Consider the following 124,578-nt stretch of genomic DNA (forward strand, 5'->3'; position numbering starts at 1 on the left):
GTCTCTTAGTCTTTGTCATCTCAGAATTTTTGGAGGAGGTAGCACAGCTTCTTGAGCAGAGGGAAGGGGAGACCATGTTGCTGCTATCCTGGGAGAAGCCAGGTCCCAGAAGGATCCTGGGAATACTGTGGTGTTAACAGGACCCTGTTGCAGGTAGCAACATGTGGATCCTTTCAGTTTCCAGCCAAAGGATAGGTGAGTGTGCCTTTATGTTCAGTGGGTGAAATCTGCTGCTGAATATGCTTTGCTTCCTTCTACAGTAGGGCTGTGGTATGGGTGAGGTGCCCTTCTACAGTCTGGACTTACGTCTTGTTCTGCCACCCCATGAGCTACTGTTTCCAGCGCCGTATTTTTTTTTTAAGTCAAGGTATATTTTCTATGGAAAATACAGGTCTCTTTCTTGCTACATCCACATTTATTCCCTTAAAGTGTAGGAAATTTATTCTAGTTGGAGGACTAGAGGGCTTCGTTTCTAAGAAGCTGTAAGAAACTAAACTAAAAATCATGATGACTAAAGAAAAACAAACAAAAAAGGAATTTCAGAATTTACTGCTTACCTTCTAAGTTAGATACCTCTTAATAGATATTAATAAATGTTATTTCAGGAAGCATTAATTAAAATCTTCAGTCAGTGCACTAAGTTAGATACCTCTTAATAGATATTAATAAGTGCTGTTTCAGTAAGCATTAATTAAAATCTTCAGTCAGTGCAGTAACTCCTGGGGTAAGTACTGATGTAGGTTGGTCTTTAAATTCAGTATTTTGGTATCAAATAGGTGCCAAAGTTTCTTAATTAAGTATGTGTCTGTGTGACTGCTTAGGAAGGACAGTTTGGCAGCTTCAATCAGAGGCAATTCTAATTATATTCTATTGTAGGCAGCGATTAAATGGGTATTGGATTGATGCCACTGAAATATCAATGAAATAACTCATTAATGAATTTTTATTTAAGGTGTATTTCTGGTAACTTTATTAGGCATTTAAGGAGCGCTACATCTTACCTGTAAGCTGATGTCTAAGTACTTACTAAGTAATGTAAGTAATGTATTTACTGAGAAGGAGCTGATAAAGCCCCACATAAAATCAATGACAATTTTATCCCGTGGTTCTCCCATTTTTCCAGTCCTGACTGAGAAATTATTTTAGACTTCAGCCTAAATGTACACAAAGCCATGCACCTGGAATGGAATAATCCCATGGAACTGTACAGGCTGGAGCCCGTTGTCTAGACAGCACCTTTGCGTGAGAAGACCTGGCGGGGCAGAGGGTCCTGGTGGGTGACAAGTTGAACGTGAGTTGGCAGTGCAGCCTCGTGGCAAAGGCAGCCAGCCACGTGCTGTGCTGTATTAGTAAGCACGAAGACAGCAGGTCGAGGGAGGTGATTACTCACCTCTATGCAGCACGTGTGAGATGACTTCTGTAGTCCTGGGTGCAGCTGCGGTCTCTCCAGTACAGGACAGAGCTGACCAGGTTGGTCAGGAGGTAGGAGTACATGACATACACGGAGAGGTTGAAGGCACTGGATTTGTTCAGCCTCAAAGAGAAGACTAAGAAGAGATCTTATTGCTGTCCATAACTACCTAGTGGGAGGGTATAGAGAAGACAGAGCCAGAGTGCACTGTAGGAGGATGAGAGCAAATAGACACAAGTTGAAACATGAGAAATTATGATTTGGTACATGCAAAATAACTTTTACCATGAGGGTGGTAAAATACAGGACGAGTTTGCTCAGGAATGTTACAGAATCTTCTTCCCTGAAGACATTAAAAACTCAACTAGATGAGGTCCTGAGCAACCTTCTCTAACTGGGCAAGCTTGGAGCAGGTAATTGGACTAGATCACTTCCCTGAGGTCCCTTCCAACCAATATGATCCTACAATTCATGGTCAGCTTAAGCTATGCTCTTGACTCAAGACTTTAATACTTCTTTTTCTACATACAACATTAACTGTCAAAAGCGTTTATCGAGATCAGTTAATCAAATTCTCTCCATGTCTTTGCTTTGCTGGGCAAAGACATCTTGGCTGTCTTGACCTCCCTGTATTTGCTTTTGAACAGGCTGTTGATTCTCATTATCATATTAGTCTGTTTTATTTGTCTTTCTGAATCTTGCGTAAAGTCTTCAGAAGTCATGAGCAATTCTATTAATATCCTAACATCTGTGCTATATTTTGTCTTTTTCAAAAAGACCGTGATTAATTAATTGATAAAAGAGGTAATTTTGCAGCCACATTCAAGTGTTCAATGTCTATGGCTTCTGATGGTTGGTTTCACAGAATCACAGAATCAACCAGGTTGTAAGAGACCTCTGGGATCATCGAGTCCAACCGTTGCCCTGACACCACCCTGTCAACTAGACCATGGCACTAAGTGCCATGTCCAGTCTTTTCTTAAACACCTCCAGAGATGGTGACTCCACCACCTCCCTGGGCAGCCCCTTCCAATGTCTAATGACCCTTTCTGAAAAGAAATTCTTCCTAATGTCCAACCTGAACCTCCCCTGGCGAAGCCTGAGGCTGTGTCCTCTTGTCCTATCGCTAGTTGCCTGGGAGAAGAGGCCGACTCCCACTTCACTACAACCTCCCTTCAGGTAGTTGTAGAGTGCACTAAGGTCACCTCTGAGCCTCCTCTTCTCCAGGCTAAACAACCCCAGCTCCCTCAGCCGTTCCTTGTAGGTCAGACCCTCCAGACCCTTCACCAGCTAGTTTTTAATCTTTTGTTGTTGTTCATTGTGATACAGCTTTTATACTTTTCTAACGTCTACCATTCCGTAGTTTTTACACATCTATGGGTAGAGTATCTTCTGATAGAACAGAATGGATTGAATGAAAGGAAATAATTGTCATGGTGTCCTAGGACCCCATAAGCTGTATATGCAATTTTGTAACCCATGATAAGGCTGTAATCCTTCAGTTACTACAGTGTTTGCAGATTCAAATATGGTTATAGCTAAATTCAAATATTAATTTTGGGGATGATAATGGTAAAAGCGGCAGATTTTTAACAGGAGATTTATTTTAAGTGAATGAAAAAAATTAATTTCAGTGCTTCATAACAGGTTTCTTTTGCATCAAAGAATGTCTAACATTAAAATAATTTAGAAAGGCATTGGCTTTTTCTTGCCAGCCTTGAAGAGAGAGCTCTTGTTACTCTGAGATTGATAAAGCATTCTTTACGTATTACCTGATACTAATCACAGAATCACAGAATCAACCAGGTTGGAAGAGACCTCTGGGATCATGGAGTCCAACCGTTGCCCTGACACCACCATGTCAACTAGACCATGGCACTGAGTGCCATGTCCAGTCTTTTCTTAAACATATCTAGAGATGGTGACTCCACCACCTCCCTGGGCAGCCCATTAAATGATGCAAATCCTTAATGATGCAAATAATTTTTGATGATAGAAGCTGTTTGGCCATTAAAACTTATTAAAGCAAAGTCAGTTAATTCTGTGGAATAGCCATCTTACCAGCTATATCAAGAAGATGTAAAAAAGGTTTGTTTTCAGAAGCAAAAGTATTTGCAAAAAATACCTGAAAGTATCAGCTTACTAGTGGCAGATGTTACTTTTCAAGTGAATATAAGCTAAAACCGGTCCCGCTGTAAAATATTTTTCAAAACGTTATCCAGGTCTACAAATTGAAAATAATAATGTGAAAGAAATTAATATCAATAAAAACTACTTTAGAATTATCCACATTTAGAGCTAAGACTTCCCCTTTTTCCCACCAAGGTCACAGCTGAAGAGTGCAATTTTGGATTTACTCCACAGCCCACTGGCTCCAGTCAGTTACTGGTCCCTGTTTGGTTGTTCAGTTCAAATTCAGTCCTCTGGCCAAGTCACTAATGATCTTTCCCCTCTCAAGTATTAACCCCCCAACTTATTACTAGATGGAAGGTTTGGCCATTCTAGGTGCAGAGTGGGAGTGTGGCCCTGTATGAATCTGTGACAGGAGGAGTTTTAGGAAAAGCAGATTAAGCAGGAGAGAGAAAAAGGTATGGACTTAGGTAATGACTAGGGTTCTTCATTCCAGAGCTCCTGGAAGGTTGTATTATAGCTGGCAGGCTTTTGTCATAAGGGTGCCAAACAGATGGAGAACACAGGAAGGTATGGGGGGAGGGAGGAGATTGAGGAGATCTATTCCTCCAAGCTCTTTACATTATGTTTGTTACGCTTTCAAAAGTGTCACAGTTTAAAGCTGGGCCGGCTATTAAACTGATGGCAGGTGCTCTCTGTTAACCCTCCTCGCCCCACCCAGAAGGGGAAGGAAAAGAGAAAAGGGAGAGAGACTTCTTAAGGGTTGGAAAGTTAAACCAGTTTTAATGTACTACAGTAACAAAAAAGAAAATAATAATAGAAATAATCAAATATACACAAATATATACAAAGCCAAGATCGAGCTCCCCCGATGTCGGCCACGTCACCACCGGCACTGCAGGGCAGGCTCTGGGAAGGCCCAGGCTGGGCCCAGCGACGGTTGAGAGCTGGATTCAGGGATGCCCGGATCGGGATCGGGGGCAGCAGGAAAATGGACAGAGTCCTCCTTGGACACTGGCCATAGCAGAAAGGGCCGAGACCCTCGTGATCCCCCTGCTTTATACTGAGAATGACGTGTATGGGATGGAATACCTTCGTTGGTCAATTTTGGATCAACTGTCCTGTCCGCTCCTCCCTGCAGGTGCGACCCCCCTTCGGCTCTTCACTCGTAAGCAGCGAGGAATTTAGCAGTGACCTTGGTTTCTCTAGGAATAAGTATAAGCAAGAGCCTTTCTGCATCACATCCCTACCGGTGCCTCAGTGATAACTACAAACTTCGAGTGTTATCAGTCCTGGAAGCAGACACTGTCTGCAAAACATGCAGTTAGTTTCGGAAAGTGCAGTTACTTAGAAGAGACTTAGCTGAGAGTAAAAATCACTGAAAGGAAAATTGATTCTGTTTTAGGCCAGACTGGGACAAAAAGGCAGCATTGGTGAAACCTCCTTCCTCTGCCAAATGGGAGGTGGACCCATTTTGGGTCCACCAACAAGATTTTGGCCTGCTTTAAAGGGTGAGCAAAGTCCCAGAGGAGTGGATGGGAATGCCAATATACTGAAGACTCAGGAGATTTGAGAAGTTCATTTCGCAGTGGGCACCGAGTTCTCCTGACAGATTAGCCCAGGAGATAGTGCCTGACGTGCTTGTTGGGTTAGGTACCAGAAGGTTTCCTGGTTTTAACGTGGACAGGGTGCCAAGTAATAGCACGAAGTTACAACCTATCAAGGGATAGGGAAAAAAATCAGTCTGTTCTATGGCAATTTGCCACTTAGAGGGGAAGTTTTGTTCATCCTTAAGACGAATAAGTATTAAAAGGATCAGTGGATTCTGGTAGATCACCATTTGTTCTCTAACCGTAGGTATAAATTCTACTCTATTCTATTCTTGCAGAGCAGCCAGACATGACAGAATGGATTCTCTGTTATGCTCTGTGAGATACTGTTTCTTTGGCTCAGCATCTTCAGTGATACATTCCTGTGGTTGTAGAACATGGCTTACAAAATACATTAACATTTTGACTACTACTGGTAAACCCCATGTGATTTTAATCTATTTACATTCAAGTTCTAAGGCCAGGCACAGTGGTTGCTCAACAGCTTGCGCAGTCTTCAAAACAGATGAGCCCCATGCTAGAATGAACAAATTCAAAAGACTGCTTGTGTCACACATTGTCCTAATGACTTCCTTATTTGTTGCACAGCATAGTAGGCTTGTGGCTGGACTTCTGACATTTACAGGGCAACAGATTCCTGCTAGCAGAAAAGGTGACAGCTGTATTGTTTTAATACACAGGGAGCCCCAAGACAAATTCCTGGAGGGAAGGAGGGTCTGGAAGGGTCTGGAGGGTCTGACCTACGAGGAACGGCTGAGGGAGCTGGGGTTGTTTAGCCTGGAGAAGAGGAGGCTCAGAGGTGACCTTATTGCAGTCTACAGCTACCTGAAGGGAGGTTGTAGTGAAGTGGGAGTCGGCCTCTTCTCCCAGGCAACTAGCGATAGGACAAGAGGACACAGCCTCAAGCTTCACCAGGGGAGGTTCAGGTTGGACATTAGGAAGAATTTCTTTTCAGAAAGGGTCATTAGACATTGGAATGGGCTGCCCAGGGAGGTGGTGGAGTCACCATCTCTGGATGTGTTTAAGAAAAGACTGGCCATGGCACTTAGTGCCATGGTCTAGTTGCCAGGGTGGTGTCAGGGCAATGGTTGGACTCGATGATCCCAGAGGTCTCTTCCAACCTGGTTGATTCTGTGATTCTGTAATTCCTCAGTCTTAATACTGCAATGAGAGAAGAGACAGTTGCACTCAACCAGCAATCCTGCGAAATGCTTTAGTTTTGCTGCCCGGGGTAGTAACGCTCGGTGGTACATGCTACTACAGTGGTCTGGGCCTTCTCAGGGCTAAAAAAGCCGGAGTGTCGCAGGAGGAGAATCGTATGTTGTCCAGCAGTCCTTTTGAGATGCTAGTGGGCAGACTGAGCCCAAAGGGCTTCTTGTAAAAGACCACGTGAGCCGGGGCCGTGGACTGAATTTCAAGGTAAGTTTCACTCAGAAAATGTGGGTTGTGGGGAAGCACCCTTTGCCCACAGCTGTGGGGGAGCTTACAGCAACTTGTAAGACTAATAATAGTTGGATTGGAAGCTTGTGTTTCCTTATCCTTAGGTTGATGTTGCAAACGAAAAGCAGAAGGCTAAGGATGAAATAAAAGACTCTACTGTTTGACCATGATTACTGAAGAAGCAGCAAGACCCAGGCTTTGGGATGCAGCCTACAAACACATGTCTTAGAGACCACAGCTATGGCTGAAAGACCAAGAGTACCAAAAAAAATAAAAGTGAAGGTTTTGCAGAGCTGAGGACCATGGTTATTATTGGGTACAGAGGAGTAGCAGGCAAGGTAGAGGGTATAAAAGTGCTGGTGTTGCAGATAATTCTTGGCCTAGCAAAACAGAAAGCACTGTTACAACAAAGACTGCTCAATAGTAAAGCTAAACAATTTCTGCATTATTACGAGCATCTTGCTAGAGTGTTTATGGCAACCACAAGTCCCGCAAGTGCAAACTGCTTTTCTGAGTCTGCTGGGCAGTAGGCTTGTCCTGCTAGGGCACAAGAGGATCCCCTAGAAGGGACATCCTTGCTACTGCACTCACCCTATAGTACAAGGGGCTGTGCCCGAAGATGTCTACCAAGAGGGCCACTGGCAGCACACCCAAGTTCTGATGGGGCACTTGAAAGCACAGTGTTCCCTCTACACCCAAATGTAGCAGAGGAGGCACAGCAGGAGGCATCCGTGGAGGATGTGCAGCAATGGGAATGGCACATCCAGGGGTTTGGAGCTAGGCAATATGTAGAAGCACACAGATTTGTTAATTTAGGCCAGGTATCGCTACAAGAAATGCATGAAATGTTTGTTTTAACCACTTGTGCCAACTGTTTGAACCTGGTGATTATGCTTAGCCCCATCTTGAAGCTGTCAGCATGCACAACCCTTAATATTGTCCCACTATTAATTTAAGCAACGTGAAAGCAGAGAGAATTTTAGACTGCATCAGTACTCCTACAGAGTCAATGAGAGCTGTGTTTGTGATCAGACTTTCCTCTTGGTTATCGTTACTATAAAAGCAGTTGGGAGCATAGGATACAGAACCCTGCAGTCTGTCTGCCTCTCTAAAATCATAGACAAAAAGTGGTACTATTTAGTTGATCTAAATAATGGTAACAATAACCTCTGTTTTGCTGGGAGTCTCAATAGGACTTAGAATGGTGAGGGATCTGACAGATGTACAGTTGTTAATTGGTGCAAAAGAGCTGCCTCACAAACTGGGGTGGTCTGTGCACAGGAAGGTCATACTGAGTGACATAGCCTTGCCTGAAGACCTGCTGCATGTTATATATGCATCATCTTCCTATCTGAGGGGGAAAAATTTTGGGGTATTTTTAACCCAAACGATCACCATAGATATCCCAAGACCTCCTTCCTCCTTATCACAGTGTTACAGCTGTCAGAATGTTATTCAGGGCAAGAAACTTTGGTACTGTGTCAGAGGTGGTGTAATCACATCCATAACTACATCTTGCCAGCTCTTCTTGTCACACGACTGTGCAGTTAACATTGATGCAAGAGTAAGGTGCCCCAGCTGCAGACTGATGTGCAGGTCTGGGAATCACAGAATCACAGAATCAACCAGGTTGGAAGAGACCTCTGGGATCATCGAGTCCAACCGTTGCCCTGACACCACCCTGGCAACTAGACCATGGCACTAAGTGCCATGTCCAGGCTTTTCTTAAACACATCCAGAGATGGTGACTCCACCACCTCCCTGGGCAGCCCCTTCCAATGTCTAATAACCCTTTCTGAAAAGAAATTCTTCCTAATGTCCAACCTGAACCTCCCCTGGCGAAGCCTGAGGCTGTGTCCTCTTGTCCTATCACTAGTTGCCTGGGAGAAGAGGCCAACTCCCACTTCACTACAACCTCCCTTCAGGTAGTTGTAGACTGCAACTACACGTTTATATAAGTATAAACGTATACTATATATAAGTATAAACATATATATAAACGTACACATGTATATAAGTATATGTACACGCTTTTTAAACTATATATATATCAGGTAATAAATCCTACAGTAACAGTCATTTTATATATTTAAGTCATTAATATTAAAAGGAAAAATGTATTCCTACAGGCAACAGAATCTCTAGAGTGGGAGTGACTTAAGACATTTATTCTCTCCAGATAAATGTTTTGTATGTGAGTGATGAGCTGAAATAGTGGAATTTTATTCTTTCTTTTTTTCACCCTCTCTCTATAGTCCTACTCCTTCTATTAACATTCATTGATTTATTCTGTTGAAACATTTAATAAGGCGCCCCCAAAGTGTCATTGCTGAAATCAATGATAATATACCTTGGCAGCTCAAATGTATCAATATGGCAATATCATCTATCTTTCCATCAGCATCAGTTCTAAAAAGCTCTTCTGGGAATTCACATTTGCTAAGATTTTCAGACTGAAACCAATAAGGTACAGAAAACTACAGGCCAATTATTTTTAAGGTAGCACCATTAAGTAAAGACACAGAAATAATTTCATTTATTAGTTTCATTGTAGCACACTCTTAGGAATAGAGGAGAAGGAATAGAGGAGAAGGTGGAAAGTGCTCTAACCCCTGTGTAGAAGATTACCAGCCAGAATAATAGCTGCTTTCTACTTAGCTACATTTAAAAAATAAAAAAAAAAAGAGATAAAAACATGAGCATTCTAGTTCCCAGTTGAGAACTAATGTCCTGGAACTCTCCTGGGTGTATGTGCTGGGGGACCAGACTCTCTGTATCCATGGCTTACTCAGTCTGTCTTCAGCAAACCACTGCTGAAGCTGGGGAAAACAATGCCCTTCTGTTTATACTGTAAAAGTTCAAAACTTAAAAAAGGTGAAAAACTTGACAGTTCAAAATTAAGCATCATTTCCTTGGCTGAGGCTGTCTTCTTGGCTGCAAACCAGGGGATATTTCATGAAGAGTTACAAGGCTTTGCTCAGCCCCCAGCCCTTTCATACAGTTTCCCGAATGTCCATTTAGAAAACATTTCAAGGTGTGATATCCTAAATGATGGTGCAAGACATACTTCCCTGCTAACACTGTAAGTGCCTTGTTTGATTCAGTCAATATTGGATTTTCAATTTGCAAAATGTCCTTAATGCTAATATTTGAGCACCTTCACACATGAAGAGTCAGCCTGTTCGCATAGATCCACTGCAATTCAGACAAAGCAGAGAAACACCTAATTTTGCCCGTGTCCTCTGAGGGGTCTCATCCAGCAGACATATTGAAGAATATGGCATATAACAGTCAAAAGTTAGTTAATTAAAAACAGGAGAAGTGCCTACTTTTAGCATAATAACCTGTTATTTAGAGTACTCCTCTAGATGGGTACTGTGTCCAGTTCTGGGCCCCGCACTTCAAGAAAGATGTTGAGGTGTTGGAGCGAGTCCAGAGGAGGGCGACCAAGCTGGGGAAGGGTCTGGAAGGTCTGACCTACAAGGAACGGCTGAGGGAGCCGGGGTTGTTTAGCCTGGAGAAGAGGAGGCTGAGAGGTGACCTTATTGCAGTCTACAACTACCTGAAGGGAGGTTGTAGTGGAGTGGGAGTCGGCCTCTTCTCCCGGGCAACTAGCGATAGGACAAGAGGACACAGCCTCAAGCTTCGCCAGGGGAGGTTCAGGTTGGACATTAGGAAGAATTTCTTCTCAGAAAGGGTCATTAGACATTGGAATGGGCTGCCCAGGGAGGTGGTGGAGTCACCATCTCTGGATGTGTTTAAGAAAAGACTGGACATGGCACTTAGTGCCACGGTCTAGTTGCCATGGTGGTGTCAGGGCAATGGTTGGACTCGATGATCCCAGAGGTCTCTTCCAACCTGGTTGATTCTGTAAACATTTATTGCCTGAGGGGATTCAACTGTGCTATTCCCATATCCCAAAATAATATCCTTAATGAGTATGCAAGAAGCCACTCCTTACCCTTTCTACTGAAACCATAGTACTGTCCCCACTCCTCCAAGGGAGTGCATATCAGGGAACCAGACAGTGCTGCTGCTCAGTGATAAGGGGTTCTCACTGGGCAGGAGGGACTCCCAGCATTGAGCTGAGCATACTTTCCCTTTAGAAGAAAAGCAACGCAATTGGATTATGCAGGTTTTATTTCTGCCAAGTACTCTATGTCAGCAGAGTAATAAAACACAGTTAAAGCAAAGTAGTATTTAAGCAAAATATTAACTTCTATTGTATTATCTTAATGTTTTTACCTGCCATTCATCTGACAAGTTCTTCTTCAAAGAACCCTTTACATTTTTCTAATATGCTTCTGTGTTGTCCTCATTGGGCATTATGAAACTTGTTTCACAACTCATTTAAACCTTGGCAATGATTAACCTGCAATGCTAATGTTGCAAGTCAGCATCACTGTGTCTGCTAGCAGAAGCCATGGAGAGGGCAGAGAGGCTACTCATTTTGGCAGATGATGAGTTCATGAGACACAATTACTTTAAAAATTTCCATGAGGAGTGAAGTTTTCCCTCCCCCAGTGCAGCAGTTTAGCAATGACAAAGAGGAGCAGGTGCATGTGAAAGGTATCACAGAATCAATCAGGTTGGAAGAGACCTCTGGGATCATCGAGTCCAACCGTTGCCCTGACACCACCCTGTCAACTAGACCGTGGCACTAAGTGCCATGTCCAGGCTTTTCTTAAACACATCCAGAGATGGTGACTCCACCATCTCCCTGGGCAGCCCCTTCCAGTGTCTAATGACCCTTTCTGAGAAGAAATTCTTCCTAATGTCCAACCTGAACCTCCCCTGGCAAAGCTTGAGGCTGTGTCCTCTTGTCCTATCGCTAGTTGCCTGGGAGAAGAGGGCGACTCCCACTTCACTACAACCTCCCTTCAGGGAGTTGTAGACTGCAATAAGGTCACCTCTGAGCCTCCTCTTCTCCAGGCTAAACAACCCCAGCTCCCTCAGCCGTTCCTCGTAGCTCAGACCCTCCAGACCCTTCACCAGCTTGGTCGCCCTCCTCTGGACTCGCTCCAACACCTCAACATCTTTCTTGAAGTGCGGGGCCCAGAACTGGACACAGGATTCAAGGTGCGGCCTCACCAGTGCCGAGTACAGAGGGACAATCACGCACAATCTCTCAGCTCAAGGTATGGATGAAATGCTACATCAAGTGGACAAGGAACAAAATCACCCCAGTGCTATAATGAAAGACCAAGCCCTGTGTGGATGGATCAATATTTAATCCAGAGGCCAAAGGAAAACAACATTCCATTAGGAATTTTGGCATTGTCTCAAAAATACTCTATCTGTAGCTGCTTGCAAACATGTCAAAGTGGCATGACAAACAAGCTAAAAGATGCAAAACCATAGCTTTGTGCCTTTGATTTCTGAAATTAAACAAAACCCAACAAAACAAACAATTATACCTTTGCACGTTAATGGTTGTAGGAGCTTAACTGTCCAAGGAGGCATCAATGTCCCAACCCACTGGGCCATGCAAGCTGAGCGTGAGTCAACAACTGTTAATAACTTCAGAGGTGTAGCAAAGAGATTAAAAATGTCAAGATGCACTGCATGCATTAACTTCTTTTAAGGAGAAAAACTACCCAGAGAATAAATAGAAGTACAAACAATAGTATGAAAAGTGCATTGAGACAGGCTGAGGAGACACTGTGTGTGTTCTGTGACATACTGTTAAAGAAAGTACAGAGAGGGAAAGGATGGGAAAGTTAATTCTGCAAGAGATCTTGAACAATGCAACAAGGATCAACAGAAATTAGAGCTCACAGACCTCTAAGACAGCAGTGCTGTTATATGCACCATAACACAAGCTTGGCCTTTTTCATAGGAGGAGATGGCTCTCATTCTGTTTTACCACCAGCAAAGATGTGACCTGTTGCAATTAATATTCTTTTAGTGTTTCCCATATGGCATGGCAAGCCGCAGGAGCTAGGTCTCTTGATGTCTCCACGCCACACAATACTGACAAGGAGAGGCAAAAGGGAGAGAGCAGACGTAGAGGCTGAAGGCAACACGTAATATACCAAGCTTTCTAGTTCCCTTCTATTTTTTTGTTTTGTTAAAGAGCAAATTCTGTTGTGCCTAGTTAATGTGGGCTAGTGGTTGCACTTGTACGTAATCAGAAAGTAGTTTGTGAAGGACCTCTGGGAGGTCATTTAGTGCAGCCTCTGACACTTAAGGGCAAACTTCAAGGATGGACCAAGTTACTCAGGGTCTCATCCAGACAAGCATCAGGGAACAGTCAGGACTGTCTGCTCCCTTGGGAGAGAAGCCAAGCATGGTAACAAGGCTAGCAGGGCAGGAGCTTCATCAGCCTTGGGCATGAGCACTTGGGCAATGGAAACTCTCTGGCTCTTACGAAGTGTCCATTGCGATGTGCTAACCTGAACTGTGTTCTAGATGACAGTGATAACAGACTGTAAGGACTCAGGTGATGGCAGGTTGTGATGTCCCTCTCCTCTCATGAGGAGAGACAAGTAGTCAACAAACTAAGTATTAGAACCGTCCCACTTGGCATGCTGCATGGGACTCTGGGAAACACTTGTCTGGACATGGGAAATAAAAAGCACAACGTGTAGCTGGCTTGCATTCTGGTCACAGTATGAGACAAATATTGAAGAGTCAGGAAGGTTTGGCAAAGGTCAGATTGGGAAGGTGTCACACTCAACTTGGGTTACACTGTATCCTTTTTGGAGATATCACTTCCCAAGATAAACGTTCACTTCCTGCGGTCCTGATCCTCAGCTGTATTCATGGCTGCATTATAACGCCTCTATCTGTTCAATTCAGATTACAAACATTTCCCTTCATTACTTATTATTGCAATCATTGTCACCCACAGGCTTCACTAGAAAATCCAAATGGCTGATGAAAAAAGTGTCAGAGCAAATCCCAATCTTCCCTGTTCCATGTCTTACGTTTCGTTATCTTCCTGCCTCTTCTAACATCTTGAGATCTGTCAGGAAGCGGTTTTGAAATATATGGAAGGTATACAGAGTTTATTCCATAGAAATTTCTAACCAAATTTCAGCTGGTACCAAATCACAGAATCACAGAATCAACCAGGTTGGAAGAGACCTCTGGGATCATTGAGTCCAACCGTTGCCCTGACACCACCCTGTCAACTAGACCATGGCACTAAGTGCCATGTCCAGTCTTTTCTTAAACATATGCAGAGATGGGGACTCCACCACCTCCCTGGGCAGCCCACTCCAACATCTAATAACCCTTTCTGAGAAGAAATTCTTCCTAATGTCCAACCTGAACCTCCCCTGGCGAAGTTTGAGGCTGTGTCCTCTTGTCCTATCGCTAGTTGCCCGGGAGAAGAGGCCAACTCCCACTTCACTACAACCTCCCTTCAGGTAGTTGTAGACTGCAATAAGGTCACCTCTGAGCCTCCTCTTCAATCAATCAAATCAAATGCCTTGCTATTTTTATGTGGGCTGTAATACTAGAACAACTTCAACTGTTCAGACGTATTATCTCTTGTCCCCTCAAAATTATATGTCACGATTATCTTTCCTCAAAACAAAATTATCATTGAGCCAGTTAGCTCAACTTTCCTGAGTCACTCTTTTTCCTCTTTTTAAGTGTTGATGATTCAAGATTGATGAGGACAATCATTCACTCTTTTGGAATTTTCCTAATTTTTCAAGATTTCTAAAAATGTAACATTCCTGAGTCTGAGAAGTCACTGGCTAGCTTATTTTCAGTTGCATGTACATAAACTGCATTAGTCCTGATGACTTGAAAATGTGTAATGTTAGTAAGATTTTTATTGTCGGTGACATAGACTGCATGTATTAAGCATTTTTATTTCCTTCTTTGCTATTTCTGATTCTACTTTTTTCTCTGTGACAATAACTGTATTTTTTTTTTTTATTTCTAGTGGTTTATTTCTAATATCTCAAGAACATCAAAGAGAATACAAGTTTTTAAGGTACTGGTGTCTCAGTGACATCATTAATTTCTTTAGGCAGATGTCTTGTTTTAAATCATAACATTAATCATTAGCATTAATCCTTTTTCTATTCTCAGTATGTAAACTATCTTCATTATACTTTCACATCTTTTCATGTGTTCTGTTTTTTTTTTTTTGGGGGGGGGTGAGCACTCAGTAGAATATAGGGAGGTGGTGGAGTCACCATCTCTGGATGTGTTTAAGAAAAGACTGGACATGGCACTTAGTGCCACGGTCTCGTTGACAGGGTGGTGTCAGGGCAACGGTTGGACTCGATGATCCCTGAGGTCTCTTCCAACCTGGTTGATTCTGTGATTCTGTAATATTCTCCCCCTCAAATCCATTTTTGTTAACAAGAGGAATGCCTTCTAAAGGTCCATCTGGATATATCTGGTTGAATTGGTAGTGTACCTGCTGCATTCCTATCTTGCCAAACAGAAAGACAGTAATGGTCCAGAGCTCTGTGTTTTCAGTGAACATCACAAACTGCAAGCTTTTTCTTTTTTTCCTTAGCAGAATACTCATGTAATGTTATGATTCCAGCATTGTGCTTTTTAGACACAGATCTATACAATGTCTTAATCTTATTCTACTTTTGCTCTTTTATTTCTTATTCCTAGAAGGGAACTATCAGAGTAGCCTGGCATTTATCACAACACTACTTATCTCATGCTATTTGAAGAGAAATGAAAATAAATCAACATAAGAAGTGAGTTACTTTTCCCAGTCCCAGGTCCTCATTGTGCAAAAACTTTGCACAAAACATTGTGCAAAAAAAAGAGGCTCACAAACCACAGCTCCCAGATTACAGGGTGTCCCTGTAATGGGCGACAACCCACAACCCTGTATGAACTTACCATCCTTGCTCCACAGAACCGCACCTATTTTTCATCAGATGGCTCTCCGTGGTTATGACAGAGGAAACAGAAGAGAGCTGGAAGAGGAAATGCTGCCTCTCTTCATTCAAAAGTTGTTTGGTCCAAAGCTTGTCTTTCTTTGGCGCTTAGCTATTTTACACAAAAAAATCTGTATCAGGTTGAAGTAAAACCGAAGGCTGCAGTCCTAATTTCTCCCCACTCAACCTTTTGTGCACGCCATATGACACTGTATGATACAGTTTTCATCTTTATTGTACATAAGTTTCTTTCAATAGACTTCTCAAGGCACCAGATGGATGGTACTTAAAACATGATCAGCTATTTAAAATTTTCTTCTCGATGCTCATATGTGATCCCGTGCCTTATACATTGCATGCTGTTCAGTCCTTGTTCTGAGGAGACAATTGTTATTTTTTTGTACATGATGTTTTAAAATTACATTTCCTATCCTAATTTATCATTGTATCTCGTTCCTTAGTACCATTAGTTTTGTTAATAATCTGTGCCATGACAAAATGAGCTTTAACATTAAAAGTGCCCCAAAATATCCTTGGCTCTGCAGGTAACATCATTAACATGTTGGAAATCTGCTGTCACTAGCAAAGACACCATTCCGAATACTTTCTTGAGCCTAGAAAAAGGCAGAGGGAGGATGAAAAGACACATCCTCAACACAGAAACTCCTTTTTCATGCAGTCACTGTTCTCGTTACTGTAGTTACACCATGGTTTGAATGGGGGTGGAACTGGAAGCCCATACCAGATATCAAAATGTTACCATGCCCCTCTCACTCTCCTTTTCTTGCTGCCCTACCACCTCCACATCTGTCACTTCATTGCCACCTTTCATGGCCAGAATCACTTTCCCCACCCCTTTCTTTGAAGGCCTGTATGCTGTGGGAGAGGTTGTAGTGTTAGGTAGACATCTTCCATCCCATGAAGTATTGGACCCACAAACCCACGAGAGTCCCCTTCCAAAAGGCATAGATATGGACTGACATGAATAGAGTCCTTCTGCTCTATTCTAGCACTTTGCTGGGAAGGTAGAATAGCAGGAGACCAGAAAAAAAGCCCTTGGTTTCCAAGACTGTTTTCTCTGCTTTTGAAGTGGAGATGCTACAACGTCCTCTGGGAAAAAAGTTCAAGGTAACCAAGAGCTACAGCTCATCACTAGTGCTACTTCATTAATATTTTATTTGATACACTGTCCATCCACTGATTCATTGCCATCTGCTTCACTCCAGGTCAGATCTTACATGCTGACTCCAACCTGAATCACAGGGCTTTTAGCTGTCCCCTGCAACCCGTGGCTACTGTGTAGGCGGGCAGATTTCTGGGAACCATCTTCATCTCCTGGTAGTCCCAAGGCACACAGTGGACCTTCTCCTCCACTTGTCCAAAAGGTGACCTGGAAAGCCGCTGCTTGGGCCTTCTGGATGCTGCCATCCCACAGAATCACAGAATCACAGAATCAACCAGGTTGGACAAGACCTCTGGGATCATCAAGTCCAACCATTGCCCTCACACCACCCTGTCAACTAGACCATGGCACTAAGGGCCATGTCCAGTCTTTTCTTAAACAAATCCAGAGATGGTGACTCCACCACCTCCCTGGGCAGCTCATTCCAATGTCTAATAACCCTTTCTGAAAAGAAATTCTTCCTAATGTCCAACCTGAACCTCCCCTGGCGAAGCTTGAGGCTGTGTCCTCTTGTCCTATCACTAGTTGCCCGGGAGAAGAGGCCAACTCCCACTTGACTACAACCTCCCTTCAGGTAGTTGTAGACTGCAATAAGGTCACCGCAGTCTACAACAACAACTACATCCCTTTAGAGACCTGGATGATCAAGGCACTACACTCTGGCTCTGGTTTTCTTTGGAAGACAGTTTCTGCCTGCTGGGATCTGAGGAGCAGCAGCCTGGTGGCCTTAGCACTGCACGGATACCCGGCAAGGCAAGGCTTGAGAAGAAGAGGATGCATTTTTTTTTGTGCCCAACAGCCATAGCTGAAACCAAACCAAACAACACCGGGCAGCTCACGCTTCCAGACACACGGGCACACCCTGTTTCCCCACACACTTCTCCTTGCCAACGCCCCACGAGGGAGCCCAAAACCTCCCACCGACCTGTCCCGGTTTCGAGCTGGGAAGTTGCGTGTATGCAAATCAGAGCTAGTCACAGAGGCGGGGGCGGGGGCGGCACTGAGCCACCGCCCCCCGCTGCGTGAGGAAATGGCTCTCCCGTGAGGGAGGCGGCAGCGCCGGGCTCCATCTGCCCGCTGCCCTGGGAGGAGGCGCCAGCGGGTCCCGGGGCGGCCATGCCGATCAACTTCACGGTGGTGCCGGTGGAGGCGCAGGGCGAGGAGCGGCATGGGCAGCGGCAGAAGAAGGAGGGGGAAGACAACGAGAGGGACGAGAGCTCCGGTGAGAGACGGGGGAGCGGGGAGGTGCCGTGGGGCAGCGCCCGAGGGCAGCGCCGTCGCTTTGTGTGTGGGAGAGCGGGGCTGCGGCGTGGGGCGGGCCGGTCGTCGCCGGAGGGCCCCGGTAGCCCGGGGAAGGGCTGCATCGCCTCTCCGCGGTGCCGGGGCTACCTGTCCAGGTGGAGAAGCGCGCCTCGGGAGAGGGCGAAGGTCCGGTGCCTGCGGTAGCCGAGGGCTTGTTTCTCGTTGTTTCCGTAAGCTGTCGCCGCCGGCCAAAAGGAGGAAGTGCCCCCGGGGGGCTCGGACCGGGGGAGCCGGGCAGCCCGGGGGCGGGCGCGGCGCCTGCCCGGGGCGCTGTGGGGCGGCCAGTCCGCCCCTCGCTTCGGGGGGGAACGGGAGTAACCGGCGCCGCTGGCAGTTCAACAGGCCGGCGTGGAAGCTCTGTGTAAGAGGCAAGTCCTGCTGGAGCTCACTAGAGGGGAGGTTCAGGCTGTGGAGGAGAGCACAGCCTTACCTGGCTCGCTTCAGGTGCTTGTCCAGCCGTGAGCTTTTATGCACCAGCGACCGTGTCTTGGCTTCAGTCGGTGTTCGGTACCTGATGGCGTGGTGTTGGGAGCCTTCCCTCCTGCTAGGCCTTGCCCCTGCAGCCGCCCGAGGGAGCGGAATCAAGCCTGAGGTGGAGCTGGGGTGAGGTCAGGGCAGCCTCTTCCGTAGCGGGGTGAGTGTTTGTCTATAGGCGGTGGTGGGGAAATGAATGTTTTTCTCGCTCGGCTGATAAGGCCCTGCTAGGGAAGCAGTAACTCTTTCTTTCTCTGGCTCGGCAGCCCTTAACGCTTCCTCTGTATGAAGCGTGTTGCAGCGGCGATACCAAGTATGGTGCTTGAATCACTACTAGCCCTATGAGAGCGAGTTGGGTCTTGCACGTTGTTTTGGACACTGTGTTACAATCAGTACTCATTCTTAATTTTTTTTTTTTTTTTAGATGATCATGGGTGAAAAGATGGGTTTTTGTAATAGGCAATTCCTCGTAACAGCGGCTTCTCTTTTTGTGGTGTAGATCACAGATAAATAAGGCTGATACCATGTGATATGGGATGAGAACATAAAGAAAACGGTTATTTGACAAACTTAATATATTTACATTATTTTAAAGAATCTTTATGCAAAAGAAATTAGGAAGATGATCCAGTAAAACACCAAGCTGACAAAGTTGGGTTGCCTTCTCCCCTCAAGCCCCTGCCTACCCGTAAAAGATATATACTACATGTAATTGCATTTCCTTTGGTATATTCAAGTGATGAGGCTACGTGTCCCAGGACAGGGATTGGTGTGGGGTGGTCCTGCAGCCTGACATCCCCCCAGGGCCCTCCTCAAGACTGTCTCTGCCTGGAGAGCAGCATGGGAGGAACCTAAAGGTACAACCTTCCCCCAGGCTCTTCCACTGCAAAGTGTTCTAATAACTGCTACTTTTTTTTTTTCCAAACTAAATGGAATAAAAAAACCAAAATAGTATAAACTGTGGCAAGAGTTTGTTTCCTGTACTGGATGGATGACAGCCGTACAGCATTAATCTGTTTGGGCAGTTTTCCTTATGGTAGAGCTAGTCAGAAAGGCATGGAGTGTGGTGTTTGGTCAGATGGCATTTTGAAGTACTGAACATACATCCAGACATAGTTAGCCAGGAGTTATTAGGCCATGTGTTATATATGAAGCGTCTGGAAGGCTTGAAACATGTAGAAATCTTGGGAGGGCAAGGGGAAGAGTGGAACTAGCACTTTTGTAGTGGCTTACTTCTAACCTTTAGGGTTGTCATTTAAAAAAACACAATTCTTCATGCAATTAATGAAGTATTTGTGTGGACTAGCAGTTACGTTTGCAAAATATGTTTAAGTTATCTACTGTTATGGATCTATATCACTTGAGTGGATGAATTTATGTATAACTTTTCCTGTTAATGTGCATGTAAAATAGGGAGTGGAAAGGAAAACACTGAAAAGAGAAGGCATTGACTTGTAAACAAGGTATAGTCAGAGACCTCTGACTTCATTAAAAGATTAAATGCTATACTCAGATACAGAGGTTTGAGAAGTGAACGACGACGTGCTTGATGTTGTCTCAGGTATTATATGGATATTTGTGGTATGTAAACCAGTAATGCATAAAAATGCTAAGTTAATGCTGTTTAATCAAATAATTCTCCTTGACTTATTCTTCTGAAAACTTTAAAGAATTCTAAAATACTAGTACAGCTAAAAGCTGTTGTAGTTAAGCCCATCTAAAAGCCTGCTGATGGAGGAGGAGTACTTGCCCTTCTCCCTGCTCCAGCCTTGACAAAAAGGCTAGGGAGTAAATATTTCCTTCCCTGCCCTCTTTCACATCCCTGGGTTCCCTTCATTTTTGCTGGAATTGACCTTGATGCTCATCAGATACTTCATTGGGCTGGTTCAACATGCTAAACTTGCAGAGGGAAAAACATGCTTCCCCTGTTTTGGGGTTGAGGTGAGTGAGTGCTGCAAAAAGTCTGAGAGTGGCTTGAGTTGTGTCAAGGGGGGGAGGAGGGTAAAGCTGAGAGTGGAGATGGAAAAAAAGAGGGAGAATGGGAACTTCCCCTTTGGCTCACCCTTAGCATGTATAGCTCAGCATATAATTTTGTTCCAGTTGTTAAGGAATCTAGAGCTTTATCAGTTTTGATTGAATTGTCTGGCTTAAAAACCAGGTAGCTGTTCTGGAATTTCCTTGACTGCACTAGTACCTTGTTTGAAAAAAAAAACAACCCAACAAACAAACCAAAAACAACCCACCCCAACAAAACCCAAACCAACCAACCAAAAAAGCTCAACAAACCCCCCCCACCAAACCCACAACACTGTTTTTTGCAGGGAAGCAAGCTGTATGCTGTTGAGCCGTTAGATCACTGGTAAAGTAGTTCTGGTATCTTATTAGCAAGGCACTTATCAATTTTTCTGTGCACTTAGCCCCTTTCACACATTCTTACCTGATACTCATCTATGTGATAATGGAGTAGGCCGGGATGTTCTTACTCTATGCTCTTCACTCCTTCATAATCATCTGAAATTCTGTAGCCTTCTGTTTTCTGGTTGTGTGACACCCTCGTGTGTGAAGGAGCAGTAGACTTGGGTGAGTGGCTGTTTGGCTGGGTTATAGCACTGGCCAAAGTAGTACTTGGGAAAAGTAGAGAGGCAGAGTGGAAATTAATGCTTGGATTGAACAATATAGTCGAGGGTCAGAGCCTGCTGACTCAAATATGCACAAAGTAGCAGAAAGCATGTGTGCCTGTGCAGAAGTATATGTGCCTGTGTCTTTTAATGTGTTTGTAATACACTAGAAGGGAACGGTAGTTGGGAAATAGTAACTGGTTGAGGAAGAGAAGGAAACAGGAGTCTGTTGTAGGCAGTAATGGATGAAGATTTGGTGGTTAGAAAGCGACCCAGTGGGAAGAGACCTGGGGGTGCTGATCGACAGCCGGCTAAACATGAGCCAACAGTGTGCCCAGGTGGCCAAGAAGGCCAATGGCATCCTGGCCTCTATTAGGAATAGTGTAGCCAGCCGGTCTAGGGAAGTGATCGTCCCTCTGTACTCGGCACTGGTGAGGCCGCACCTTGAATCCTGTGTCCAGTTCTGGGCCCCGCACTTCAAGAAAGATGTTGAGGTGTTGGAGCGAGTCCAGAGGAGGGCGACCAAACTGGTGAAGGGTCTGGAGGGTCTGACCTACAAGGAACGGCTGAGGGAGCTGGGGTTGTTTAGCCTGGAGGAGGCTGAGAGGTGACCTTATTGCAGTCTACAACTCCCTGAAGGGAGGTTGTAGTGAAGTGGGAGTCGGCCTCTTCTCCCGGGCAACCAGCGATAGGACAAGAGGACACAGCCTCAAGCTTTGCCAGGGGAGGTTCAGGTTGGACATGAGGAAGAATTTCTTCTCAGAAAGGGTTATTAGCCATTGGAATGGGCTGCCCAGGGAGGTGGTGGAGTCACCATCTCTGGAGGTGTTTAAGAAAAGACTGGCCATGGCACTTAGTGCCGTGGTCTAGTTGACAGGGTGGTGTCAGGGCAACGGTTGGACTCGATGATCCCAGAGGTCTCTTCCAACCTCGTTGATTCTGTGAAGATTTATGAGAAATTCTGGCTTTGATTTGTGTTGGGTTTTTTTGTTTGTTTTCTTCACACATATCAGGAGTGACTGTCTATTAGACCTGTCAAAACTTTTGTAAAGTTGATCAAATCTCTGTTTCATTAGCAGCTCTGCAGGTCAGGTGTTTCAAAGCATAACTAGTATTTTTAGCATCCCATAGTATTATGCCACAGCAGCATCTTATTTAGAAACCAATATGAGAACTCTCTGCTACAAAATCTTTTTTAATTGAAGGCCCTCAAATACAAGGAGTATCAATGGCAAACCTGGGAATCTACCAAGAAGTCATCACATAACTGATGAAGCGTGAATACTGTGGATTTCTGTAAAATGCTAATTCCTGAAAAAAACAGGGAATAGTTGAGGCAGGTGTGTGTGTGTGTATATATGTATAAAATATATATATTATATGTAATGGAGGGAAGACAGGCTAATCTCACTGAGATGTCTAGTATCAGTCAGCTTCTGCTTAAACACAGAACCAGTCTGTAGTTCAGAACTTACTGTACAGAAAAATACAGTATTACATGTTCCTCTTCATCCCACTGTAGTTTGTCCAGTTTTCTGTACCCTGAAAAAATGCAATGTCTTCATTTTTATTTTATTTTATTTTTAAATCTCCACAGGTGAGTTATCCCTCTCTGCCCTGTTCATGTGCTCAGCATTTCCAGTACTGGCTAAAGGCTCAGGTCTAGGGATATGCATGGGAGCATGGGTTGGCAAATATAATACTGTTTTCCACATGCTCTTCTAGGCTCCAACAACTTGTGGGCCAGAAAAAGATGAGCCTTCTATGAAACCAGATTTGTTTCTCATATTTTTTGGTCACAGAATCACAGAATCAACCAGGTTGGAAGAGACCTCAGGGATCATCGAGTCAGTTTAGGTTTAGTTCTAAATTTGTTTGTATTTTAAATACACTTGGCAAATTTCTCTTTTCTTATGCGGTCAGGAATTAACATATATATTTGGCATCTCGGCAACTGTGGCAGTAAGATCTGCTGCTCAAAGGCAAATTATCTCTGTTTGTTTTCTGATCCAGTCATCAGATTAAAGGCATCAAATCACACTAATACTTTGTCAGGTCCCTTTCCAGATCACTCAAGATTTTTATAAACCTTCTCCCATCTTAACCCTATCACAGAATCGCAGAATCAACCAAGTTGGAAGAGACCTCTGGGATCATGGAGTCCAACCATGGCCCTGACACCACCCTGTCAACTAGACCATGGCACTAAGTGCCATGTCCAGTCTTTTCTTAAACACATCCAGAGATCATGACTCCACCACCTTTTTTCCAAACTGAAAACTCTTCTTTAGCCATTCTTTACATGGAAGCTAATCAATACTTATTTTTATACTCTCTGTGTGTCTCTGAACTTTTTCCTCGTCTTCTACTTCTGTTAATTTTGAAATGGGGGAAGTTACAGAATTGCACATGATAATCAAGTTAAGAACAAACAGTGATTTTCCCCACCCCCACGTATTTTTGTCTAACATGGACTTTTTTCCCTTTTCCTAATATTCAGGCTGTGGTTTGAAAAGGTGTTTTTATGAAACAATCATAACTGAAATATCTCATTCATGAGAGGTAACAATCAGTTGGAGCTCAGCTGGTTTAGGATTGTTTTCCTTCATGTATGTATATATCTACTCCCAATTTTCTACATCGAATTTGCCTCTTGGTTTAACGTTCATTTAGCCTTGGAGATCTGTAGCTCTCCGCAGTTGGCTTGTGCATTGACTATCCTAAATAACCTGAAATAGTTTAAAACTGTCACATCTCTGGTCACAGAATCACAGAATCAACCAGGTTGGAAGAGACCTCAGGGATCATCGAGTCCAACCGTTGCCCTGACACCACCATGGCAACTAGACCAGGGCACTAAGTGCCATGTCCAGTCTTTTCTTAAACACATCCAGAGATGGTGACTCCACCACCTCCCTGGGCAGCCCCTTCCAATGTCTAATAACCCTTTCTGAAAAGAAATTCTTCCTAATGTCCAACCTGAACCTCCCCTGGCGAAGCTTGAGGCTGTGTCCTCTTGTCCTATCGCTAGATGCCCGGGAGAAGAGGCTGACTCCCACTTCACTACAACTTCCCTTCAGGTAGTTGGAGACTGCACTAAGGTCACCTCTGAGCCTCCTCTTGTCCAGGCTAAACAACCCCAGCTCCCTCAGCTGTTCCTCGTAGGTCAGACCCTCCAGACCTTTCACCAGCTTGGTCGCCCTCCTCTGGACTCGCTCCAACACCTCAACATCTTCTCATGTCTTTTATTTTTGTTGCCGTTTTTTACTAATGTGTGGAATGACTTGTGTCCCAGCAGAACTTCAGTGACCATCTCTGGGAGTAGACCATATTTGTATTCTATTTTCTTAACTCAGTTATTTACCTATGGCTTATCTAATATCTTCTCTTTTATTCTATAGCTACTTTATTTCCTTAAGTATGTTCAGAGAAGGATTTAATCAAAAATCTTTTGGAGTTCTTGGCCCACTGTATAAATTAGATTTTCCATTATCCATGTGCTTGTCGGTTCTTTCAAAGAACTCTTTTAGGCATGTGAGACAGAATCTCCCTTTACAGAAGCTGTATTGGTTGTCCTCCCCTGCCACACAAGTGTCATATTGTATAATACGATGTTGGAATGGAAAATATTATTCCTGTTGCAGATAAATGCGTATCACAGGTATGGGAGTTACACGTAGGGATTTTCTTTGTTCTGAGAGGCATTAACTGTCCAAGTTAACTCCTATGTATGCCCAGCTCTGCCAAGGTGCTCTAATTTTCCCTCTGTACTCGGCACTGGTGAGGCCGCACCTTGAATCCTGTGTCCAGTTCTGGGCCCCGCACTTCAAGAGAGATGTTGAGGTGTTGGAGCGAGTCCAGAGGAGGGCGACCAAGCTGGTGAAGGGTCTGGAGGGTCTGACCTCCGAGGAACGGCTGAGGGAGCTGGGGTTGTTTAGCCTGGAGAAGAGAAGGCTGAGAGGTGACCTTATTGCAGTCTACAACTACCTGAAGGGAGGTTGTAGTGAAGTGGGAGTCGGCCTCTTCTCCCAGGCAACTAGCGATAGGACAAGAGGACACAGCCTCAAGCTTTGCCAGGGGAGGTTCAGGTTGGACATTAGGAAGAATTTCTTTTCAGAAAGGGTCATTAGCCATTGGAATGGGCTGCCCAGGGAGGTGGTGGAGTCACCATCTCTGGATGTGTTTAAGAAAAGACTGGCCATGGCACTTAGTGCCATGGTCTAGTTGCCAGGGTGGTGTCAGGGCAACGGTTGGACTCGATGATCCCAGAGGTCTCTTCCAACCTGGTTGATACTGTGATTCTGTAATTAATCCTTTCACTTTTAATATAGCTACATATATTATTGTGAATATAAGTGTTACTGTTAGCTATGGATATCTCCAAGGGAAAGAGGGGCAAATAAAGGAGGCAGAGTTAAGGATAATGAACTAAACTTCACAGTGGAGTAAGTGGTCCCTTAGCATTTTGGAACTGCTTAAAAATTTCTTTTAGATGGTTGCAGTTTTGACCTTTTTTTGTGAAGGATAGGATCTTAATGGTTGAAATGGACAGCAAAGTTATTATTTTTATGCCATTATGTTAATTTAATGTGAATGAAATGCTAATGTTCTCTTAATTTACTTATTGCCTAAGAGCTAAATGTAAATAATTCTAGTCATAAAACAACTTTAAAGTAGAATATTCCAGGAGAAAGTAATATCAAATGTAGTGATATCAACCCTCTTAATTTTAACTTCTCTGATCCTGTAATGAAAATATTATTTCTGAGATTTTTTTGATCTGTTACTGCTGATTTTTCTACTTGTAAAAGTACTTTTGCGGCTATCAGAATATGGTGAGTAAAGGTCTTCTGGTGTAACTGGTTTTTACTGTTTTTTTTTTTTGTAACAGAGCTTTGCTTGTAATCTTTTCTTATCTTATAATTTTAAAATGACAGTTATTGTGTTAAAAGCTCACAGGTAAGCATTGTAAAGGCTACCTTTGGTAAGGGATATAGTTTCTTACTGCATAGCAGATCTTATTAGCTGCTGCTGGGGGAAAAACCAATTCTGTTCTTTCCGGTGCTACTGCTTGTGTACTGTTTTAGGGAGCCAAATCAGCAGGAAACCAGCTATGACAGAAAAACAATTGGTTTTAAAAAGTTGTTTTAAGAGGCTTTATTTCCTCGAATCAGCTCATTGCAGAACAAGGGCGTTGTTCCCCCCCCAGCCCAATGCAGAAAACCACCCCTTCTGGCAGCACTGGACTGATTAATTTTTCCTGTATCTTTGAACTATGTTGTTGCTTTACATAAAAATAGATACTAAAACATGGGGAATGAAACAACACTATTTTTATTTGCTTACTAATGACCTATAGAATATTATCACAGGGGACTTATTTTCTGAATCTTGAGTAGAAAGCTTGAGGGTTTCCCCCTTAACAAAATGTGTTGCTTAGTTTAAATTAATTCTCCTACCAATTTAAATGGCTTCTCCTACCTATTTTTTTCCCACGCAATCCTTTTGTGGCTTATGTGGTATTTTTTGCATAATCAGATAGTATTTCTTTTCGTAATTGTTTTGATGTACCAGTTGAACAAGGAGCGTTTCTGGCACACATAATTTGTGCAATTATTTGGATACCATGGCTTTGAGAACTGTCTGGACAGTAGCTAGCAGAATTTTAGTCCTGCTAATAGCTTAGCTTATCGTGTCAGGTTTCTATTTACCCTCCACTACCCCAAGCTAATAAGAGTACTTCAGTTTTGGAATATGTTTTCCTTGACTCTTTGCACCTTTGACACAGTGATGACAGCAAAGACAAATTCAGGTGAGAGAAGGTGTCATCACTCTCATTTCTGAACGAGATGTTCATCACTGAACATTTTTTTCTTTCCCTGCTGAGAGAAAAATACGTGAAGTGCATTGGGTGTATGTGGCAAGGTTTTGGTAGAGAGGGTGCTGCAGGGGTGGCTTCTGTGAGAAGATGCCAGAAGTGATGTTGGTAAGAAATGGTAAAAAAAAAAAAAAAAAAAAGCTGCGCGAGAGAGGAGTGAGAATATGTGAGAGAAGCAACTATGCAGACACAAAAGTCAGTGAAGAAGGAGGGGGAAGAGGTGCTTCAGGCACTGGAGCAGAGATTCCACTGCAGCTTGTGGTGAAGACTGTGGGATGCAAGTTGTCCCACTGCAGCCTGTGGAGCAGATATCAACCCACAGCTCATGGAGGACCCCATGATGGAGCAGGTGGAAATGTCCTGAAGGAAGCTGTGACCTATGGAGAGCCCACACTGGAGCAGGCTACTGGCAGGAACTGTTGCCTGTGGAGAAGAGTCCATGCCGGAGCAGGTTTTCTGGCAGGACCTGTGGCCCCATGAGGAGACCCATGCTGGAGTAGTCTGTTCCTGAAGGGAACCTCATGGAAGGAACTCGTGCTGGAGCAGCACTTGAAGAACTTCAGCCTATAGGAAGGACCCTATATTGGAGAAGGTCATGATGAATTGTCTCCTGTGGATGACACCCTGTGCTGAAGCAGGGGAAGTGCATGACGAGAAAGGAGTGGTGGAGATAGCATGTAATGAACTGACTGCAACCCCCATTTTCCGACCCCCTATGCCACTCAGGGGGAGGAGGTAGAGAAGTTGGGAGTGAAGTTGAGCCTGGGAAGAAGGAAGGGGTAGGGGAAGGTGTTTCTAGATTTGTTCTTATTTCTCATTATCCTACCCTCTTATTGACAATAAAATAAATTAATTTCCCCAAGTCAAGGCTGTTTTGCCCATGATGGTAGTTGCTGAGTGATCTCCCTGCCCTTTTCTTGACCCATAATCTCTTTAATCTTATTTTCTCCCCCAGTCCTGTTGAAGAGGGGGAGTGATGGAGCAGCTTGGTGGGCACCTGGCAGCTAGCCAAGGTCAACCCACCACATGAAGTCTTTGAAAACTGTAGTCTGTATGATTTCATATACAGAGTTTCATGTAGTTGCAAAATTGGATGACGTTTTGATGCACTAGGTTGTCCAATGCTACATTCTTGCTATGCTGCCCTAACCCTGCTTTACAAGAGGTTTAGCTGTTTCTTTGGCAGCTTCTCAGCTGTCAAAATTGCCATCCTTGAGTTTTAGGGCATCAAAAGTGTTACCTACTTATTTTTAAGGGTCTGACAGTGTCACGGTTTAAAGCTGGGCCAGCTATTAAACCTGTGGCAGATGCTCTCTGTTAACCCTCCCCCCGCACCGAAGGGAAAGGGAAAGGGAAAAGGGAGAGAGACTTACGGGTTGGAAAGTTAAAACAGTTTTAATAAACTATAATAATGAAAAAGAGTATAATAATAATATTGGAATAATCAAATATATACAAATATCTACAAAACCAAGATTGAGCTCCCCCGATGTCGGCCACGTCCCCACCGGCACTGCAGGGCAGGCTCTGGGAAGGCCCAGGCTGGGCCCAGCAACGGTCGAGAGCTGGATTCAGGGATGCCCGGATCGGGATCGGGGGCAGCAGGAAAACGGACAGAGTCCTCCTTGGACACTGGCCAAAGGCTCAAGCCACAGAAGAGGCCCGAAGCAGCAGAAGCAGCCCAAGCAGGCAGAGGCCCCCAAAAACAGAAGGCTGAGACCCTCGTGATCCCCCCGCTTTATACTGAGAATGACGTGTATGGGATGGAATACCTTCGTTGGTCAATTTTGGGTCACCTGCCCTGTCCGCTCCTCCCTGCAGGTGCGACCCCCCTTTGGCTCTTCACTCGTAAGCAGTGAGGAATTGCTTTCTCTAAGAACAAGTACAGCAAGAGCCTTTCTGCATAACATCCCTACTGGTACCTCAGTGATAACTACAAACTTCGAGTGTTATCAGTCCTGGAAGCAGACACTGTCTGCAAAACATGCAGTTAGTTTCAGAAAGTGCAGTTACTTAGAAGAGACTTAGCTGAGAGTAAAAATCACTGAAAGGAAAATTGGCCTGGTTTAGGCCAAACCAGGACAGACAGTAGTCCTCAGCAATGGATGCATGAGCAGTTAGCAGTATACAAACTTAAAGATGGTCTCTGAATAACTTCACTCTTGAATCACAGCTATAGGAAAGCATGGCTTAATAATGTCTGTGTCAATTGGACAGTATTTATTATCTGCTTCCTGATTTCAACAGCTAGAATTCTTGATTAGGTACCTTAATTAGCTGTATCCTTTAGCTAAGTCATAGCAACCAAAAATAAGTAGCGTGTAACCTGTTCAGGAAGTCATTCTTGGAGCCTTTGGGAGGTGAGATGTTGAGTGGTAACTGCTTTGCAAAAATTTTTTAAACTCGTGTATCTCGGGGAAAAAAAAAATCCTCTCTGGAAGAAGAAATGAAAAACTTGTTCTGTTCCTTGCCCTCTGACAAGGGACACACAAGTTTGAAGCTCTTTAATTTTAAAAGCATCTTTCTACACGCTTACTTTTTGAAGAGAATAAAACCTTTTAGCAGATTAATTCCAATCTTGAAGAATGGGAAGCTTGCGTGTTTTTTTTTTTTTCTAGCTTCAGAAAAGAAAGTTTAGAACATCCTTGGAAAATATGTCAGAACTTCAATTTGTTACCTGTAGAACTGTCCTGATAGAACCTTACCAGGACATATGCGACCTAATAGCTTGATGCCATTGATTAATGACCGGTCCCTGGCAGGGAAATCAAAATGGGGAGGTACAGGAGGCAGGGTTTTTGCAGTGTCAGTGGGTTAAAGCAGCTCTTTTAGGGGCCTAGTAAGCACCAGAGCTGGTTCTAGGAAGGAGGAGCTTTGGGAAATGGGCTTGGAAGGAGCCTTCAACCCTTTCAGCCTTTCCACAGTTGACCATGCTTGTGGCATAGGTGTTAGGATCCCCGAGAAAAGTACATTTTGGATGTGATTCAAAGATTTTAGTGTAGCCAGCTGGTTTAGTGTAGCCAGCTGGTCTAGGGAAGTGATCGTCCCTCTGTACTCGGCACTGGTGAGGCCGCACCTTGAATCCTGTGTCCAGTTCTGGGCCCCGCACTTCAAGAAAGATGTTGAGGTGTTGGAGCGAGTCCAGAGGAGGGCGACCAAGCTGGTGAAGGGTCTGGAGGGTCTGACCTATGAGGAACGGCTGAGGGAGCTGGGGTTGTTTAGCCTGGAGAAGAGGAGGCTCAGAGGTGACCTTATTGCAGTCTACAAGTACCTGAAGGGAGGTTGTAGTGAAGTGGGAGTCGCCCTCTTCTCCCAGGCAACTAGCGATAGGACAAGAGGACACAGCCTCAAGCTTTGCCAGGGGAGGTTCAGGTTGGACATTAGGAAGAATTTCTTTTCAGAAAGGGTTATCAGCCATTGGAATGGGCTGCCCAGGGAGGTGGTGGAGTCACCATCTCTGGAAGTGTTTAAGAAAAGCCTGGACATGGCACTTAGTGCCATGGTTTAGTTGCCATGGTGGTGTCAGGGCAACGGTTGGACTCGATGATCCCAGAGGTCTCTTCCAACGTGGGTGATTCTGTGATTCTACTAAAGGAACTGGTCTGTTCTAAGCAATAACATCCATTTAATAGAACTGAAACAGTTTCTATGAAGTTATTTTAAGGCTGTTACAGAATCTGTGAAATAGATGAAGGCATAAACTAGAAAACAGTGACATATCTAATTTGAAAGTGAACTAATGAATTATGCAGCCAGTCTTAGAGGACCTCTTTGTAATTTAAAAATACTTCTTTTCAAAAAGAGTACTTGCAGTGTTACTAGAATTATATTTTAAAGTGTTTTTTATCTGCTACATCTTAATGCAAGCTCTTTCTACATAAAAATCAATGTTTAGCAACTATACTTATGGTTTGCTTAAGAGCTGCTAATATGTACTTGATGCATAAAATTGGCTTTTTTAATAGCACATCTTTGGAATAGGTTAATACTACTTGTTGCTAATATATACTGATCTGCTTAGTGGAAGTATGTTAAAGTGAATTTATTTGATGGAAAGAAAACTTTAAATGTGTTTATTATTAGATGAAGACGTGGGATGTTTTAGTAAGTGGATCCGGCCTGTTTCACTGAGCGTGGTGTTTACTGCTGAGGGAAATCCTCCAGCTTAATTCTCTTCAGAGAGGTCTGTGACTCTAATGTAGCTTGGCTGTGTCATGTGCGTGCTTCACACTGCGTGATGCCTTAATGACTTGTTTCAGGATTAATCCAATACTAGTAAGAAACAGGATTTGAGGTCTTACAAAAAGCTGGGAGGAAGCAACTGTCAGTTTCCTGTTTCCATTCTTGTTGTGTGAAGAATCAGCAGAGGGGAATGACTTGATTTTCCTTGATCATGAGTGAACAAGATCATGAAGAAAGTGGGCGAAATCCAAGTGAGTCTCTTTAAAGACAATACCGTGGTTCTAATGACTCTTGTACTGAAATAGCAGGTTCTGTACTTCCAGCTGTATTATAAAGACTTTATAAAGAGCTTTTGCAGTGTTTTCATTTGAAGTAGGCTATACTTGATTATAATAGTAGCTTAAATAAAGAAAAAATAAAATTTAGTGATCTTGATAAGGTGATGGATGTAGTATTAGAATCCTCCATTATGTAAAGTGGTTTACAAGGAGCTTTAATTCAAATGATGAAAAAGGCATCAATAACCTTGTCTGAACACATCTCGCCTCTGAATTTTTGCATCAGATGGGTGCAGTAACCTGCAACTTTGAAGTAGATTGCACTGAATTTAAGAATTTGAGTTCAGTGCAATCTGTGTCAAAGTTGCAGGTTATTGGTGCCTTTTACATCATTTGAATTAAAGCAAGGCAGTGGCTTTTGAAAGCCTGCATTTACATTAGAGCTCTAAAGAATACTTATATATTTTTGGATTAGGAGTGATAAGAAATTAAATTTTTAAGAGTGAGTTCTCTAGTTGCCTGCCAATTCAAAATTTGGACATATAGGAAGTAAATATGCATGATGGAGAGGAGAGAATTACATTTTTTGCCACAGGGCAGCTTTCTTGGATGTGACACTTCTTTATATCAGTATTAGTGACTTTTAAACCTTATGTATTTTTACCTTAAAAAGTTTGTTTACGTCAACAGTAAATGTTTGTTTACCCTTGTGCAGAAAGGATCTTATCTTCATATTCTCTGTTTGTAGTGGTTTGTTCTTAATGTGACTGAATACTAACTTAATAAAAATGTTACCATAGTTTTTATTAAAAACTTATTTTTCACCTGTGTCTGGCTAACCAGAACCTACTTCAAGGTACATGGACTGTGATTAAGAGTTGCTGTTTTGGAAACTATGAAAGGTTAGGACTTTTCTGTGAAGTATTATTCTTCAGCTGCATTCTGCTTTAGGCAGCAGCATATAAAATAAAAAATTTCTAGCGGGAAGCAAAACTTTTAAATTTTACACATGTACTTGTTTAGAGAACAGCTATACCTTGTCATAGCCAAGCTATCTTATTTGAGTTTTGATCATTTGAGTTTTAATCATTCTCACGTCTTTGAACACCACGTGTATTCTTTTGCCATATAAAAAGAATCTGCTTTTGTTTTTCAGATTGATGTTAAACTCTTAGACCATGACAGGAGACATGGTTACTTGCTTTTTTTTGGACAAAATATGTTTGAATACAGAGGCAGATAAGAGCATGTCTTGAACGTGAACAATGATGACAGATATAGCATGAGACAGCGAGGAAGCAGTGAATCTGGAAAGGATTTAGGGGTCAGACTGGAATAGAATAGCATGAGCTTGGTTAATGCTGTGGTAAAAAGGACTAGCCTGATCCTTGGAACAGAGATGTGATGGTTATACTTACGTAAATAGCATGATTGAGACTGGTGGTAGAAGGCTGGATTTGACTTTTAAAGTTTGAAATTTTTCTTGCATAACTTAAACTAGAGAGAATGTTGCCACAAAAACTATTAAAGCTTAGGAAAATGTTGTATGAACTTAACTGTGTCAGTTTTTCAAAAGGATGGTTGAGGTGATACGATAAGTAGAGTTATCTTCAGAGCTAGAAAATACCAGTACAAGTGGCTAAATTTGGAAAGTGTAGTAGGATGTTATAGCTAGAAGTTTGAAAAGAAGCAAATTTAAATAGAAAAAAGGAACAATTTGAGATTTTTTCCAGTAATAAAAAACCCCTAGATCTTTAGAAAGGTAAATTGATAGGTTTTTTTCTTATTTCAGATCTGAAAACAGATACACTGGTCAAATCTCAGTATGTTTTTTTCAAAGTTACAGAGGCTAATGCAGAAATGAAATGTGCAACCTGTGGAAAGACAGGAAATCAGATTAGATGGTCTAATATTTTTGTCCTTAATCTCTTGAACAGGAATCCTAGTGTAAATTTAAGATCACTTAAATGATGATTTCCTTCTACCCCAAGCTGTGCTCTGCCACTTTCTCTAAGACAAGACACCCATAAAACATTTTTTTTTCATACACTAGCTCTTGATTTGGTGGGGGGGCAGGGCAGGGTGGGAAAGGGGGAAAACCAACCACTATAGTTTTATGATTTAGTAATACTGGCATCAGTGCTAAGGAAGTGGATTGATTGCTCGTTCCTACACTGCTGGTGTCTCTAGTGACAGCACAAGCATTTGTGTACTGACTGTAAAAGGGGAAACATAACCCCCGTTTTCAAGAAGGAAAAAAAGGAAGACCCAGGGAACTACAGGCCAGTCAGTCTCAATTCTGTGCCTGGCAAGATCATGGAGCAGATCCTCCTGGAAACTATACTAAGGCACACGGAAATCAAGGAGGTGATTGGTGACAGCCAACATGGCTTCACTAAGGGCAAATCGTGCCTTAGTTGGTGGCCTTCGATGACGGGGTTACAGCGCTGGTGGATAGGGGAAGAGCGACTGATGTCATCTACCTGGACTTGTGCGAAACATTTCATACTGTCCTGCATGACATCCTTGTCTCTAAATTGGAGAGACATGGACTTGACAGATGGACCACTTGGTGGATAAGGAATTGGCTGGATGGTTGCACTCAAAGAGTTGTGGTCAACGACCTGATGTCCAAGTGGAGACCAGTGACAAGTGGCGTTCCTCGGGGATCGGTATTGGGACTGGTCCTGTTTAACATCTTTGTCAGCGACATGGACAGTGGGATTGAGTGCGCCCTCAGCAAGTTTGGGATGACACCAAGCTGTGTGGTGTGGTCGACACGCTGGAAGGAAGGGATGCCATCTAGAGAGACCTTGACAGGTTTGAGAGGTGGGCTCATGCAAACCACATGAAGTTCAACAAAGCCAAGTGAAAAGTCCTGCCTGTGGGTCGGGGCAATCCCAAGCACAAATACAGGCTGGGCAGAGAATGGATTGAGAGCAGCCCTGAGGAGAAGGACTTGGGGGTGATGGTTGATGAGAAGCTCAACTTGAGCTGGCAATGTGCACTTGCAGCCCAGAAAGCCAACTGTATCCTAGGCTGCATCAAAAGCAGTGTAGCCAGCAGGTCGAGGGAGGTGATTCTGCCCCTCTACTCCGCTCTTGTGAGACCCCACCTGCAGTACTGCATCCAGCTCTGGGGCCCCCAACATAAGAAGGACATGGAGCTGTTGGAGCGAGAATAGAGGAGGGCCATGAAGATGATCAGAGAGCTGGAGCACCTCTCCTATGAAGACACGCTGAGAGAGTTGGGGCTCTTCAGCCTGGAGAAGAGAAGGCTCCAGGGAGACCTTCTAGCAGCCTTCCAGTACCTGAAGGGGGCCTACAGGAAAGCAGGAGAGGGACTCTTTACAGGGGCATGTAGTGACAGGATGAGGGGGAACAGTTTTAAACTGAACGAGGGGAGATTTAGATTAGAATTTAGGAAGAAATTCTTCACTGTGAGGGTGGTGAGACCTTGGAACAGGTTGCCCAGAGAAGTTGTGGCTGCCCCCTCCCTGGCAGTGTTCAAGGCCAGGTTGGATGGGGCTTTGAGCAACCTGGTCTAGTGGAATATGTCCCTGTCTGTGGCAGAGGGGTTGGCACTAGATGATCTTTAAGGTCCCTTCCAACCCAAACCATTATATGTATCTATGAATACACAAATTCATCTGGATTAAAAGTAGCAGCAAGAATAGAAACAAAAGCAAAATAACTCAGCTTAGTAATTTTTAACTGGTATCATACCTTAAAGTATTCTACCTGTCAAAGTTTGTGTGGATCACTGTTCAAATTCATATTTCTCAGAGGTTTCAGAGCAAAGTGCTGTCTTTTGCCTCTATGACCAACACTTTGAATTGTGATACGCAGACGTATTTTTGATATAAATTTCGTTTGGTGTCTGGAAATGTTAATGAGAAATCATCTGATGGCATTGGCAGTTCTAAACTCGAGGCTAGCACAGCTCTGAGATGGTTTGTGATAACTTGTGTGGGTTACACTGTATCATCAGTTGGGGTGTAGGGGAGTGCACACAGTGATCATCTGCATGAGCGCTCTGAATATTACCTCCCAAACTTGAGATATGTCTCTTACCTTCTCTGCTTGCAGCTGTATTATCTCGTGTAGAAAAGAAAATGGCATTTGTCATGATAATTTCCATGTATTTCTCTTCTCCCGGGCAACTAGCGATAGGACAAGAGGACACAGCCTCAAGCTTCGCCAGGGGAGGTTCAGGTTGGACATTAGGAAGAATTTCTTTTCAGAAAGGGTTATTAGACATTGGAATGGGCTGCCCAGGGAGGTGGTGGAGTCACCATCTCTGGATGTGTTTAAGAAAAGCCTGGACGTGGCACTTAGTGCCATGGTCTAGTTGCCATGGTGGTGTCAGGGCAACGGTTGGACTTGATGATCCCAGAGGTCTCTTCCAACCTGGTTGATTCTGTGTTGATTCTGTGTTGATTCTGTGTTGATTCTGTGTTGATTCTGTGTTGATTCTGTGTTGATTCTGTGTTGATTCTGTAAATATAGCTACACCCATCACAGTGTTTGAACCTCTGTAGAAATCAAGAGTAGGAATTTTTTCATGTCCCATCAACACAGAGAATACCAGACAGGCTTCTAAGGAAGGAACCTTAGTTATGGCTTTATTTTGTCTGCTGGTCCATCAGTAAGCAGAGTTGTGCTGTGGTATGTGTACATTCCATAGCAGATTAAAAATAGTAATAATAATTTAAAAAGTATACATTTGGTTGAGGGGGAACAGATTTATTGATAGAGTTTAGGCTTTGATCACCTTAGGTTACGTGGAATGGAGTGCCACATCAGCAGGTTGTTTTTCTTGGGTGTCATTATACTATAATGAAGCCCATAGGAGATTTTTTTGTTGTTGTTTTATTTTGCCTTTTTAAACTTTTTTTTAATACCAGCGGTGGTCCAAGATGAAATATTGGCTCAGATGGACTACTAATCTAGTCCAGATTTAAGATTTTTGCCTCTAAACCCTCATAACTTGAATTATTTTCAGAAATCAAGCAACAGTAAGTATAGATTTTTGGAGTGCTTTAATTGCAGAAGCTTTAGCTGGATTCCAGAAGACACGTGCAGCTTAGAGGAATGTCTAAAACTACATTGGAAGTTATTATAGATACCATAGATAAATTAGAAAGGTGGGCAATCACCAACCGTATGAAGTTTAACAAGGGAAGGTGCTGGATTTAGCACCTGGGACGTGGCAACCCTAGATCTACATACAGACTGGGGAATGAGAGGCTGGAGAGTAGCCCTCCTACTGGGGGTTCTGGTCGATGGCAAGTTGAACATGAGCCAACAGTGTGCCCTGGCAGCCAAGAGGGCCAGCTGTGTCCTGGGGTGCATCAAGCATAGTATTGCTAGCTGGTCGAGGGAGGTGATTGTCCTGCTTTACTCTGCACTGGTGCAGCCTCACCTTGAGTAGTGTGTGTGGTTTTGGGTGCCACAGTATAAGAAGGATGTGAAGATACTGGAGAGTGTCCAGAGGAGAGCCACAAAGATGGTGAAGGGTTTAGAGGGGAAGCCGTATGAGGAGCAGCTGAAGTCACTAGGTCTGTACAGCCTGGAGAAGAGAAGACTGAGGGGAGACCTCATTGCGGTCTACAGCTTCCTCCCAAGGGGAAGTGGAGGAGTAGGCGCTGGCCTCTTCACCCTGGTGACCAGTGACAGAACTCGAGGGAATGGCAGGAAGATATGCCAGGGGAGGTTTAGGTTGGATATTAGGAAAAGGCTCTTCACCCAGAAGGTGGTGGAGCACTGGAACAGCCTCCCCAGTGAAGCAGTCATGGTGCCAAGCCTGACAGCATTCAAGAAGCATTTGGACAATGCCCTCAGACACATGGTGTGAATTCTGGGGTTGTCCTATGCTGGGACAGGAGTTGGACTTGATGATCCTTGTGGGTCCCTTCTGACTCAGGACATTCTGTGATTCTATGATTCTATGATTTATTGTATGTTTAACTCACCTGCACACCTGGGAAGAGTTTGAGTTGACGCAGTTTCAAAGAAGCCTGAGGGAAAGGTGATTTGTTTGTCAAGCATTGAACAGGCTGCCTAGGAAAGTGGTGGAGTCACCATCCCTGCAGGTATTTAAAAGATGTTAGATGTGGTGCTTAGGGACATGGTTTAGTGGTGGACTTGGTCGTGTTATGTTCATGGTTGGACTCTGATGCTAGGTGGTTTTGCCAACCTAAACGATTCTATGATTTGATTATCTTTAAACTTCCTCACAGAATTCAGGGGAATAGGGTTAAACCAGAAAAACACTGAAAAAGGATTTGAAGAGCAGGAAACTAAGTTCTGTGGTTTTCCATTTGAAGTCTGTTTGGTGCATTTGACAAGACTTGTTAGAGACACTGTGCTCTAAGCTTTTCTTGTTGGAGCAAGCCAAGTAACTCTTTGTTTAGAAATACAAGCACATAAAGGAAGACTTCATTATTCTCCTACCTACCACTTAAAATACTTAATGTACAGTGCTGAGATGCTGATTTTTACCTCCAGAACTGGTAAGACAAAGCTATATTCTTTAACCTCAGAATTATGAATACTGATTCACATTAGTCATTTGGCTACCCTTTTGATTAGTCTAATGATACCCACTGAAGTCATAACTCCAGTGACGTTACACTCTGTATGAGCACAAAACAATACTTGAAATTTCCCAGCTCACTTTTTGAAGGGATTGGAAGTACCCTGAAGGGAGTACTAATATTTAGCTAGTAAGTACTTGTCAGTAGGCAAGAAAGTCAATAGAAGTGTGGCCTTAGCAAGACAAATCAAGCAACCTTATTTTTATTCTAACTTGTGAATGTGCCTTGTAATGAATGCTTTATAAAAACTTTAGCAAAAATAACGTGGTCATTTCAAGGAATGGAGCTAAAAGAAAAACAATGTTCCAAAAATCTTGGTAAAAAAAGTGCAGTGTCTTAACTAAGCAGCTCTAGTGCTTGTATAATTTAGCAAGGTGATGAGAGGAATTAGCATGTATTTGCTTGGGGACAGAGTTGCTTTTGTTGAATGACTGATCTGGACAGGTTAGATAGATGGGCCGAGACCAATGGCATGAGGTTCAACAAGAACAAGTGCCGGGTCTTACACTTCGGCCACAACAACCCCATGCAGCGCTACAGGCTGGGGGAAGAGTGGTTAGAAAGCGGCCCGCCGGAAAGAGACCTGGGGGTGCTGATCGACAGCCGGCTAAACATGAGCCAGCAGTGTGCCCAGGTGGCCAAGAAGGCCAATGGCATCCTGACCTCTATTAAGAATAGTGTAGCCAGCCGGTCTAGGGAAGTGATCGTCCCTCTGTACTCGGCACTGGTGAGGCCGCACCTTGAATCCTGTGTCCAGTTCTGGGCCCCGCACTTCAAGAAAGATGTTGAGGTGTTGGAGCGAGTCCAGAGGAGGACAACCAAGCTGGTGAAGAGTCTGGAGGGTCTGACCTCCGAGGAACGGCTGAGGGAGCTGGGGTTGTTTAGCCTGGAGAAGAGGAGGCTCAGAGGTGACCTTATTGCAGTCTACAACTACGTGAAGGGAGGTTGTAGTGAAGTGGGAGTCGGCCTCTTCTCCCAGGCAACTAGCGATAGGACAAGAGGACACAGCCTCAAGCTTTGCCAGGGGAGGTTCAGGTTGGACATTAGGAAGAATTTCTTCTCAGAAGGGGTTATTAGACATTGGAAGGGGCTGCCCAGGGAGGTGGTGGAGTCACCATCTCTGGATGTGTTTAAGAAAAGCCTGGACATGGCACTTAGTGCCATGGTCTAGTTGACATGGTGGTGTCAGGGCAACGGTTGGACTCGATGATCCCAGAGGTCTCTTCCAACCTGGTTGGTTGATTCTGTGATTTTTTTGTTGTTGCCCAGAAGGTTCACGTGAAGTTCTGTTATCAAGTGCTTTTAAGTAAACTAGAAGGATGGGGCAGGAGAGAGATCAGTATATGTATTAAAGAATAATAAGTAACAGTTAAGAGGCAGGACACTACACAAAGATTAGTCTGTTAAAGTAAACTTAAATTCCTTAAATGTGGACATTGAGTCCACATGTCTGGGACAAAGACGTAGTGTGTGGCAGCTACGTCCAGTGTTATCTAGAATCTGTTCTTAAACCAGCATCTTCTGACTATTCCTTTTATGGTAGACCTTGTCTTTTTTCTTTTGTTTCTAATTGTTGCACTTTTTCACCAGGGGATGGGATTGCCAAGGAAAGTAGTCCCTTTATTAACAGTGCAGAGATGGACGGAGGAAACATGTTTGAAGGAAAGAATATGGCCCTCTTTGAGGTAAGTTAAATACCCCAAAAATGTATTTCACCTTTTACTGAGGCTCTGGTAGTAAGATGAAAATAAGCAAACTCCTGTATTCTTTCTCTCTTGAAACTTAGTGGGGGGAAAAAAAATCAATTTTAATAACTTTTCAGCAGTTTGCTTCCATTTCAGTGGATTTGAACAGAGTAATAAAAAAAATGCTAAGATTTTTTTTTTTCCTTCTATATTTTAGTTTATCTGTATAGGCAAGAACAGTAAATTTTGGTATGCATTGATGTGAAGATATGAAATAAGCTTTCTTGCATTTAAAAGTTTTGGGCTAGGATCTAGATATTGTTGTTAGAGAAAGCTGCTGAAAGTTAAATCTGGTGGTTTTAACAAAGCAGTACCCGGTTTTAAGAAGAATTAGCAAATATATTATGTTGAACAGGGCAAATACAGACTTCTCTTAAAGCAGCAAAACTATAAAACAAACTGTGATAGGCCGTGACTTAATTATATTGTCCAATTACAGTGTAGAGCATACCATAGCTATTTCTACTTTCTAATATCGGCATCTACTTTATAATGCAAGTTTAATCCTGTTTAATTCACTGAATGATTGCAATCATTTACAGAACAAAAAAGTATGTTGATATGCTACATTGAAGTGCCACTTTTGCAATGAAATAGTACTTTTAGTAAAGTTAATCTCAGATTATAGATAATGCTGTTACAGTGTTGTCCTGAAACCCTAGTGACTTCATCACCATTGCTGTTGTAGTGGTGAATCTTTTTTGGCAGTATATATGTTTCATAGTATGTTTCCTACAATCTTATTTTTCTCATGTTCTCAGCTGACTTGTATTTAAATTTTTCTATAAACTGCTACAAAGAAGTTTGGCTATTATAACAATGATTATCATGACCTGATGCCTCGGTTCTTGTCTTTCTGTTTGCAATCCTGTGCTCTTATCTTCTTTCCAATATTTGATCTCGTGTACTTGATTGAGTTCTCTGGTTCTGCTTTTCTTGGAATCCTTTTATTGTATATGCTTCTCCTGGGTTTTATCTGTTTTAGCATGTTTTTGTTTTGTAACAGGTATTTGGCTAAAGAAAGATGGGCCGACTGCTGTGTCGAGTAATATTACCTATGTGCAGTTCCATATGATAGGCATACGTGCCTGTATTTTCAACAAATGAATACTTTGGAAGTAGTGTGCGTGGTTTAAGATAAAATATGTAAGCCTGCAACAGTAGGGTTGAGAATAATCCTTAAGTACCTTGGTGTTTGAGAGAATCATTTGAAGCCAGTCTAGACACAAGCAAGATGCTGGGTGAGGCCGCACCTTGAATCCTGTGTCCAGTTCTGGGCCCCGCACTTCAAGAAAGATGTTGAGGTGTTGGAGAGAGTCCAGAGGAGGACAACCAAGCTGGTGAAGGGTCTGGAGGGTCTGACCTATGAGGAATGGCTGAGGGAGCTGGGGTTGTTTAGCCTGGAGAAGAGGAGGCTCAGAGGTGACCTTATTGCAGTCTACAGCTACCTGAAGGGAGGTTGTAGTGAAGTGGGAGTCGGCCTCTTCTCCCGGGCAACTAGCGATAGGACAAGAGGACACAGCCTCAAGCTTTGCCAGGGGAGGTTCAGGTTGGACATTAGGAAGCATTTCTTCTCAGAAAGGGTTATTAGACATGGGAAGGGGCTGCCCAGGGAGGTGGTGGAGTCCCCATCTCTGGATGTGTTTAAGAAAAGCCTGGACATGGCACTTAGTGCCATGGTCTAGTTGACATGGTGGTGTGAGGGCAACGGTTGGACTCGATGATCCCAGAGGTCTCTTCCAACCTGGTTGATTCTGTGATTCTGTGACTTGAGCCTGCCAGTTCAATCCCCTAAAAACTGTATTGTAATAGGAATAGTTTTTTATAATTAACAGTGGCCCTTCTCTAGATTTCCCTTATATTCCAGCTGTACATATTGTAAGATAGTGTAAAAAAGTGAAAGAAATATTGCAAGGTAGTCAAGTAGCGTTAGACTTCTAGAAAGATTTGAAACTCTTGTTGCTTGAAAGCTGACTGGTATTTTGTCATGCTAATTTTTGGATTTGGGTGGATCAGGGCTGAACTGTTGACTGTGTGTTTGAAGTAGTATCATAAAATAATGACTTCTAAAAAACTGTTTAATAAATGCAGTATTCTTAAAATCCTAACAGGAAGAAATGGACAGTAATCCCATGGTGTCATCTCTTCTTAATAAACTGGCAAACTACACTAACCTGACTCAAGGTGTGGTGGAACATGAAGCAGATGAAGACAGCAAGCGAAAGGAAATCAAGGTACTTGTAATAAGTTATTGAGACAAAGCTAGCCTTGAAGAGGAGCATTTTTCAACCTAAAAATAAAATACGTAGGTGCCTAAAAACAGGAGTGAGATCTGTAATACTGTATTTAAAATTGAAGTGTTTGCAATTGGACTTGTGTTAATTCAGTGTTCTTGTTAGCATGTTTTAATGTCTTGTTGTGTTATTTCAGTGTTCTTGTTTTCATGTCCTACTTTACACAAAATGTATGTAAAGTAGGACATGAAACACGCAGTGCACCCAGTTTCCTCTTTCTTTCTTTCCTTCTTCCTTCTGCTCTTGTATGAGCATCAGTATCTTTTGAATACCTCTAGTGAGGATGCAGTGTGGGGGTTTTTTTTGTTTGTTTGTTTTTGTCTGGTTTATTAATACATTTTAATTGGCTAGGTTTTTACTGAAAGTTGAAATTTAAGGAAAAAACTTGAGATGAAACAGGTCACTTTTAAATCCATAAGCATACTTGCTCCTATTAACATGGTAGAAGTTTTTCTGAGGAGCTCTCTTGTCCCCTGTGTGTCGAACTAAGTGTTTTTAAAACTTAATGGACACATTCCAGGGAAACATTTTGTTGCATACCTCAAAAATATGATATTTACTGGGGCGGGGGGGGGTGAGGAGGCAAAGGCTCTGTTTGGCACATCCCTAAACATGCTTGTTGGGAGACAGCAACTGAATTCTTCAAGGGTTGTCTACTGGATACCCAAAGTACCTATCTAGGCATCTGTAAAAACGGAACATATGCTACAGTCGGAGTCTGCAATGAGATGTTGGATTGATCCCTCTGTGAGCAGGGAGCTGTTTTGGAAGGAGAAAGCTTGAATCAAAAAACATGTGACCTGACAGAGTACAAAAACTCCTGGGCAAGGAGGGATGAGGAGACGGTGACTGAAACAAAGACATTTAGGGTAGATACTGGGAAAAAGAGAGTATGGGGAGTCACTTATCTTTGTGTAGGAGAAGGGGTGTCATTTCTGACCTATGAGGAACGGCTGAGGGAGCTGGGGTTGTTTAGCCTGGAGAAGAGGAGGCTCAGAGGTGACCTTATTGCAGTCTACAACTACCTGAAGGGAGGTTGTAGTGGAGTGGGAGTCGGCCTCTTCTCCCGGGCAACTAGCGATAGGACAAGAGGACACAGCCTCAAGCTTTGCCAGGGGAGGTTCAGGTTGGACATTAGGAAGAATTTCTTCTCAGAAAGGGTTATTAGACGTTGGAATGGGCTGCCCAGGGAGGTGGTGGAGTCACCATCTCTGGAGGTGTTTAAGAAAAGACTGGACATGGCACTTAGTGCCATGGTCTAGTTGCCATGGTGGTGTCAGGGCAATGGTTGGACTCGATGATCCCAGAGGTCTCTTCCAACCTGACTGATTCTGTGTGATTCTGTGGGTGCTGCTACTGAGTTTGCATGCTGAGCTATGGATAAAGGAGGAGATGCACATAAGAATGAATAAAAGGAAATGAGCACAGCAGAAGAGAAGGACATGAAAAGATGCCTGAAAGTAAGGTTAGGACTGGAGCTCATTTGACTGGAAGAGAGATTTATGGTATGGTACCTGAATATTTGCAGTAGAGCTGTTTGCATTAGGGCCTGACTAGTATAGGAAGTTGGTACCAGGACAATGGGCAAAGGTGAGGAATAAAGTCCAGCTGTTTGTTTTAGCTTTTTTCTTATCCTGCGTGTGCTTGTTCTGTATTTGTTTCTTCTCATCTGAAGGTACAGCTTGAGATATGAGAAAACCAACACTGATCAACTCACACTTTCCTTAGTGTGATCTCTGTCCTCTGTCCAGCTGCTGTGCAGAGGTTTTTGTTGATGCAGCATGGTGTTAGTCCTTCTGGAACCGACAAGCTAAATGAGCATCGCGTCCTCACTTGCACTTAATCGCCTTTTAGCACCATCTGGTGGCCTGAAAACACGATTTCTGTGCATGTGTCTCTTTCTTTTGAGTAACGGTTAGGTAGTAGCCTGGCAGAGCAGCATTTTTAATGGTGTCATTGAGACAGTAGCATTTGTGTTGCAGGTGGATATTGCCCAAAATGCTAAAAATGAAGATTGTAGTCTAAATGGCATTCCGTGGTTCCTTATAAATACTTGGAAACTTAGTGTTTTCTTAATAATTTTGTTAACTTATAAAGCACCAATGCTTGCTTATTTATTTAAATTGATTGCTTTTTTTTTCCACAGCCTGAGTTGTGGTTTAAGAGCTTCTGTATGTGGAAACCTACTGTGTATAACTATTGCTTCTGAGTGTTTCAAGACCTGATTTCTTCATAAGTGTACAAGGCTGGAACTTTAATGATGAAGCCTGAATGCTTTTCTGTGTGTCCTGACCCATTGCAGTCTACAACTGCCTGAAGGGAGGTTGTAGTGAAGTGGGAGTCGGCCTCTTCTCCTGGGCAACTAGCGATAGGACAAGAGGACACAGCCTCAAGCTTCGCCAGGGGAGGTTCAGGTTGGACATGAGGAAGAATTTCTTCTCAGAAAGGGTCATTAGACATTGGAATGGGCTGCCCAGGGAGGTGGTGGAGTCCCCATCTCTGGATGTGTTTAAGAAAAGACTGGCCATGGCACTTAGTGCCATGGTCTAGTTGACAGGGCGGTGTCAGGGCAATGGTTGGACTCGATGATCCCAGAGGTCTCTTCCAACCTGGGTGATTCTGTGATAATAGCCCAAAAATAAAAAGCATGAATAAATACACTATGTTATGTCAGGTTTTACAACTTTTGCAAAAAGAAATTGTAGTTAGCTGTGGATTTCTTCTGGCCTTGTCATAATACCTTGTCTGTCTTTTTTTTAAAAATAGAAAACACTTATTGTTGAATATCATTTTGTGGACCAGCTGCAGGGCAATTGGTGATCAACTTTTTGCAGAATATACTTGCTATTTTGATTAGGGCAGTAATTTTTCTTCAATGGTAGTCTGTAACTGGTATTTCAGAAGAAAGTTTGTAAAGCTTTGTAATCAACAGATAAAAGGACATCCTACCCCTATCAAGGTTTCATCCTAATTCCTATGGAACAAGAGGGTTTACTATCACAAATAATTTTCTGTCTTTTCAGGAATCTTTCTACATAAATAGACTATGAATATTTGCAAAACTGGACACTGAAGCTACTGTTCAATTTCACTTGGTATTTGTTCATGGAGCATTTGTGACAAGTGTTTGCAGAAGGAAGTGCTTATGGACTTAAATTGTTTAGTGCAAAGGAATTAATGTTCAGACTTCGTTTCCAGGTTCCACATATGGGCACTTTTATTGGTGTGTACCTGCCCTGCATGCAAAACATCTTGGGAGTCATCCTATTCCTACGTTTAACATGGATTGTGGGAACAGCTGGAGTTCTCGAGTCTTTCATCATTGTGTTCATGTGTTGTGCTTGTGTAAGTTAACCTTTTTCTTTACTATTGGGCAAATCTGCTGTTACAAGAGTACTGCTGCCTTCTAATATATGAATAGCAGAGAAAGATTTCTCCAGAAGTATGAATGCAGTTGAGAGATATGGGATATATGTATACACTGAGTGTCATGTGTCATTCTAGCCTGTATGGAGTTTCTTTTGAGTTGATCACAGTAAGCTTTTGTTTGAAGTATTATGTGGATTTTATTAAATCAGCTTTTAGCAAATATTTCATGATTTACATTGAGATCTGAACTGTTCTGCTTTTCACAACAAACTGAAATATAATCACAGCCTTAAGTCCGTAAATTAGTATTTTGGAATGTGAGACTACTAGTAGATGATTTTGTCATAACAATGACACTTGATCAGTTCGTCAGTACTACTTAATTGGAATAAAAAAATGTTTTATTTTAAGTATATTCAATGGTCTGTATCCTTCCAGTTTGTTTTAAAGACTGTCTCAAAGATCTAAATTAGCTGAATCTTCTACTGAAAAATTTAGTGCTTAACTTACATGGATATCCCTAACCAAAGATATGATCATTTTTGGTTGCTGTAACATCATATTTAAAAAAAAAATATATTTACTAGTTTCGTTTGATCACTTTGTCTTGCCCCATCTTTCAAAAAACTTTCAGTGTTTTAAATTTCCTCTATTTCATCTTTCCACAGACTATGCTAACTGCAATTTCAATGAGTGCAATAGCAACAAATGGTGTAGTTCCAGGTAATGAAGAATTTTATCTTAAATGGTGAATGGTCAAATGATGGAAGTTTAAAGCTGGGATAAGAAATTACTGTAGTCTGAGATATCAGAAGCTATGCTTTTGTGTCAAGTGCGTATTTTCTTTTAACTGATTTATAAATGACTTTTTCAGATGAGATGCAATCTTTTTAACTAGACCTTCTGGGAATTACGAACTGTAGCACACTTTTGTCATCAACCATTTGATTCTGTTTGAATGAAAGATAAGATGTTATAGTTTGAACTAATGGAAACTTGTCTTCATGCAAAGGAGATTTTACAAATTTACAAATAAGACTGCTTTTTTTTTTTTCCCCCCCGCCCTGAATTTGCCTAGACTCCATTTCTCAGCACTGGAACTAGTTATGTTGTTTCCTGCAAGAATAACAGCCAGTCTACTGGCAGAAGTCTTTTTCTACATAAGCACTCTAGGTTATGCTCATCTCCTTAAATTTTCACGATAAATAGATGAACTTGTTCCTTTTCAATTATGAGGCCAATTTTTAGAGGCAAAATCAGTTATCCTTTGAAGCTCTTATCCTTTTCAGTTTCTTAACACGCTAATTGATAATACAAGTGTTCAGACATCGTTATGAACTCTGAACAGTTTTTTCCCTCCTCATATTTTTAAAGTTTGTTGTAAAGGTTTTGTGTAACATCTGAGTGTCACAGAAATCTTTGAAGCTGACAGTTCTTACACTAGACAGGTCTTCATTTTCACTTTTTTTTTTTGTTAGTGTCAGTTTCTTAGAGAAATGCTCCTTCTGCTGGAGTATATGGAGGAGGCAGAAAGCACAGATAGGAACCTGGGGTTGAAAGAGACCTTCTGAGCAGCAGGATCTTGTCTTTTGCTGTTATATGCAATAGCATTATATTTAGTAAAAGGATTGGTGATACACCATAGATTTGTGTGTTCATTTCTCATTTTTTCATATTGAAAAGCAGTTTCAAACTCTGCCTTTTGATTAGAAGTGTATTTCTTATTTGCAGACTAATTTTATACAAGGCTGGTATATGTTTATTTAAAATAAAGCACTTCCTTTCCCTATCTCCTCTTTCTTCCTCGGTTGTTATGAGTGGGACAAACATCGTGAATTTAAGAGAAGATGGAGAGGGAACCGGAGCGGAGCATACCTTGAGGGGGTTGGGGGGAAGTCTAGATAAAGAGATAAAGAGCTTGAAACTTAGAGCCTTAATTAAAGGGAAATGGTACCGTGGAAAGGGGGTGGGGGAAGCTTATAACTTAAAGAAAGATGCTGCATGTATGTGGGAAACATGGGTGAGAAGAATTGAAAAATTCAGGGGCAAAGTGAATAGTATGTAAGTAGACATGAAGAAGCAATCCCTACCTGACAACTTTAAATGGTACTGAAAAAAATGCCTGTAGTGAAAGTGGTAATGGTTTCATGTATAGGAAAGAAAAAGAATGCATATTAGTAAGACAAATTCTATTTTGTCCCTATCTCATAAAGAAGTTATTCTGGAAGTTTATTGTTTGATTGTGAACTGCTTCAGGTTAGAAACTAAAGATTCATTCACATCTATTTATACCTATATATCCTTTTCTTTATTCACTTTTAGATTGTTTAGCTTGTGGATTTTTTCCTCTTTTTTCTTGGTGTTTATTTTCTGTTCCCCAGAAAATGCACATGGGGGTACTAACTTTGAAGTGTACGTTCTAACTGTCTAGTTGGTGTAGATATTGAATACAGTGTTGGTATAAACACTTCAATGGAGATGCATAAAGTAGTTATCTTTATTATGTTGATTGAATGATTCAATTTTTTGTTCTCTGCTGCTGTCCTTAATCTGATGGGATGGAGTCTTTTTTTTTTTTTTAAATTCACAGCTGGAGGCTCTTACTACATGATTTCAAGATCTTTAGGACCAGAGTTTGGTGGAGCAGTGGGACTTTGTTTCTACCTGGGTACAACCTTTGCAGGAGCAATGTACATTCTTGGTACCATTGAAATTTTATTGGTAAGTACTAGTCTATTTTAAGATTAAATGTATTTGGGCTGTTGTCGGAGATTGCTGAGGAATGCACTTGGCCGAAAATGCATTCTCATTTGGTGATTTTTTTTTTTTAATGTTTTGGTACTATATTTCCAGTATATCAATATTTATTCTTGCTCTACTTGTGATTATTTAAACAAGTTCAAGAAGTTCTGATCAGCAATACAAAAATAAAGGCTGTTTGATGTAAGTTTGTTCTACTTAAAGTAGGAACCAAACAGAATTTGGTAACTGCGACTTTTACTAATTTTTACCAAATGCAATATATCTGTTGCTGTGTTTTCGTAGCATGTTCTGAATACCAAATGTCCCATAAATTATGCCTATGCTACTGTACATCTGCAGAGTTGCAAGAAAAACTGTATTAATTTTAGTAAGACATACTTAAAATTCCAAAACTAAAGGTATATGACCAAACTAGAGATATAAACTGGAGATGAAAAATAAATAGGAAATATTTCAGTAGATTTTGAAGAAAATAACATCAGATCAACAGGTAGACTTTGGAGACATGTTAAGACTTAAAGCTACAGCTTTTGTATCAAAAATGACAAAAAAATGCCACAAGAAATAGTGAAGTCCATAATGAAATGGCACATTGATTGAAGATTAAATCATAGTTGACCATGCCTATTTTCAGGGCCTCTGAAATGTCATTTGGATTTAGTGATTCTAAGTCAGCTATTTCAGTTTAAAAAAAAAAAAAAAAAGTTTATTTACAAATGTGAAGGAATTAATTGCTGCTTTAAATTTTTGTCTGCATGTGTTCATGGTGCACCACAGCAAACTTGCAAAAAGTTTGATCTATATGTGATGCTGCTTTTGTGTTGTATGTCCTCCTCTCCTTTTCCAAGCAAAAACGTGCAGATGCACATAGCACTTCCTTTAGGTCACTTCAGACTTGGAATTGAAAAGCTAAAGATTCCATCTTGAGAATCCATTTATCTTTTTTGCTTGGGAGTCGCCCTTTTCTTCAACTCTGAATGAAGTCTTACTCATTTTTTTTTTTCTTTCATCTAACACAGGAAGGTTTTCGTTCTTTTCCTTGTGACTCTCTGTCACGGTTTAAAGCTGGGCCGGCTATTAAACCTGTAGCAAATGCTCTCTGTTAACCCTCCCCAAAGGGAAAGAGACGTCTGGGTTGGAAAGTTAAAACAGTTTTAATAAACTATAATAATGAAAAAGAGTATAATAATAATCAAATATATACAAATATATATATACAAAACCAAGATCGAGCTCCCCTGAAGTCAGCCACGTCACCACCGGCACTGCAGGGCAGGCTCCGGGAAGGCCCAGGCTGGGCCCAGCGACGGTCGAGAGCTGGATTCAGGGATGCCCGGATCGGGATCGGGGGCAGCAGGAAAACAGACAGAGTCCTCCTTAGGACACCGGCCATAGCAGAAAGAGAGTGAGACCCTCGTGATCCCCCGGCTTTATACTGAGAATGACGTGTATGGGATGGAATACCTTCGTTGGTCAATTTTGGGTCACCTGCCCTGTCCGCTCCTCCCTGCAGGTGTGACCCCCTTTGGCTCTTCACTCGTAAGCAGTGAGGAATTTAGCAGTGACCTTGGTTTCTCTAAGAATAAGTACAGCAAGAGCCTTTCTGCATAACATCCCTACCGGTGCCTCAGTGATAACTACAAACTTCAAGCATTATCAGTCCTAGAAGCAGACACTGTCTGCAAAACATGCAGTTAGTTTCAGAAAGTGCAGTTGCTTAGAAGTGACTTAGCTGAGAGTAAAAATCACTGAAAGGAAAATTGGCCTGGTTTTAACAAGGATGTGGAATTCATGCTATTACCCATCCTTTGTCTTTACAACTTTTTTTTTATCTTATTGCTGTAACTTCTCAGTATATATTTTGTTTCATTTTTCCCAGGCTGTATGCCTCTGAGCCCTGAATCCTTTAGTGAGCTCTTCAGGGGAGCTTCCACTTACTTGATATCTACTGGAATTAATTTTCCATTTTACTGTTCTAGTTTTGAGATCATGACTATAAGGTTTTAAATCTGGCAACTACTTTATAGTAAGCAGTCAACACACCTAGGTGGCTCTACATTTCTGTAGGAAGAGCTGCTTGCTCTAGGTAAGTATGGCGTAAGTCCTTTTAAGCCATGTTTTCTTAAGAGGGCTCCTTTCCTTCCAAATTAAAGTCTGTGGACTTGGCATCAGACAAGCATTCCCAGGATAACTCACTGAAACTTTTTAGCTTCTACAATGCTGGCACTGCCATGTGCACTGGGGAAAGCCGCTGCCCAATGAAAGGTTATGGAGAACATGAAGGACATATCTCCTATGAGGCAGGAGCTAAGAATCTATCCCACTTCCCCCTTTTCAGACTACTGGCTTTGAAATTTCATATTCCTGTAGAGATACTGTGGAAGACTGCCTGTATGGGAGTGGCCCAGCTACTGTGGCTTTGCCTTATCCAGGAGGGGCCAGACAGTTATTGGTCATCATATCAGAGACTGTGTAGATATGCACAGGAGGTACTTCAGAATTCCTCCTTGTTACTTACTATAATCCATGTCATAAATTCAAAAAAGCCTAGATTTGAAATTAGAGATAGTCCTCACTTGCTGCTGCTGGCTTGTGAGATCTGTTCTATATTAACACCACTAGCCCCATGTCACATTGTGGATCGGATTTGGTGTGCTGTTCTCCCTACTTAAGAGTCATGCTGGTTTTATGTATTGCTAATAAACATGTATGGGGTTCAGCTATGGAATTCAAAGTAAAAAGCCTCCCAGGATATCATATCTGGCAGAACACCTCAGAACAGACCCCTGTCATAACCACAAGGCACAAGTATTGGTTTTGTTGGTTTTTTTTTTTCTCCACTGGGACGTGGATTATTTGGAGGGGCAGAAATCAGTCGTCTGCCTGTGGCTTTCCCCAGGAAAGGCTGTGAACAGCAGGGCAACAAAGCACACAAAAAAACCTTCTGGAGTACCTCCATATAGAGCCTGGTACTTCTGCAACATCACAATGTAGGATTTTCTAATCATATGTAAATGCACTCTCTGTGATCAGTTTTTCATTTGGCTTTTTTTTTTTCTTTCATGGTGATGTGACAATTTTCATCTCTTTTAGCATTCTAGTAAATATTAATTTACTAGATTTATTTTAAAATTGATTTAATTTAATTTAAATAAAATTCTAGTAAAGAATTGCCTATGTCTATTTTTGGATTTTGATTCTGAACGTATCAGGATAGCCTCCTGCTCAAAGTTTCTTCCTGCCTTTAGGAGTTAGATTGTTTGAGGGTAGACAGTTTTGCAGTTGTTTGGGAGGAGTGGAGTTGCCTCAAGCCCCAGTACTTGCCTAATAGCTGAGCAGAGATTTTTTTTCTAAAGGTCTTAGAAGAAGGAATAAAGATATTGTCATCATGTGTTATGGTACACAAATGTCTCAGAACTGTAGGTCAGAGTTTGTCTTTCATTTGCATTTATCAGTATAAGTCCTATAAGCTGTGTTTTCAACTTCTTTTTAGGTAGAACCCAGAACACAATTATGTGAAATTGAGATCTGTAAGAGAATCCTGTTTGAAATTACGGTAGTTTAAATTGTCTGTTTTACCACAGGACTAAGCTTTGTCACACTAAAATTGTGCTGTTGCAACTTCAGGTTAAAAATTAAGGTAAACTTGCTGTAAAACATTTTTCAAGGTACGATGTTTAAGGTATCTTTGTTTGAATTTTATGAAATATAGTGTAAGGACTATAGTACTGAAAACATTTTTAGTTTTTATTATGCTTTTGTGTGGCTCTTAATATTTTGTTTCAATCAGTGGAATTATTAATCAACAAACGTTTCAAATGAATCTAAGGACGTAGCTGGTTTGAGCTGAGTGTTTGAGCTAGTGGGTTTTTGATTGTTTTGGTTTTTTGTTTGTGTTTTTTTTTTCTTAATAACCACCCACCCACCACAGGTCCTTAGTGGTTTTTCCTGTCTGGCAGGGACATAAATTTGAGGGGTGGAAACTCTGAAAGGGGAGAGAAGAGGCTGGATAAAAAGCAGTACCTCATTCTGAAAACTCATTTTTCTTCATCCTTGCCTCCCCTTTCCTTTTACCCCTACACTTTCTGAATGCCCATGTCATCTGGTTGAACTGGTTTGTGAAAGAATAAAACTATTATTGCAATAGAAGTTTAGATTTTGAAGTTCAAGTAAATGATTTCTTAAAATGTTTGTTATTACGTGTATGATAGTTTGCCATATCTCTTGCAGACCTACATTTCTCCAAGTGCTGCTATATTTAAAGCAGAAGAGGTTGGTGAGGAAACAGGGGCTATGCTGGACAACATGAGAGTTTATGGAACATGTATTATCATCCTGATGGCCATAGTAGTTTTTGTGGGAGTGAAGTATGTCAACAAGCTTGCACTGGTCTTCCTTGCCTGTGTGATTCTTTCCATCCTTGCCATATATGCTGGAGTTATTAAGACTGCTTTTGACCCGCCTGACTTTCCGTGAGTGCAGTATCTTTAAGTAGTGTGGATTATTTAAAAAAACAAAACAAAACTGGGGGAGGGAATAGCTACTGTAGTCATTTCATGTTTTAAGCTAAACTTCAAACTACAAGCTTCAATGGTAGGTGTTAGTGTTTTAGGCAATTATGTGCTCATTTGTTATTCTGAGTTACCTATCTGAATCTTTCATTGTTCATAAGACATGATACTCTGGAAAATATTCTTTGGTACATAAAGTTACTGGCTGTCCATCCACACCTAAAGAACAGGAAGATGTTTTTGGCTGACAGTAAATATAGCTGCTTTATTTATTGCTTTAACCTAAAAACCTGTAGAATAAAGTAAAACTTCAAGAAAACCGTACTTAAAATGGAGACATTGCTGTGTTAAATTCACTCGTGTTTGGGAAGGCTTTCTACCTTCTTGTTAATAAAATCAAATTTTATTGTGGTCACACATTGCATATTGCCTCTCAACACCTTTAGCTTGTATCTCCCTTAGCTCACTAAGAATTATATCTTTTGTCCAGTTATCTGTATGAGTTGCATTTTTGTGCATGCCTCTCTGCTTAGAGAGAAGACAGAATCACAGAATCAACCAGGTTGGAAGAGACCAACCGTTGCCCTGACACCACCATGTCAACTAGACCATGGCACTAAGTGCCATGTCCAGTCTTGTCTTAAACACATCCAGAGATGGTGACTCCACCACCTCCCTGGGCAGCCCATTCCAATGTCCAATGACCCTTTCTGAGAAGAAATTCTTCCTCATGTCCAACCTGAACGTCCCCTGGTGAAGCTTGAGGCTGTGTCCTCTTGTCCTATCGCTAGTTGCCTGGGAGAAGAGGCCAACTCCCACTTCACTACAACCTCCCTTCAGGAGACGAAATAATACTGCTTAACACATTAGCAGAATAGCCTGGTAACTTCTATTATGAAGTGCCATCTGTTATGCAGGACTGAGGTTATCCTTTGCTGTATGATTGTTAACATATTCTGTAGTACTTTGAAGCGTTGATGGTTGCGTTATGAATTGAGCATTAAAACAGTATTTGTGGACTGTACTGTAAAATGATATCAAGTCTTCTATTGAAAAAATAAAAGTGTGTTCAAAATGGACATTTTTCTGAAGAAAACTTGAATATCTAAGAAATTGTAACTTCCAGTAGGGAAATACTTAAATCTTTGTCACCTATATAGGTAAAAGAGGGTTTATCTGGATATGTAGCATAGGTAAGACTTATTACCAAGTTCCTAGAAACCTTATCTGTGGCTGCTACTGTGGTAATTATTTTTTATTATTATTATTATTATTATATTATAATAATTACATTAAAATAATAATTATAGTTATTATTAAAATAATAAAGTTTATCTTCCAATAAATATACTTGTTCACATTTTGGCCAGTCTGCCTCAAAATGAGAAACTCAAGTGTGATTTTGTATTATGGTAAAGCTGATCTGGTGGTGAGCTGGTCACCATAAAGACCAGCTTCCACTTAGCTGATTAGTTAAGTTGGCATCACTAACCTCCATTAGGTTTGGCCATTGTATAGATGGTAAAATAGTTTACCTCATGATCTCCCTGTTGAATCAAACTGGAAGAAGTTTCCATGGGTTCAATCAACTCACTCTGCTGCAATAGGGTCACTAAATCAATAGCAATTAAAAAGAAAAAAGACTTGTTCTAATGCCAAATGGTATGTTTTTACTGTTTGTTATCAGCTTCTTAACTGAACTCCTTCAGAAATATTAGATGTGTACTATGTGTTCTTTGACTTATCTGCCTAACAGGAATGTTTTATGTTCCTTCTTTTGTCTTCATAGATATTATATATAATTTCATTATTAAGTAAGGATATCTCCTAAACACCTTTTGTGTAGCTTAGCAAAGAAACGTTCCTAGATCCTTAATATTATTTGCTGTTAGGAATTTGCTTTTTTGCAAATTGTTCCAAGTTTTCTAATTTTCTTTCATTTCTGAGTGTTTTAATTGCTTCCTGCTATGTGATTCTTTAATTTGTACTCCCATCAGTGTTTTCAAATTTTGCTGTTTAACCCTTCTGGCTTATTTCTTACCTTTTGGATTTTAATATTTTTGAGAGCCATCTAAAATGCTTATTTGCTAGAAAAGGGTCTGATGTACTTGCTTAATCTTACTTTTGTATTTTCTTGGTCAGGCTCATCGTTATATTAAGTATATAAGTATTAATTAATTTCCCTTCTTTCTTGTAGGACTGAATGAGTCATGACCTCTGTTACTTAGTGGCCAAGCTGCTTGAGTTGATTGTATTTTCCAAAGAATAAATCAGAAGGCAAAATAGCTATTAATATCTTAAAGTAGAAATGTTTGATTGGTGTTTTATGCTGATAGTTTTATATGCAGAGACTGTATATTATTTCAGTAGATGTAGTATAGGCCATAAGATAGGTACTATAAGTAACAGGTTTCTGAAGAAGTCTAATGGAAGTCTAATGGTTTAATGCACAACACTATATTGAAGGATCACTGTTTCTATTTTTTTTTTGTTTATAGTATCTGTCTCCTTGGAAACCGTACGTTGTCAAAACGCAGCTTTGATGTCTGTGCCAAATTTACTGAAAGCAATAATGGAACAAAGACAACAACTTTGTGGCGCCTATTCTGTGATAGTTCTTTGCTTAATGCTACCTGTGATGACTACTTTAGTCTTAACAATGTAACAGAAATTCAAGGGATTCCAGGAATAATGAGTGAAGTTCTAACTGGTAAGTTGGAAAGCACAGTGATTTAAAAATTTTTGGATATTATTAATTTGGCCTGTAGCTGTTCAGTAATGTAGTGGACTAGCCTGTCACTACTACTTTAGCTCTAATCTGTCTGTGTGAAAGATTGCTACCTGGAGCATGCTTCTTCCTACACAGTTTCCACCTGATTTTAGAAGCTTAGTATCAAATGCTTTCATTTGGGGATCATTGGAGTTTTATAGGCAGTCTTTCAAAAGCCATTGTTATATATAAAAAAAAAAAAGTAGGAAAGTGTTTATCACAGCTAATTTTATTTAAGTGTTTAGCTCTTTTGTATGCCAAATACACTTATTTCAATAAGCTGTTCATTAATACATTCTCAGACTCCTGAGGGAGAGCTTGTTTCCAATTTATAGGTGGTGCATTGAGGAATGACGTTCTGTGGTTTCACAGAATCAGAATCACAGAATCAACCAGGCTGGAAGGGACCTCTGGGATCATCGAGTCCAGCCGTTGCCCTCACACCACCATGTCAACTAGACCATGGCACTAAGTGCCATGGCCAGTCTTTTCTTAAACACATCCAGAGATGGGGACTCCACCACCTCCCTGGGCAGCCCCTTCCAATGTCTAATAACCCTTTCTGTGAGGAAATTGTTCCTAATGTCCAACCTGAACCTCCCCTGGTGAAGCTTGAGGCTGTGTCCTCTTGTCCTATCGCTAGTTGCCTGGGAGAAGAGGCTGACTCCCACTTCACTACAACCTTCCTTCAGGTAGTTGTAGACTGCAATAAGGTCACCTCTGAGTTTGTCCAATGTGATATAGCAAGTTAGTGATGGATTTGGAGAAAAGCAGTCTTCCTAGCTTCCAGTCTAGCATCTGGACAGGAGATGTTCTACAGTGTATAGATTTTCTTCTGTTTGCGTTCCTGTACAGTAGGGGCAGCTTGGAATTCCAGTTGCACTGGGATAAGGTTCTTTTTGAACATGTAATGGGTCGTATTGTATACAAAGAATGTTTCTGGGGATGAAAGGGATGTTCTGATACCTCTCCCCTGCTTCCCCTTAAAATAAGGTTTCATTTATATAAATATGCAACTGTACATAGGGACACTAGGCAATCATTTCTGTCATAGTAATTCAATTTCAAATATAAAGTGTACGCATATGTAAAAAGATACTAAATGAAGCAGAGGCTTCTCTGAATCTAAATCTGTATGTTTAAAAAAATACCACTCAATTTTGTCAATGAAAAATTAAATTCTTTTTGATTGAAATGTTTGTTACAATAAATGTGACTTAAGGTTTGTTCTGTACATTTTAAAATTTACCACATGCATATCTACAATTTTTCCTCAATATTTTTGTTTCCTGCCCCAGCTCAGAAGGCAAGTGTATGTTCTAATTTTTTGCTACAGCTTAAGCTTTAAACTGCTGCTCTACTTTTGGAGGTTTCAAGCCGAGTACTAATTCTTCATCTTTTGGAAAAACGTGCTTTGGTAATGTTCACTGATTAACATTTCTTTGAACTAGCACTACTGTATAAAAGTACGTTTCACTATTCTACTGTCACGTAATGCTAAGATCTCTAACAACCATTGAGAGTCTGCTGAAAGCTCAGTGTGAGGGATATACCTTCCAGTGTTCATTGCTTGATGCTTACCTATAGTGAATTTCATCAATTGCATTCTGTTCAGTCACTGAGTCCAGTTTGGTTTTTCTGTAGTTCTTTGCAGTTGGTTTTGCTTCTACAACTTCGAGTAACTGAGTCTTACCAGGAAGCTTTCTCATCTTGCTACTAGCTTTTTTTCCAGGCTGTTCAAGTGTACTGGAAAACACTGATTACAACCTGCTACTAATCCTTGTGGAAGCTTACTGGTGGCTTTCCTGCATTATAAAACTGTATTTACACTTACCTGTTGTTTTCTGTCTCTGAACAAATTTTTATCCAGGAGTTTTCCTGGGATAAGAGGAGTTTTCCTCTTATCCCATGGCTACTATAGATTCCTTGGGTGAGGAATCTTTCAAAAACATGGGAAATCCAGGTGGACTGAATTAAGTGGATCACCTTCATTTATGATTCCCTTAAGGATCATGAATACTTCTCACAACTTTCTTTATACAAAAGTTATGCTGAGGCTTCCCCAGTTCCTCAAAACTCAAGAAAAAACTGAATAGATGTTGGTTTTGTCAGAACTCAAAGATAACACCTACGTGTTTATTGCTTCTAGCCATTGCCATTGTTGCTATCAACTGTTCATGTGCAGATGTTACTTGTGAGCATTTAGTTTCCTGATCTCTCTGACATTCTCTTAGAAAGTTGGCCCTATGTTTGTTATGTTTCAGTCCTTGGGTAGCAATATGATGTCAGGTAAACTCATAGTTAGCACCTCAGATCTTTCAGTATTCTTGGAGGTTTCAGGCTGAGTACTTAATTTTTCTGCTTTTGGAGGAATGTGCTCTCGTTCTGTTCACTGATTAACATTTCTTTGAACTAGCAATACTGTATAAAAGTGCATTTCACTATCCTAGTGTCACATAATGCTAAGACTAAATTAAGTGGATTGCCTGTCCTGCTTGCTGGGGTGTGAGCACACATTCTGGTACCTAATGTGAGCTTGAACTTGACTGGCAAAGATTCCTCAAGGAGGATTTTCCTCCACTGATGGTGTATGTTCTGCTTTGTGTGAAGACTTTGCAGCTGCAGACTCTGCACATTTAAGTTTTTTGAGCTGTGCCTGGGAATACTCAGATGCCATGCCTGGGTGTCTCAGGAAGCATGTGCTAAGTCCTCACACCATTTACTGGGCACTTGTATGCAGTAAGTACCCATCTCTTAAACACCTTCTGTGAGTGTTGTCCTAACAATAATAAATCATTCTGCAAACAGCTGACCAAACATACCCATGAATGTGGCCCTAACAATAATGAAATAATTCTGGAAATAACTTTCATCGCCATCGTTCTGTTTTGTGGTAGCATGTTGTTGGGTTAGATACATTGTACCAGATCTTGTTTATGTGTCCCTAAATGTTCCTAGAGGAGCCTCAGCAACCTGTGAATGATCCTAGAAGGGAAACCTACCTCCCCACAAATGTCTGGACTCTTCTGAAAAGTGCCCCTTTTTCCTCACCCTAACTTTCAAGTCAAGTCCACTTGGATTATCACTTTTGGGAAAATGAGCATAGGAAATTAGTGTAACAAAGCTCTTTGTGACATCTTATGAAAGGGGAAAGTGATTTCTATTTTACAAAATCTCTAAGCTGATTTTGCTTATGCTCATGCTGGCATGCATGCTTCCACAATTAGAATTGTGTGTATTGGAGTGCTCAGGCCACTGTCACTTCTGTGTCATACTGAATAAAGGATGCAGGCTGTTGAGTCCTCGTTAAGTATTTAGTGCTTTTGATTGGCAATGACAAAGTGATTTTTGTACTTTCTTTTTATGCTCCATAGGGAGTGGAGGCTAATTTGGAGATGTCTTGTTTTATGTCACTCCTCAAATCTTTGCTAAAATTCCTGAAATTTACAATCCTGTTGTTTCCTTAAGACCGAAGCCATAAAAAGAAGAGTTATCTCTAGATCAGTTTGTTATTCACAGAATCACAGAATCAACCAGGTTGGAAGAGACCTCAGGGATCATCGAGTCCAACCGTTGCCCTGACACCACCCTGTCGACTAGATCATGGTACTAAGTGCCATGTCCAGTCTTTTCTTAAACACATGCAGAGATGGTGACTCCACCACCTCCCTGGGCAGCCCCTTCCAATGTCTAATAACCCTTTCTGAAAAGAAATTCTTCCTAATGTCCAACCTGAACCTCCCCTGGTGAAGCTTGAGGCTGTGTCCTCTTGTCCTATCGCTAGTTGCCTGGGAGAAGAGGCCTCTCCATTTGAATGAACTAACACACATAGCGTTCTGTAGCAATTAATACTTACTTTCCTTTTAATCTTTGTTCTGCTATTATGTTTCTCATGCATGCTTCCATATATGCTTACCAATTGCACCATTTCTGTTAAAAATCTGGATACGAGTACCCTATCTTTGGCCACTTAAGGAGATTCTGAGTCCATCTCCTTTTGTGCTCAAGGTAAACTTTTGCTATTGTGAAAGCTTAGAGTACTGTACTCAATTCCCTTAAGTTGTAGTGGATAGCTGAAAATTGGCGATCAGATCCATTATCTTGGCAGTCCATGGGAATTTTTTATTTCTGTGGTGTAAAATCCTTTGGCTCTTTGACAGGGAGGTAGAGTATCTACTTTGTTTCCTCACACGTGATAGGCCAACTTGTCTCATTTTAAAATAAAAATAGGTGGTGGATGTTCTCACCATCTTGTCAAGGGGCACAATCAGTGTTTCCACAAATGTAAGCTCTCAAAAGCTACTGACTCTTTGATGTGTCAGTCTTCATCGAACATCCTTAGTTTGTTGGGGAATTTGAACCACATTCTGCTGGTTCTTGCTTGCTTTGTGGTTTGTTTTTTTTTGCTTGTCAGTTCTCTTCTGGAGTCTGGTTACTCTGCTTTTGTCACCATGTGGAATACTTGAACAGCTGTGAGTCCTGAACTGTTGTCTAGAGTTATTTTCTACAGCAGGTCTCAAAGAACTCAAGTTACTGCTGGGTAGCATTTCTTTTTTTGACTTGATTGTCAAAATATAAGAACAAGAAATATGAATATATGCTAAGATTGCCTGAACCTGGAGATAATAGTTCCCTTTTCACAGTACATCCTCGTAATACATCCATATGTCTGTGCAATGTAAATGGACATTCTGCAAATATATTAGAATTTAATTCTATAACTAAATCTTTCTTTAATGGAAGAGAAAATCTTGTATGGTGCATCCCATACACTACTGCATTTCTACTGGTATACAGTGGGGACGTCCACCAGTTACAATTGGTACTGATCGTATTGCTGCTGCATTCTTGGCTTTATAAAGAAATGTCAGGAAACATCATGACTTTTGTGTAAGAAAAGTCATCTGATTCCTAAGATAATAATTATTTAAGCATTCTTACTAGTTAATATCCTGAAACAGGGAGATGACACTGTCTCTTTTTTTTTCCCCTTGTAGATAATCTGTGGAGTACCTATTCAGAAAGAGGAACAATAGTTGAGAAAAAACATCAGCCATCAGTTGGTGCATCAGAAGAGACAAAAACGGGTGGACTCCCTTATGTTTTTACAGACATCATGACCTACTTCACAATGCTTGTAGGGATTTATTTCCCATCTGTGACAGGTAGGTGCAACTGTTTTTCTTGAGTGAGAATGTGTACTTACAGCTGACAAAAGATTATTTTTTGTGTGTGTGAATGTTTATTGATGACACGTGATATTGATAGTCTGCGTCCAAGTTTTGCATACCTAAAACTTTCTGGTGCTAGAGAGACATAGCTGGTGGCTCGTTATTTTAGGGGGTTGTAGGACTTAAACAAGGAATCGGTTTAAGTGCTGTTTTCTATGTCTGGAAAGAAAACAAAAGCTCCATGTGTTACTAAATGCTTATTCAAAATAACATGCGTACCTTTATAATATTTTAATCTTCAAATGCATGAGAGAACAGTTGAGTATTATGATTGTTTCAGGTGAATGCCACGAAAAATGGCAGAATTAGTCTGTTATTGTATGATTTTTGCCTCCTGTCACAGCATTTGCTAGAAAATATTTTTGTTCTCTTGTTAGAATCAAAGAGGGATGTGTACATGTGACTGCCTAGTAATTCTTTTTGTACTTCCTGCTTGCTCCTTTCTTTTTTGTTTCTATGTTTTTATTTAGTTTATTGATTTGCTGCATATCTTATGTATGGTCTGTTTAGTAGAAAGTTAGTACCTCTGGTCACACTGGCTAAATCCCCATTAGTTTATAACATCCATTCCCAGCATTCTGCTACTCCTGTGTATTTCCCCATTTTAAAAATGATTCTGAAGTTATATTTGAAAAATAATTTTTTTCATTTTTTAAATCTGTCTCTTTTGAGTTTTCTGAAGTTTGTTCAATCAACAATGGGTGGCAACACAAATTTCTGAATGAAATGAAGGTATAAATTGAGGATTTGTGCAGGATTATAATACATTTCTGTAGCCTGCTCCATTGGTAAAGTTGTGTTAAATCGGGGTTAAAGTTAAATGTTCATATTCTATTAAGTTATTTACATGGAGTTAGTATTGCTTTTGACATATAAATTTGTTCTCTTCTTAAGGTATTATGGCAGGTTCAAACAGATCTGGAGATCTTAAGGATGCTCAGAAATCTATTCCTACTGGAACAATTTTGGCTATTTCAACTACATCTTTTATTTGTATCCTTTATGCTGTGACTTTTTTTTTTTCTAGTGTGTGCATTCCGTAGGTATAACGATATAGTTTTTTCATTGAAAAGTCATTAGAGTTGCCTGACTATAAAATGAATGAAATCTAAACTGAAAAGAAATACTTTATATTTGTCTAAAAAAATAAGTATTATTAAAAATATCAAATTTTATTTGTATGTATATTTTTATATATATTCTATATTCTTCTAGTGCTTCAAATTCCAAGATATAATTGATGGTTTTAGCTAGGTGATGTCGAGGTTTTTAGCACCATGCTTCAGCTGGCAGATTGCTTTCTTGTTACACTCAGTATAACCAGTGAAAATCTTAAAGCAAGCTACCAGCAGTAGGAATTGTTAGTCCTTGAGTACCTGGGCAACACAAATGCTTATTTGTATGAGAAAATCTGTTCTGTTGCGTGATGTGTGAACTGGCCACCTCCAATACTTCGCAAATCAACTGTGCATCAAATGCAGTTGTAGAGAACATCAACTAAAAAGCTGTAGCAGGGAAGAATTAAAATTAAAAAATACCCACAAAACAACCAGAACAAACGAAACAATAAACTCCCCCCACTTCATTATCATGGATGCTTTCATTTCATCCCCAGATGAAAGATGATGTTTTTTCTCTCTATGTATATGATTATTTATAGTGTAATCTTCCTTCAGTCTCAGGAATAGATCTCTCCTGTGTAGTGTTGTTTGGTGCCTGTATAGAAGGTGTGCTATTAAGAGATAAGTAAGTATTCAACTTCTAATTTTACAGGGAGTATGGATGATGATGGGTTGTGTTAATAGGACTTACTAATGGCTCTTCTGGGAAATATTGGTGTGATGTATTTTGCTTAGGTTAAAACTGGAGGGAAAGTCTACCTGTTAAACTGAGATGGCTGCAAAAACTGGGCGGGTTATAAGGCTATATCCCTTCAAGAAGCAGAATCTAAGATAAATGTTTGAAGTGGAACAGTCCCTAATAAAATGTTCTTGAGAAAGAAAAACTTAGTATTTGTGGACCTAATGGGTGTGGGTAAAGGGAGAAGTAATATGCTCCTGAGGAACAAAGGCAGAAAAAGATTTTTGACAGTTACATGACAAGGAGAGTTCATGAGAGAGATTGCAATGCACTGTCAGGCCTATAATTTCCACGGGATATATGACTATTTTTTTAAAATATCAGTTGTAGATCAGGAGTCATGTCAGTTTTTACCCATGTAATTGCCTGAGGATATTTGAGGCACAATATGAAGCATGAAGGGAATAAATGTAATGGAGATAAGCATGAACAGAATCTCCAGACTTGATAAATTTCTCCCTTAGGAGAAGTTGAGTTGACTGAGATGAATCTGTTCGCAGGTTTCACATGTGTTTCCTTGCTGGTGTCTGATTCTCTTTTCTACTAAGGCCCAAGTTTGCTTTTGGTGATGAAGCAGTGTCATTAGGGTATTGTTTGGAAGGTGATGGAGGTGATGCTGAGACAACTTATTTCAAAACACAGTCTCTTAGTCTAGAAGGAAAACCATAAGTTAAAAGCTGGATTCTAATCAAAGCTAATACAAGAAGCACCAGGAGATCACTTTTACTTTAAAATGGAATTGCAGTATCAGTGAAAATCTCAAATTTCTTTTTCTTCAAAGTAAACATGCAAACCAAACCAAGCTGATGCTGAAGAAATAGTAATTGAATTCTGAATTATAAATTAATGCAGAGCCAATATCTATAAACTCACATTTTTTTAAAGTAACATTTGAAATTTACTGGGGGGAGGAATTTTGGAGGCTGTGAGTGCAGGTGATCTGTTCCTAGAGCAGGATGCGTTGTAGCAAGAGTATTGAATCCATGGTCTTTCATTTACACTGATGCCAGTTTTTGTTTGGCTGAAATCCAGTGAACAGTAAAATGGATGGATTTTGGTCTGGTTTAACACTAAAATGTATGGATTTTGGTCTGGGGTTTTTTCGTTGTGGCTTGTCATATCTACCATGGGAAAAAGTAGGTTGTACATCTTTCAGCGTTTGTCTTTCGTCTTTTCAAGTTGTTCCTACCCCATGTTTAATTAAATTTGAATTAAGAATGAATATGCAGCTGTATAAATGTTGTCATAGAAGCATAATATGTTTCTTCTCCTGTATTTTTCAAGAGTGTGGTTTCCCCTTTTTCCATCTGCTGAAAATAGCATGTAGCCATGCGTCCAAGCTTGGGCACATGCAAGAATTTGAACACTGGCTTATTATATTAACCTGATCACTATGTTTCTTGACTCCATTTAAGAGCAGGTCTGAAAAGAGATTAAGTATTTAATTTTTCTTAGTCTGTAGCCTTTTTTTTTTTCCTCTGGTGTTTATTTTGAAAAACCTGAAAATCCTGCTCTGGCAGGAGGATTGGACTAGATGATCTTTCGAGGTCCCTTCCAATCCCTAACATTCTGTGATTCTGTGAAAACACTGGAAAAAAATTATGCTATCACAGTGTAGATAGTCTTAAAATTGATTTTGGCTGCTTACTAACAAAACTAAGATGAACTACAAGAAGTTTACTTGCTTTTAAAACAAAAACATCAGTTTGGGGGAGGCAGGAGGGAAAGAACCTTTTTGTAGTTTACCCAAGGTGTCTTTAAATGAACATAAAGTTAATTATCACAAAAAAAGGCAGCAGTGGCATTGGATGGGACACTCAAGGCTATAATGAAAGCACCTCTTCCTGACTTCCACCCTCTTGTTTGCTATAGACATTTAAAAATTAGGTAGCACAACAGTCAGAAGGCACGTGAATAACTTGAGATGGTTGTGTCTAGTAGTTTCTCTATTTACTTGTCCATATGTCAGTGTCTCACTATTAAAAGGAAAGGCTAATACTTTGTTTTGTGAATCTCCTGCTGATGTCCCAAGGTGTGCCTGTATTACTTCTAGAATAGACTTCTCCAATCTAGTTCCTAGCAGTCACAAGGATCTAAAGGATGCACATGTGAATACTTTTGCTATTGCTGTTAATTCTGTAAAGTTTGCCAAGATACCTGATAATTGCTGCATGTCTGCTTAGAGGCAGCACTTATAGTGAATCAATTATAATATGTTTCCTTTAAAACAGCAGAATAAAGAGAAATTGGTTGGTTGGGAAATCTTATAGTGCATATTGTGACATGGTGTTTATCATTGAAAAGTGCTACTGTCCAAAAGATCGAAATGTGGGTGGTGAAGCTATAGTAAAAGTTATTTTAATGCTTACTAATTTTTTTTTTCTTTTTTTTCCCCTTCCCTGAGGTTTGGAGAAGCAGTTAATGGAAATCTAGTAGTTGGTACGCTGGCCTGGCCTTCTCCATGGGTTATTGTGATTGGTTCATTCTTTTCAACGTGTGGTGCTGGTCTCCAGAGTCTCACTGGTGCACCCCGGCTGTTGCAGGCCATTGCAAGAGATGGCATTGTACCGTTTCTTCAAGTGAGATTTTTTTTTTTTCCTTTAAGAGTACTTCAAATATGGCTTATATTTTGACAAAAAAAAAAAAAAAAAATGAGGCATTATTTCTGCTATTCCTGTAGAACTGTGAGGAAAAGATTTGGAGTTCAATTCTAATTGTGTACAATAATAGATCAAGCTATTGTAGGACAAAGTTTGAACTTAGATATTTTTGTGCAATGCAATTTAGTTATTTTTTTTCTTACACATAAAAGTTAGTGGTTCAGAGCTGAGAATATGTCTTCTATAAATGGAAATAAGTGAACTAAGAAGCAACTAACAATGAACTTCTTGACTCCAAGCTGTGTTTACAACTTGTGTTTGTGAAGAGTTGATTTAATCTCACTATGGAACTGCATGATACTTCTCATATCCTAGAGATATAATTCCAATTTTTATTCATTTTTGTAAGCTAAATGAAGTCAACAAAGATGTAACAATAGGATTCTATTCCATGACTCCAGATGTTAAGATTGTTCCAACATCCCTGTGCATATTTTAAAAATAAATCAGATTTTTCTCAAAGGAAGTGAGTAAGGGAACTGGCAAACAGCAGATAAGAGAACTCTTGCTGGAAGATATTTAACACAATTGCTGGGCTGCATCTGCAAAAAGTAGACAAGACTTGAGTTAAATAAAGTTCCAAAAGGTGATAATGTCTAGAGAGCAAAGGTGTGATTTCTGTGGTGAAGTTTGGTGGAGTGGTGGGGTTTGAAAGCTTACCTCAAATTGCCGAGAATAGCCAACAGTTGCACAGCACAATGATAAACTGCCACGAACAGGTGGAACTATAAAAAAAGAGGATTATATCTGGGTACCTATGAATATTTTTGGAACAGAGTTAGGGGACAGTTGTCAAATTTAGCACACAGAAAGCAGTTGCAGATAGCACAGGTACTGAAGGTAGCTAGGGCTGAATTTAGGAGAATAGGCTGTTCTGTATGGAGAGAGTCCTGAGGATGATGTGGAGCACTTGTTTGGTTTTATGTATCTCTTTGGGAGGTTTATATCATTATTTTGATACCTAAGCCATGTGATCAAACTTATCTTTGAGTATTCCCTACTTTACCCACACTTACCTCTGGACTCTTGATCAGATGCGTGCTCTAGGTCACTGTCTCACATCTTAGGTCAGTGAAGTATGTTATATTAAAAATGGGCTATTACTCTTGCTAAATAACTTAGAACTCTATTCAGAGATATCTATAACCTGTCTTCAGTGAGGGCTAGATATAGAATAGTAGCAGTTTGGTTTGGTTCCTGAGTTTGGGGAAAGCCTACAATGAGTCAACACATTGATGTGTGACTTGAAGAGAAAATTCCTCAACTAGGATGTGCCTTCGACTATTATGAATGATGGGTTTATTGGAGAATTTGAGTAGGGTTGGAGGGGAAACATCTGAGGAGGAGGAAGACATGCAGAATATGTGGGAATGGGAAAATAAGAGAGGAAAGTCTCAGTAGGACTGTATTTCTTTTAGGTCCTTCTATTCTCTTGGGCCGGAGGGAGGATGGTCACTGGAAACATACACTAGTATTGCTGCTGGGAGCAGGAGCCAGAAGGGTTAATGAATCAAGAATTAAGTTAAAAAGACAGCATCTGCTTCTGTCTGAAGTAAAAATTTAGTACTTGGTGAGAGGATGACAGTATGATTCTGTCTTATCAGGGTTAGATCTGAAAGAAGTGAAGAATTGGAAGGAAAAAATTTACGTGATTTGGGAAGTAAGGGAAAGGGAATCCAGCGGAAGCAGGGTGTTTGAAGAGGGGTATGAGACTTGAAAAGTGCTTGCAGTTTTAGAGGGATATAGCTGCTGCATGGACAATCAAGGAAATGAATGCAAGGAGATGAATATTGGGGCAAGAGTATGACGTTTTTAAGAAAAAACCACAAGACCTGAAATGTGAGCAGAAAAAAATGTCATTTTAATATAAGAGAAGGAAGATTGATGCATGACAGGAAATTAAGGGAACAAAACAGTCCAGAGAATGAGTGAGGTGAAGAACCTAGACATTTGCAAAGGAAACCACTATGGAAAATGGGAGTGAGGGTTTAGTCTTTATAACAGTATGGAAGAATATGGAGGAGAATAAATATAGCTGGAACATCAGGTGAGGCACTTTGCCATCTATCGCCTGTAGAGCTGGATAGAATTCTTCCCAAAGGAAATTACCACATGCAAAATGATTTTTCATAGGATTTTGTGTAGGATCATAGGCTTACCTAAGTCCTCTTTAAAGTTCAGTATTTATGTTTGTAAGTACTAAGTTGATGTCTATTTTGTAAGTTACAAAAAAAAAATACAGCCCTCAACTATATTAGCTTTTTATAGACTAAGCATAAGTCTCTGATACATGTGGATTTTAAGTGACTTAAGATTTCAACAGCAACTGCAATGGTACTTTAGTGTTATGTTGTCATTGATTATTTTAGTAAACATTTTTCAAATTGGAAATGTGTGTTTTTCAAATTTTCTTTGTGTCTTTTTGTAGTATAGATAACTTCATTTTCCTTTGTAATTAATGACTGTTTTTGGTTCCAGTTAGAGTTAGTTCACAATCTGCACCATATTTCATAACTGTATAATGAACAGCTTTCCCTAATCTTACTCTTTACATGAATTGAACTAGGTATTTGGTCATGGAAAAGCAAATGGAGAACCAACTTGGGCTCTGCTCCTCACTGCTGCTATTTGTGAAATAGGAATTTTAATAGCCTCATTGGACAGTGTAGCACCAATTCTTTCAATGTAAGTATGAATGTGGTGTTTTGCGTGCTTCAGTTAAATAGTATTTTATTTTTAAATTAACTAGGTAGTGGTTTTTCTTTCTGAAATAATACATGCTAGACTTTGTCTTCTAACAAGTTATATTCCTATTTCATCCTGGAGATAACATGAAACAACAAAATGTTTTGGCTGGAACTTATTTCTAGTCACAAAAAAATTTTTTCATGACAGTTCTTGAATGCTAGTAAAAATATGTTTAGCTTTTAAAAACCTGCATTTTAAAATAAAAATTCCTGCTATTTTAGCTCAAGTGCATCTAATAGAGACAGACAAAACAATTTAATGTTTTAGAGTATGAACTGAACTTTATTTTACTGACTTGTCTTGAAAGCTTATCCCATGTGTTATAGGTTGAACCTGGTAGGCAGCCCAGCCCCACACATCTTCTTGCTCACTCCCCCCCGCAGCGCAATGGGGGAGAGAATCAGAAGGGTAAAAGTGAGAAAAGTAGTGGGTTTAATAGGTAAGGCAGAAGCTGGGTGCACAAGCAAAGCAAAATAAGGATTTAATTCACTATTGAGATGCAGATGTTTAGCTGTTTCCTAGAAAGCCGGGCTTTACCGTGTGTAACTGTTACTTGGGAAAACAAACACCATTAAGTCTAAATGTCCACCCCTTCGTCCTCCTTTCACTGAGCTCTCGCTGCTGAGCGTGATATCATACAGTACTGAACATCCCTGTGGTCAGCTGTGTCAGCTGTGTCCCCTCCCAACTTCTTGTGTCCCCTCCCCAAGACCATTCGCTGGCAGGGCAGCAAGAAAACCAGAGAAGGCCTTGGTGCTGTGTGAGCGCTGCTCAGCAACAGCTGAGACATCACTGTTGTGGTTACAAATCCAGAACATAGCACCATATGAGCTACTAAGAAGAAAACTAACTCCATCCCAGCCAAAACCAGTGCACCATGATTGTCAATTGTTTGCTACATTTTCTCTGAAATCTTTGTTTGAGGCTCTATGTTATGCTAATACCGTGTTTTGAGGCCTAATACTCTACAAGGATTGATTTTATCTACTTCTTGTGTTATGTTGACCACTGTGAACACAGGGTAAAAGTTTCTGTCCTTTTTGGATTGTGTTCAGCCTTTCAATGCAAATCTTTGTAGTTCATTTCCTATTTCCTCTTTTTTTTTTTCTTAACAGGTTTTTCCTTATGTGCTATATGTTTGTAAATCTGGCTTGTGCAGTTCAGACGCTTTTACGGACTCCCAACTGGAGACCTCGTTTCAAGTATTACCATTGGTAGGGAATATTCCTTCGTTCAGAAGAGTTACAACTAATTACACAGCCCTAAATTGTTGATTTTCATGCAATGATAAAACAAAAATCTCCTTTCTGACTTAAATGAGTTATAAGATGATTCATGCACTGACCACTCGAACAGCAACATTTGTTTTCATGTGTTTGGAATAGAGCTAGTAATAGCTGTGATCATGAAAACATGTGGCTAATGTAGAGGGTTTGGGAAAGGGTTACAGGATGACATTTAATATTGCTTATAAGTCAAGAGATCTTCTGAATATGTGAGAATGAAGGTGAAAAAATATGCTGTCTCTTATATGTAGATAAGGAGAACTAGTAAAAATATTCAGGAAGGCTGATACAATTTTCATTTTAGTTAGGAAAAAAATACACAAAACCAAAGCTTGTACAGGAAAAAAAATCTCATTTAATATACATCAGTTGGCTCTTTAACAGTATGATCACTGCTTTTAAAATCCATCATGCTTTGGACATTGCATTTGATAACTGAAGTAGACGTGGATACTTGACCAAGTCACTAAAGGCCAATTATACAATAATTGTAGATATGGGTTTTTGGTTTAGCTTTTTTTTTTTTTTTTAATGGCTTAGAAGTTCAAACATTTCAAATGAAGATTGGGAAACTTTTTGATTTTTACTGAATGTTAAAAATACATATATTTATTATATTAACAGCAATTGTATTGAGAAATTTATAGTGCTGAAATGCCTTGAAGACTAGACCCTTCAGGAGATAAGCTGGCCTGATTCTAGGATGTAAGAGTTGCTTATTATTTTTGCTTTTAAAGAACTGAGTGAAAATGAAATGTCACGGTTTTAGCCCTGAAAAATCTTTTAAAATATGCTCAGTAGGCATTTACTAGTTTGTCACCTAAACCTCCAAGTACGTCAGTGACTGTCTCCCAGTCTGTCACTGCAAACACCTAATAGTATTTGCAACATCAAGAAGGAAAATGGGGGGTTGCTGTCTTTTGGGGGTTTTTTTGTTCCACTTCCCCTGAATGTGTCCCCCTCTTCTGATTGTGGAAGTAGTAGGAGGTACAAAGTAGCTCAAAAGCTAAGGCAGGTGGATAAGATGGAGGGTAGCAAGAGGTAGAGGATAGACCATGGTGAGGAAGAAAAAGCAACAGGTTGTGACATGGCAGCAACAGAGTTTGTAACTGTTTGGCAGCAATTATTTTTCATATTTTTTGAGTGAAAGTGGAGTCTTAGGTTGCTTAAGTCAAGCAGGAAAGAGCAGATGTTGTTCTTCTAGAGAAAATACATTTAGACTGATGTCATCGGAACAGGTCGAAAGCATTTATTTGGTTTAAAATTGGATGCATTTGGACTCAATGCTTGTATGGTACTAAGGAAGCAAACTGAAGGTACCAAACAAAAGTTGGGTCTAGGGACACTCTTTGTCAATACAGAGAAAGCTGGTTTGAATTTGGAAATCAGGTGAAAAGAAATCTGGGGTGTCGTATGTGACTAAAAGTAGTCACAGAAGTGTCCAGTTCTGAACTGACTTACATCTGTCTTGAATAATAGTGTGGGAAAACCGGGCATATAAACTTTAATGTGGAAATGCTTCTGTAACTTTTTCAGCTCTCAGTCATTCTTTTTATAGAAAAAAGATTTTCTGTGTTTTTTTCTGCCGTCCCGTGTTCGGGCCTAAAAAACAGGCCACAATAGAAGTGGAGAATATAATTGAGTCAAATTTAATTTAAACTAATCAACTGTTTTTGCTGGAAGTAACATAATGTTCAAGGATTATTTTTTTAGCTTAAATTCAAATTAACTAAGTGATAGCAATATGTTTTGAAACTGACCTTACTTGGAGGTACTGATAGTTTCAGAAGTGACAAATGTAGTAAATCTATTGTTATATCTAGTTCAGTTGTATTATTTATGTCACACAAAGTTTCAGAATGTAGTTTTTCTTTGTAAACTAAAAGTGGGACAATGTATTTTTATTTATATAGTAGCTATGAAATGGCCTTTGAAGAAGAAAGGCCTTTCTGGAAGTTTAACTTAAATAAGAAACTTACTTTGTAGAACATTTGCATGCCTATTTAAAAAAACGGAAAAAAATGGTTTCTTTTAGGACTCTCTCATTCCTGGGGATGAGTTTATGTCTTGCCTTGATGTTCATTTGCTCTTGGTACTATGCTTTGATTGCCATGCTAATCGCAGGATGTATATACAAATACATAGAATATAGAGGGTAAGACCATATATCTTCTTTATTCTATATTTAATATCTTTAACATTCAGCAAAAAGCACTTTTGTGTAAAAGAGATACAACTTGAAGTAATAGAATTAAGAGTATTCCTTGAAACAAGGGAAGATCCCATCTCTGTTAGGGCTTGTAAGTTTTCAGCTCCTAGTTTCTCTGGAAGCTCTGTTCCAAACTTCTTGACAGCCAGAACTAATTAAAATAAGGACCAATAAGGCTGGGAAATTTTCATTTGAGCAGAGATTATGGTGTAAAGTTTTGGTACTTTACAAACATCACCTTTTAAGATCAAGCAGCAACTATTACAAAACTGTTTACCTTGTTATTAACTTGTGCTAAAGCCCAAAACTCTACTCTTTGGCACTCTTTAAAATGAATCATACTGAACAATCCAGAGCACCCACTGAAAATTATCTGTTTTCTGAAGGCTTAGACAATCTTTAAATCACAACATACTTGGCATTGTATGCATTTCACAAGGGACACATACAGAGCCACGCCAGTATGAAGAAATGCTGTGCAAGTGGGAAACCTAAAGAGCATGCAGAGTTCATTAAAAAAACCCCACAAAACCCAAAACAAACAAACAAACAAAAACCCAAAACAAAACAACCAAAAAACCCCCAACCAAACAACATATCCAAACACTAGAGGTAATTATGATCAGTAAGGTGTATGCTTTCCCTTTCTAAGGGTAGATACCCAATGCTGGAAGATTCTAGTCAAGCAAAATAGTAAGATCTTGGAACAGCAAGGTGAAGCGAAGCCAGTTGTTTTGATGAGTGATTAAGCATAGGTCTTAAGTGGATCAGCTGGTATAAACTGCTCCACCTTGTGGGTTCTCCATCTTTTAAAGTCTCCATTTGCAGATTAGGTGCTTTCCTGGATTGTAACAGCTCCATTTACTGGGTTAATTATAAGGAAATTATTTTGCCTGTTTCAGCGAGGAAGTCAGATCAGATGATAACAGTTCTACTAGTGTGTGTGGGTATGCATATACATAAAATTATATGTACATCCAAATCCGTATACAGCCTCTACAAACGCTGGCACATAGCCAGCACATACACCCTGTAGAAAGAGATTCTTTTTTGCAGAAACTTAACAACTTTTCTCTCTGCCTTTACCAATGCAGGGGCTGATTTGGTGGTGGTAACCTCACCCTGAAATGTTCTAAAAATTGCTTTCTGGAGAAAACCTCAGTTTTTGTTTTAGTTTTTGGATAACTTAAGTAAAATAAACATACATGATTGTGCTGTCTGTCAGGGTACATTTTAATTGCCACATTGTTCTTAATGGCTTTTGAATTCAGTTTGCCTTATTTCATCTAAATTTCAGAAGAAGGCCAGAGGTTACAAAGTTCAATGAGAATTCATGAATGGAAATATGAGAGAGGGAGGGCAAGGGAGATGGACCCCTTGCTGTAATGGAGTTCTCACAAAGGAAAATACTGTGTTAGATGACAGTTCGTTCTTATTTGGTTGGCCACCTGGCGTGTAGCGTAGCTGTGTACAGTGAGAAAGAGGAGCGGAAAATGTAGGGAGACTGAAAGTGGCCAGGAGGGTGGATGAAGCTTTAGGCTCATCTGGGAGAGAAGCTGGGGAGGAAAGGAAGTGGAAAAAGCTGTAGTGGTGGTGTCGGAAGGAAGATACAACACACTAATCCATACAAAGTCAAGTTTCACTTATTCATTCTGCTGCTTTAAAACCATTTCTTTTAAGTAGCCCTCACTTGTTCATTCTAGTGCTTAAAAGCAACTTAAGTAGCTCTCATGATTACAAAAAAAAATCTTCCAAAGTATGAATAAAATAGACCTCAATAAATACTTAATAAAGAGTTCTCTTGAAGGGACCTGAGGCTGCTTCATCTTGGTTAGTCTTCATTCTTGATTTAAATCTGCAAGATGAGGTTTTTCTCATGCATTCATGCAAAAAAGTGTTCATTTTTTATGCCCATTATCCATCACTTGAGAAAAAGTACTTAACTTGCATAAATAAACGTGACCCTGCTAATTGAATCTCTTCTGCACCCTGAAGAGCGGAAAAAGAATGGGGTGATGGAATCCGAGGACTGTCTCTGAACGCAGCTCACTATGCTTTGCTTCGTGTTGAAGATGGTCCTCCTCACACCAAGAACTGGAGGTAAGTCCTATGCCTTCCAAGGTCACATAATTCTTGAAATCTCTAAATATATTGGGAATACTGTTGGTAAAGCTAATGGCCAAAGGGAAATTCACCATCAAAATAATATTTTAACTTGGGCATGGCAATGATGTCGTTGCAATAGTATTATTTTACTGCAACAGCATGCGGTTTATGGTCAGCATGTAATTAGCTTTGCTGAGAGTATGAGCATACTCATTCAAACTTAAATCCATGTGGTGTTGACATAGTTTTCCAAAGTGCAGAAGAATTTTAATATTTGATTATTTATAGATTTTCCAGGCTCAAAAGAACAGTCATCATTGAGTCCCACTGTCTCTATAGAAGAAACGCTTCAATTCCATAAGTTGTTTTTCTTTTGCTTCTATATGTGTTCCCTCTGAAATATGTTGTATAAATGTACAGAGGATCCGTTACTTGTTTAACTTCATTTTTTTGTAGCAATCTTTTCTATATAGCCTCATTTAATAGTAACACTTTCTAAATTGTTTAGATAGCATTAAAACAAAATCTCACGTTTGCTGTCTATTTGTTAGATGTCCGCTACTGTTTTTTCAATATATTCTTTTTACTTGTTAAACTATCAATTTTCTCAAAGCCAACACAAAAAATTAAAAAAATTAGCATTTAAAAACAAGAGGACGTTTGCACATTGTCACTTCTGATTACTGTAATGCAAATCAGAAGAACTCTGATCATGGAACACACGAAAAAAGACATTGCCTCTAAATGTGATACTTCAATTATAGTCACTACTAGGTTTTTTGAATTTGTGGTAATGACAGGAAAAATTATAAAATGTTGGTTTGGGAAAAGTGAGCAGATTGGATATTGATTAAAGGAAATGGAATGCATCCTCATGAAGTATGCAGTTGAAAGTGAACTTGGGGTGCTATCAGTACAGTTAAGGGTATGTCTCTTTCCTTCTGGAAGGACCTATGCAGGTAGAGGAATGGGTCAACAAGAACATCATGAAAATCTAGAAGGACAAGTGCAAAGTCCAGTATCTGGGACAGGCTTGTCCAGTGCAATGGTACAAGGTTGGGAACATGCTCTGGAGGAAATGACCCGTGGTTCCCAGTACACAGTAAGCCAGCAGTATGTCTTGACAGTGACGTGCTGGACTGCATCAACAGGAGCATAGCTAGTATATTGAGAAGTAAACATATTGGGAAATAATACTCCTCTGTGCTCAGCACTCAGAATACATCTAGAATACTTCATCCAGTTTTGGGCACCCTAATATAGGAAAGACATCAATCAGCTGGAGTGAGTTCAGCAGAGGACCACCAAGATGATGGTTGGGACATGGGAGCGTATCTCCTGTGGGGAGAGACTGAGGGAGCTATGCTTATTCAGCTTGGAGGAGGCTTAAAGGGATCCTAAAAGCTGATATAACTAACTAGTAAGCATACAATACCTAATTAATAGCATTGAAGTGGTTACCCAGAGGTGGTAATATTTCTGTCTCTGGAGGTTTTCAAAATCCAACTGGATGGAGCTGTAAACAACCTGGTGTGCATTTGGTGTTTAACCACTTCAAGCAGTGGGTTGCACTAGATGACCTTGGAAGGGTGATAGTTTTGTTTCAATAATTTTCTTGGTCAAACTATTCTTTAAGGTAGCTTTTCAGAATGATGGTGTGGTGACTCATGTAGGTATTCTCTACCTGAAGTGTTGTTGCTATTGCAAATTATGAGTTCCTTGCTTGGTAGTTGAATGTTTTATGTTGAATTAAGCACTTAATCTGCATTTTATTGTTAATTTTAATTTTCCAATTCTTCCTTGCTTTTCTATATGTATATTTGTGTAACTTTTTTTTTTGGCAGACCTCAACTTTTGGTCTTGTTAAACTTGAATAATGAGCAGTTGGTGAAACATCCTAGATTGCTTTCTTTCACCTCTCAGTTGAAGGCTGGTAAAGGACTAACTATTGTGGGCTCTGTGCTTCAGGGAATCTACTTGGATAGATGTACAGAAACTCAGAAAGCTGAAGAGGTATGTAAAAGCTTACAAACACTTGTAACTTCCATTAGTATGTAAAGGTTGAATCCAAATAACTCATATCTTGAATTAGAACAGACTCTTGTAAAGTATTGAATAAATCATCAACTTTTACTATCAGCACAATCAATGATTATATATAAAGAACAGGTGGTTGTGTGTAGCAAAATGTTTTCTAAAATTTCCTAATAGGATGAGACAATGCTGATACTACTTAGATTTTTATTTTCTTTAATATTGGGAGCCCTGGGCTCACGATCAAATTACATTCTTGAAACAGCCAAGTGATTGATTTTTTACAAATTACCTTACAAAGAAAACAGATTTATTTAACAGAAATTTTAACATTTATTGAACAAATGCATATCCTCTGGATATATACATGATATTTCCTACATTGTCCTAGAAATATATAGCAGAGCTAGGATTAGGAGCAGCCTTTGCCAGAATCCTATTCTGTTGCTAAACCGTAAACAGCATCCTTCTTGAGATCCTTTACTTTCTTTCTCTCTCCTTTTTTTTTTTCCTTTCCTATTTATCCCCTGTCTCCAGAGAAGGTAGGGTCAGTATTTGACTATGGTACCCAATTGGAAATATGTAGAGATTTTTGTGGGGAGCCCTTCAAAATACCTGAACTTAATTTTAAATTGTCCCCTGAAGGAAAAAGGCAAGTTAATAGACTGAGCTTCTGAAGATCCATTGTTCACACAGCTTGGACTTTCGATGCAAAGCAAGTTTCCCTTTTTGTTCAGTCTTAAACAACTTGTGCACTTCTTTATATTACCCCAATACTGGATTAAACAGATAATTGTATTTGCTTACCTATGCAAACTCTGCTACTCCTAACTTTATACAGTGGGGAAACATTTTTAGAAAATACCATGTTTCATGTATTGAATACTATTGAAATATCTCTTGCCTTCAGAAAACTACGATAAAGTCTACTCCAAAAGTAGGCATTGATTGCCATCATATCTTCCAAAAATGGTTAATATCTTCAGTGTTTTTGAAAAGAGTATCAGTTTGAATGTCTACTATTTTGATCCAAGTCATCTTCAAAGCTGTGTAAAAATGCCTGTGATTTATTCAGACCTGGTATCTCTAAGATAGACGAGCACTGGAGATGTTGAAATGGACTTAACAAAGCTAACTACCCTAATTCCTCCCAGCTTTCTTTTTTCTCCCTCTGATACTCAGACTTGTCCCTAGTGGTTTTTAAAATAACAAAGTATGAAGCCAGATGGCCTAGCTGATATCACATGAAAAGGCTCCAAGAAAGCAATTAGCTTGAAAACGTGGTGGTAAAAGTCTAGCAATGATATATTGTGAAAGGAATTGTTATTAAACTGTTATTATCAACATGTGTGAGTAGAAAACAAGACCAAGAATACAATTAGGCCTCTGAAATAAAACAAAGAAAACCTTTAAACAGAAACGATTTACCCGTGAGGATTTGAAATGTTATCTATAGGTCATTTAACTTGAAGTCAACTACATTTTTGAGAAGGAACAGGAATTAATTTAAGGGAGACCTAATCTCCCAGTTCTCTAGAAGGTCGGACCTGGTGTTAAGATCGAGGAAACTGTTGCTTTTAAAATGGAAATGAAGATGAATTGTAAAAGTTCGGGCATCTGGAGGCCTCGTTGTTTTTGGCAAATTTCAACTAGAAAATGTTTCTAGAAGATTTCCAGTAAATCAAGATTTCTCCTATTTTTCTAATAAAAAGAAAAAAGCATCTATTTAAACTGATACGCCCTCACAGATATTGTTTGCACAGACAGATTTGTTAGCTTTGCTACCAAATTCTCTGAAGACTTTTTTCTCTACTAAACAGAATTTCTGATGTGAAGCCACACTGAGCCAGTGCCAGGCACTCTGTGATCAAATCTGTTCCTGATGGGTTTTGATATGAATTTTGATGCTTCCAAAATTCCAAATTTTGATGTGCTGGTTCTTCCTTCTGAAACCATGCTGATCTCCTCCCACACAGGTCATTGATAGTGATGGGATTTTTAAAGTCGTGCTATCAAAACATAGCAAATGCCGAAACTGAAGTTCCCTACTCAGCCTTGATACCATTGTGAATGCTTTTATATTACTACATTATGTGTCTGTATGTTTGTCAATGTTTAAACAAAGGGGAGCCATGTTGAAATTAAAGGTGTGTTGGGAGACTTAATCTAGTCAGTTTATCTTGTCATTATCTAGCCAGTGATTCCAATTGCCTCATGAACATCTATTTTTCCGTGTTGGGAGCTGATAAATAAAGAATTGGCCTCTTAATGTCAAAGTTGCTTAAGGAGCTTTGACGGCCTCTTCTTCTAAAGTGCTTGGCATCATGTTTTTCCAAACCCTTCCAATTCCAAAAGAAAGGACTTGTCATTCCAAACATACGGTGCTTTGTCAGTCACCAGTTTTGACTTTACCTGAATTAGCGTTACTTTGTGTATCTTTGTCAATGTGGTTTTACTCATATGTTTTTCATTCTTTGGAAATAAAAGGCTGAATAATTAAAGTCATGAAAAACATGTGTGTGGTGTCTTTTGGGGAGGTGGGTGTTTTGGGTTTTAGTTGCCATAGAATGTTGTTCACTCTTGAAATTAGCGGTTTCTTGATATTAGTTATACGTTGTAGCTAACATTTTGCTCTCATTTAGTGCTGTTACTCCTGATGGTGTTTATTACCAGTGTCAATGAATCTGTTTCCCCACGTGTAATCTTCCTTTTGCAGAACATTAAAGCCTTAATGGGAGTAGAAAAGACTAAAGGATTTTGCCAGATTGTGGTGTCACCTAATTTCAGAGATGGAATATCCTGTTTGATTCAGTCAGCTGGTCTAGGAGGGATGAAGCACAACACAGTCCTGATGGCATGGCCACAGTCATGGAAGCAGACAGAAAATCGTTTCTCGTGGAAAAATTTTGTTGGTATGTGTTAATTATTGACTTTCTCCTATGCATTTGTAATACAACTATGTAACTAATGTATTTGCTCTGTGGAGGAAATGTGATGCTGAACATCCAGCGGACAATTGACTATTTCCCCATATCTGATTTCATGTGGAGTGGGTTTTCTCAGCCCTCAGACTCTTCAGCTATGGCTTCTCTTATTCTTCTCCTGAGCAGGCTAGTCACTAAACCCAGGATGTTCCTCTTTTGCCTCAGCAGAATCTGGGAGGATTTAAGCTTTTGAATTTAAAACAAAAACAACTGTGAATGAAAACCAGTTTTTTCTTGATCCAATGTCTTGTTTTCCCTTGCAGACACTGTACGAGAAACAACAGCGGCTCATCAAGCACTGTTGGTGGCTAAAAACATTGACTTATTTCCAACAAATCAGGAACGTTTTACTGATGGAAACATAGATGTGTGGTGGATTGTTCATGATGGTGGTATGCTGATGTTACTGCCTTTTCTCCTTCGACAGCACAAGGCAAGGACAACAGAAAATGGCTGGGATTTCATTTTCTAGCAATGAATAGTCCTAAGGGTTTCTAATTAAATAGTCTTTCACCTTAATAGGGTTATGCGTGGTGATAGCAATCACTGTGTTACAAATTGTTATCATGTATCTTTTTGATAGGTTTGGAGAAAATGTAAAATGCGTATCTTCACTGTTGCTCAAATGGATGATAATAGCATTAAACTGAAGAAGGATCTTCAGATGTTCTTGTATCAACTTAGACTGAATGCTGAAGTGGAAGTTGTTGAGATGGTATGTTACTGCATATTTTTTTTAGGTGCAATTGAGACTAAACTTGGGAAAATGGATTTGTGCCCAGGTGTGGGACCCTCAGTTTAAGAAAGACAAGGAACTACTGGAGAGCATTCAGTGGAGGACTGCAAAGATGATTAGAGGACTGGAGCATCTCCCTTATGATGAAAGGCTGAGAGAGCTGGGTCTGTTTAGCCTGGAGGAGACTGAGAGGGGATCTTATCAATACTTACAAATCAAGTAGAGTTGAGCTATTTTGATGTGTTAATGCTTACTGTATTTATGAGGACTAGGCCATAGAGATAGTTCATTCAGGAAAGAAAAAGCTTGATGTTTTAGCAGGCAGTGAAATGGAAGGCTGAATATGCTTAATCTAATAATTCATGGCATCCAGCGTGAGAGAGGATGAACATGTCTGTCTCTCCAAATGCTGTGTGAGTGTCTCTCTGGAATAAGGAATCCCTAGGCCCCCATGAGAGTATGTCAGTTGTTTTTGGCATTGCCAGCCTCTTTAGCACTGAACAGCAAGATGATGTAGCTACAGATTCACAAGTCAAATAGTGACAAAATCAATTTTGTAATTTTTTTTTCCTTTAAAATACTGGTCGTGAACTGCTAAAGGACTAAAGCTGTAGTCTGTATAGGCCTGCTTTTTTTGGCGACTAAGGAAAAACTTCATTTCCAGCACTCAAAGGTGACCAGCATAAATAATGTCCAAAGACGGACCAAAAAAAAAATAAAAACCCTTTAAACTCATTCTGAAGTGGGATGTAGAAGATGAGTCAACTGGTTCAAAGCTTCTACCACCACCAGTTCCTGGAATGAACAAAACCTGTCAAAATGATTTATCATGCTAATCATAAAGCAAATTTTAAAAATCATTTAAATTACTTGTGAAAAAAATGACTTATGAAAAATTTGGTTAGTATTTCGAACTAGGAAGTAAGATAAATCCTTTTATTTTTTTTTTTGTTTGTTTAAAGTATGGAATATAAAAGACTAAAATGCTGTGGCATGTGCGGGTGAAAGAAGGTGAACAGAGTACCATAAAAAAGGCTCAGCCTTGGTTTGATTTTGAGCAGAAGATAGTATAGGAAGCACAATTTATTTTTTTCTTACGTGGGTCATATTTAACCCTGAGAATCTTCCAAAAGATAAAAGACGGGTTTTAAGTCGGTGGCAACACAGATCACTGATGTAGATTTTTACGTTGTATTTTAGCTTTTAGCTGATGTGAGAATATATACCAGAGTTTCTTCATAAATGCTTCTGTTTGTGAATGTTTCTCACTGGTGAAAGGACAATGTGGTATTTTGTGGCTCTAGACAGTTTTTAAGGAGACAAGTGTGCACACATGCTCAGGAGGCAGCAAAGCAGACCCAGGTTAAATAAGCGCTTTCAACCCTTTGTCATTTCAGCAGCCTATTTGGAACAGAACAATGGAAAGTCTGTCCCAAGCACCTCAAATTTAAATAAAAATCACATTGATATTACTAAAGTAGGATAGTTCATTGTATAAGATTGCTGTTTGAAGATGAAGTTTTAAGAATGAGGACAGAAATTATATTGATCAATTATATTCTTGGGATTACTCTAATGCCATAAATACCTCCAGGACTGAATGAATAGCAGGAATGAATGTCTAAACATTGTTCTTTTGAGTAGTACTTTTCTTCTGAGGTTTCTAATGTCAATCTCTTTTGCAGTTTGAAAACGATATTTCTGCGTTCACATATGAGAAGACACTTATGATGGAACAGCGATCTCAGATGCTAAAACAGATGCAGCTATCAAAGAACGAAAGGGAAAGAGAGGTAGGGACTTGGCTTGGCAAGATGTTTTGGGAAAATCTGAAAGTAGTATTTCTTGGCTGTTGTTTCTAATCAGTCTCTAAATAGTCAAAAGCAAAAGTGCTTTTATAACTGCATTCTGTGTTAGTTTCTCTACAACAGGTTTCACTCGCAAGCTTAAAATAATGTGTATATGGGGGAATCTTTTTTAATTTGAAAAAAATAAATATTTTTTTGTTTAGAGTTTTCCTCTTCTTGTTAAGATTAGTGCAAGTATTTACTAGTAAAACATTTGAGCGTCAGTGTGGAATATATCCAGAGCATTTCCAAACTTGACATGTATCATTAGCTAAGATTATTCAACTGGGCTGATTAGCTTTGTTTGTGACTTGGTCTTGTTCAATTCATACAGACTATTTTTTAGTCGGTATGAATTATTTGGAATGTTTTATGTATCAACTAATTGCTTCTGGAGACAAAATTAGGTTGACCAACCTATAATCCTGTGATATTCAGATGGGAATGCTACATTTGCTGCTCCCCTATTGTTACGAGTCCCTGGTGGTATTTTGCATGTCGTAGTGACAAGCGTCGTGCAGCTGTATTTCTGTGAATATTCATAACTTTAAAATATTTTTCTTTTTTTTTTTCTTTTGACTTGTGCTCTACCCCCTCATTTATTCTATTAACTATCCCGTTATTATCAACACTTTTTAGTGATGTAAAAAGTATTAAATGTTTTGACTTTGCTATCACTTATAGTGATTTCTTTCCGATGCCAAATAAGAGATCTCTACTGTGTTGAAGTGCTAATTTGTAAAATTAGAACTTTTTTCTTATGGCTTTTTTTGTCTACTGATAATTGTAACTCACTTTATGCCTAAGCCTTTTTGGTGTTAATCCTACAAGTCTGTGCAGTTCCTTTTTTTTAAAAAATCGCTCCTTATTTATTCTTTTTTCTGTTTTGGAGGTTTTTAGGGTTCCTAAAGATGCCTTTAGGAATGTGCTGCTGTAAAATCTCTTTATTCCCATCTGCGTTATGGTAGTTTTCTTTTGATCTGAGCCTACCTAACATCTTTTCAGTAAAAAACAAGCTCGCCTGTACTCCTTACTCAGTGTTTTTAAGTTTTTCTCATTTCTTTATTGGACACTAGTATTTTTCCAGTGGAGTTTGAGTGATTAATCAATCTACAGTAGGCTTTTAAGGATTTAACTTCCTCATGAGTGCTTTACAAGTAGCCCAAGGAGACATAAGGCTCTGTAGTCTATAGCATATAAATTGTAGTGGAGGCAAAACAATTTCTTCTCAGCTCTATGAGTTGGTTGGAATCTGCACTACTTCAGAGTGATGTTTGCTTGGAAGTTTTCATTTCTTTCTTCTCTCCTCCCCCATGTTGTTTTTTTATTGCTCACTTTTAGCTGAATGTAGCCATCACCATTATAGGTTCAGTTTGTTCCTTCATATCAGGCAGGGTAAAATCTGAGATGTTCAAAATACCATTGAATTTATTTCATGGTCTGAAATAAAATCCTTGATAATTGTAAGAACATCTAGTACTTATTTCCTGCCTTGTCCAAGCATAAAAGCCATATCCATCTGTGGTTTCTGATGAGGATATCTTTATCTACCTTGTTCTTTTGTATTTTCATCAGAAAATGTTGTTTAGTTCTTCTGGAGCTACAAGTTGAGTATATGCACTCAGTGTGCCAGGCCTTTTCTTAATCTGATCATCGTTTGAATGAGTTGAGCCATCCCCTCCAGTTTTACGACGACCTCTAAATCCTTTCTCTCATTAGTTTCACTAGATCAAATGAGCATTGCTTTTCTTTTCGTTGTCTGTCTGCAGACACTCAAATATAACCCTGATATTCCAGCTTTGAATGGTGCTTGTAGTTTTGTTTCCTGTTACCACCAAGATTAGTGTTTTAATCTCACTTTTGTGCTTGCTTGAACCTCAAATGAGGTTCAGATCTTCACGAAGAGAATTTGTTTTTGTACAGCGTTCTTTTGCTGTTTCCCTCATAGGCATGCTCTTATCCCTGAGGAATCACCCTCACCCTTCCCTCTTCGGTCACTTTTTTAAAATGGAACTTTATTTGGTCTTACCCCTGGGTTTTCTTGTGGAACTGGGGTATGGGTATTCAGTGAATTAGGTGCAACTGCCAAACATTTATTGATTTGACTTTGACAATAGTGCTGCAAAAATGAAAGAAAATGTAGAGCCTCGTTCACTTCCTTGCTGCCCTTCCTGGTGCTTGTTAGCTTCCTTCTCTGGCTGGACCTGACTAATGTCTGTTGGGCCAGGCAGCGATATTGTTGGAGCTGTGAGAAGGCGGTCATCCATCCCACCACTACTTTGGGTTGGGTTGCTCAGCACAAGTGCTCTTGTGCAGATTGCTGCTGCTAGGTAAGATTGGCAGAAATATGGGTGCGTGTAGATGAGGAGTACAATTCTAGTTTGTGAGTCATTGGGAAATAAATCAGTGTTTAGAGTCAGAAAGCAGCAGCTTTCTCATCCGCTTAGATTTTTTTTTTTCATGCTTTTGATTATAACTGAATAAAATCAGTTCATCTCAGTCATCACATATATGAAGGGATGTGACCCTCACAAACAAGTCGATATTTGAGGTTCCCATATGGACTAAAGGATTAAATTCACTGAACCTCTGTAAAGAGACTTCATAACGAACTGCTAAGCATTTCAAAAAGAGCCCCATAGTATATATAAACAAACAACGTTTGTGAAAACAAACCAAGTTTATAACAAGCTACAATACCAAGTCTCATCTCTTTAAATGAAGACAATTTTTATTTTGTATAATATGTTCATCTACTTTTTTCTGTAGGCTTTTTTTTTGTCATTGGTTACCTTTTTGTCCCAGATTCAGAGCATCACTGATGGTTCAATCAGAAGAAAAAGCTACTCTAGTCCACAGTCCATTGGCCATGATGCACAGACACTGCTGAGTAATGATTATAGAGAGGAGAAGGTAGCTGGACGTAGTGCTGGCTAGATACATTTTCCCATTGCAACACTTGAAGTACCACTATTGCAAACTGAACTACAAATTAATAACTTTCATTCATTCATTGTTATGGAACAGTTCTTCATAAATTTTAATTTTACTGTTTTTCTAAATTCATTATCTTACCCTATATTTTTGCTCTAGATGATGCTTCTGCGACATGAACTGCATCCTATTTTTCTCACTTATTTTCCATAGAAGAAGCAGTTGGGTTTCTGAGAGCACCTGTTTTTCTTAAAAGCCAGAAGCAAAGATATTACTTTGCCTTTTATCTCTTAAAAAGTCTTAATAGTGTGTGTTTTGTAAATAAGCATATTTCATGCTTTCACAGAGCATTGCCTTCCTTTATAGCTCCTATCCTGAAGTACTGAAGCTTCTCGGAGGCAGTATAGATATACTGGGGCTTTTTAGGGAGATTTCTATGCTTATTGGCAAGCCGCTATTAACCCATAAATGTCATTACTACTTTCTGCATGGTGAGTTTGAAAGGAGATGGATTATGTAATCAATGGTTTTAGTGTGCACTTGAAGTGGTGCTCATATCTAAAGATGTGTAGCCTAGTTTGTAGACATGCTGTATATCTTTGTGTTTCCCTTTCTTTGTGAAGGATGAGAAGAACATGTTATGTTCTATGTAATTAATTTAGTATCATAATAGCACTAACAAAAATGCGCTTTTGTTGTCTTTGCATTTTGATAAATGTGTGCTGTAGGTCCAGAATTTGTCTTGGCCTCATTCTCTTTCTAAAAATGGCGAACTTTCTTCTGTTGAAGCATAGTTGTACTGAACTCATCTTCCAGTTGTTAGTTTGAAATTTTAGTTCATTGGATACTAGTGTATGGTGCATACAGTATCTACATGTATTTGTTAGCTTTTTCCATTCTCATGATAAACTGTATTCACAGTAACTTCTGAGTCATAGTCTTGACTTGTGATTTAATCTTCTGGGGAGATATGAAGATGGTCAAACAAATCAATATTTATGTGAACCTCGGTATTGAACTCTAGGATTTGGGAATCCTCAAGGACAGGGACTAGGGAAATAACTTAGAAAAAATACAGCTCTTAGACATTTAAAAACAGCTGCAGTTACAGTTTGTGAACCACTAGGGGAATCACTGTCCAGAGATAGGACGTTATTTTCTTATCTGCTCTGATTTTATTCATGCTTTTGGTTGTGACCTGAATGAAATTGATTCTTCTGCATCATCACATATATGGAGGGCCATGACCATCACTAAAGTGACTAATGGAGGTTCCCCAATGGAACAGGAGCTTCAACTCATGATGTGACAAGTCTCTGAAGAGACTTCATAACTGCTGAAGATCTTAACCAAACAAAAAACCAAAGCCACCCCCCCAAAAAAACCCTCAGAAGACCCCAAAACGCAAAAACAATCCTCTCCCATACCAACTCACTTCTGATTTTAAGAGAGTCTAAGGCACTGTATTTCTGTTGCTTTTGATGGAAATACAGAAGCCTATGGACAAAGTATTATGAGGCAAAGTAAGTAAGTAAATAACACGTTAAATATTTCTTCCTTCTTTCCTCGAGAGGAGCAAGGGGAGTGGCAAACGGAGAATACAGAAATACATATGTGTGTGGGAACAACAGTATTGTGTTCTTAAAGTTGTGATTTCTCTTGGAAGAGAAGGCCCCTTCGTGGTTAGATTGATTGGCTTTTGTTATGTAATACACACTTGTATGCATAAATAATATAATGGAAAGTGGCTAGGCTTCAACTTGGCCAGTCCAACATCATGTTACTGATGAGAGTCACGCTGGCAGTTCACAGAATCACAGAATCAATCAGGTCGGAAGAGCCCTCTGGGATCATCGAGTCCAACCGTTGCCCTGACACCACCCTGTCAACTAGACCATGGCACTAAGTGCCATGTCCAGTCTTTTCTTAAACACCTCCAGAGATGGTGACTCCACCACCTCCCTGGGCAGCCCCTTCCAATGTCTAATAACCCTTTCTGAGAAGGGTTTAGCTAAAGGCATGTGAAATGGACAATGTTTACGACAGTATCTGAGAAAATAACAGTGTAGCTGATGAAGAATGAGTCCACTGGCTTTCAAGAGTTTCAGTGGCAAAACCCCCTGGTATTAATAAGTACCCTCAGGCTGGATTCAACCTCACTTTAGTTAATGACAAAAATAATGTCCCACCCTAGATGTAATCCTGCAAGTATAAACAAATAACTACATTTTTACAAGCAGTTTCATTTAATGCTGAAGTCAAAACACTCTGGTATTTGTTCACAAAACAAGGTGCGGTTTTCTTTATCTTTTTTTGTTCCACTGCAGTGAAATTCCTTTTCAAAATTTTAATAATGTTTAATGTATAAATAGTCTTTTTGGCTGAATCTTGGGGTGGTTCTTTGTTTTGTGGCCAGGCTCAGCTGATCCATGATAGAAACACTGCCTCACACTCAGCTCCAGTGGTCAAAGAAAGTGCGGCTACTCCTGTGCCGGAAAAAGTGCAAATGACCTGGACTAAAGAAAAATCTGTAGCTGAAAAGCATAAAACCAAAGATTCAAATGTGTCTGGCTTTAAAGATATTTTCAACATGAAGCCGTAAGTATACATGTGGTGTATGGAGTTTTGCATTTGATTGTTTGTATTTTAGTGTGGGGGGTTTTGTTTGGGTTTTGTTGTTGTTGTTCTGGGTTTTGTTTTTTAAGAGTTCTGCTTTATTTAAAGTTAAGCACAAACATGATCTTTCCATGCACTTCACTTAAATGCCATCCTTATGAAACTAGCATGGACTTGAGTGGAACAAGAATGACTGTAAAGAGTCATTCACAAGAATGTTGTGAATGAAGCCTAAATATGACAGACTTCAGACTGTAAACTCAACTTCTGGATTGTACCAGAAAGCATATATGTTAAAATGCATAACGATAACTTCTGTTTTTCTCTCTTCCTCTGGGTAACAAATTACTGTATGTCATTTCCCTGTCGCATTTATTGTGTTTTGTTGGGATGGAGGGGGTGCCTAAGAAGCATATAGACTCTTTCAAGACATTTAGCTTATGTTTTAGGTTTTTTTTGGGTGGAGGTTTTTGGTTTGGGGTTTTTTTTTTTGAAACAGACACTCGGCCCTCATTAAATTAAATTGTAAATTAAAGCAATATAAAATTTGTGCTTATATGTATGTCTTGTTATTTTAAGTATTTCCTGTTGAAATAGTCCTTAATGTCTTTTTCTTGAATAGAAGGCACTTAAGAGCTACTGCCTGTCTCAAGCCTGGTATAGTAGACACAAAAGCAATGACAGAAAGACATCAGCTTGTTTGCTTCCTCATGTTGTGATTCAAGCACATGCATGCATCCCCTCTGAGTTCTGGAAGGACGCAGTTACAAGCATGGCCTAGACTATTTTCTGCAGATGCCCAGAGCAAAACTGTGGATGTCAAGGGAAATTTTAATATCTAAAGGAAACATACCTTAAATCTAGGACTTGTAGACAATAGAGTTAGAAGGTACACTTAGAATCAGCACCTTAAAATCCTAAGCTGTTTTGTGGATTTTGTCTGAGCTCTTTAGAACAAGTTTGCCTTCTGCAAATTCCAAACATCATCTTGCTCATGCTCTAAAGCACTGTTTTTGTTCTGGGCTGCATTATACTCTAATTCTTAGGGATTTTTTTTTTTGTTAATAACTTGGAAATATTTCTTATTACTTTAGAATCATGCAAGACGCAGACTTTGGGTATTGTTTTAAAACTACTGTATGTGGTTGGGGCTGGAAATTACAGTTCAAACTTGGTGTGCCTGTACAATATATTAATGCTGTTGAATTAAAAATGTGCTTGATGGCATAATTTTTTTTCTGTGCATTTGCTTCCCTTCCATGTAGAGAATGGGGAAATCTGTAAGTCTAAATTTCTTTTCACTTAAGCAACGTAGGCTGTGTTCCCTGGTTCTTGTGGTCTTGTACATTGTATGTGTGTTTCCTAAATCACAATTTGCAGTGCGTGTATTCTTTTGTACCTTGTTTTATATACTGTGATTTAGCATTTATCACTGAAAAATATTCTTCATCATGAATTGTTAATGTGTTCCTCTGAATATTATCAACTTTCCATTCAAGGTAAGTCACAGAACATCATTTTAGTTTCTGTAGGAAATGTACATTCTGTAACAATGTACAACTTGCCAGTGCTGCTCTGCACCAGTATAATATTTAGTTTCCTAATTAACTACATTAAAAAGGGAATATATTTTTGTTCTGGAAAAATAGCCCCCATTGTGTTATAACTGCTTGGACAATAACAATGAATTTGTTCACAAAGGGAACTTTGACATTTCATCAAATGCCAGTTCTTGCCTCCCTTCTACCGACCTGTGCATGTGTGGAAATAACATAAGTTCAGATATATACTGGGTATAACAGCTTACAAAAATGGGGCACTACTTCTCTATTTGTTCTTGGGTGCAACTGACTTGTGACTGCTCTGCTTTTTTTTTTCAGAGCTCAGTGTTGTCTTTGTGTGTTTAACAAATTGAGCTTCTTAGGAAAACTTAGCTTACTTTATGTGCCATGTATGATTTCAGTTCTACCAGTGCTTGAAGGCTAAATGAAGTTAGTCAGCCTCAGTTCACATTGTACACAATGTACCTTTAGTCAATTTAAGTCATTATTTCAGTGCTGAATTCTTAGGACGGATGGCCACTGTGACAGAAAGTCCCCAGGGAGGGACTGATAAACTCAGTTTTGGAAATGTCATTGTTTTGGGGAAAAATGCAGAGGTGGGAGGGAAGAGAATCAATTGAAATCATAGAATTGTTTTATTTGGAAAGGGCATTTAAGACCATCAAGTCCAAGTGTTAACCTTACACTACCAAGTCCACCACTAAACCATAACCCTAAACACCACATCTACTTGTCTTTTAAATAGCTCCAGGGGTGGTGACTCAACCACTTTCCTGGGCAGCCTGTTCCAATGTTTGAAAACACTTTCAGTGAAGAAATTTTTCCTGATATCCAATCTAAACCTCCCCTAGTGCAACTTGAGGCAGTTTCCTTTCATCCTGTCATTTGTTACCTGGGAGAAGAGACTAACACCTGCCTCACTGCAACCTCCTTTCAGGTAGTTGTAGAGAGTGATAAGGTCTCCCCTCAGCCTCCTTTTCTCCAGACTAAACCACCCCAGTTCCCTCAGCTGCTCCTCATGAGACTTGTGCTCTAGACCCTTCACCAGCTTCCTTGACCTTCTTTGGACTTGTTCCAGCACCTCAATGTCTTTCTTGAAGTGCGGGGCCCAAAACTGAACACAGGATTCAAGGTGCGGCATCAACAGTGCCCAGTACAGGAGGACGATCACTTCCCTAGTCCTGCTGGCCACACTGTTTCTGGTACAAGCCAGGATGCTGTTGGACCTCTTGGCCACCTGGGCGCACTGCTGACTCATATTCAGGTGTCCATCAATCAACACTCCCAGGTCCTTTTCTGCCAGGCAGCTTTCCAGACACTCTTCCCCAAGCCTGAGGGCCTTACCAGGGTGGGAAGCTTCCTCTTCATGTCTTTAACCTGGGCCCCAGGGAGGCAGCAGACTTCCCTGTGAAGTGGGTCTGGTCTGCATATCGGACCTTCTGTTCCCTTCAGGATGGAGTCTCCCATGACAGTGACCTGTATATTGATGGGGCTGGTCTCCACTGGCCACTAAACTAAAGGCCAAATGCCTTTTTTTTTTTCCCCCCTCTAATTGCCTCTGCAAAATCAAGGAAGAAAAAACAACATGAGACATGCTACTTTTAATAGTATCTTATTAATAACTTTTTCGTTCATAGTAAAAAAAAAAAGGGACTTAGTAGAACACAAGTATGTATGCTCTTGGCATTCTCCATCTTTCTTGGTCCCTTATCTTTGAATGAACCTGTATCTGGCTGCTATTCTTGACTCCATGCTTATTTATATAATCTGAGGGTGGCCTCATGTTGCTAGAACCTGTGTTCCCAAGGTTCCCTTTGGCATGACTCACTTCACTTGTAACGAATCTATTTCTGGGCAACGGATCTTTTGGATAAATGGGCTTAGACAGAGTCTGCATATTTCTGTTGCGCTGTAGCATATGACTCCTTTCCAGTCTTGGCTCGTTTTACACAGATGGCAGTTTCTCAGGAACTATAAGGAAACTCTTCTGTTGTTTTGTTCTGAAGAGCAACTAAATCATCCAAGGTGGATCCTAAAATAAGGAAAACTCTGAAGTCCTGGCAGTTTCTTCCTCTTGTGCACAGATTTACAACAATTATATTTGTGGGTGCAACAAGTAAAGCTTGTTAAGATAGTTAATGTTGATAATGTAAGGGGAGAGGCTCAATTTCAGTTCATTGCTTACAGCCTTACTGTTATGATATGAGAAAATAGTAATTTTTTAATAAATTCTGTGCTGTTTCTGAATTTTCTTCACCAGGCTTATAGTAATCTTGTAATGCTTCCAAAGTAGCATGAGGGAAATCTTGTACTGTACAACATAAATACTGTAATCTTTCTGTTGCATTCCTGTTATTCCGTTGTTTGGAATTTCTTGTACAAATCCAGTTACTTCTTTATATAATTCAATGAACTGGATTCTCAGTGATATTGACTAAACTTAATTTCTGTTGAAGTTAAGCTTTTGCTTCATCTTTGTGAAAGATAAGTGACATTGGAAGATTTGTGCATTTTGGAAATCTGCTTCAACTTGCCTAAATTTCAGAGTTAAATGTTCTTTTCAAAGGAAAAAAACATCTTTTAAACCTGGGTATTGCATTTTCTCAAATTCATTTTGAATGTGTACAAATACTGGTGTCCATGAAAACAGCTTATTCTATGTGCATAGAGATTAAATTTATAAATTCACATATCTAACACGTAATTCAAATACGTAAGTATTGTGACAATACTTAACAATGGTTTTTTTGCATACTAGGAATCAGTCAAATGTGAGAAGAATGCACACCGCTGTGAAGCTCAATGGAGTAGTGCTTAATAAATCACAGCATGCTCAGCTAGTTCTCCTGAATATGCCTGGACCTCCTAAAAACAGAAAAGGAGATGAAAACTGTATCCTCTACTATATTGCTTCCATATTTCTTGAAATTGGGAGTCTGATTTTTGTGCTTGTGCCATTGTCTGCTTGGTGAGATAACCATTAGTAACCATGGTAAGCGTAAGTTTGCATTTAAGAAAATGACTTTTGATGCCACAGAGTTTTAAGAAATGTTGAAGGTGGTGGGTTTTTTTATTGGATTGATATAAAGCATTCCTCAATTTTGAATTTATTTTAAAATCTCTGTTTTTGTCTTTTCTAGTTCTGCCCTAGTCACCTACAGAAATTTATCCTAAACTAGGCCTCACTTCCACTTGAGCAAGCAGGTGGATTATCTAATGGGACAGTAAAGGGTGACACAGGAGAACTCCTTGATGAAATTGTTGAAGTTGATTTTTGCATTATATGTCAGACTTTTTGAGATATTAGTGGCTATTTTGTTTCTTTTCTGAATAAATTCCTTGACTTAATGATATTTCAGACATGGAGTTTTTGGAAGTTCTGACAGAAGGCCTGGGTAGAGTCCTCCTGGTCCGAGGCAGTGGACGTGAAGTGATCACCATTTATTCCTAACCTGTTTGCATATTTTGTTCAACCCCCCCTGCCCAAAATGAGAAAATAAAGTAATCTGCCATAATTTGAGCAGCTTCATTAAGGATTCTAATGCATTGAAAATTACCTGCAAGCTGAATCTTTTGATGTGTTGTGTTTTTTCTTTTAAAACCTTATATTTAAATTATATTTTAAGAAGATAGATGTATGTAGAAAATATTTCTGTAGTGAATTAATAAATGGTGGATGGGTTAGGATATTTATATGTAGCATATTCTGACACTTGTTAAACTGTGGTAAAACACAAGAAATGGTAATGCAATGGTATTTTTAAACAGATAGAAAAGTAAGCAACTTTTGATGCTTTTAATCTTTGTTCTGAAAGGAAAAGGTTTCAGAAAGACTTGGCTTACTCCTTTACCAAAATGCCGTTATGTTGCTTCTGTTGGGATTAGTCCTGTTTCAGGAAACTTCATTCATTCATAAATGTCTACAACCACTCAAATTTGTGTATTATGTGCATAAAGTGTTTCCCTGAAGTTCATGATTTGCCACTCTTATTTAAAATAACATTTCTCTATTTAAAATACTTAGGTATCTGAAGCCTCCAGGTGACAGTAATAGTAAATTCACAAGTTGTGTGGGTTTTTTTCATGAGCTACTAGCAGTTATAATGTATTGCACAATTATACCAGTGAAACCTAAGAACATCCAACTCATAGGAAGGCTATGATGCACCAACTCCACCTGGTTGCAAATATAACTGTAACAATTGATAAACCACAGCGAGCTGCTTAATGAAGTGCAGCCTCTTGTTTTCAAATGTGTATCTTTTTGAAAATGTTGTATGTGCTGCTGTTTAAAATAAAATCTGCTTTTCTGAACTGAACAAGCTCTTAAGTGATTTTTCATTTGAAATTGTTGGACAATTTAGTTTAGATGCTCAATAGAAACTTTTTGCTTCTGACATTCTGCCCCTTTTTGGACATTCTATTTCGTTTTGTAAATGTTGTTTAAGACCTAAAGTCATAAGTGCTGCCATGGTATGGTTTACAGCCAGCAACAGTTTTCAGGGCTGGCACGTTTCTTGTAGAAGCAATCTGCAGACGTTCACAGTTTTGAACTGGGCTCTCATCTCTTTTTTTTTTTGTTAGAAAGTATGAGACACTATGCTTCAGAGGCATAGAATCCTATGTGAGCAAGCAAAAAGGAGAGCAAGGCATGTGCAACTAAGCTCTGGGATGCAGATCCTTCTACTGAGCAAGAAGGAATGGGTGGAATAGAGGCGTGTGATGTCCCGATTCCCCTCCAGACATTTGAAGTGGCAGAAACAGCAGCCTCGCTGACACACATGAACTTGCATTCTGCATAGTCTTTTATAAGTGGTTTCCTGCCTGGGGAAGGCGGGGAGGAGGCAAAGTTGGCAGCACAGTGACTTCAGAAAAAAAAAAACAAAACCAGCAGTGGCTTGAAGAGAAAAGCAAAAGGCCTATTCTTGCACTTTGGTTAAAAAATGAGGGCTGTGAAAGACACCTGGGAGGAACTTCAGACACAGAGGAACTGGGAGAAAGAATATGAATGCCTCACTGGCTGAAGGAAGGAGAACTGACTGTGTTGTCTAGAGCTGAAAGTAGAAATTGTGCATAGGAGATGTTGTCTGCTCTTGGCAGTGCTGGTGGCAATAATTATTTGCTTGTTGGATGCAACTTCAGCTGCACAGGATTTTCAAATGAGTTAGTCCCCAGTGGGAAGGATGAAAAGATGATGGTAGAGGGGTATAGAACTCAAATGTTGTTTAAATGGACAGACCTGTGACTGCTAAAACCTTTTTTTGTCATCTCAAATTTGGCATGTGGTTTGCAGAAATGCTAAAACCAGGGGAAGCGGTAAGGTTAACTATGCCAAGGTCAGAGGAGAAGCTTCAGGACATAGAGGCTTCTAGGACACAGAGTCAGCAAGATAAACTGTCTGAACAGACAACACATGGCAGAAGCAGGCCTTAGAGGACACCAAACTAGAAAGTGTCCTCGATCTGACTACAATACACACCCTTGCAGACCGCGTGAGACTTAGGAAGACTGTTTCTCCGAAAGGCAGCAGTCTGTCACTCTTCCAACAGTCTCAGCCCAGCTGGGTTTTCTATCTAATAGAAGACCATGCTCACCTTAGAAGCCCTCCATAGTTTCCATCACACTATGGAAGCTGTTCAAAGGGCAGATGTGTGTATTTTTTCTCTCCCTTCTTAGTGTTTATTGGTATTTGTTTACAAGCATTTGAAACTGAGGGGTAGCTGCCACTTCAGAAATCTCAGAAAAGGCATCATTGAGCATAAATATTACTAGAATATTAGTGAGACAGTGTTGTCAACTGGTCCACTTTTTGTCCTGCATTGTATTATTTTGTTGCCTAAGATAGCTCAGCCTTTGAAAATATGTTTAAATTTTAGCTTTCATAAAAGCAACAAAAGGAATAGATCCTCTTTCTTTACTGAACTTTGTGTTTGATGATAATTCTCAAAAATCAGGACTTCTTACAATATAAAACTGTAAGTAACAGAATGGAGATAAAACATAAAATGAAGTTAAATTTACTTCAAAAATCTTACAGCATTTTGAGTTCTGTTCCATGATTTTAAATAGCCATAGCTGGCACTATCAACTGCATAGCTCCAGCTTGATATAAACCAGAATGACAGGGAACACAAGGCAGGATTAAATCAGTAACTGGCTGCACTTGCAAAGTATGAGGTAACTTTATATGCTTAGGTAGCTGTAGCATTGGTCCTTCTTCTCTAATAGCGCAATGCCAAGTCCCACACGCATGAAAAAAGGAAGGAAGAGCAGGCCCAAGACATAGCCAGCACTGCTGGGGCAGAAGAGATGCAGGAATCCTGAGAGATGGCACACATCCTTGTTGCATTAAGCCAGGGCAACAGCAAAATGCTACAGCTTGGCTTTTGTTTAAAACTAATAATAACAACCACACTGAAGAAAGAAACTCAAGAGACAAAGGTAGGATATCTGAGAGCTGAGGACAGGATTTCCACAAAGGAGCACCTTTCACCACAGCGAAGGTAATTGCATGCAGCTGGTCTGAAGTTCTTCAGAACTTGGAACAAGTTTGCTCTCAAGTTGGAAATTGTGTGATTTAAAACAGAAAAAAAACACCTGATTCCATTCCAAAATCCCTCCTCGCCCAAAATACATTTTCTCCTAACAAGTTCTGAGGTAAATACAGTTTTGTGTCAGTAACGTACTGTTGTCATACACTAGCAATGTTTTCACAGAATCACAGAATGTTAGGGATTGGAAGGGACCTCGAAAGATCATCTAGTTTTATTACAGTTCAGCCTTTTGGATGCAATACTATTCAAAATACTGATATACCTGTTATGCATTTTAGCTAATACTATATTTCATGCAATATAATTTTAACATGCAACTGTAAACAATATAACTTTTGCTTCAATCCTATCAAAATGCATGCTAAAATATCACAAAACTTTTAAAATGTCTGTGTGCTTCTGCAGACTAGTCGGCTTCCCAGGAACAGGATCCAGATCCTTTCTGTACATAGATCCATGTGCTCCAACTGTTTGTCAGTCGCTCACAGCTATTCTGCATGAAGTGATGCATGCACAGCACTTCTGTAATGCAATGCACTCCATACTCCAGGCTCAAAGGGAACATTTGAAATAGAATCACAGAATCAACCAGGTTGGAAGAGACCTCTGGGATCATCGAGTCCAACCGTTGAATAGACATAGTGCTGATCCTCACTGGGCCCTAAAACTAAAGCTATGGCCTCTACATACTCCTCCTGGCCCAGGGAGTCATAAATAGACAGCATATATGTGTAAGACTGAAAACAGAAGACAGGCAGGAGTTTGTGCGAAGCAGAAGAAGAAGGAAATAAAATAAAGGAGTGGACCAGGACTGGCTTTAGGCAAGAAGAAAGCAGAGAGAGCTGTGTAGGCAGCAGTCTTCATAAGGCATCTAACTATTCTGAAATAAGAGCTGATCTAGGAACAAGCTGTCTATTTTGTGTGTACTGAAACAGGCAGGGACTGGCTGTTGTAGCACAACGTGCTTCCCAAATGGCCAACTTTCACCTGCAGGTGCAACCTGTTAGCTGGCCCTGCTGCCAGGGTGGAGGAATCACTACACATAGGTTTGCAGCTACTGTACATGGAACATCCTCTCCCAGCAGCAGGCAGTGCCACTACTCATCCCAAAGGAGTAGATCCTTGGCCTAGCAAAATTCATACCACTTATTTCTGGCTGAGAAGTCATGGGTCAAGTCTAGGATGGAAAGAATAGCAAGGTCAGAGGGAGGGAAAGGTAAAGAGTAGAAGCGAGGACAAGGGAGCATGTACAAATCTGTCCAAATATAAGCAAGACCATATGGAACCCAATTCTGGAGTTGTTCTAAATCACAGATGCTTGGCTCAACAACTTAGATTACTTCTATTTTTTTTTTAGCGCTCTGTAAACATAAAGAGGTCACATCTATTCACTTTCAATTTTACCATACCTTTAATCAATAAAACATGTTAGAAGGAAGAACATAAGCTAAGAAGACATCAAAAAAAATAATTTAAATGCATGCTGTGGAACCTGTAAGCTCTGCTTAGTACTCAGTCCATTAATTTTTTTTTTTTTTGTAAACTAGGTTAGTAGCTGCTTGTGTATTCTTATTGTGGGTAAACAGAAAACTTCACAAACCAGCACTGCCTAAATGAAGAAAGTTTCTTCCTTACCCCCAGATGATAAGATCCAGTATTTTTTCAGGTAAGCTGCCTTTGTTATCTTAATAGTGACCTTTACTACTACAATGATACCTCAACTCCGGCTCCCAACATTCACTTTCACTGCTGTTTAATCAAGTTTTCATGAACTGTTAAAGCATATTTAATGGCAGAGTGCTAGGCATTAACCTGAGCACCTTCCTTTTTTTTCCGGATCACCTAGAAGCTAACCGAGTCTCTAGTTCTATATCAGAGCAATTTGGGCTTTGGTAGAGTTGACAGAGGCTGTCAGCAGAGGTCTTAAATTGGCTGACAATAGGTAACATTTGCTAACATCTTTCTCTTTGGTCTGTCCACAGTATTACAGGTGAGAAGCTGAGTAGACTATGACACTTGCCTACTAGCTAGGGATTCCTCCCCTATTATCACAGAATCACAGAATCAACCAGGTTGGAAGAGACCTCTGGGATCATCGAGTCCAACCATTGCCCTGACACCACCCTGTCACCTAGACCATGGCACTAAGTGCCATGTCCAGTCTTTTCTTAAACACAGCCAGAGATGGTGACTCCACCACCTCCCTGGGCAGCCCATTCCAATGTCTAATAACCCTTTCTGAGAAGAAATTCTTCCTAATGTCCAACCTGAACCTCCCCTGGCGAAGCTTGAGGCTGTGTCCTCTTGTCCTATCGCTAGTTGCCTGGGAGAAGAGGCCAACTCCCACTTCACTACAACGTCCCTTCAGGTAGTTGTAGACTGCAATAAGGTCACCTCTGAGCCTCCTCTTCTCCAGGCTAAACAACCCCAGCTTCCTCAGCCGTTCCTCGTAGGTCAGACGCTCCAGACCCTTCACCAGCTTAGTCGCCCTCCTCTGGACTTGCTCCAACACCTCAACATCATTATAGTACTCTCCCCAGATTTGTTTTGTGGCCCTGCACCTGTTGGCAACCAACCTGCACCAACCAACAGGCATCAACACCCTGTTGGCCACTTTACCCACGTTCCAACACAGTGTGTATGGGAGAGTCTGGGATTCTGTTTACTCTGCCACATAAATTTCTCGCACTGGAGCTTGCAAAATAAACGTTATTCTTCCAAGTACTTGAAAGTAGCAGGGTACATTCTATCAGCCAAGAAGCTGATTCAACAAAAGGAGCAGCTTGAGACACTCACATCACAAGCATGGCTGTGCAGCACTGTCCTGGCACACCTTTGTAAAATACACTCTGCAAGAGCTTCAGCAGAGTCCTCATAGGCTGCTTTATATTGCTGGGGGAAGTGGGGGAAAAATCTCCTGCAGTCAGCCAACCGTTTGGTTTGCTGCCTCCTCAGTATGGAACTTTACTCCTCACCAGCACAATGTATTAGAAAAACTCTGTAATTCCCCATGGAAAAGGAGGTTTAGCATGCTTGCCTCTGCAGAAGAAAGAGAGGCACAGGAACATGGAGGCTGTCCTACATCCCCCACTACAGGGAATGTACTGGATAAAACACAGACTGGTGAATTCGGAAGGGCAAGGGCAAACCCAAAAATTGGTGAGGATAGGCGTACAATCTTTGGGACATCCTGCTGGACTTGGGAAAGGACTTTCCTGTCTTTTCTGTAGGGCTACAAGCCTCACTGCCAAATCCAGAGGAAACTGTATAAGAAATCAGCCAAGCTTAGACACCTATTGTTTTACTGAGAAAGAAAGTGCTTTTGTGTAAAATAACAAGCTACTAAGGGTCCTCTCCTCTTTTGAGAAGAAGTAGTGCTTATGTAAGTGGTATGCAATAGATACAGCATAGTGAAAATACCTCAGGTGATCAGAGACTGTTCAAACAGAAGTAAATTCAGCTGAGAAATTAAAGAAAACTCAACACTGATCAATGGAGGTGCTGTTCTAGAAAAGACTAAATTAATTTCTTATTTGACACAGCATCTCATCACCACTATGTTACACCTTTAACTCATTTTGTAAGAGAAGTAGTGAACTTTTCTAAAATCTCTTTGAAGGACTTGATCAAGTAAGCTCCCAGTTCATTGTTCGTCTCCTGAAGAGCTGCGTCATAACTGCCGAAGAGTGGAGTTGAAGCCTTCGTATCCTCCCTATTTGCTTGGAGTAAAATGAGGTTAAGCTCCTTTGCTACACTTTCATATTTTTGGTGATCAAATCTGCAGAGACTGGCATCATCAATTGGGTAGGTGATGCCAACAGGGTAGCAGTCCCTTGGAACTGGGAACTCCACATTTTTCAGCATTGGCAACTCACAGAGAAATGTGAAAAGGTGTTTAAGTGCTTGGGATGACAGTGGGTTTCCAAGAAACTTAAACTCCTGTAGTTTATGACAAGGGCTTAAGCCTAAAACCAACATGTTAACATGAGTGTCTTGGATGTTACAGTCCTCCAAGGTAAGACTCCTGAGCACTGAAGAGGAATGGCTGAGAAGCTTAGTGAATGTTGATGGGTAAAGGTCAAGTATATTGTGACCACTCAGATCCAGGGCTTCTAAGTGATTAGCATGGAAGCTATTGGCTAAATAGGCCATATCAGCATGGTTCAAAGAGCAGTTAGAAACATCCAGCATCTTCAGTGGAGTTTTTAGTGGGCTGCAGAATCAAAAAGAAAAAAGTTTGATGGCATAAAATGTTGAAAAGCTGCATTTACAAAATTTCATACATCTAGCCACATTATGAATGCAGCCATCTGCCACATTTGTTATTTTCTCTAACCTCTTTTGAGAAACAGAAGCATGCGCCAACAATGACAAGTATCTTTTCCTCCTGAAATCAGTTCTGTGAATTAGCTCCTGCTTTACATGGCTCCAACTGTGTTGTTTTAATGGGGGTTAATTTGGCAACATTCTATGTGTCTATTTTGTAACCAGTTATATGTTGTCAGGTGTCCATTACCTGCTGAATTAATAGCAGAGCATTACTACCATAAAAGCATCGGTGGCTGATTCTTATAGAAAGCTATTTATGATTCCAGAGATTTAGATCATTTCTATTAAGGAAGGATTCATTCCAAGATGAAAGCTGATCAGTATTCAAACAAGACATCTGCTTTTGTTTCTAGTTTTGCTTCTACTGTGTGTTTTTAAATGCTCAAGGGCTTTACACGTTGTATTGTTCTGGAGTTGCAAAGAGACCTTCTGATGAAGAAGAAGGTTGGAAGAAGTGTACCTGAGATTATGTGCAAATATTCTAGTTGAATATAAAATAGTTCTAACAGATGAAAATCCAGAGATCCCTTTCATATGTACTAAATCTTAGTGAGAATTCTGCCACAGACCTCAGCTGGATCAAGGTTAGAAGCTTGTAATTTATTTCTATCAGTATAAGCAGTGTGCCATTCACAACTTTTAAAAATGAAATTACTTCTTTGTACAGGAGGAATTTTAGTCCAAGGTGATTTGTCTCAATGAAACTTGTCTGCCTTTTATTTTAGATGCTCTGAAAAGCATATAGTTAACTTATTTTCTGTTCAGATATGAACATTGTTCACTAACAGCTCGTTATCTTTTTGAGAATTGCCAATTTTTCCCAGGAATTCATCATGAATGTTCATATATTAGCTTAATTTGCACTACAGAAAAGCATCAGATCTCTCTTGCCTTGAGATCGACAAGACAAAAAACAACTGAAATCAAAGTCTACCATCCCCTGCCCGTCTAAAAATGCAGTATCTGTGGAATCTTAATATATTTACTGCCTGGGTTTTAGAGAATGAAAATTCACTAGAGATGCTGAAAAATACTTGGAATATGACTCAGGTCAGCCCAAGCTGATTGAGCCCAAGCTCAAGAATGTGGCAAATCAAAAATGTCTGGCTGTACCCCTCTCTTACATGGTAGCCGAAAGTATATTCTCATCATACTCATCAGATGGGCTCTGGGAGACTAATAAGAACAGTCAGTTCTTCTACATGCATTAGATACACATTGGCTTCCAATTCTCCCCAACAAATACTCTTTACTAGCTTCCTGCTGCCCCTTCTCAAACACCCCCTGAGATATACTAACTTCCCTTATTCTCAGAGATTCTCAGCTTGCTGATGGCACAAAGGGCTGTTCTTTACAGTTTGAAAGCAAGATGACCAAAATTACCTGAGCAGTTTCTGTATTCTTCCTGTGAGTATAGAAAATGATACACTCAGCTCGGTCAGCTGTGTCATTTCACCCAACTTTTCTCCAATGTTAGTAAGCATCCGTTCATCTGTAGCTGTGAACCTCCGCACATTAAATGTTCGTGCTGGCAAGGTCAAGGACATCAATAGAGGGAAGTGGATACTGTTGAAGAGCATTTCCAAGTGTTCCATTTCTAAGCGAACATTGTGAACTATTTCCAGTTTGCGCAACAAAGAGGGATCAGCGAGCTTTATGATATAGAAGAATTTCTGCAAAGCCAGGTTGTCAGATCTGAATGCCACACAGCAGATCTTCAGTGGACAACAGCATTTCTTCAACAGGGCCTGCGCTACCAGGTCATAGTTCCGCTCTGTAACAAACAAGTCAATTAGCACATCAATACTGATTTCAAAGGTACCTGAATTGCACTGCGCTTGTTTCAGGTAAACCAGCAGTTCTAAACAAAGTTTAGAGAGCAGCTGTGTCCTGGCCCACCTGCCCATTGTCTTTTTACACTCACAAGACTGAACTTCAACGTCTTTTATACCCGTCAGGTCAACCACTTTCAGCCTTTTCACACAGGGACGATGATTCAGCACGTAGTCTCTCAGCCCTGTCAGACAGCTTTCCAAGCACACTGAGCAGGTTCTGTGGCTCAGGTCTTCCTGGTAGTCCATAGTAGTTCCCAAAAGTTTTCCCATGTTAAAGTCAACAAGTGGCCAGTTCTTTACCAAGTCATGAATCACTTCCCCTTGCTCCAGTAAATAGCTGGCTTTAAAAAGAAGAGGAAAAAGATTATGGGCAACACTGCCGAGACTCTTCCTGGCAAACTCCGAATTTGACACGAATGCTTCAGCGCTAATGAATCGGAGAGACTTCATTGTTGCTCTGGACTCCTTGCAGACATGGAGAGTGACTTCTGTGTTTAACTAAAGAGCCCAGTTGCTTGTCACCTATTTTTATCTGCAGCTGCTGTCTGCTAACAGAAGCCTTGCTGGGAAGGCAGACTGAACAGTCACATGCTGATCCTCTGCTTTCTATTTTGGAGCTGTACTGTGATTCTGCAGCAATTAACTGTGAGATTGACAGTCAGAAAGCATTTATTCATTTAAATTCTCATATTTATAACAAAGCTAAAGCTAAGTACAGACCACTGCCCAGCAGGAACAGTAAGATCAGAGCAGTACACATACATGAGAATATTTCTGTATCTTTCCTATGCCATACGAAAAGGCACTCAGGGTTCCAACTTAAACCCATAACATGATCCATATCCCACTTTCTTCCATGAAAGATGATATGCTGGGGATTCACAAGCTGACTCCAATGGGGAAGATGTCTTGGAGTTAGCATAAGGCTTCTCCTAAAAACTATAGCCATAAGGGAAGACTGAGGTGTTACAGTCATTGAATTACACAATGTCCCTCCATTTTGCCCTTCCTATCAGCAAGGAATAGTTAAATACAGTTGCTCCAGTGAAAAAGACAAAAGACTCTAGAACAGCTTAAAGCCTTGGTGACCAGGACACTTGCCTGTAATAGACTGAGGGTTAAGTACAAGACAAGCTGACCAAGACAGAGCACAGAGTTAAAACTTTCTCATAACTTCCCAGGCAAACATCCTATTGTTGTTGCTTTGAGAAACAGATGGTTTTTTCTTTCCTGTTATTTGGGAAATCATGGTTTCCTTGTGACACACAATGGGAAAACATTTGAAATCTACGATCTTTTCAGGCCAGGAGAAAAACCTCTCTCATCCAGCTGTCACAATAGCGGAAACGATGTTTCTTCCTTTCAACCTGGCACTTGCTTGCCAGGGGAAGCAACGTTGGATACCTCCCTTACCGTGTCCTCATGTCTTTTGCTGGGCAGTCTGTGGGACAGATAATGAGCATATCTTGAAGTTACTGAGTTACTCGGAACGTTTATATTTGGTGTGGGGTGGTTTTTTTTTTTGGAGGGGGAGGGCGGCATGCCTTACATTTGAGTTGTGGGGCTTTTTGCTGTACAATTGGGATTTCAGTATATCTACTGGAAGTCGGCCTCTTCTCCCGGGCAACTAACGATAGGACAAGAGGACACAGCCTCAAGCTTCGCCAGGGGAGGTTCAGGTTGGACATTAGGAAGAATTTCTTTTCAGAAAGGGTTATTAGGCATTGGAATGGGCTGCCCAGGGAGGTGGTGGAGTCACCATCTCTGGATGTGTTTAAGACTGGACATGGCACTTAGTGCCCTGGTCTAGTTGCCATGGTGGTGTCAGGGCAACGGTTGGACTCGATGATTCCAGAGGTCTCTTCCAACCTGGTTGATTCTGTGTGATACTGGGTTATCCTCTACTAGCTATTGATGGAAAATTGGGTGCAAGACAATCCTGTAAACATCTTTCTTTTTTCTTCTGTCGTTTAGAAAAAAACCCTAAATAGTTTCTAAGTGCCTACACTCCCAGCTCACATCCTCCAACCCTTCTGTTCCCCAGGCCATTCTCTTGTTCACCTTTAACCCTCTGCAGATGACCTCTACCTCTTCTGTTTTGCACCTCCCATTTCTCCAATGTCATTTGTACAAAGGTTTCTCAGATAATCTTCCTGGCTGCAAAACCGACTGTGTCTTGAGACGCCCTTGGAAATGGTCAACATGGAAGATTAAACTCCTGCTGAGAAATGCATCAGGATCTCACAGTACTGTGCTGAGCTGAAAAAATTGCAGATGATAATACCAAATTTAACATGGAAAAAAATATTAAATTTACTGTTTCTTTTAAAACAGTTATGAAAAAGAATTGAAGGAAAGAGTCAAACTGTCTTCCCCAGCAAATAAGCAATAACTTTTTCATATATAGAAGTGGCTACAAATATTTATTTCAGTTTCTCACCTCTGTAAATATTGCTCGAGTCTAACAAAAATCTACAATATTACTAGAGCAGTTTATGTTGGAACTTTTGGACCACTGTCCAAATATACTAGGTAAGCTGATACAAAGTTGTGTATATACCTTAATAACTAGCTGTTTACATTTTGAAAGGCAATAATACTATACTTACGAAAGTTTCAAGCAATTTGTACATTTTTCTTGTCGTACAGGGATCAATTATATATTGCTGTTTTCAGAATTTACAAAATCGCACAAAATATAGTGATACCAAGATCACCATCTGCTATACACAAACTGGAGTTGAAAAACAGAAGAAAATATTTAATACCTTGACAAGTTCTATCTGTTTCATCCTGCATGTTTTTTAATTATATTAGTGATGCCATACATCTACTTGAAGGCAAAATTAAGCTGATACAAACCAGAAAACTCTGCAAAAATAAAAAGCTTCCTGAGAATGACACAGTCTAATAAAGACACCCCTTCCCTGATATTTAGGATTTTTCTTTTGTTTTTGATAAAATATTCCATAATGTATTTACTTAAAAAAAAAAATTAATCCATGATATGTGGCATGAATTTTTCACAGCAAAGCAGATGTGGAATTATTTGGAAAAGTCTTCATTGTCATGTGATTCAGAGCTGTCAAAACAGTTACTATATTAAACATTTACTATTTCATTTAGTGTTAGAAGAAATCATGACAAATCACTTAAAAAATTTTAACCAAAAGTAAAGTTCATGATATTCTAGCATTTAAACTGGTTTAGTATTGGTTTTGTGTTTGTACGGCAATAAATATTAATTTTACCAGAATAAAATGAACTTTTTTTTTCAGTTACTACAAAAAGACTAATAAGAGCAGTGTGAAAAATGTTCATTAAGTGGATTTTAATAGGTTTTTAACCTTTAAAAACAGTATATTAAAAATGAAAGTATTTAATAATAAAATAGCTCATTTTGTGACTTTCAGTTTTTAAACGACAGGGTACAGGTTAACAAAACTTCGTTGGCTGAAGTTAAACTTATACTGTAGGGACTTTCACTGTGTATTTGCACCAAAACTGCTACCGAGAGGTAGTGATACCTCCTGGGTATGACACGAGTGGTCTTCTATTGAAAAGTGAGGAACACGCACGCTAACAAACCTCTCAACTACACCTCAAAAATATTTTGGTGCTGGCAATAAAGTAAAAAAGAGAGACTAGTGTTTATTTGCCCAGTTTCATGCCTGGAAATGTACATGCAAACTTTCCTGAAATCCCTTCCACAAATAAAGAACAGAGGCACTTTCTTGTGAGGATGGAGCCAGATAACATGTGGCACAATCAAATGCGCAGGGCCAATGAAAAGCTTCAAGACTGGCAATTCCAACAGCAACAGCATTTTTTTCAAATGACAGAAAAAATGCCAAGCACATCCATCCAGCATGAATATCCACTGTGAGGTGGTGAACAGCTAGAGAACAACAGTACTAGATTCAACAAAGCTGTAAGGAAGTACCCCCATACTATCAGAACTTAGAAGGATCTACCTGGTTTGTCCTGTAGCCAAAAATTTTCGCAGGATAGAAGGAAGAAAAGAAAGAGGCACTAGCATAAGCAACATAGCTATACAATATCTCTTTGAATATATTTACGTCCTTCATTTCAGTTTCAAGTTTATTTTTGTTTTCTCACTGAAATTTTTTGTCTTTGTGAACAAAGACTTTTAAAGTTAGCTGCCAGCAGGACAGCGAAGAGAAATGGAAAAATAAAACAGAAACTGCAATGATTTCATTATTTTTAGATGTTGCTGCATTGACTTTAGTGAATCTTTTTGCACTATCTTCGCCCTTCTGCTCCTTCAATTTACGTTTTGTGTTATACCCTTCATAAGGAAACAAGGTACAGAAAATTCTCATCTAAGTAAGATAATATATCTGTGAGATTCCATTCTTGAACTTGCAGCATTTAGCAAATATTTTTGAGTGGGATCTGGTTAAAAAAAGGTTAAATTTAAAAATAAGTCTTACTTATATTCAACATAAACTGGAAGAGTCTAAAAAATATATTTCAGCATTAATTTTATGGTCACCATCATTGTACATGGGTACTTTAACACAGGTCACCAAAAGGTGATTGCTTTGGTTTCAATCGGCATGTGCAAAAATTTCTTTGCATCCGCTTTATTGATAGATCAAAAAACAAGTTGCAAATTAGTCAGCTAAAGCAGGGACGACCTCTACTGGTGAAAACAGCCGTGATCATTTTAAAAATGTGGACTAGGCAAGTTACAATTTGTAGTGACTTTCAGTTTTAAACGACAGGATATAGGTTAACAAAAATTCGTTGGCTGAAGTATAATGCAAACTTTGTAGGGTTCTACGCTCTCCCTTTCTACACTTCTCTTTCCAGGTAACTTAAAGGAGTCTTCTGTTAAGGCTTCTACAAAGGAAAAAATCCTAGGATTCTACAGATGTTTCTAAGTGATCATCCTTAAAACAACAATTAATTAAAAAAACCCTAGAGAACTTTGAGCCTAGAGAACAACGAGCATGAAACCCTCCTTGATGTGTAATGTTTAGGAAGAGATACTGTCCTGATAAGGTGAGACAACTAATATAAACTAAATATTGCGCTTGACTATTTTCACAGAAGTATTTGTCCAACAGGTTTCAGTATCTTTGGAACACTTCTTAAATATTATTCTTTTCCTAAGTGAAACATTTAACTGCTAATTAACAGTTCATTTCCAGAAAGGAACGAAGTTATACACTTTCTTATTGCTTATAGAGAAGGCTTAAAACTCAAGAAACATTTTGTTTCGCATTTCCCTGTTTAAGGCTTCTGTATTTGAGGGAAGAGAAGAGAAAGACTGAGTTTTCAAAGTTTGAGTTTTGCCTTTTCTTTTCCTAAGAGATAGCATGCATGACTGCAGAAGAGACAGGATCACCGATACTATACAGTGAGAATGAATAAAATAAGAGGGTGTTTATTTCTAAAATCATGGTGACATCTCGCAACGCACCTAAGCCAACAGAAAATTAGTCTGCAAATCAAAGAAATACTGTTTTTTCTGAGGGGTCTGATAAGCAGCTATACTAAAGCATGGAGGGTAGTAGGAGAGTGAAGGCGAAGCTATAGCAGATCACTGAGGCTCCCTTTTTCTTTCCAGGGAAGGAAGTGCTAAACCATACGGTTACCTTGTATAATCTCACTCTCAAAACTGATTATTTAATATCTCTGTCTTTCAGCTAACAGGGGGAAGTCTCTCCCTTTCATATCTGAGATCATCGATACCAGGAAAGAACAAGCCCTCCCATATGTCTGAAGTTCATGTACTTCCCTGACTTTGGCCAGCCCATACATTTTCTCTCCAAAATAAATCTTCATCAGACAACACAGAATCAAATAAAAGATAACAGATCAATTTATCATCCTGCAGCTTCATATAAAGCACATGCAGCCAAATTCTTTAACAAGCATCACTCCTAGGTGTGGAAATACTAAGCTTCTACTTTACACACTTGCTGTTTTCCAGTGTGTCTTGCTTAACCTGAAGATTTCTGTTGGCTTAAGATGCATAAGATCTATTTCACCCTGGTAGGGGTCAGTCTGCCTGCCTAGAACAAGAAATTACCAACTGAAACATCTTTATAGACTGCATACCTCAGTTCCTCAGAGCCTGTCTCCAAAGAATCTTTCCTATGATGTAATTTTGATTTAATGTAATTTTAATTTCTGCTGAGTTTGCTTGAAGGATATATGTGTCCTGGGATGATCTTCTCCTTCAGAACCAAATTTCAAACCTCAGACCACTATCTCCAGCATTCTCTGTCATTCCATTCTGAGCTGTCTGAAAGACACAGAACAATTTGATGTTTACTACGAACAAAGTAAACTAATTTCTTCATGTCATACATCTTAATTGAGAGACCTGTGCATCTTGATGTCTTGGTTATGAACATGAAAGTGCTTCCAGCTGGAAACTTGTTTTCACGAGAGTCAGCAGTTTGCCTTACTTGTATGATTTCCTTCTAAAGAGTGCAGGGACACAGCAGTGTTGCCACTAGAAGATAGCATGCATCCTCTAATGATCAGAGGATTGAAGTGAATTCAGTTACACTGAGTCTATAACACAAGATGTAGCATTTGAGCCACTTATTTTAACTTCTGCCAGTTAAAGACACACCAGCTGTCATCGAATGTGCAAGGTGAACTCTGGTTATAGTTCCAATTCTATGGCTACAGCAGTTTAAACATGCACGTAATTAAGCGTACGTATCAGTATTTTGGCAAGCCACAATCCACAAACAACAGTGGACATCTCTATTCTCAGTCCAAGTGACTGCAAATTAGAAGGCTGAAAATTAAAAATTGAATTCTTTTAATTGTGTCTTTTAACTGTATTCTGTTGTCTGAATAGTCTTGCTTAGTATTGGTAGTTAAAAGCTGCTGAAGCCCTGGGCCCCAGCTGTTGCGAAGTCTTGAACCTATCTTGAACTGTTGCTTGGATACACGAAGGAAGGCCTTGAACCCAGTGCGAACTGGAAGATAAGGAGGCTACAGCTGTCAGAAGAAGCTGTAACTCGGCAAAAGCTGTAACTCTTGTAGATAAGAAGTTTCACGGCTCGTTTGGAAGTCCAAGAATCCAATAAGAAACAAAAGGACTCCAGACCACTAATTACCATTGGACCAAGAGGTGAGTCAACAGCACGGGAAGTGCACGTGCATAGGTTTTAAGGGTATAAATGCCCAGGGATTTCTTTGTTCTGGGTCCCTCCCTGGAGGCACCCAGCTCAAGCTGTCCTTACAGCCTCATTATTCGATTAAATTGCTTATTTTCCCCGTAACTGGCATCTGAGATTCTGCTTCGGGAAACATAGGGCAAATAAATTTATTTAACAGATGGCTACGTACGTTTTAGGAAGGACAGGCCAGCAAGGCGAGGAGGTGGAGTTGCTATTTATGTGAGAGAGAAACTGCAATGCCTAGGGGTGGATGAAGAACAAGTCAAGAGCTTATGAGTAAGAATTAAGGGGCAGGCTAATACAGGTGACACTGTTGTAGGGGTTTACTACAGGCCACCTGATCAGGAAGAAGAAGTAGATGAGGCCTTCTACAGACAGCTGAAAGTAGCCTCCCGATCACAGGCCCTAGTTCTCATGGGGGACTTCAATCACCCTGATATCTGCTGGAAAGACAACACAGCTAGGCACACACAGTCCAGGAGGTTCCTGAAGTAGTCACTGCTTATACTCACCACAACACATTTCCTGAAATAAACCATCCTACACAGACACAGGAAAAATGAAGTAACAACTGAATTTCCAGATGAGATAATTCAAACAAACAAACAAACAAGTTTTATTTTTCATACCATCAACTTATTTCAAAACAAATATACTCTCAGTTACTAGTCTCTTCTTTTCCCTAACACTACTCATGCAGATTTATTTGGACAAACCAAACAGAATACCACACAAAAGCTGATGCCTTGTTTTCATCTACAGCCTCATTATGCTCTTTCGTGTAATGCTACCTGAGTACAGGCATCTAATGGCAGACAATAACTTCAAAACATGCTGCTGGAAACATATTAAAGTGAAGCTGGTTCAGAAAGAAAAGGGGAAAAAAAAAACCAAACCCAAACATGAAACTTGAAGTCACTAGGTTTAATCCGAGACCATTTTAATGACATAAGAAGGTGGACAACTATTTACATAAGAAAAATAAAATAAAAATCTGAGTTGTGGCCTTGATGTAGGTGACCCCAAAAGGCCCCTTCCAACCTTTCTGTGATTAACAGGAACATTGTACAGCTCACTGACAGAGCTAGGAGGAGACTTGGGAGACACCATTCTTGGGAGACAGCATCATAACTGTCATGTTCTGGATTTAAGTGCTCACTTTCTCAAGATTCTCCAAGCATAATTACTTAATTGACTTGTAAGTATAGCTAACTTTAAGAAAGTGTACTTGTGGTGGGTTAATCTTGACTGGCTGCTCTCTCACTCCCTCTCCTCAACAGGACAAGGGGGAGAAAATAAGACGAAAAAACTTATGGGTTGAGATAAAGACAGGGAGATCACTTACCAAGTACCGTCACGAGCAAAACAGACTTGAATTGGGGAATATTAATTCAGTTTATTGCCAAGTAAAACTAGAGTAGAAGGACAACCTGTGTCACCATGGTCTTCTCCATGGGCTGTAGTGGAATCTCTCCTCAGGTGCCTGGAGCACCTCCTCCCTCTCCTTCTTCACTGACCTTGGTGTCTGGAGGGTTGTTTCTCCCACTTTTTCTCACTCCTCTCTCACAGCTGCTGCACAGCATTTTTTTACCCTTTCTTAAATATGTTAATAGAGAGGCACCACCAATGCTGCTGATTGATAGGCTCAGCTTTGGCCAGCAGCAGGTCCATCATGGAGCTGCCTGGAATTGGCTCTGTCCAACATGGGGGCAGCTCCTGGTTTCTTCTCACAGAGGTCACTTCTCCAACATACCCCTCCTGCTACCAAAACCTTGCCATGTAAGCCCTATACAGTACTATTAACACGTAAATGCAAATTTAGGGAGAGATGAGAAATAAATCCACCTATCAGAATAATGTAACCAATCCTATCTTCAGTTTGTGGCCAGCTGTGGGATGGTGATCAAGGCCATCAGCAGTTAAACCCAGGGCAGCTGACCCAGGCTGGCCCACAGGTGTATTCTATAACATTAACGTCAGGTTCACTATAAAAGGGAGGGCTTGGTGGTGGGCCAGAGCTGGGATGTGCCTGAGTGAAGCAGCCAATCTACCAGATGTTTCTGTGTATTTTAACATATAGATTTGTTTGTTAACCTATATAAAAGCAGGACCCTCTCAGAGTGATGATGGAGACCTCACCTATGAGTGGATGCACTGTGTAGGATTTCCCAATTGCCAGGAGCAGTTCTCTGATCCTTTGTTGTGCCAGGGGCTCCACAGCTGAAGCACAGATCTGGATGATGGTAAAGTATTAGGGCAAGTGGTGATGTAACTTTCTTAATCGCTATACTTAATTCTGTGTAGTAATGATTAGGTGCATTGCTTTGCTTTCTTTCTTTTTGCTGCTTTAAAGTAAAAGTAAGCTTATCTTTTGAACCTGTTGCCTGTGTCCTTTGTGCTTGACTGCATCCACTGACAAAACACAGTATTAAGGCATTATGCTTTTTTCCCTCTAGTACCAGTGCACAACTTAAGTGTTGTCTGAGATTTGTTTAGATCTCATCTCTTTGGCAAGGCTTGGATGTTTAATGGGCATATAAATATACCACCTGAGAATTGTATTTGGATCTGTTCCCTTGGATTTCTGATGTTTCAGCCAATCAGTAGTTCTGGGAAGAGAATGTAATAACATCATCTTAAACTCCCTCCCTTCATTGTTTAGTGGGCAGTATCAGATTGGACCACAGTCCAAGTATACCTTTTATAATTGCCAGGGCCTATACTAATCTCAGCTAATTGCATATTGTTTTCTCACAGTTTCACTGTGTCTGCTGAGCTATACTTTTGGCAGGTCTTGTGCCCAAGTTGAGGTGCACTATGCTGCTTTCAGAACCTTTACATTATTTTTTTTTATATCTGACTTATTATGAACAGATATTCTGAGGTCATATTTTTAAGATTGTTCCTCTCAGGGTTGCCAGGGCTGTTCTTGTATACATCTTCATGCAGCTGACCAGCAGATGAATTCTCTTTGGATGATTTTGCAAAACTTTTCCTGAAATCTAATGTCCACTAGAGCAGATGAAAGGCGCTATAGAGAAAAGCACAGTGACCATGAGGTAGTGGAGTTCAGGATCCTGAGAGGAGGGAGCAGGGCAAAAACCAGGCTCGCAACTCTGGACTTCAGGAGAGCAGACTTTGGCCTCTTCAAAGAAAGCTGGTTAATATTCAAGGAGAACCTCCTCCAAGCTCAAGAGAGTTCCATCCCAATGAGCAGGAAGTTAGGCAAAAATGCCAGGAGGCTTGTGTGGATGAACAAGGAGCTTCTGGCAAAATCAAACACAAAAATGAAGCATACAGAACGTGGAAGCAAAGACAAGTAACCTGGGTGAAATACAAAAACCTTGTCTGGGCATGTAGAGACGAATTTAGAAAGTCAAAGCCCACCTGGAATTGAACTGGTGAGGGATGTCAAAGGCAACAAGAAGAGCTTCTATAAGTTTATAGGTGACAAAATAAAGACTAAGGAACATACGGGCCCATTGGTGAATGAGGCAGGGGACTTGGTTACACAGGACATGGAAAAGGCTGAGCTACTGAGTAGCCTTCTTTGCTTCTCAATAATCTTTGATCATGGCAACTGGGAGAAGTGCCTGAAGAGTGGAGGAAAGCAAATGTCACTCCAGTCTTCAAAAAGGGCAAGAAGGAGGACTCGGGGAACTACAGGCTGGTCAGCTTCACCCCCATTTGTGGGAAGGTGATGAAGCAACTAATTGATTGTCTCACATTTCTATGATATGTCCAGATTATTTTTTTTTTAAAATGTAAAGTCTATTTCCCTGCTCCTTATGTTCAGGCAGAAGGAGATATAGTGTCTTTCTCTGCTTAGCATCATTCAAAGAGTGCAACATCCTTCTCCCAGAAAGCCAACTGGAAACAGCATCAATCCCACACAGCTCTGTGTTCATACACTCTTATTCCTTACAGTTGTTGTTCCTGCAGCGTATTTACTGACAGAGAGTGGAGCTCACCCCTTGAGAATGAGAGGCATTCTGAGGATTATGACAAGTTCAAGCCATTCCTTCAGTTCCCAGCCTGCACATGCCTGTTAGGTAAAGAAGTCACCACTTTTAACAGAGATCTTAAAATTCCCCTCAAATTTGCATTTTATATAGAAAAAAATTTTTTAAGTCTTTTGGTAGAAATGAATACATTTCACAAATGAAGATGTGAATGGACTATACACTCTTGGTGGTGTGCAGAAACCAGACATTGACTTTGTACACACTGTTAGCTTGGGTTACTTCCCTGACTGTCCACACTTCCTGCTTGCTAAGTCACTCCCAAGGTGCCTTCTGCAGCAGAAACAACCAAGTCCTACATCTAGCTCTCAGGAGAGATTCAGTAGCTACCTACTCCACAGAATACTCCAACAGGCAGTATGGCTGAGACAACTTCAGGCTCTATTCTCCATCTTGTGATCTAGTTTTCTAGACTTTTCCCTTCACACACACACATTCCCATGCTTCTCTGCATGCAGCACACAAGACATTGCATCAAGTGAAAATCCTCAGCTAGCAGGCTTTAGTGCAGCTGTCTCTCAATGGAAGATGACTAGCAAAAATAGGTAGATATGTTATTGGGGTCTTTTTTTATTTCAGGAATGAGGAAAGCTCCAGAAGAAACGCCAAGTTTAAATGACAGATATTTTTATGTGCTGAAGACTACTGGAAAGCAGAATACACTATGGCCTGCAGAGTCTTGGCCACATACAAGACTGTTACAGAGCAGTTACATGATCAGCACTACCAGTACAGCTTCCTGCAGTGCTGGTTAAAGCTAAAGGAAACAGAGACTACCTATCTTTAATCCCATGATCAGGATCATACTTGTAGCAACCACCTCTGGGGAGTAGAGGAGCAGTGTCTTTCATAGAGCAAGATAAAGCAGTGCTTATAGGGAAAAGGGCATGTGTTCAAAATTAGTGCCACACACATCAGCGTGATAAACACTCCTCTATCACACATTCTGAGGATTAGTATATGCAGAAGGCTTCATGTGCCTGGTGAAGTGATCCTAGCCCTCTCTTTCCTGGGCATACCCATACCATGCCCCTCTGCACTCTTGGCTCCTGTATAAACCTCTAGACACCAGGGATGACAGGCACTTGAAATGTTTTCTTGGGGATACCCTGATGACCTTCTGCCAGGAAAGCAGGTTTTTGTTTGGTGAACTGAGAAAGTAGCCTTGAGAGCTGAAAGTGTGTGTATGAAAATAGGTGAATCCTGCCATTCCCCTATGTTTCCAGATTCTAACCTGATTTGACTTTGGTCAGTTAGCTTCAAGTTTGTTAGCCCTCAGCTAGCTCCTCAGAGATTGGATTAGATGACCTCCAGAAGTCCCTTCCAACTTAACTTCTTTTCTGATTCTCTGATTTACTGTCTTAAGCAGTATCAGCCAAATGTTCACTCATCCATAGCCCCACAGTTCACAGCCCAGTTACACAGATAGAGTCAAATTTTATTTAGTTGAATTACGTGTTGGGTGTAATACTGACACTTTTAAGATTCAACATCAAGGCATCGATATTTCAGAACAGCAAGTAATGAAGTGGTAAAAGCACACAAATGAGAAGGATCAGGTTTTGCCAATAACAGAATGCAGTAGCTCTAACAAGAGCAATGTTGCACGGTTAGGTGTTCCAGACTGTTATTGAGAGAGGCATTGCAGGCCAGCCAACTCACCTGTAATGGATGGAAGTACAGGTTCTGTGTGGCACATCACCTAGCCCACCAATCAGAAGGACCTGTTTTGCGAGGCAGAAGTGATACCACTCAGATCCATAATGGTATCAAATGAAATTCACTGAAAGCCTGCTCTCTTCCAGTCTTCCCTTTCCATAACTGTTGAGCATAGGGGGGTGTAATATTGGTAAGGAAACTTGAACCTCAGCTGTGGTTAGGATTTCAGAGTGAATGTTGAGAACTCCCTAGGCATACATAGTTTTGACTCTAGGTAGGCAAAAGGCCGTTGTTGACTGAGCTTCACTTCATGTCTTGGTTTGAATATGAAACCCAATTTGTAAAAGCTCTGAAACAAAACCTTCTCCATCCACAATGTCTGGGGTGAAGCTCGGGTTTCCAGTCTTATCTGCTAAAACCATGACACACACAAATAGTGGTAGAAGACTATCTTCTGACGTTGGCTACGACGAGTATGGTGACTGCAATAGCCATTATCTTTTAGCATAGCAGGAGCTGATATGAACTGATACCAGTACATAAAGATACATCTTTTAAATATAGAGCTCCAATGCTCCAAAAATATAAGCTGAAACAACTGTGATTACCATGAAAAAATACACTCCTATTTATAAATCAAACAAAATGGCAAACAAAAAAAAATTACAATCAAACAAAATTATGCAAAGCAGCAACTTTGCAATAGATGCTGTGTGCCCCACCACCAAGCTGCTTTGACTTTCTCATAGTGTGAATGTTGTAGCTTCCAAAAGCCACTCTCTTCTGTTTGAGCTGAGAAGTGAGTCAGAGCCAGTGTCAAAAGCCAGTGTTTATAGGCCACTCCATATTTCTGCTTGTTTTAACTAGCATTGAGCCTTTTTCTACTTCCAGATCCGTGATGTACAAAGCTCAGAGGTATAAAGCTTTGGGATGCCCCTCAGGATGTGAGGAGAGCCTGAAGCAGATGTGAAGGGGAAAGAATAGAAAAGCTTTTTGTGGTGCGTTCAGTCCACAAACACTGTTTTAAAAAAATGGAAACACAGCTGGGATTTGAAAATTATAATCTTACTGTTTTTATCAGGGGTTAGAGCTCATGTGGAGTATTATCTAAAACCTCTTGGACTGTTCACTCTTTACCTTGTTTGGGTCTACTGTGCTGACCACAACTTTGTGTTTGTTTGTGTGGACAGCACTGAATTCTCTCATCTTCTGTATGACAGTTGTGTTACACACAGCATTTAGTAAAAACATGTGATCTGTTTCAGTGTCATGTACCACTTGGCTCGTTAAATGAAGAAGTCATTAAATCTGACTTATGAGAATCCTTACCAATAGCTTTCAATGCTGATTTATGAGTTTAACTTTTCCAACAGAAGTGGCTGTTGATGGCTTCTGTATGCTTTGTGTATCAACAAAGGTGACAATGGACGACACTCCCCACATCATTGATTTAATGAACTATTAGCTAATTAGCTATTGCATGGGCACACCACAAAAACAACTCTATCTTATTTTGCCATTGCACCATCTTATTTGCTAGCATGTGGTTCAGTCATCTGTGCTATCTTTTTAAATCTTTTCAAATCCATACTTAGAAAATAATGTTTATTTAACTCCATTAAATATTTAATTCCATTACACTATAAATAAATCTAGAAGAAGTTATCTTTTCACCCATGCCTCCTATCTATTGTAGAAAGCAATGTCAGGTATGGAAACATCCTAAGAGCATGATGACAGTAGAAATGATAATTTTCACTGGGATCACAGAGCTTTCAGGGAAAAATTGATTCATTCCATACAAGACAGCTTAGATTAAGTTTTCTTGCTTTCTGTGTAGGAAATCGAGCTGGCTGGCATTAGTGACTACTAAATTTTCAAAAAGCATTGCACAGTAAAACAAAACCCCACAAGATCACTTGAATCTTTGCATCAAAAGAATGATGTTATAATGAGATGCTATATATGTCAGAGAGACTCAGGAGATCTACAGCTTGTTGCTGCTTTTAATGATTTGCCTTTTGTAAATGACATGAATTATCAGCAGCACACTATTGTCCTTTTTAACTTTGATTTCGGAGCAGAAATACAAGCTTCTCAGAAGTCTTCTATGGAAGGTCTTCTCTAAATGTACTAAATAAATGACTCTCTAAATCACTTGCCAAAGCAGTGTGATTCCACCAAAGTGATTTATTGCCAAACTTCTCATTATGATACACTATTAAAACATTTCTATAAAGATACATTAGCAGAACAACTTGACTTCTTTAAAAATATATGCAGTAAATTGACACCTTTTGGAAAGTACACACAAAAATCTCCAAACAGCAGCACTCCAAAGAGTGCCAATCTAAGGCACGTGATTATTTTGCAACCTTTGTTACATAAATCTCCGGCTAGACCATGTATTTGTAAAACATAATTTCATATATTTCAATAACTAGCTTCACACCTCAGAGAGACAGAATTCATCTGAATGCAGGCAACACACCTGTTTTTTTAACATTGCTAGGTCATAGTGCAGCATAATAAACATTATTAAAAAGAACCTTATCTATGGCGCAAAATGTATACAAGAGACATCAAATAGTTCTGCATTTCATCTTTTTACAAGGTAGGCCTTGTTCAATCTATAGCGACTGTGAAATTGCCAACTTGCCTTTCTTTGACAGAGCATGTCACAAAAAAAATGTAGAGACTGAGTTTTCAGCTAGGGAAGCTCAGCAAGAACTGAACTGGCCTCACCAGAGGTGAACTGGTTTACCAACTGATCATTCCAATGTAATTCACACTTTAAGGCTTATATCCTCAGCAGCTCGAAATCTGTGTTGCTGTGATGGAAATTAGTGGTGCTTGACTGATTGAAGTGTGCTGAAAAAGCAACCAAACACTTGCACCCACAGGACAAGTGAAATGTGTGAAATGTGTACTGAAATGTGAAAGTATGTGGAAAGAGTAAGGAAAAATAAAAAAAAAAAAAAGCAAGACAGATTATGAACACTTATAACCTGCTTTTTTGTATATACCCTCGTAGAAATTGGGAGCAATTGCCTTGGAAAAAAATAAGGACTATTAATCCACTATATTCTGGCTAAAAGCATGTTCTCAACATAGAAATTGGGGACATGAAGCTTTTTTTGCATCACATTTCAAATTGAGAAACTATGCCAAACAAAACCTTGTTGTAGAGGCAATTGTACTAGAAAACATCTTCCAGAAGCATAACAAACAGCTTCAGAAATTATGCAAGCTATTCCAGGGAAAGGTCTCTTCACTATCAGAATTGTCCATTTTATCCTTCGTGTGTTCAACTATGGTGACATATGTTCTGTCCTAGACAATGCCTAAGGCCTTTGAAAGTAAATGGAGAGTTAAGCCCTTTGTATATGGTGTCTTTCCCTTTCTTCTCTTGTCAATGGCATAAAGTTCCTCTCTGTTGTGCAGAAACTCCTACAACCCACAGCCCTCTCAAAAGCATACAGGATCCTGATGACTTTTCACAGAGGGTTCTGTATTTGTAAACACTGTGGTGTCTATTTATCCTCTTTCGTTTAGCATAAAAGCATACAAGAACATTAAAATCTTACAGCTTATGATTTTCAAAATTCCATACTCTTGTGTGTGCAACACTTATCTGGTGAAAACTCCCATCTGCTGCTGCTGATTTACAAATGTTTTCTTGAGGTAGCACGTACACAAATAGATTTAGAATGCTCTAACAAGCATGGAGAAAACACAGTCCACAGTGCACTTCTTCCAGCTGCAACACAGCAATGACCTCTGTACAACAGCAATAAGAAATGAAAGTTTTATTTCAAAGTGAACACCTGACAAGCATCTTGCCAACTTTGGCGTTGGTACTTCAGCATTATGCTATGAGACTGGAGGTTAGATTTTGGCATGTCGCACTTTACCTGTGCTAATATTTGGGATAAGTCATGGTCCTGTTATATATCTATGCCAATGACTAAAATACTTGTTCCAATTATAATATCTGGAACAACGTTAATATGCTCTACTTCACCGAAATAGTATCTTCATAAGTACTCAGTTCACAAAAAAAAATGTATTTACGTTATTGAATTTTAAAAGTAGCATCCTTACTGGTGACAGCCTTATGTCTCATGACCCTCATTAAAAAGACTAGCTCTGGGTAATGAAGCTTTCCAATTAGGGACACTGATTTGAATCAGCACCCAAAATGACTGCAAAGAGGCAGCTGCTTGTGGGTTGATATCAAAAGAACCAGTACTCTGAATCTAGTCTCTAAAGGCATATGTTATGTGTCTATCTAGGTTTGTATACAACATTTACCATCACATCTCTACAATTTGTGCTAGCCTAACAGGCAGTTTTAGCAAAGAGGACAAAGACAGGAAAAAGATGTGGGCATGAATTTTCATGAATTGCTCCACTCTTTTTGGGTGTTTGGGTTAATCTCAAATTTGACATCTAACACAGAATCACCTAGAACCCGTTCAAAATCTGGGTAGGTAGAGTGAAACAACCACTAATTCCTAAAGCACTAAAGTAAAATTTAGCAAATAAAGCCTCCGTTGGATCCCATCTTAAAAAATTCAGATACCTCCCTGAAGGTGACTTAGCTCATTTACAAATGGCTTGTGCTGATATTGCGTAGAAATAAGGTACACATTAGGACCACAGAAACGACTAAGCACTCATCTTCTATTGATATCACAGAACTCTTGCAATTCATACTACTGAAGATTTCAAACCAAAATTTCAGGACTGGAACCATCCAAGGCAAAATACAGATAGTCCAGAGGGACTATACACCAGCATGTAGTGTTATACATCCATGAGAGGTCTCAGAGTTTTTAGTTTAACTTTTAGTTAGTCTTCATCTGAGTTGGCTTTCACTGATGTCTCCAACTGTCTTCAAGGTGATGTAGATCAGATTCATATGCAATAGACATCTAGTGCAATCTTAACTACTATCATTTAACAGAAAACTGGGGACAAAAAAATAAGTTCCTAACAGAAACAGGTGTATACATACACAGTAGCCAAACTACCTCTGTACAGTACTTTGACCCGTCAACATCCTGAGTCATTGTGGCACTTAAACCATGTGGCAAAACACAGGATAGCCTCTGAGAGACCATTATCCTGATCAGTTAGTGAAAATGATACATAAATTAACAAAATAATCTAACAGAGTATTTGGAAGGTGTCTTCCAAAGCAGCAGTAGAAATGACAAATATTTACACTTCTGTCTGAGTGAGGCTATTTAAAATAGAGCAGCTAATTCTAGATGTTCTTTCATTCTAGTGCTACTGAGTAGAGGAACTGAAGGTGAAAGAAGGAAATGGCCTTCCTGGGGTCCTTGATTAAATTTCAAGATGCCAGGACTTTCCTCTCCCTGGAAAGTTTTCCACCAGGGTCAATATCCCTCAATTACACAGTGACACAAATATTCAAGAGCAGGAAAATATTTTTCTTTAGCTTGCACTTATAAAAGGCACTGATCCATTTCAATCAGAGTAGACTTAGCAGTCAAGAGGCTAACCATTGGCTTCTCCTACATTAATTTCATACATCATAAATATTTAATTCCATTACTAAAGCAGCAAATACAGCTTATTTCTTTAAGTGTATTTATGGCGTAATAAACCATTCCCACGTAAAAAAACAAGGATTTACCATTTGAAAAGATTCTTGGTTTAGCCCTCCAAAAGTAGTATGATTTTTTGTAACAGTCTACATGCAAAAATAAAAAGGAGGCATATTTCCACTTCACTATGCACCCTTTCGTTATGAATGAGAACTTAAAAATGTAAATGCAGCAGAAAAGCTCCAGAGTTTCTGACATCATGGGACCCCACTCCTTTTCCTTTTGAAACCATTTTAGAGCAGGTCCCATGAACCAATAGGTTGCTCTCTAGTTTTACAGAAAGCCTTTGTTCAAGTTATTATCTCTCATCTTCTCCTTTCAAATAAGTCCTGGCTCACAACTGTGTTTCCTCTTGTTCCAAAGAATGTGGAGGAACATGGTAAGATACTGGAAGAGATGCTAGCTTCTGAAGCTTAGGACGTTGCAGAGGTTTTGGCCTGTGAAAAGAACGTCGGCTTTGTACACGTCTGGCTGCAGCAGATCTGTAATTTCCTTGTACATCAAGCAACGTTTTCTTCTCTTGGGGCTCCTTCATATAAGAGTCTTCCAGCCCTTCAAACAGAAGTCGAGAATTCTCTTCTTGTGAATTCTCTGACTTGTAGCTAAGTTCAGAACAATAACCTGAGTTTACTGTCTCTTTGTTATTCATATCTGTACCTGCTTCCCAGAAGAGATCAGGTACATTTGGGTCACAAGAAGCTATATACTCAGAGACAGTAGAAAGAGATATATTCCCTCTGTTTTCCAATGAAGAATAATTTGGTGTCCAAGGCATTTGAAGACAAGATGGGAAGAAGAGGTTTTGGTTTAGTTGGTCATCTGAAGAGGAGTATTCCGTCATTACAACATCGTGATCCATATCACCTAGAGAGCACAATTAGAAACATTTGTAATACACACTTTCTGTACTATTGGGCTTTGCTTTTGGCTATTTTTATGAAAGTCTTATGAAAGTGAGTAGCTTAAGATGGCTTTTTTTTTGCTGGAGAATTGTACCCTGTCCCAGTTTCTATCTTGGACAACCTAAAGTGAGTTCATTAAACTTCTTATCTTTGCTGAGTATCAGGCAAATCTTCGTTCAGTGTTTATGATGAAGAACTGCCTGTTCCAGATATTTAGGAGATGAAGCCATCAGCTCATCATTAGAGTGTATCTTTATCTTGAAACACACAGAAACACAGAAACACAGAATGTTAGGGATTGGAAGGGACCTCGAAAGATCATCTAGTCCAATCCCCCTGCCGGGGCAGGATTGCCTAGATCATATCACACAGGAACGCGTCCAGGCGGGTTTTGAATGTCTCCAGAGAAGGAGACTCCACAACCTCTCTGGGCAGCCTGTGCCAGTGTTCAGTCACCCTTACAGTAAAGAAGTTTTTCCTCAAATTTAAGTGGAACCTCCTGTGCTCCAGCTTGCACCCATTGCCCCTTGTCCTGTCAATGGATGTCACTGAGAAGAGCCTGGCTCCATCCTCTTGACACTTGCCCTTTACATATTTATAAACATGAATGAGGTCACCCCTCAGTCTCCTCTTCTCTAAGCTAAAGAGACCCAGCTCCCTCAGCCTCTCCTCGTAAGGGAGATGTTTCACCCCCTTAATCATCTTCGTGGCTCTGCACTGGACTCTCTCTAGCAGTTCCCTGTCCTTCTTGAACTGAGGGGCCCAGAACTGGACACAATATTCCAGATGCGGCCTCACCAGGGCAGAGTAGAGGGGGAGGAGAACCTCTCTTGACCTGCTGACCACACCCCTTCTAATCCACCCCAGGATGCCATTGGCCTTCTTGGCCACAAGGGCACACTGCTGGCTCATGGTCATCCTGTTGTCCACTAGGACCCCCAGCTCCCTTTCCCCTACGCTGGTCTCCAACAGGTCTGTCCCCAGCTTGTACTGGTACATGGGGTTGTTCTTGCCCAGATGCAGGACTCTACACTTGCCCTTGTTATATTTCATTAAATTTCTCCCCGCCCAACTCTCCAGCCTGTCCAGGTCTCTCTGAATGGCTGCGCAGCCTTCTGGTGTGTCAGCCACTCCTCCCAGTTTTGTGTCATCAGCGAACTTGCTGACAGCGCACTCTAATCCCTCATCCAAGTCATTAATGAATATATTGAATAGAACTGGTCCCAGAACCGACCCTTGCGGAACTCCGCTAGACACAGACCTCCAACTGGACTCTGTCCCGCTGACCACTACTCTCTGGCTTCTTTGCTTCAGCCAGTTCACAATCCACCTCACTACCCGATCATCCAGACCACACTTCCCCAGTTTAGCTGCGAGGATGCTGTGGGAGACCGTGTCAAATGCTTTACTGAAATCGAGATAGACCACATCCACAGCTTTACCATCATCTATCCACCGGGTAACATCCTCATAAAAGGCTATCAAGTTGGTTGAGCATGACTTCCCGTTGGTGAAGCCATGCTGAGTGCCCCTAATGATCCCCCTATCCTTGATGTGTCTAGAGACAGCACCAAGAACAAGTTGCTCCATCACCTTTCCGGGGATGGAGGTGAGGCTGACTGGTCTATAGTTACCCGGGTCCTCCTTCCTGCCCTTTTTGAAGACTGGAGTGACATTCGCTTTCCTCCAGTCCTCAGGCACCTCTCCCGTTGCCCACGACTTAGCAAAGATGATGGAAAGTGGCCTAGCAATGACTTCCGCCAGCTCCCTCAGCACCCGCGGGTGCATCCCATCAGGGCCCATGGATTTATGGACGTCCAGGTTGCTTAATTGGTCCCTGACCCAGCCCTCATCAACCAAGACAGATTCCTCCTCTATCCTGACTTCTTCTGAGGCCTCAGGGGTCCAGGGCTCCTCAGGACAGCCTCCAACAGTATAGACAGAGGCAAAGAAGGCATTCAGTAACTCCGCCTTCTTTTTATCCTCTGTCTCCAGGACCCCCACCTCATTCATCAGTGGGCCTACATTGCCTCTAGTGTTGGCTTTACCTGCAATGTATTTGAAGAAGCCCTTTCTGTTGTCCTCGACCTCTCTTGCAAGGTTTAATTCCAAGGAGGCCTTAGCTTTCCTAGTTGCCTCCCTACATCCTCTGACAACAGACTTATATTCCTCCCAAGTGGCCAGCCCCTCCTTCCACGATCTGTACACCCTCTTCTTCCACTTGAGTTTGCCCAGCAGTTCCCTGTTCAACCATGCAGGTCTCCTGCTACCCTTCCTTGACTTCCTACCTGTTGGGATGCTCTGATCTTGAGCTCGGAAGAAGCAGTCCTTGAATGCTAACCAACTATCTTGGGCCCCCTTACCTTCTAGTACCCTGTCCCATGGGATTTCCCCTAGCAATTGCTTGAAAAGGCCAAAGTTGGCCCTCCTGAAGTTCAGGGTTGTGATTCTGCTAGCTATTCTGTTCCTGCCACATGAGAAACATTTAGACCTGATGCTCAGCAAGGAAATATTTCAGGAACTTTTGAAAGAAATTATGCTCTTTCAATCAAGTAGCAGAGAGTATCACCAGGGGGTCAATTTCTTATTGACTGGAGCCTCTGATCTGTTTTCTGTATGCTTTAGACTATGTAGAGAAACTTCACATTTTCACCCTTGCCTTCCAGTTTACATGTTTTTTTTAAAAACTTTTAATTGACATTTCAGTATCTTTCTCCTATTAGGAGAATTTTGTTAAGGAGATAATCCAGAGGACTGTTTCAGAGAGTAATCAAGGTCTAAGCTTATTAGCTTGGGAAATCTAACTTCCCAAAACACTTCCTAAGAAACACAGCAGTCAAAACGTGGTGATTTTGATATATCAAAGATACGTGCACAAGAACTTATACATATCAGTTCCTAATAAAAAAGTCAATCATAAATAAGGCAATAGAATGGAGGAAAAGAACAAAGGTTAACAGGAAAATGTTCAGCAAGTCATACGCCAATATTTTATGACAGTGTTCTCAGTGGCAAAAAAAAGTGAAGAGAATTTCAAGGTGGATAAGCGTCAAGGAGAAGTTTGCCTTTTGGAATGTTGCACATTGTTCAAGATATTAATCAGGATATTGGAATTTAATTCACAGTTCTTTAATTAATCCAATGTTCATTTTAAAACATCATTTAAGAAATAATTAAAGATGCATTAATAAATAAGCAACTGAGTACTAGAACCAACCACAGATCTACAGGCCACTCCAGTAAAGAAAGTGATGTGCTTCCTCTAATTACACTTGAACTAGCACATCTTCTGCAGGGACAGAAGCCAGAACAGAAGAAAAATGTAACTTCCTTTTCTATTTATTTTCAAAAGGTTATGAAGTTCTTCTCAAATCAAAATTACCAGCATTCACTCTTATCCTGAGGTCTTTGTCTGAACAAAGTTTCGTCAACTAATGACATAAGTACTTTCAACTTCCCGCATTCCTTTATTTGTTGGTGCACAGAGAACACTAGGTCATACATTTGTGATCATGGATTCCACAAAAGTGAATTTGTGATGTAACTGACTATTGCATTTCATTGCATAATCCCCACAGTGCCCTATGTTCTATTCAATTATGATATCTGAACTGTGACCTGACCCACCTCATTTACAGCACTGTCTGTGTTGATTATAGAAGTGAAGGCTACTTTTTATGGTGTGGAAAATTTCCACAAAGTGAGAATTGAAGGGCAACTAGGATATTCATTGAAACCCAGAGTCAATTTAATTTTAAGCCTGTAACACATTAGGAGCAACAAGTTATTTACTGCATCAGAAAGCTAAGCATGTTTCTGGTTTCAAAATAAGGTATGGATTAAGATAAACTCACAGTTATCTCAAGGATAAAGCTCTAACCAAAGCTGGAATTCTTCTCTGCAGTCTGGCTGTCATGTAATTATCTCTACCTGTGCAGGAGAACTCTGATGCATTCTAGTAAACATGCTTCATTCTCAGACCTTTTCATATGTAATTTAATGATGATATCAGCAGTGTCACTGAGTGCTTGTATTGTAGCAGTGAGACCATTTTCCCTTCCTGGGCACTGGATAAATAACTTGGACAAATCATATTCTAGTCATGCTAAGAATGAAAGACTTAGCCCTGCTCATTGCTGGTCTAGCCCTGCTGCTCCTATTATACATCTGAATGCAGTAGAGTCCAACGGCTTAAATGACTCATCTGACCTCGTATGGGCAAATCATACCCTT

General features: G+C 40.2%; 2 protein-coding genes across 4 annotated transcripts; one reads left to right on the top strand and one right to left on the bottom strand.

Moving 5' to 3' along the window:
• The first annotated feature begins 17,645 nt into the window (after positions 1-17,645).
• Positions 17,646-92,558, top strand: SLC12A7 (solute carrier family 12 member 7). Of its 3 annotated transcripts, XM_068396916.1 has the most exons (25): positions 17,646-17,863; positions 39,562-39,656; positions 41,828-41,950; positions 45,209-45,355; positions 46,048-46,102; positions 47,970-48,100; positions 52,373-52,614; positions 55,152-55,363; positions 60,421-60,588; positions 61,549-61,647; positions 62,343-62,400; positions 64,919-65,093; positions 67,741-67,859; positions 69,038-69,136; positions 71,244-71,363; positions 73,413-73,517; positions 75,368-75,536; positions 78,274-78,469; positions 78,805-78,974; positions 79,125-79,256; positions 80,963-81,070; positions 83,930-84,037; positions 86,475-86,656; positions 90,995-91,128; positions 91,596-92,558. In XM_068396916.1, the coding sequence occupies exons 1-25, from the start codon at positions 17,758-17,760 to the stop codon at positions 91,685-91,687; spliced, it is 3,345 nt and encodes a 1,114-aa protein (XP_068253017.1). In that variant the 5' UTR covers positions 17,646-17,757; the 3' UTR covers positions 91,688-92,558. The 3 variants fall into 3 exon arrangements, with proteins under 3 accessions (XP_068253017.1, XP_068253014.1, XP_068253016.1); XM_068396913.1 differs by lacking the exon at positions 83,930-84,037; XM_068396915.1 differs by lacking the exons at positions 17,646-17,863; positions 83,930-84,037 and adding an exon at positions 18,491-18,577.
• Positions 92,559-94,964: 2,406 nt separating this feature from the next.
• LRRC14B (leucine rich repeat containing 14B) lies at positions 94,965-101,448 on the bottom strand. The gene is made up of 2 exons (XM_068397101.1): positions 100,503-101,448; positions 94,965-99,003 (listed from the first exon to the last, which is right to left on the bottom strand). Exons 1-2 carry the CDS (start codon positions 101,402-101,404, stop codon positions 98,364-98,366), a joined length of 1,542 nt encoding a protein of 513 aa, XP_068253202.1. The 5' UTR covers positions 101,405-101,448; the 3' UTR covers positions 94,965-98,363.
• Positions 101,449-124,578: the final 23,130 nt, after the last annotated feature.

Source organism: Nyctibius grandis, chromosome 3 (genome assembly GCF_013368605.1).
Source record: "Nyctibius grandis isolate bNycGra1 chromosome 3, bNycGra1.pri, whole genome shotgun sequence".
In the NCBI taxonomy this organism is placed as follows: Eukaryota; Metazoa; Chordata; class Aves; order Nyctibiiformes; family Nyctibiidae; genus Nyctibius; species Nyctibius grandis.

Bases quoted from the DNA above. Each gene is read 5' to 3' on its own strand.
- LRRC14B (XM_068397101.1), bottom strand. From the start codon at position 101,404: ATGAAGTCTCTCCGATTCATTAGCGCTGAAGCATTCGTGTCAAATTCG. The intron at 99,004-100,502 runs GTAATTTTGGTC...TTGATTCTGCAG, and splicing joins AGAATACAGAAACTGCTCAG to CCCACTAAAAACTCCACTGA.
- SLC12A7 (XM_068396916.1), top strand. From the start codon at position 17,758: ATGCCGATCAACTTCACGGTGGTGCCGGTGGAGGCGCAGGGCGAGGAG. The intron at 61,648-62,342 runs GTATCCTTTATG...TCTCAGGAATAG, and splicing joins TTCAACTACATCTTTTATTT to ATCTCTCCTGTGTAGTGTTG. The intron at 91,129-91,595 runs GTATCCTCTACT...ATGATATTTCAG, and splicing joins CAGAAAAGGAGATGAAAACT to ACATGGAGTTTTTGGAAGTT.